The sequence below is a fragment of the Capra hircus genome, chromosome 14, assembly GCF_001704415.2.
Source record: "Capra hircus breed San Clemente chromosome 14, ASM170441v1, whole genome shotgun sequence".
Classification (NCBI taxonomy): domain Eukaryota; kingdom Metazoa; phylum Chordata; class Mammalia; order Artiodactyla; family Bovidae; genus Capra; species Capra hircus.
The window spans coordinates 8778126-8908997 of record NC_030821.1 but is presented as its reverse complement, the minus strand read 5'-3'; the positions used below and the strand labels follow the sequence as shown (position 1 = coordinate 8908997).

Genomic DNA, 130872 nt, shown 5'->3' with positions numbered 1-130872 from the left:
ATTCCTTACCAACATCAGGCTCCTGCTAACAATCTCTTCAAGGCCTTTTTAACTTACACCCGAGTCCCAAAGCTCATTTCATGGTTTAAGTATTTTGTTACCGTACCAAATTCTTTTCAGGGCTCAATCAGAGAAAAAGACCAACTGGGAACCATACAGTTTGACTTTAGCTAATTATAGAAGCTGCGGAAGCCATCTGTGTAGGTCTGTTGCGTTTGTGTCTGGTGCTGTGCCTACCCCAGAATTCAGAGAAGCTCAAGCAAAAGATCTGGCAGAAGTGGGAGAAGCTAAAGGCTTTATGAAAAACATGATCTATCTTGTTCATTTCTATGTCCCTAGTGCCTCAGTGCTACATGGTGTTAGCACCTCCCTAAGCCCCAAGAGTAGTGCTTGCACAGTTGAGAGTTAACAAAAGCTGAAGATTTCTATTTAAATGTCTACATGAAACAGCACAAAAAATAACTACTTTTACTGAGCATTTATTACATATTAGGCAGTGTGCTAAATTCTTTATGTAAGTGGACTTACTTAGTCCTTATAGAAGGCAGGGCTTGGTATTTTTTTAAAAAATCAGAAGCAAAACTATAAGTCATTCCTGTTAAAAAAATTAATAAATTCAGCAGCCTTGTGCAAAAGCAGTAATTTGTTTCAGTAAGCCATGTTAGTCACCCAAGTATACTGAAAGAAGACAATCATTAACTTCTTCCTGGTCAGTATATTAACAAAGCTTTTTATTTGTTTTGGGTCTGTATATTTATTTTCAGCAACCCCTGGATCAGGAAGATCCCTTGCAGGAGGAAATGGCAACCCACTCCAGTATTCTTGCCTAGAAAATTCTATGGACAGAGGAGCCTGGTGGGCTACAGTCCATGGGGTCATAAAGAGTTGGACACAACTGAGCACACACACATACCCACACTTATTTCAGAAGTTATTATTTTTTAGGTTTGTTAAAATCAGATTGTCCTAATCGACACAGGAAGGTAAATTAACTGTAACACACTATCAGAAGTTTTAAAAAGGGAAAACTCTCTTGGGTTCCATTCTTCAACTAACCAGAAGACTTAAGAATTCACCAAGGGTAATATAAATTAAAAGACAGCCCTTCTGTGAGCCAAGAATAATTCTTAGTCACTATCTTGTTTATTCTTAACAGTCTATTAGCCTAATGAAACTCCTAAAAGTCATATCCTATCCACTGAATTGATCTTGTAACTATTAACAAACCTTAAGCACTTTATAATATATAGGCCTAGCAATGTGATAGACATTTTAATAGTGAGGTCCTTGTTTCTAAGCACTTAAAGACTACGGGGAGATAACAACAATAATAATAAACAACTAAATGTAAATAACTATCATTAAGTTACTTGCAAGTAGCATGTATGACCCGGTGTGCCTAACCTAGCCCCGGTGGGAGAAGTCTGGGGAGCTGACCTAGGTCAGAGCTATTTAAGCTGAGACCAGGAGGACAATAAACCAGGTAAAGCAGGTGGGACCCAACTTTAAGTGTCAGTTCAAAGGCCTTGTAGGAGGGAACATGGTGGGATAATATAGAGAACTGCTGCTTCTGAAACTGACTTTAAAAACAGCATTAGAAACTCTGTGAGTTCTACTTTTGCACAAGATGGAGAAAGATATATTTCAAATAAGACTTAGAAAAATCAGTGTATGTAAATACACAAGACAGGAAGAAAAAGCTCATTTGTTCAGTAACAGTAAAAACAGTATGAAATTACAAATTAAACTTCAAAAAAAAAAAAAACCCTGCCCTATTGCTTCAGCTAGTTCCTAACAACTTCTACCAAGACCATGTATTAACAAGTATGTGCCCGCAGTAACTTGCACAGATTTCCTTCTTACTGCTTCATTTTCTTACTCATGTGTATTCATTTTTCTTTAACATCCAAGAGATTTGGATAGTCTTCTAATTTGCCCTTATTTTAAAATAACAAAATAATACATAAATATTAGAATCTCTGTTATTTTCAATTATACATGAGGACAAAATAAAAACTAAATAAAATTCTCAAAAAGTTTTCTCTACTTCTATATTCTAAAAGTATTAAAGAATAACAATTTAAACAATGCTCATTTATTTCATCTTTTATTTTTTCTTTTAGCAAACATTAGATAATATGAACAAAACTGTACTGTTAACTATAGTTACACATCCTTATTTGCTTTATATGTTATAAACATACTTAAGCAGATAAAATTCACTGAATTAGACATATTCCAGAACTCTGACATATACTTTTCTAAGTCAGGCAAAAGAAAGCTTATCAGATTTTCCTACGAGATCAGCATCATACAGCAAACTAAACTAGTATACGCTGCTTTTAACTTAACATATGCCATTTTTCAGACTTTAATTTTAGGTCACAGCTAAAATAATTTTTATCTCAAGTTTTATAAAAGAACAGAAGCTGAAACATACAAATTCTGTCCGTAACCATATTGGCCATTTAAAAATTAAAAATATACCTATAATCAAGAAAATTCTATTCACCCTTCTAGAAAAAAATAGCCCATAAGTTATTTTATAATACTTTAAGTACAGTGGGAATTTACAATAACTAGATTTCACTATATCTTATTTTATTGCTTAATGCTTCTCTTTTAATTTTAAAATAACAGATTACCCATTGCCCCTCCTTTGCAAAAAAATCCAGATCCAGCATTACAAAACAAGCAGCATTCAGAATATATTCTGCTTAGCAGGCAGAGTGGTTCTTAGTCTTTGCAAGTATGTAAAACCTTCATGCAGCACTTATCTGCTCAATAGTTCCCCACACTGTCACCTGCTGAATACATAACACTGATACCCTGTTTTCTATGTTATAAAACCCAGTTGTTGTTACTTAGTTATTCAGTCGTGTCCAACTCTGTTGACACCACAGACTATGCAGCCCACCAGGCTCCTCCGTCCATGGAATTTTGCAGGCAAGATTACTGGAGTGGGTTGCCATTTCCCATTACAGGGGATCTTCCCGACCCAGGGATCAAACACGGGTCTCCATACCTCCTGCATTGCAGGTGGATTCTTTACCACTGAGCCACTGGGGAAGCTCGTAAAACCCAGTATTTACTCAGAAAAATTTGCTGCATTCATGGAGAAAAAAATTCAAACTTTATATACACTTGATGTAAAATGTTATTAGTTACTTATCTGAGAAAAACAGATCAAACCAAAAAGGTCTCATTATCATAAAACCCCTTACATAACAAATTATCACACACATTTGTACATATGGGTGTACCATCTTCTTAAAATATTTTTATAAATAACTAAAAATCTGATCTGACAAATCATTCAACTGAAAAGTACTATACTGATTTTACAATAGTGGCTTTCAGCTTTCTCCATATATATAACATAAAAATTCCCAGATATTTGAAACAAATATTTTCAAATATTTGAGGAAAGATGAAATTAATAAGGCTAATAAAATAATAGTAACAAAGGCTTTCCCTAAACCTAGAGAATGAAGCAAAAAGAGAGACCTTATAAGACAAATTGGAAAAGAAGAAGAATTTGAAGTAAATTTGGCCTTGGACCCTTTTATAAATTTACAAATTGCTACTCCTTCAATTTGCACAAGTTAAAGAATAACAGAAGCTAATAACTTATTTCTCAGTGGAAAAGGGTGCAAGGAAAGCAAAGCAGCTGAGTAGTGATGGAGAAAGTACAACAAAGAATATAAAAATTTATAGTTAAGATAATCAAGAAATGATGTCACAACCATTCTGACAAAGAATAATCAATGAATTAGAAAAGCAATAATGTGCTGCATCTTTTAAAGTTATATACAAATAAAAGACATTTTTATTTTTATTAAAGCAACCTTTTTAGCTGCACTTTGATGGGGTTACAAAAATGTCACAGCATCAACCTAAAGGGGTGGGAAGGGCAGTGATGGGAGGGAGGTTCCGGAGGGAAGGGATATATGTATACTTAAGGCTGACTCATGTTGTTATATGGCAGAAACCAACACAACGTTCTAAAGCAATTATCCTCCAATTAAAGATAAATGTTAAAAAAAGTCACAGCATTAATCCCATCAACAGCAATGTTACTGCAATCAAATTATTTATACACATTAATTATATTTGTTATCACCATCACCACATTATTGCAATGTCAAAGAGACTGAGTCATTTCACTTCTTCACGAAAAATTACATTGATACAGTTACTGAAAGCTTTCGGTATAAGGAGAAAAAAAAATTTTTTTTAACAACTTCAACACAGAATAGAATGTTCAGAATCTTATATTTAATAAAAATATCAACAATCAGGGTACCATCTTGGTCTATAAATGATATTCTTCACAAAGAACTTACAAGTGTTTTTAAAACACCATTAAGGGGACATTGGTTAAAGTTTCTCTCGGACACGTTTTTTTAAAACCTATTAGTAGCTTTGCCATAAAACTGATTTAAGGTAGTTGTGTTTTTTCAGAAACACTGAAAATAATCCAATACTTAGTATTAATACTCAGATCAGCACACTAACATAATAGCAACATTTTATAGACTAGCTGCAATTTTCAGTAGCTGTGTTCACCAACCGTGTAACAGAATTGTAGTGTTCTCCTAAGCCATATGCATGTCTCATATAACTGAAATGAAAAAAGGAGAAATAAGTAATTTAGACAAAAGTATTTCACTGTATATAAATGTTTTATGTATTTAAAACCAAGTACTCTGAATTAATCACTTCACAGGGGTATCATTCAATAGACTTCATTCCTTAAAACTTTAACACCATTTAAAAAGCATCATCAGTGAGTAAAATATGGTTCAGTAACTCTGCTGGGTTTGTCCGGTAAGACACAATCATTAGAGTGAAAAAAAAGACTGAGATGGCAAATTCTCCATGCTGTGTTTCAGAGAACTCTCAATTATGTAAAATACTTTTACAATATAAAGAAAAAAATCTCTAAAGAATAAACAATAATGCAACATGAGTGTATTTCAGCTTTTACACTTGCTGAAACTTTTAGCATTATTAATGTCAAACCAGAAGAACATTAAAAATAATCCTCAAATTTTGTAACCTTTAGAAATGACTTTATTCTTAACACATACATAAGACTAAATCACAAAAGGTTTAAACAATTATCTAAACCATGTATTTTGACAATGCTTTCTAATTCTGTAGCCTTTAAGATGAAATAAGCATAATTAATACTGCTGAAAATAGACTTGTTTTGATTAATCAACATAACCTAAAATTTTTCATAATCCCTTTTGTCTTAATTATGAAAAATGTTAACAGTAGGAATTTCTAGGTACTTACACAAGTATTAATGGATCTTCTGGATATTCTTCACCAACTACTATAGGAGGAGAATCTGCCTGTATTATCTCTATTGGTGTTCGTAAAATGTGAGACAAGGCTCTTAGCTATAAAAGACAAAATGAAAACTATATATATATATAATTTGTAAGAGAAATAGAGGTAAATCTTATTCAAATCATAAACTACTTAGCTGATGCATGAACAAGGCAACCAGTCAGAGCAGGGATCTACTTCTATTCCTTAATACACATCAAGAGCTCAGTAAAAGGGCATGGAATGGAGGGTGCAAAACAAGCTCTGGAAATCTTAGCATCCCATCTAAGTCTTCAGAAGTCATATACAGAATTTCTCTTTAATAATTTAAATTTACTCCATTGTGAAAATAGCAACTCTTATTTCAAATGAATTAACAAATGATTTAAGAGAAAATGTCCTTCAAAAGATGTTTAAAGGTTTTTCCAATTTAAAAAGTCACTTATGTCTCTAGAACTCACATTGATTTGAGATTCTTATTAAAAGTTCAAGCATCTTTAATTACTCCTAATGTAGTCACAAAGCTAGCCTTCCCAAATTTCGAAGACCCAGGAGAGGCATATAAGACATTAAGGCATATGAAACAAGTTCCCTCTGGTGGCTGAGAAGAGGTACAAATGTAACACTGCTAAGAAAAACACTTGGATGAAGCAATCATGTCCTATCTTCAAACTTAATTCTTGAAGTGAAATACTCAGAGCCACAAACTATTTGAGATGGCTAATCATCATTACCGGAGAAGGCAATGACACCCCACTCCAGTACTCTTGCCTGGAGAATCCCATGGACAGAGAAGCCTGGTAGGCTGCAGTCCATGGGGTCGCTAAGAGTCGGACATGACTGAGCGACTTCACTTTCACTTTTCACCTTCATGCATTGAAGAAGGGAATGACAACTCACTCCAGTGTTCTCGCCTGGACAATCCAAGGGGTGGCGGAGCCTGGTGGGCTGCCGTCTATGGGGCCGCACAGAGTCGGACACGACTGAAGCGACTTAGCAGCAGCAGCAGCAATCATCATTACACAGTATTATTAATAATACTGCTAGATTCATCCACGTAGCACTTTAGCTTCAAACTTCAATGCATATAGCCTTTGCTTTGTTTAATATATACAAATGGACTATCATATACACATGGGGTTTTATTATCCTCATTCAATAATCAGGAAACTGGAGCTCAGGAGGTTGGCTGACTCCCCCAAAGTAGGAAAACTGAGAAGTAGAAGGAACCAGCACCCAGCCCCCAGACTTTCCCTGTTACTCCCTGCCTTCTAACACCCCAAGCTACCTCATCACCATCTGCACACGCGGGGGTTTTATTTTCCTTTAATGAAACAAAGATAACAGTAAAATAAATAATTAGAGCTTTAAAAAAAAATCATGATTAACTCCCTACAAATGACTAAACATATTTTCTTGCAAGTAAATTTTAATGCCTTAAATACTGCTTTCAAATCAGTCAGTATCAACTAGGAACTCAAGACACAATTGTAATAGATGTGTTATGGTAGGATTTGACCTGTAATCTCACATTAAAATATTGTTTTCTATTTCTGACATTTTCCAATGTGATATTCATCAGTTGAGCCACTTGGGTAAAATTTTACTGTATTTGAGAAAATCTTCAATTTCATAAGTCCATAAACTCAAATATATTGCCTGTAGCAAGATCACAAATGGAAATACGCAGACAACACTAGCTTCACCAACTCACAGATCAAACACTGGGCTACTTAAAATTAAACAGTGCTTCAGTTCCCAAAGGTACATAATTAAATTAAAGGCCTAAGAATATTAACTCCTTATATCAGTGTTTTATCAGTAGAGAAATAGCAAATATATAAAGAAAAGGAATTGTCAAAGAAAAATTTGGGTCACCTGAAAAATATGTCTGGAAACTACAGAAGGGATTTAAAAATAATTTAACAATTTCACGATGAATAACAAACTTACCTCAAGTTGACCCCCCCATGCAGCTGTGTTTACAATATCATCACAATACTTTCCAAACTCTTCTGTAGGAAACAGATCAGAATATAGCACTTTTTAGAATTCATATTAGATCCCTTTTATAACTCCCACAATGCCTGACGAAACTACCCAAGTTACGAACTTCCTCTTTCTCCACATATATCCTCCAGAATTTAATCCATTTCCCAAATCCAAACTTAACTCACTCCATCTTTCCATCCAAGAGCAAAGCAATTCATCTGTTTCTCTCTCTCAACCTGAGGTCTAGCAATCTCAACTAAATTATAAGCCTACCTCTCTCTTGATCCAAGCACTGACCCCAAAATTGCCACCACATTCATATTGCAAAATCCAAATCTGCATCTGAAAGAATATGCTACAAGATTAAAAGATGCATCCTCTGTAAAACAGGCTGCACTATAAAACCCTATAAGAAATGTGAGAAGAAAATCAAAGTACAAATGAGTTGAAACTCCTTTCCCAGTGACTATATGATGACAGTGACATCAAACAGTGCCTACATATTTTGGAAATGTTTACTTTATTGTTCTAGCCAAAAGAAGGTCTTCCTGTATCAGTCTTGAGAGGAGGTAAAAGACCTAACTTCAGAGTTTGTAACGGCATATCTTGAGCATACACACTGCTGTTATACAGAAAGTTAAAGTCAGAAAAAAACACTAACACCCTTGGTGTTTAGAGGAAGAGGAAAAAAATTATGGGCATCTAGGAGAAAACACATTCTATATGCCCGTCTTATTCACTGTCCCATATCCCCAGTGGTGAGAACAGTGCATCAGCACGCTGCGGCCCTCAATAAACACTGACTGAAGGACTGGGGATAATTACAGCTTTTGTCTTTTTCTTTGATTCACCAAGCTGAGGTATCACCTCCTCTCCCCTGCCCTACAACTAGCACAGCTGGGGACTTCATTAAACAAAAGCCAACCCTAGCCTTCCCCTCTTCAATCCACCCTGACCATATGACTTACTCTCAGGGGATACTGCCACGTCTGCTGTCTTATCTCAAGGACTAACTTTCTCCCTTACTCCCCTTTCGCTTTCAGAAACTTTTTCAAATTTTTACTCGTTTCCTCCTTTATTTGCTAGTTGTACATTTTTTTTAACCTTCTCAACTATCAAAGATATTATACAGACTAATAAGGCAGGTTTTGCAGTCAAATTCTGCCTGAATATTATGACTTATTAAGAATAAAATTAAATCTTCCAAAGTACAGGATAAAAGGAAGAATTAGTTTTCCTATCCATTCTCTACCGATCATCTTCAGATCCAATACTTGCAGAGACTAGGCAAAGCTTAACTTTGTGAAATATGAACTTATTTACACACTTTTTAAACTAGTAATATGAACCCTATTCCTATTTTTATCTTAAGATTAATATTTTCAACTACAAAATAGTTAAGTACTTAAAAAGATCTTGATATACAAAAATGTGCTATCATTTACTAAAGTCATAGAAAATAATTTTGCCTAAATGTTGAGATGTTTTCCCCCCATAGGACTATTCAGGCTTTCTTTTTTTTTTCCATTCTCAGTTCCAGAAACCACTTTACTTAATAACCATCACAGCTGCAACAGCAACAAGATGTAGCAGAGAAAAATAAATTACCTGGAGTATACATTTCTCCTGTATTAGGATTTGTTAAAAATGGCAGAAAGTCTTCCACATGACTCTGCATATAGTTAGCAGTCTGACACCTTAAGGCAGCCACAGTCAGAACGCCGTTCTGCTCTTTCAGCTGATCTTCAATGGCTCTATACATACAGTGCCCATCAGATGGAATCTGTTTAATTTCCAACTGTCTAGCTGCCAATATTTGAGCAAGTTTTTCACTTTCTACATGTCTAGCTCCGGTTAAGTTTTCAATTTCAGCTTCGGCTATCCTTTCTTCCCGCTCCTTTTCCAATGCAGCCTTTTTGTCCTATGCAGAAGGTAAAATGTAGGAAAGTTAATTCCTAATAATTAAGACTTGTTTACATTTATCATAGGGACAGAAATATAAGATTCTCAAAAACATTTTTCTCCCTTCTCCCACAAGCACTATCAGATAGATGATCTCATCACCTGTAGAATTTTCTATACTGTGAACTCTTCTAAAGGCAAACAATATTTCTCATCTGTGTGCACCCAGCACGGAGCTGTCTTGGAACAAAAGAAGGCTCTCAAATTTTTCTGTGAAGTCTGTCTGAAACTATATGCCAAGTTTCTAAAAACTTGACTTACTGACTTCAAAGTACTATGGTAGATTGAGCTGTCCTAGGCCTTAAAGTAATATCATTATCATACTTAAGTCCAAGCTTTATAACTTATTACTCCACCAGTGAGGTCTTAATGTGCTAGATCACCAGTTCATGAGTAGGGCATTAATTTGCTTAGGTCTTTAGAATGGTATAGCAGCTCTATTTATCCGGCATTAAAAAAAAAAAAACTGTGCACATACAAACACACACACATTTAGCTTAAGTAACAGATAAAAACATTCTTCTCTATTAAAAAAACTATTACAGATAATCTAAAGTCCCCCTTAAGGACCACTGCCAATCTCTCAGCCTGCTCTAGAGATCTGATAGGTATCCCTCTAGATTTTTTTCCTATGCATTTTAATAAATACAGATGTATTCATAGAAAATCTATAGAAAACAGTATTTTAACAAAAGTACTATCATCTATTACATTCTTCAACTTGCTTTCCTTCTATTCAAATTTCCTAAGAAATCTTCCCATACCAACATATGCAAAGATGGGATGAGGAGAAGGTAATGAGAGATTTATGACATGAAGGATGGATAGGAAGTAGAATGGGAAGACTAGGGAAAAGAGAGAAAATTCCTGACACTTGGAATAACAAGGATCAAAAGGCAGAAAGCACTGTATGCTTCATTCATGGCTGAACACAGTTCATATAGCTAGAATACCAGAGAAAAGCGTCAAGAAATGAGGTGGGAGGCAAAAAAGACTGTACATAGTTAATAACATGAAAATCTATGCATACATAGTTCAAAAAGCACCAAAAGGATATCCATACAATAGTGCTTTTCTCTGGATGGTAGGATTACAAAACAAGTTTTGTTTTGTGTGTGAGCCTGCGTGCGTGTGTGTGTGTGTGTGTGTACGTTTCTGAATCTCCATGGTTTCTTTTGGGTACCACCTGCATATGTGTGTATGTGTGTGTGTGTACATGTTTCTGAATCTCCATGGTTTCTTTCAGGTACCACCTGCATGTGTGCGTGTGTGTGTGTGTACATGTTTCTGAATCTCCATGGTTTCTTTTGGGTACCACCTGCGTGTGTGTGTGTGTGTGTGTGTGTGTGTGTGTGTGTGTGTACGTTTCTGAATCTCCATGGTTTCTTTCGGGTACCACCTGCGTGTGTGTGTGTGTGTGTGTGTGTGTGTGTGTGTGTACATGTTTCTGAATCTCCATGGTTTCTTTTGGGTACCACCTGCGTGTGTGTGTGTGTGTACATGTTTCCGAATCTCCATGGTTTCTTTTGGGTACCACCTGCGTGTGTGTGTGTGTGTGTGTGTGTGTGTGTGTGTACATGTTTCTGAATCTCCATGGTTTCTTTCGGGTACCACCTGCGTGCGTGTCTGTGTGTGTGTGTGTGTGTGTGTGTGTGTACATGTTTCTGAATCTCCATGGTTTCTTTCGGGTTCCACCTGTGTGTGTGTGTGTGTGTGTGTGTACATGTTTCTGAATCTCCATGGTTTCTTTCGGGTTCCACCTGCGTGTGTGCGTGTGCGTGTGTGTGTGTGTGTGTGTGTGTGTGTACATGTTTCTGAATCTCCATGGTTTCTTTCGGGTACCACCTGCGTGCGTGTCTGTGTGTGTGTGTCTGTGTGTGTGTGTGTGTGTACATGTTTCTGAATCTCCATGGTTTCTTTCGGGTTCCACCTGTGTGTGTGTGTGTGTGTGTGTGTACATGTTTCTGAATCTCCATGGTTTCTTTCGGGTTCCACCTGCGTGTGTGCGTGTGCGCGTGTGTGTGTGTGTGTGTGTGTGTGTACATGTTTCTGAATCTCCATGGTTTCTTTCGGGTTCCACCTGCGTGTGTGTGTGTGTGTGTGAACATGTTTCCGAATCTCCATGGTTTCTTTCGGGTACCACCTGAGTGTGTGTGTGTGAACATGTTTCCGAATCTCCATGGTTTCTTTTGGGTACCCTGGTACCTTCCCAAGTGGCTCAATGGTAAAATGTCAATGCAGGAGACGGGATTCAATCCCTGTGTCGGGAAGATCCCTGGAAGAGAAAACGGCACTCCAGTATCCACTCCAGTATCCTTGCCTGGAAAATTTCACACACAGAGGAGCCTGGCAGGCTACAGTCCATGGTGTCACAAAGCGTCAGATACGACTGAGCACATAGCACATGTGCCTGCCTGAGCGTGTGGACAGCTCTCTAGCTGTCCATGGTATGTTTTATTTGTACGCTGAGAGCAAGTATTTTCAACTTAAGAGAATAAAAAGTTAAACTACATTCTATAGATTTTGATGTACTCGTAGCAAACTACAGGGAAGGATTTGGATAAACCAAGAAAAAGAAGATACAGGTAAAAATTTTTATATCCCCAGCTCTAACCTTTCCGTAACAGCAGAAAATATGAATGGAAAGGTAAATTTCAATTTCACTTAATGCCACCTGCTTCTACTATACGCTTATTATATGCCATGCCAGATAACGCTAGTGCTTCCTAAGTTACCTGAATCAAAAGCTGCAGCTGCTGCTAAGTCACTTCAGTCATGTCCGACTCTGTGCGACCCCACAGACGGCAGCCCATCAGGCTCCCCCGTCCCTGGGAGTCTCCAGGCAAGAACCCTGGAGTGGGTTGCCATTTCCTTCTCCACTGCATAAAAGTGAAAGTGAAGTCGCTCAGTCTTGTCCGACTGTTAGCGACCTCATGGACTGCAGCCTACCAGGCTCCTCTGTCCATAGGATTTTCCAGGCAAGAGTACTGGAGTGGGGTGCCATTGCCTTCTCTGAATCAGAAGCAGTATTATCTTAATAAAACATAAACCTATTTAAATTTTTTCTTTCCAACTCAAACCAGGCCAAAAGTAACATGATACAATTTATTTCATTGCATATCTACAACTGTGGATCACAGTGGCATAAAACCTTAAAACACAAGATGGCACTATTACTTTTTAAAAGACTACAGAAAACATTTTTCAGAGGGGAGAGGAAGAATAAGCACCTTGAATATCATCTAATCCAAAACTCCTCATTTTCCTCTTCTGAGGAAAGGAAGATTTCCAAAATAGCATGAAGAAAGATTTCAAAAGGCCATACAGTTGGTTAGGAGCTGAGCAGGGACCAGGGACAACAGAGAGCTCCTTCTATCCAGGCACCTGAATCAGAATAAAAGTTGGAGCAGATAGGAGCTGGAGTTAATGATGTCAAGTACTATCGGAAAATTGGAACTTTACACTATCTATAAAACCTTAATTTAAGCCTCTAAAATACTCATCAAGGAATCTCATTTTTTTTCCCCTCATGCTCTGCATCAATATTACACAGCAACTACATTTCCTTTCCAGGACACCCAGTAGAAAACACACTGGATTGTTTTCCCAACATTCTTCTACTATATGAAGTTTTCCAATGGCAGTTTTCCAATGGCATGAGCAATTTCCATTTTACAACCCTAGTCCTGGGGACAAAATGGCATCAATAAACTCCAATGAAAATGTATGTGAGATGAAAATAGCACAATAATTCATACATACACTGTCAGTAAAACTAGACTCATTCTGGTATAGCAACAGCAAAAACAAATTTGAAGATAAATATTAAGAGCTAGGAACCAGTGCAGCAGCTGTAAACTTTTAGCATGCCACTGAGACAACTTGAGACTCCTCAGCTTTCTCGTTTATAATATAAAGAAACTGAGGGAGATCTCATTCCGGCTCTCAAATTTCAAATTTTTGGAACCCAGTTCTACGTTCTACTTCAGGCTGTTTCTACTGTATCAATGAGTTTTCACTGAAGCTCTCTGAAGTAAACAAAATACTCCCTATGCTTTTCTAGATTGACTTTTCATCCTTTGGTGCCTCTGGGTGGGGGGGAGTGGGGAGTGGGGTGGGAAGTGGTTCAATATAAGTCTAAGATTCAATTATCTACCCTTGTTTTCAGGTCCCATTTTCTTAAATACTATAAACTCAGTGTTTTCTGCTCCAAAATCCTATTAACACAACGAAGCAGTAAGAAACTTTGGGCATTACTTACCAGGGTGTTTTCTCTGCCAAGTGTTGAACTGGCAGAGAAGTGTTGCCAATCTGCTGACTATAAAAGTATACATTTTTTGACACTATAGCTGGAAAAAGCATGCATTTCAGCTATGCAATATTTTAGGAGAAAAGTAACAAAATGTTTGAGAAAGGTAAGCATTTGTCTTGTTGCCTAAGGGACAAGGTAGAGTGAACAAACTTTGATAGACATAAAGGAGTTGTATCCTTTTCTAGAATTAAACAGTTGCTTCTCTAAGATACAGGGGCTTCCCTGGTGGCTCAGACAGTAAACTGTCTGTCTGCAATGCAGGAGACCTGGGTTTGATTCCCGGGTGGGAAAGATCCCCTGGAGAAGGAAATGGCAACCCACTCATGTTTTCGCCTGGAAAATCCCATGGACAGAGGAGCCTTGCAGGCTACAGTCCATGGGACTGCAAAGAGTTGGACACGACTGAGCAACTTCACTCTAACATGCATGGGCTTCCCAGGTGACACTAGTGGTAAAGAGTCTACCTGCCAGTGCAGCAGACTCAAGAAACACCTGTTCAATACCTGGATCAGGACGATCCCCTGGAGAAGGAAATGGCAACCCATTCCAGTATTCTTGCCTGGGATATCCCAGAGGAGCCTGGCGGGCTACAGTCCATGATGTTGCAAAGAGTTGGACACGACAATGACTGAGCAAACACACTCTAAGGTATGTATATACTATATACTACTATACACTAAGCAGAGTCAATTCCAACAAATATTTTGTTATGCAAAATTTCTGCCCTTCACTTCTGACCTATAGAAAACAGATGACAATTATAAGACTATAACAGAAAGAACATATGTCGTTAAGTAGAGAGCTGGTGAATAGATAACCTCTCAGTTCAGTTCAGCTCAGCTGCTTAGTCGTGTCCGACTCTTTGCAACCCCATGAATCACAGCACACCAGGACTTCCTGTCCATCACCAACTCTTGGAATTCACTTAGATTCACGTCCATCGAGTCAGTGATGCCATCCAGCCATCTCATCCTCTGTCGTTCCCTTCTCCTTCTGCCCCCAATCCCTCCCAGCATCAGAGTCTTTTCCAATGAGTCAACTCTTCGCATGAGGTGGCCAAAGTACTGGAGTTTCAGCTTTAGCATCATTCCGTCCGAAGAAATCCCAGGGTTGATCTCCTTCAGAATGGACTGGTTGGATCTCCTTGCAGTCCAAGGGACTCTCAAGACTCCTCTTCAACACCACAGTTTAAAGCATCAATTCGGCACTCAGTCTTCTTCACAGTCCAACTCTCACATCCATACATGACCACTGGAAAAACCATAGCCTTGCCTAGAAGGACCTTAGTCATCAAAGTAATGTCTCTGCTTTTCAATATGGTATCTAGGTTAGTCATAATTTTTCTTGAAAGGAGCAAGCATCTTTTAATTTCATGGCTGCAGTCACCATCTGCAGTGATTTTGGAGCCCCAAAAAATAAAGTCTGACACTGTTTCCACTATTTCCCCATCTATTTCCCATGAAGTGATGGGGCCAGATGCCATGATCTTCATTTTCTGAATGTTGAGCTTTAAGCCAAGTTTTTCACTCTCCACTTTCACTTTCATCAAGAGGCTTTTGAGTTCCTCTTCACTTTCTGCCATAAGGGTGGTGTCATCTGCATATCTGAGGTTATTGATATTTCTCCCAGCAATCTCGATTCCAGCTGTGCTTCTTCCAGCCCAGTGTTTCTCATGATGTACTCTACATAGAAGTTAAATAAGCAGGGTGACAATATACAGCCTTGACATACTAATTTTCCTATTTGGAACCAGTCTGTTGTTCCATGTCCAGTTCTAACTGTTGCTTCCTGACCTGCATACAAATTTCTCAAGATAAGCGCTGCTGCTGCTGCTGCTGCTGCTGCTGCTGCTGCTAAGTCACTTCAGTCATGTCCGACTCTGTGCGACCCCATAGATGGTAGCCCACCAGGCTCCTCTGTCCCTGAGATTCTCCAGGCAAGAATACTGGAGTGGGTTGCCATTTCCTTCTCCAATGCATGAAAGTGAAAAGTGAAAGTTAAGTCACTCAGTCGTGTCCGACTCTTTGCGACCCCATGGACTGCAGCCTACCGGGCTCCTCTGCCCATGGGGTTTTCCAGGCAAGAGTACTGGAGTGGGTTGCCATTTCCTTCTCCAATGCATGAAAGTGAAAAGTGAAAGTGAAGTCGCTCAGCTGTGTCTGACTCGTAGCGACCCCATGGACTGCAGCCTACCAGGCTCCTCTGCCCATGGGGTTTTCCAGGCAAGAGTACTGGAGTGGGTTGCCATAACCTCTAAGATACCATAAAACCTAAATTTCATGAGTCTATGAAGTTCACAATTATAATAATTACTCAAGAATAAAATTTTACATTAGTATAAGAAATGCTTGACAATTTGCAACTTAAGCAACTTTCAAACAAATTGTCTTAGGTTGAATTTCTTAAGCGGTGTACTATGCAGTACTTAAACACAGTGAAAAACAGTATCATTTGCTGACCCAGCAGTTCTTCAGGCCTTGTGTTAGGGCTTTGGAAACATTAAATTATTTAACATTCACAATAACTCTATGAAGTAGGTATTAATTTTCTCCTATTCTAAACATGGGCTTCCTTGGTGGCTCAGATTGTAAAGAATCTGCCTGCAATGATAGAGACCTGGTTTCAATCCCTGGGTCAGGAAGACCCCCTGGAGAAGGGAGTATCAACCCACTCTGGTATTCTTGCCTTTAAAATTCCATGGACAGAGAAGTCTGGAGGGCTACAGTCCAAGGGATTGCAAAGAGTCCAAAGGATCAGACATGGCTGAACAACTAACACTTCCACTGCCATTTCATACATGTGAAACTAAGGCTTAGAAAGGTTAAGAATCTTATCCAAAGCCACCACAGTGGGATTAAAATCTCCACCTGACTGACACCAATTCCATGCTTTATTAAATGTACATACTAAATTATATTTACTACTAAATTATAAGATACAAGCTAGTTTAAAATAAACATTTGAATCCTAGAAAACACTGTGTTAATAAAACAATATTTGAAAATAAAAAGACTGGATTTAAACTTGTTCTTTTTCAAAGTGAAAAGCCCTTTTCTATCTAATCACATTTTCATAATTTTGATATCATAAACTTATTACATCCAATAAATCAGTTTCCTTATAGCTCTTTGATGATGCAAAATTTCATTCTCACATGTTTTTGTGCAAGATGTCTCACTTACTCCAAATAGCCTAACTAAATAATTATATTTCCATAAAATACCAACTATTTAACACTTAGCACAGTGAATTTTTCCTTCTCTAAATTTTCATCACAACCAATACATATATAACTACATAATCCTGTTAATTTTGTGTATCTATATATCTTAACTTCTAGGTTCAAATTCTTCTTTTATCACTTAATACCATAGTTCTTAACCGAAGCTGTACATCAGAATCACCTGGGCTCACACTCTTCAGATTCTAAATTAAGTCTGGAAAAATATATTTGTAAAAAATATCCTTTTCACACCCTCTTTCCTAGATCCACCCTCCTATGAGAACTGCAGACTGGACATTTCTTATCTATCTATTTTCTTATCTATAAAATGAGGATAAGAAATCCTACTTCACAGGATTACTGTCAAGACTAAATGAGATTTCATATAATCTAAAGCCTAATAGGGCTTCCCTGGTGGCTCAGAAAGTAAAAGCGTCTGCCCACAATGTGGGAGACCTTGGTTCAATCCCTGGGTCGGGAAGATCCCATGGAGAAGTAAATGGCAACCCACTCCAGTATTCTTGCCTGGACGGAGGAGCCTGGTAGGCTACAGTCTACGGGGTCACAAAGAGTCGGACACGACTGAGCGAGTTCACTTCAAAGCCTAATAAATGTCAGTTTAGGTCCTTTGGCAAGGGAACTCCCTTTTTTTTTTTTTTTTCTATTCCCTTCCAATACAACACCTAATATAGTATTACACACATAGCATTAACAAATACTAGGCGACTTTCATACCCGTCTCTTTTGTGCTTTTGATATCCGAAGTGGCTGATTCTCAAGAACCAAGTTTGAAATATTGACAGCAACAGAATCTATCTAAAGGAAACAAAAAACATTACCAAGTTAAGGAAAAATACCTTTAAGTTATTATTTAAAGTATTAGATTATTAAATTATTATTGCAAGTCACATATTATGTGTCATTCCACAATTCAAATCTGAATAACAGCACTAGATACAATACTAAATGACATGGTTGTATATACTTTCTCTATATTTTAGAGAGAATTTGTCAGGTTCCCAAGAACTTTCCTTATAGCTCTACAAAGACAATGCTTATTTCTGCATGGTTTCCTTCCATCTCAGAATGCCTACTCCATTCATATAAATACTTCCTACAAGTGCCAATTCATTCAGTGCACCACCCTTCCCATCTCTAAATGTTTTACTTTATAAAATATATAAGGTCCTGTGTTGGCTCAGTTTATACTACTTTCATAACCTCAAAAATGGGGGCAAAGGCCTTCCTCCATCATAGTTAGCCAAAACCTGATAAGCAATGCTTCTTGACCCTAGTAGAAATTTGTTAATTTATAGTTATTATTAAGACATTACAATCAGTCTTAATCTTCAAATGACTGTTATATGTTTGCTAAAGAAAACAGATTTAGACTTATTTACTATCAGGATTAACAGCTAGTATTTTATTACCACAACTATATATTAAGCTAGTTTTTAGGTGACACAAACATGGAACATATCAAAGCCTCTAATAACAAGAGTCAGCAGTCTCTAAGTCTCTTTGGCCCAAAGGATCAAAATATCAAAATAAGATTAAAACTTCAAAGAGTGAAATAGGATTCTTACAGTTTTTCAGAGGAATGTGCTAAAATTTACAAACTGCCATACTGACAACAGGCAAGATACAAAGAAACAACTGGGGAAAAAAAGAGAAAGAAATGACAAAAGAATTCAGGTGACATTCTAGAAGAAAACAAGTTTCAGTTAAAATTTTAAAAAGGTAATAGTTCAAAGTATGAAGAGAGTTTGTATTTTAACAGTTGGACAATATGTCACTTAACAATCAAACATTTTTCACCTTCGAAACCTAGGAAAGAAATCTCACAATTGAAGGGCCTGAGAGACTAACCTATCTCACTAACAGAAAAGATAAGGAGATAATTAGGAATGCCATGACTCTAACAATACAAACACCTGGAAGCATGCCTTGTTACTTGGATTTTAATAAAGTGTGTTAAAGGCAAGGAAGGCCAGGATCTTGATGAATGGCAAAAAAACTTCAAGAAAATAAAACTAAGTTATTAAACTTAGTATAAACAAGCCATTTTCCCTGTCAACAGCAGATCAAAAATAAACCAAATAAAATTTATTTATGGTAGATAAGATCTTGGGCTTCTCTTATAGCTCAGTTGGTAAAAAATCTGCCTGCAATGAAGGAGACCTGGGTTCGATTCCTAGGTCGGGAAGATCCCCTGGAGAAGGAAACGGCAATCCACTCCAGTATTCTTGCTTGGAAAATCCCATGGACAGAGGAGCCTGGCAGGCTACAGTCTATGGGGTCACAAGAGTCGGACAAGACTTAGCAACTTTACTACTACTACTTGATAAAATCTTGCATAGACATGAGAACTTTTCAACTATCAAAAATGAGACTATCAAAAATGAGAGTGAGGAGTCTATGATATTTGACATCTAAAACCCATGAAATAAATTATCACTCTAGATAAAAATTATAACAGAATTCAGTATTTACCTTCTGGAGTAAGCGCTCTAAATTTGAATTTGGACTTTGATACTTAACAGTTGTTATAAATTTAGAAGGCAGTTTTTAATCTCTCTGAATCTGTCTCCCACTTTAAAACTGGGATTATCTACACTTACTTCAGAGGTAACACTGACCAGTGTGTTATTGTGAGAATTATTTGAGAAAATGAATGCATTAAACAAAGTATGTGGCATACAATACACTGTGTGCAGCTATACTGATGAGATACATATTAGCTAAACTGATGACAGTTAACATGCTCCAATTTACCCAAGAAACATCAGTAAATTTCTATTTATTACAACTTGCTCATAAAGCACTTTCATAACTTAAAAAATGATTTTACATTTATTCTATTTCTTAGAAAAATCTTGTGCTTAAACAGCAGTAGTATTTGTATCATACATGTGAAGAAACTGATGCTTGAGAAGATTAAGTAAATTTGCCCAGGTTCAAATACTATTTAATAGCAATTCTGACACTAGGAGACTGGTCTTCCACTTTCTTTTGATAAAGCTTCCTCTAGCCCATTTTATGAATCCGTTCATCTTTGGGGCAGCAGACTTTCTTTGCTGTCCTTCCTTAAAAAACACACTACCATGTAAACCTGATCAGAAAAATACCAATGAAAGGTGATGCCTGAGCATGACTAAGTGCCTTCTTTCTCTCCAGTTTTACATTTCATATACTTATATAGTTAACTGTGTAACAGAATCTATATAAAATCTATGGATTTTATAGAGTTAACTGTGCTTTCCGATGTTGTAGACAAGGAGAAACATTACTTTCACATACTTTACTCTCTTTAGAAGTCAGCTTCAAATGATCCAGCTCCTCTCTATGTTTCTGTTCCATTTCTGCTTCTAACTTAGCAACATCTTCTGTAAGTTGCTTCCTCCTCTTTTTGTCATTCCTGGGAACAGCATTCTTCATACTCTGTATTTTGGCTGAAAAGCCACCAAAATCATTACGTCAAAAACCAAGGGATTAAGAGGAAATAAGAGATAATAGCAATAAGGAGATGGTAAGAAGAAAAGGGTACAGGAAAAAAGCAATTATGAAAGCAAAAAGACAAATTACAAAACAGACAGCTACAGAGAAGAGTCCAGATGAAGCTGAGGCCCTCTCTCAAAAAAAGATAATAATAATAACATAACCGTGAGTTTGGTGTGGGATGAGGAAAGGGCGGGCGGTGGGGGGGGGGGGGAGAAACTTAAACGTTTCTATCTTTCAACTCTCCTTTCCGAGTCCTTAAAACTGAGGTGAGATATTTCGAAACTCACCCATTAGGACCAAGTGTCGGTTAACTAGGGCAGGACCAGGAAAGGGGGGGGCCTGAATCCAAGACTGTGGCTAACAAGGGTTTTCAGAAACCCGCACCCCGGCGCCCTCACAGGATGGGGGAACGCGGCGCACCCGAAAAGAGGAAGCTTTTGAAGGTCGAGGGGATTAAGGGGGCCTGGGATGTAGGTCACTGGCTACCCTGAAAAAGCCTAGAAGGGTTCAGAAGTCCCTCAACGTTCCCCAGAAACGACCCGCCACGCTCCCTTCCCTGGGTCCTGGCGACTCCTGGGTTCCCCGCTCCCCCGTCACCTTGCAGCTCCTTCTTCTCTTTGCGATGCCGTCTCACCAGCTGTTCCTCTTCATCAAGCTCCTCAGTCAAGACTGCCTCCATGACGGGTAGACAGCCCAGCACACGCGCTGAGGAGAACCAGCGCCACGGCCTAGCGCCACCTTCCACCTTTCAACCTTCACCCCGCGCGCCATTGGCCGCGACTGGCATCCAGCCCCGCCTTAAGGCGGTATCGCAAGGTCAAAGGTCTGCGCGTGCGCACTCCCTTGACCCGCGCTGATTGGGGGGGGCGGCGGGGTGGAGCGTATCGGCCGGTTGTGGGTGTGGCTCCGTCGGCTGATGTTTGCAAGTGAGCGCTAGTCTATTGGCCCTGACTTGAGCAGTGCAGAGATGACGTAGATTGAGGCTTGCAGAGATGACGTAGAGGGAACTTTTTTCGGACGTGTGTTTTGTTCGTTAATCGAAACATCTTTCCCTTTTGGTGCCATTGCTTAGAAGGGTTGTTCAAAAGGTAAGAAAGAAAAAACATTTCAACAAAATCTTGAATAATTCTCATTGGAAATCTTTGTGTTGATTCAGTCAAACAGTAGGGGATTGAGTTCTTTTTTTCTTATTTTCAAGGTCTTGATACCGCAGGTCCGAAAGAAAACAGCTAATTGAGAAAATGCCGCCTCTTGAAACGAGTATAGCGGTGGAAACAGAAGATATAGCAAGGATTAAGTATCATATCGCACCAGAGCTTAAAGACCTATGCTTAATGATAAAAATTGCTCTTGTCGGAGCACTTGAAAAGTGCGAAGGAGCTGAGAGAACGGAAATGTTCAAATCTGATGGGGCACAAAATCGAATTACTGAAGTGAACGCAAAACGAGAAATTTTCACAGCATGCAGGAAAAAACAAAAACAAAAAGGAATCAAGTAAAGAGAAGAAGGAAGCCCTCGATGACCTGTCCAGGTGATAAAATCTATGCATAATAGGAATACCTGACACAGAAGACAAAGCAAATGAAGCTGAAACTGTAATTAAGGAACTAACTGGAGAAAAATATTCAGAGTTAAGAAACTAGATCTACAAGTAGAAAAGACTCGCAGGGTGCCATTCAGTTTTAGTGAAAAGAAAGCAGTACCTAGATATATCCTGCTAGTTTTTTTTTTTTAATTAGAAAGGGTAAGGAAAAAAAGTCCACAAGTACGCCAGAGAAGACAAGCCACTTATAAAAGGATAAAAGTTAGCCTGACTTCAGATTTTTCCCTTGCAACTGTAAATGTCAGAAAACAGTATCTACAGTTTTTGCTCAGGCTCAGTCTTATATTCTGCTCTTTACGACCCCATGGACTATCAGGCTTCTCTGACTGGGGGATTCTCCCAGCAGGAATGGTGGAGTGGGGTGCCATTTTCTCCTCCAGGGGATCTTCCTCACCCCAAGGTGGAACAGGTGTCTCTTTTGCCTCATTCACTGGCAGGCGGATTCTTTACCATGTGGGGAGCCCATCTATGGTTTTAAAGGCAAATAGTTTTGAACCAGTTAGATATCCTGACAAGTTATTTCTGTACCAAGGCAATTGGAAGCGTTCACAGATATGCAGAGGCTGAGAAAGTATATCTTTTAAGTACTGCCATTGAAAACTTTGTTAAATGATGTACTGCAGCCAACAAAAAACATGGATTAAAATAATAAGACTAAGGAGGCAAAGGGATAAAAAACTTGGTGGTAAGGTTTAGTTAAACAGCCTTAAGGTTACAGTGTTATGTAGAATTATAAAACTAAATGCAAATATAAATATGTAAACTGGGTCTAAAATTTCAGCTTATGAGGCATGCTAAATGTTCAATATGTAAAACAAAAAAAAAAATACTGCTTTATTTTTAGCATGTAAAGATATGCATGTTCTTAAGTTAAACATTAAACGGACTTTGTCACTGCACAGAACCTGTAGAATAAAGGCATATCAAATGTTAACCTGACAAAATGGGAAAACCAGTAGTATAGTTTTGTTTCCACTAGTTATAATTACAGGAGTGGGAAAGTAGCAAATTTGTAATGCTAATACTAGTAGTGTAAAAAGAAACTTTATAAATTATCGATTGGGGTGGTACTGGATTGAAACCTTGTTTAAAGTACATCTTGCCTGTGGAAAATGAGTACCTACTGCTTTATGTAGTAGATCCTTGAAGGTAAATTTGACAATAAATGCTACAAATAGAATACATATTCAAATTGTAGGGGAAGTGGTGGAAAACAGCAAGGAAGCATTAAAATTGGCATAAAGTAGATTGATACAGGTACTGCTGAGTTACCACACTCAAACTGGTTAAATATTCCTATTTTAGAAGATTGAAATTGGATGAAAAATCAATCTATAATCCTGGATACCCACATTTGTAGAAAACCATAAAAGAATTTAAAGAATATGAAAACAATGAGTCATAAGGGAGCAATATTTTTATTAGACAACTCAAGCTATAACATTTATAAAATATACAGTACAGGTTGTAATACTTAAGATGCTTTATGTGGTAGGTAACATGAATCCATTGTAAAATAAATGTTCAGTATCTTCCTATGAGTGATAGTTTTACTGATGTATACATGTTTTTTAAAATCGTACATTTAACATTAGTACACTTTATGTACTTAGAATTAATGAAGTAATCCTTTAAAGAAAATACACATCACAAAAACTGTCCGACTGTGACTTCAATACTTAAAGCATTTAGTAAGCCAAATAAATGAAAGTTGAGATAACTAAGAAGTAAATAGTTTAGAGGTGTGTGTGCATTTATATTATTTTCAAATTGTCCTGAAACATTTCTAAGTGATCTTACACTAGGGTGCAGAGAAAACTTTAATATATTTCTAGAAATCACAAATTATCACATTGCAAAAAAGCCTAAAAGCTAAGTTAAATGCTGGAAAATAACATATTTGAACATTTTTACTGTTATGAAATCAGTTCAGGTCAGTTCAGTCACACAGTCGTGTCCGATTCCTTACGACCCCATGAATCGCAGCACAACAAGCCTCCCTGTCCATCACCAACTCCCAGAGTTCACTCAGACTCACGTCCATCGAGTCAGTGATGCTATCCAGCCATCTCATCCTCTGTCGTCCCCTTCTCCTCCTGCCCCCAATCCCTCCCAGCGTCAAAGTCATTTCCAATGAGTCAACTTTTCACATGAGGTGGCCAAAGTACTGGAGTTCCAGCTTTAGCATCATTACTTCCAAAGAAATCCCAAGGCTGATCTCCTTCAGAATGGACTGGCTGGATCTCCTTGCAGTCCAAGGGACTCTCAAGAGTCTTCTCCAACACCACAGTTCAAAAGCATCAATTCTTCAGTTCTCAGTCTTCTTCACAGTCCAACTCTCACATCCATACGTGACCACAGGAAAAACCATGACCTTGACTAGACGGACCTTAGTCGGCAAAGTAATGTCTCTGCTTTTGAATATACTATCTAGGTTGCTCATAACTTTTCTTCCAAGGAGTAAGCATCTTTTAATTTCATGGCTGCAGTCACCATCTGCAGTGGTTTTGGAGCCCCCCAAAAAATAAAGTCTGACACTGTTTCCCCATCTATTTGCCATGAAGTGATGGGACCAGATGCCATGATCTTCGTTTTCTGAATGTTGAGCTTTAAGCCAACTTTTTCACTCTCCTCTTTTACTTTCATCAAGAGGCTTTTTAGTTCCTCTTCACTTTCTGCCATAAGGGTGGTGTCATCTGCATATCTGAGGTTATTGATATTTCTCCTGGCAATCTTGATTCCAGCTTGTGTTTCTTCCAGTCCAGCGTTTCTCATGATGTACTCTGCATAGAAGTTAAATAAGCAAGGTGACAATAGACAGCCTTGACGTACTCCTTTTCCTATTTGGAACCAGTCTCTTGTTCCATGTCCAGTTTTAACTGTTGCTTCCTGGCCTGCATACAGATTTCTCAAGAGGCAGGTCAGGTGGTCTGGTATTCCCACCTCAGAATTTTCCACAGTTTATTGTGATCCACACGGTCAAAGGCTTTGGCATAGTCAATAAAGCAGAAATAGATGTTTTTCTGGAACTCTCTTGCTTTTTCCATGATCCAGCGGATGTTGGCAATTTGATCTCTGGTTCCTCTGCCTTTTCTAAAACCAGCTTGAACATCAGGAATTTCACAGTTCACATATTGCTGAAGCCTGGCTTGGAGAATTTTGAGCATTACTTTACTAGCGTGTGAGATGAAAGCAATTGTGTGGTAGTTTGAGCATTCTTTGGCACTGCCTTTCTTTGGATTGGAATGAAAACTGCCCTTTTCCAGCCCTGTGGCCACTGCTGAGTTTTCCAAATTTTCTGGCATATTGAGTGCAGCACTTTCACAGCATCATCTTTCAGGATTTGAAATAGTTCAACTGGAATTCCATCACCTCCACTGGCTTTGTTCGTAGTGATGCTTTCTAAGGCCCACTTGACTTCACATTCCAGGATGTCTGGCTCTAGATGAGCGATCACCATTGTGATTATCCGAGTCGTGAAGATCTTTTTTGTACAGTTCTTCTCTGTATTCTTGCCATCTCTTCCTAATATCTTCTGCTTCTGTTAGGTCCATACCATTTCTGTCCTTTATTGAGCCCATCTTTGCATGAAATGTTCCCTTGGTATCTCTAATTTTCTTGAAGAGATCTCTAGTCTTTCCCATTCTGTTCTTTTCCTCTATTTCTTTACATTGATCGCTGAAGAAGGTTTTCTTATCTCTTCTTGCTATTCTTAGGAACTCTGCATTCAGATGCTTGTATCTTTCCTTTTCTCATTGGCTTTTCGCTTCTCTTCTTTTCACAGCTATTTGTAAGACCTCCCAGACAGCCATTTTGCTTTTTTGCATTTCTTTTCCATGCGGATGGTCTTGATCCCTGTCTCCTGGACAATGTCACGAACCTCATTCCATAGTTCATCAGGCACTCTATCAGATCTAGTCCCTTAAATCTATTTCTCACTTCCAATGTATAATCATTTAGATTATAATAAATGATAATTTAGGAACTGCAACAATAAGAACATTATGTGTTGTATATTATGTGATCGATGTACAAAAGGCAGGGAGCTAGGAAGGAGATGAAGAATGGTATATGCACCTAGGAAAGACCTAGTTACTGAACTTTGTAAATTCTGCTACCTTCCAATTCTAAGCAGTGGATTTACTTAAATATAAACTATTCTAAGTGCCACAGTTAACTTCTTGTTCAATTGCTAAGTCGTTCAGTTGCAACGCCATGGACTGCAACACACCAGGTTTCCCTATCCTTCACTATCTCCCAGAGTTTGTTCTTCAAGTCGTTGAGGCCATCCAGCCATCTCATCCTCTGTAGCCCCCTTCTCCTCCTGCCCTCAATCTTTCCCAGCATCAGGGTCTTTTCAAGTGAGTCAGTTCTTTGCATCAGGTGGCCAAAGTATTGGAGTTTCAGCTTCAGCATCAGTTCTTCCAATGAATATTCAGGACTGATTTCCTTTAGGATGGACTGGTTTGATCTCCTTGTAGTCCAAGGGACTCTGAAGAGTCTTCTCCAGCTCCACAATTCTAAAGCATCTGTTTTTTCAGTGTTCAAGCCTTTTTTATGGTCCAGTGCTCACATTCTGTAATGACTACTGGAAAAACCATAGTGGCAGATTTTTCACAATTGAATTTTACCATAATGAATTCTAAGGACTTAACAGTTGACTCTTTAAAGAGAGAGAAGCTAATTCTCAACTCTCTCCACCAACCTGGCCGTCTCCCCGTCACTGTTTTGTTATTCCTTTCTCAGACATCTATATAATTCTTCTTGCTCTACAATCTTTATTGAAAAGTATCATCCTCAGAAAAGCAGCGTGAGCATTGCCTGGGAGCTTGTTAGAAATGTGGTATGCCAAGGTAACAGTGGCACAGATTAGATGATGAACTGTATTGTTAAGCATCTATAAACCTCAGTTCACACAGTGCATTGTACATTATGAATGTTTAATAAGGGTTAAATAGTATTAGAATCTAGAAACAGGTTCGTTCAAGCAGTGTTATTGTATGAGAGATTCTGTGATTAAACTAGGCTATTGCAACATCCCTCTTTAAATCAACGATTTGGGCTCATTTTCTAAACATTTCAGATGAGAACTAGTGCTTCTGTTTTTCTTTGTAAAGATGGAACACAAGGAAAACTTACTGAACAATCCAAATTTTAAAATTTTGAAGGAGTACAATTTAAAATGGCAGAAAGACAATTTCCCCAGTGGTCCAGTGGTCAAGAATCCACTTTCCAAGGCAGGGGATGTGGGTTTGGTCACTGGTCATGGAACTAAGATCCCACATGCCACAACTGCTGAGTGTGCATGCTCACTCAGCCCGTTCACAAGAGAGGCCCTGAGAGAAGTCTTTGCACTGCATTGCAACAGGAGAAGCCTCCACACCGCAACAAAGACCCAGAACAGCCAAAAAATGCATAAAAAAATAAAAGATAATGAAAGAATGAACCTTTCTCTAGTAAATAAAATAACCATGAAGTAGATTGAAATTAGATATTTCAAGGTTTCTGAATAAAATATCCATTTACAGCAGCTATATATAATTGATAACAGGTACGTAAGAGCATTGACAATAGTTGTAATAGTAGCTTTAGTAAGTTACAGGACTTTTTTGACTCATGAATGATCTACTCCCCTGAAGGCGCTACAAAACCTTTGTTAGCAAGGGAAAACCAGACCAGTGATGCTTAAATTTAAATATGCAAACCAGTTGCCTGGGAAGATCATGGTGGTGGTTTAGTCGCTAAGTCGTATCTGACTCTTACAACCCCATGGACTGTAGCCCGCCAGGCACCTCTGTCCATGGGATTCTCCAGGTAAGAATACTGGAGTAGATTGCCATTTCCTTCTCCAGGGGATCTTTCCGACCCAGGAATCAAACCCTGGTCTCCTGCATTGCAGACAGATTATCAGCTGAGCTACGAGGGAAGATCATATTAAGATGAAATATTGATTCACCAAGTTTAGGGTAAACTTGAGATTTCTTGCGAGTCCCTGTGGGGTGTTGTTGCTGCCACTTTGAGTGCCTACCACACTTTCAAGAAGAACAATAATAAAACCTATATTGTATCTACTGTCCATGAAAATGAGGCTCAAAAAAGGTAATTGGCTTAAGACCACACAGTAAGTATCAGAACCAAATCTGATCTCAAGGTCACTTTATACCATCTATACAATCCTGTCTTCATCCATACTACAACACCTACGTAGAAGATTGTTGTGAGGAAAAAATTCACAGAATAATGAATAAAGCTCATTACTTCAGGTAAGGTACATAGGTCAGAAAACAATGGCTCACAGAAGGGTAAATGAATTTTGTTTGTAACATGTTGAGCATGATTTGTGACAGGGACATTTGTGGATAAGTCAGACAGTATTTAGAAATTCAGATCCAGAGCCAGAAGACATGTCATGATTGAAAATTTAGGTTTTAGCTTTCTGACTTAAAGCTGGCATTTGTATCCATCAGAAATCACCCTGGAAAGAGTGATAGGAAATAGAAGAAAAAGAAAAGGAGGTTAAACCTTAAGGGCCACACCTATATTTGATGGGTAGTTGTTAAAGAAGAATGAAATATATTCAAATTTATAGTTTCAACTGAATTAAACATCAAAAATAATGCACTACAATCACTGAGTTGAATAATGAGTAGGAGAACCTTTTATCTTTAAAGAATCATGCGATGCATGAGACCTGGGCTCATTCCCTGGGTCAGGAAGATCCCCTGGAGAAGGGAATGGCAACGACTCCAGTATTCTTCCCTGGAGAATTCCATGGACAGAGGAGCCTGCTGGGCTATAGTCCATGGGATCGCAAAGAGTCGGACACAACTGTGCTAACACTTTAGATTTTTTAACTTATAATTTATAAACTACAAAAGTCTGTAATAGCACACATTATTCCATAGTGATTCTAATTTTGTGATTCACTACTACATGTCTGTATCTAGTTGATTTTTGTTAGTGGTGGTAGTTATGTTCTCTTAAGTTTCTTAAAAAACACTGAATTCAGTTCAGTTCAGTCGCTCAGTCATGTCCGACTCTTTGCGACCCCATGAATCACAGCACGCCAGGCCTCCCTGTCCAACACCATCTCCTGGAGTTCACTCAGACTCACGTCCATCGAGTCCGTGATGCTATCCAGCCATCTCATCCTCTGTAATCCCCTTCTCCTCCTGCCCCCAATCCCTCCCAGCATCAAAATCTTTTCCAATCAGTCAACTCTTTGCATGAGTTGGCCAAAATACTGGAGTTTCAGCTTTAGCATCATTCCTTCCAAAGAAATCCCAGGGCTGATCTTCAGAATGGACTGGCTGGATCTCCTTGCAGTCCAAGGGACTCTCAAGAGTCTTCTCCAACAACACAGTTCAAAACCATCAATTCTTCGGCCCTCAGCTTTCTCCACAGTCCAACTCTTACATCCATACTTGACCGCTGGAAAAACCATAACCTTGACTAGATGGACCTTAGTCGGCAAAGTAACGTCTCTGCTTTTTAATATGCCATCTAGGTTGGTCATAACTTTTCTTCCAAGGAGTAAGCGTCTTTTAATTTCATGGCTGCAATCACCATCTCCAGTGATTTTGGAGCCCCAAAAAATAAAGTCTGACACTGTTTCCACTGTTTCCCCATCTATTTCCTATGAAGTGATGGGACCAGATGCCATGATCTTCATTTTCTGAATGTTGAGCTTTAAGCCAACTTTTTCACTCTCCTCTTTTACTTTCATCAAGAGACTTTGTAGTTCCTCTTCACTTTCTGCCATAAGGGTGGTGTCATCTGCATATCTGAGGTTATTGATATTTCTCCTGGCAATCTTGATTCCAGCTTGTGTTCCTTCCAGTCCAGCTTTTCTCATGATGTACTCTGCATAGAAGTTAAATAAGCAGGGTGACAATAGGCAGCCTTGACGTACTCCTTTTCCTATGTGGAACCAGTCTGTTGTTCCATGTCCAGTTCTAACTGTTGCTTGCTGACCTGCATATAGGTTTCTCAAGAGGCAGGTCAGGTGGTCTGGTATTCCCATCTCTAAGAATTTTCCAGATTTGACCTTGCCAAAGTCAATAAAGCAGAAATAGATGTTTTTCTGGACCTCTCTTGCTTTTTCGATGATCCAATAGATGTTGGCAATTTGATCTCTGGCTCCTCTGCCTTTTCCAAAACCAGCTTGAACATCTGGAAGTTCACAGTTCAGGTACTGTTGAAGCCTGGCTTGGAGAATTTTGAGCATTACTTTAGTAGTGTGTGAGATGAGTGCAATTGTGCGGTAGTTTGAGCATTCTTTATCATTGCCTTTCTTTGGGATTGGAATGAAAACTGACCTTTTCCAGTCCTGTGGCCACTGCTGAGTTTTCCAAATTTTCTGGCATATTGAGTGCAGCACTTTCACAGCATCATCTTTCAGGATTTGAAACAGCTCAACTGGAATTCCGTCACCTCCACTAGCTTTGTTCATAGTGATGCTTTCTAAGGCCCACTTGACTTTGCATTCCAGGATGTCTGGCTCTAGGCAGTTAATCTTACCTAACACATACTTCCTCTATGAGTTACTTAAGAACAGTACACTACCATTAGGGATCATTTAAAACAGCCAAATCACTCATAAAAAGCACAAAATTCCAAAAATCCAGTAATTATATTGTGAAAAGGACACTTGTTTACAGTGTGAGAACTGAGACAAGATAGGCTATCACCTTTTTCCATTTCATCAGGGATTATACATTTCAGGGGACTGGTACAATGTATAATTGTATAATTACACAGTTATAAATGTATAATTATACAATGTATCATTTATAATGTATAATTTTTTTGCTGCTCTGCACATCAATATGCCATTAGTTTTGATTTCAGGGTTACTAATTTTAGTAAATGAATTCACAATCTGTGAAAAATATGTATACACTAACAACATGCTTTGCTCAGTATTTTTTCAACTTGAGTTTGGGAAGCTATATTTCTACTAATGAAGCCTAAAAATTCTGGCTTTTCTCTTTTTTTTGGTAGAGAGTACCACACTGATGACTGCCACAGGTTCAAACATCAATACAAAAGTTCTGAAGGACTTGTACATGGTTACCATGAACTGCTCAGGAGACTTGCTGTATTCTCTTCTGTTGGCACTGAGCCAGAAAATCCAGCTTAGTAGAAACATTATTTCATTATCCTCTCTGGGATGGCAGGAGAATAATCCCAATAGGAAACAAGAAGAATTGAAATCTAAGATACCTGTTCCCAACTGTTAATTTCAAAGAACTCTCAGGAGGATTAAATGATGGTATGAATCTATATGCCAAAAAAAATTACAGGAAAATTGACGGTTTCCATTTTCTGTTTGGTTGGCGAGACTGCAACTATTTATGAAATGAGATTGATATTCGAGGGTCACAAATTACCTCAGCAGGGTTACACACAGCAGAAGGGAATTGGGTCTTAGTTTTTATTAGTTGGCAATTTTGAGCCAATCATCCTAAAGACTATCATAATGAGAAAAAGGGGAAAAATGATATTTCTTAGTCTATGTGGCTACCATAACAAAATACCATAGACTGGGTAGCTTAAACAACATAAATTTATTTCTCACTGTTCTGGATGCTGACAAGTCCAAGGTCAAGATGCCAAGATACTCTGTTTCTGATGAGCACTCTCTCCACGACTTGTAGACAGCAGCCTTCTTGTTTCCTGATGTGTTTCAGGGTGAGGAGAAGGGAGGGAAAGAAGCAGGAATGGGAGAGAGAACAAGCTCTCTGGCATCTTCTTGTGTTGTGCTTAGTTGCTAGCTCAGTTGTGTCCGATTCTTTGCAATCCCATGGACTGTAGCCTGCCAGGCTCCTCTGTCCATGGGCATTCTCCAGGCAAGAATACTGGAATAAGTTGCCATGCCCTCCTCCTCCAGGGGATCTTCCCAACCCAGGGATCAAATCCATGTCTCCCGCACTGCAGGCAGATTTTTTGCCATCTGAGCCATGAGGGAAGCCCAAGAATACTGGTGTGGGTAGCCTATCCCTTCTCCAAGGGAACTTCCCAACCCAGGAATTGAACTGGGGTCTCCTGCATTGCAGGCAGATTCTTTACCAGCTGAGCTACCAGGGAAGCCCCTATTGACCCTGGACAGGTGAATTTTCATTCCAATCCCAAAGAAGGGCAGTGCCAAAAAATGTTCAAACTACCCAACAATTGCACTCATTTTGCATACTAGTAAGGTTATGCTCAAAATCCTTCAAGCTAGGCTTCAGCAGTATGTGAAATGAAACCCAGATGTACCAGCTGGGTTTTAAAAAAGGCAGAGGAACCAGAGATCAAATTGCCAACATTCGTTGGATCATAGAGAAATGAAGGGAATTTCAGAAAAATATCTGCTTCATTGACTATGAGAAAGCCTTGACTATGTGGATCACAACAAACTGTGGAAAATTCTTAAAGAGATGGGAATACCAGACTACCTTACTGTCTCCCGAGAAACCTGTATGCAGGTCGATAAGCAACAGTTAGAACTTTATAGGGAACAACTAACTGGTTCAAATTTGGGAAAGGAGTATGTCAAGACTGTGCATTGTCACCCTGTTATTTAACTTATATGCAGAGTAGATGATGTGAAATGCCAGGCTGGATGATGCTCAAGTGGGAATCAAGGTTGCCGGGAGAAATATCAACAACCTCAGATATGCAGATGACACCACTCTAATGGCAGAAAATGTAGATGAAGTAAAGAGCCTCTTGATGAGGGTGAGAGAAGAGAGTGAAAAAGTTGGCTTTTCACCAAAAACTAAGATGATGGCATCCGGTCCCATCACATCATGTTAAATAGAAGGGGAAAAAGTGGGAGTGGGGACAGATTTTACTTTCTTGCACTCCAGAATCACTGCAGATGGTGAGTGCAGCCATGAAATTAAAAGACACAGGCTCCTTGGAAAAAAAGGTGTGACAAACCTAGACAGCTTATTTAAAAAGAAAGACATCACTTAGTCAACAAAGATTCATATAGTCAGAGCTATGGAATTCGCCTGCAATGCAGGAGACCCCAGTTTGATTGATGGTTCGGGAAGATGCTGGAGAAGGGAAAGGCTACCCACCGCAGTATTCTTGGGCTTCCCTTGTGGCTCAGCTGGTAAAGAACCCCCCCTGCAATGCAGGAGACTTGGGTTCAATCCCTGGGTTGGGAAGATCCCCTGGAGAAGGGAAAGGCTACTCACTCCTGCATTCCCGCCTGGGAAATCCCATGGACAGAGGAGCCTAGCAGCCTATAGTCCATGGGATCACAAGAGTCAGACATGACTTAGCTACTAAATTACCACCACCACATATGAATTTAGGGGGGAAACCAAGACTAAACCACGACCACCACCAGTTCAACCTACAGCAAAATGGGAAGGCCATGCATTTTGAGACGTGCAGCCCTAAGCAACTACTAGTTTACCAACACTGAGCTCTTAGGCAGCAACCTGTTTACTCAGCTATTATATGACAAATATTTTGTAATAATAAAAAAATGGAATGAAAATCAACTTGGAAGTTTGAGTTTAAGAGGTTTCTGTATTCTAAAAAATATTTTAACTAAACTTCTGCACAGTTTTGTTTAAAGAAGAACTGCAGATATTCAATTAATTTCCATCATATGCCTTCTATGATTGCTAAAATGGGCACAGTGCTCTATGACTATAAAGTCCTTACATGTTATTACTATTTTAAAACCTCAGTTCACTGAGATAAGGAAAAACTATTACCATCATCAATCCTGTGCTAGAGATAAAGAAAATAGGGTCCAAGAGATTTGAACTGGAGCAAATAATACAATAGTGATGAAATGATCAATAAATTCTTTCACGGTGATTAACCTTTTACACTTTTGAAGGTAGCATAGTAATTCATACCAAAACCAACTACTTAATCTCTTGAAATCTATCCTGGATGACAATAGAAGAGTATGAGAAAATCTGTAAAAATTGGAAACAATGTGTATGTCCAGGTATAAGATGTTAGTTACATACAGTAATGTATAACTGTTAAAAAGAGCAAGCTCTCTACTGATGGATAATGGAAAGGGTCTCATGACATACAGGAAGGAGAAAGTCTAAATAAAAGTCAAAAGCAAATATAATATTACTTCTTTTACTTTTTTTTTTTTTTTACTGTTCAATGTATTTGTCTCTCCATCTATACAGAAAATGTAGAAAAATATTTGGATATTGCACATTTAACAGTAGCTACATCTGAGTGGTAGACTTTTGGATAATTTTTTATTTATCTTTCATCATCATGTTCATGTTAAAAGAAAAAATAAAGTTACTTTACCTTTTTTAATTAAAACATTTCTGCAGAAATTTTGAACAAATTATACATGATATTAAGTGTTACCCACCATCAAGGGATGTCCTGAGAACAGGATATTTCTTATTGGAAATTACTTTTAAATTACAGGAGGGGTGGCAGTGAGGAGATATCCCTCGTCCAAGTTAAGGAGCAGCGGCTGTGCTTTGCTGGAGCAGCCGTGAAGAGATACCCCTTGTCCAAGGTAAGAGAAACCGAAGTAAGACGATAGGTGTTGAAAGAGGGCATCAGAGGGCAGACACACTGAAACCATAATCACAGAAAACTACTCAATCTAATCACACTAAGACCACAGCCTTGTCTAACTCAATGAAACTACACCATGCCCGTGAGGCCACGCAAGATGGCCGGGTCATGGTGGAGAGGTCTGACAGAATGTGGTCCACTGGAGAAGGGAATGGCAAGCCACTTTAGTATTCTTCCTTGAGAACTCCATGAACAGTACGAAAAGGCAAAATAATAGGATACTGAAAGAGGAACTCCCCTGGTCCGTAGGTGCCCAGTATACCACTGGAGATCAGTGGAGAAATAACTCCAGAAAGAATGAAGGGATGGAGCCAAAGCAAAAAAAAATACCCAGTTGTGGGTGTGACTGGTGATAGAAGCAAGGTCTAATGCAATCAAGAGCAATATTGCATAGGAACCTGGAATGTCAGGTCCATGAATCAAGGCAAATTGGAAATGGTCAAACAGGAGATGACAAGAGTGAACGTTGACATTCTAGGAATGAGTGAACTGAAATGGACTGGAATCGGTGAATTTAACTCAGATGACCATTATATCTACTACTGTGGGCAGGAATCCCTTAGAAGAAATGGAGTAGCCATCATGGTCAACAAGAGTCCAAAATGCAGTACTTGGATGCAATCTCAAAAACGACAGAATGATCTCTGTTTCCAAGGCAAACCATTCAATATCACAGTTATTCAAGTCTATGCCACAATCAGCAACACTGAAGAAGCTGAAGTTGAACAGTTCTGTGAAAACCTACAAGACCTTTTAGAACTAACACCCAAAAAAGATGTCCTTTTCATTATAGGGGACTGGAATGCAAAAGTAGGAAGTCAAGAAATACCTGGAGTAACAGGCAAATTTGACCTTGGAATACGGAATGAAGCAGGGCAAAGACTAACAGAGTTTTGCCAACAAAATGCACTGGTCATAGCAAACACCCTCTTCCAACAACACAAGAGAAGACTCTACACATGGACATCACCAGATGGTCAACACTGAAATCAGACTGATTATATTCTTTGCAGCCAAAGATGGAGAAGCTCTATACAGTCCACAAAAACCAGACCAGGAGCTGACTGTGGCTCAGATCATGAACTCCTTATTACCAAATTCAGACTCAAATTGAAGAAAGTAGGGAAAACCGCTAGACCTTTCAGGTATGACCTAAATCAAATCCCTTATGACTATACAGTGGAAGTGAGAAATAGATTTAAGGGACTAGATCTGATAGACAGAGTGCCTGATGAACTATGCAATGAGGTTCATGACATTGTACAGGGGACAGGGACCATCCCCATGGAAAAGAAATGCAAAAAAGCAAAATGGCTGTCTGGAGAGGCATTACAAATAGCTGTGAAAAGAAGAAAAGCAAAAAGCAAAGGAAAAGAGGAAAGATATAAGCATCTGAAAGCAGAGTTCCAAAGAATAGCAAGAAGAGATAAGAAAGCCTTCCTCAGTGATCAATGCAAAGAAATAGAGGAAAAGAACAGAATGGGAAAGACTAGAGATCTCTTCAAGAAAATTAGAGATACCAAGGGAACATTTCATGCAAAGATGGGCTCGATAAAGGACAGAAATGGTATGGACCTAACAGAAGCAGAAGATATTAAGAAGAGGTGGCAAGAATACACGGAAGAACTGTACAAAAAAGCTCTTCATGACCCAGATAATCACGATGGTGTGATCACTCACCTAGAGCCAGACATCCTGGAATGTGAAGTCAAGTGGGCCTTAGAAAGCATCACTACGAACAAAGCCAGTGGAGGTGATGGAATTCCAGTTGAGCTCTTTCAAATCCTGAGAGATGATGCTGTGAAAGTGCTGCACTCAGTATGCCAGCAAATTTGGAAAAATTAAGCAGTGGTCACAGGGCTGGAAAAGGTCAGTTTTCATTCCAATCCCAAAGAAAGGCAATGCCAAAGAATGCTCAAACTACCACACAATTGCACTCATCTCACACGCTAGTAAAGTAATGCTCAAAATTCTCCAAGCCAGGCTTCAGCAACATGTGAACCGTGAACTTCCTGATGTTCAAGCTGGTTTTAGAAAAGGCAGCGGAACCAGAGATCAAATTGCCAACATCCGCTGGATCATGGAAAAAGCAAGAGAGTTCCAGGAAAACATCTGTTTCTGCTTTATTGACTATGCCAAAGCCTTTGACTGTGTGGATCACAATAAACTGTGGAAAATTCTGAAAGAGATGGGAATACCAGACCACCTGACCTGCCTCTTGAGAAATCTGTATGCAGGTCAGGAAGCAACAGTTAGAACTGGACATGGAACAAGAGACTGGTTCCAAATAGGAAAAGGTGTACGTCAAGGCTGTCTATTGTCACCCTGCTTATTTAACTTCTATGCAGAGTACATCATGAGAAACGCTGGACTGGAAGAAACACAAGCTGGAATCAAGATTGCTGGGAGGAATATCAATAACCTCAGAGATGTAGATGACACCACCCTTATGGCAGAAAGTGAAGAGGAGCTAAGAAGCCTCTTGATGAAAGTGAAAGAGGAGAGTGAAAAAGTTGGCTTAAAACTCAACATTCAGAAAATGAAGATCATGTCATCTGGTCCCATCACTTCATGGGAAATAGATGGGGAAATAGTGGAAACAGTGTCAGACTTTATTTTGGGGGGCTCAAGAATCACTGCAGATGGTGACTGCAGCCATGAAATTAAAAGACGCTTACTCCTTGGAAGAAAAGTTATGACCAACCTAGATAGCATATTAAAAAGCAGAGACATTACTTTGCCAACAAAGTTCCATCTAGTCAAGGCTATGGTTTTTCCTGTGGTCATGTATGGATGTGAGACTTGGACTGTGAAGAAAGCTGAGCGCCGAAAAATTAATGTTTTTGAACTGTGGTGTTGGAGAAGACTCTTGAGAGTCCCTTGGACTGCAAGGAGATCCAACCAGTCCATTCTGAAGGAGATCAACCCTGGGATTTCTTTGGAAGGAATGATGCTAAAGCTGAAATTCCAGTACTTTGGCCACCTCATGCAAAGAGTTGACTCACTGGAAAAGATTTTGATGCTTGGAGGGATTGGGGGCAGGAGGAGAAGGGAACGACCGAGGATGAGATGGCTGGATGGCATCACGGACTCGATGGACGTGAGTCTGAGTGAACTCCGAGTGTTGGTGATGGACAGGGAGGCCTGGTGTGCTGTGATTCATGGGGTCGCAAAGAGTCGGACACGACTGAGAGACTGAAATAAACTGAATTGATATTTAGACTATATAATATATATATTTCTGCTTTTTATTCACTTGCAGTAAAGCATTTTTAATGCTGCATATTTTCCCATCACTTAAGACAACTGTCAAAATCATCACTTTTCAGCCTGCCACTAGCTTACTTTCTAAGTAATATTAGACGCCATTGACTATCCCTCCTGTCCAACTTCTACTCAAACATGAATAACCCTGCCCTTGTCCGTCTTCACAAAACAAAACCAAAAGCAATGTGCCCTCCCCACCTAGCTTTCCTCTTGCCTTGCTTAACCTGCTTAATGCTAACAGTTATCACTATCTGGAATACATACATATATACTTTCTTCAGCATCATCTGTCTCCCCCGTGGCCTCTGTGACACAGCCTCTCCTCTTGCTGGATCTCTATCACTCACTAAGATTTGCTGGATGCCTTTGGGCTCTGTCCCAGCACATCTGTCATTCTTTGCACTTCCTGCCAATTTCACTTCCCATGGCTGTAACTACGCATCTACGTGCCAGATGAACCTCTCTTCCAAGTGCCAGGGTCAGACGTACGTACACAGCTTCCTGGTTGACTTCACTTGGATGGCCCCACAGGTATTTCAGACTTAACGTATTTAAAGTCCTAGAACTCATTAAACGGCATCACTCCATATCTTAGAAGACCCCACCTGTTTTTGTTCCTGTATTCATGTCTGATCCCATCTACTCCCAACCCCAGACCTTAGCAATTTTGATCTTTTTCTCTGTTTCTTCTTGCCACAGAAGTTTTCCTCAAGGTACTTTTACGAATTGGGAAAAATAAAATTTTTTTTAAGCTGGCCTTCTACTCAGGTAAAAATTCATACGTTTCACTTTGTCAAAGATGCTTCAAAACCTACATGGCACCCCTGCCATCAACTATATAGCACCTCTCTCAAGGCACTGCCAGTCTCTTTACCTGCTGTATCACTGTCATAGCCCTGCTTCCTCTCTGATAGCATCTTCTTTTAACCTTTTATCTTCTTAAAGCTTTATCCATTGAGGTATAATTGACATACAGTAAATTATAACAAATCAATCAATAAATAACACCACTTTCCTCAGTTACTTACATCAAAAACCTGGGTATCCCTCTTGCACTTTTGGTGGGAATATAAACTGATACAGCCACTAAGGAAGGCAATATGGAGATTCCTTAAAAAAAACTAAGAATAAAACTATCATATGACCCAACAAACCCACTACTGGGCATATACCCTGAGAAAACCATAATTGAAAGGAACACATGCACCCCCAGTGTTCATTGCAGCACTATCACAATAGATAGGACGTGGAAGCAACCTAGATATTCACTGACAGATGAATGTTATCAGCTGTGTACATGGATATGATGGAATACCTCTCAGCTATAAAAAGGAACACATTTGAGTCAGTGCTACTGAGGTGGATGAACCTAGAGCCTATTATACAGAGTGAAGTAGGTCAGAAAGAGAAAGACTAGTATTGTATATTAACTCATATATGAAGAATCTAGAAAGATGGCACTGATGGACCTATTGTCAGGGCAGTAATGGAAATACAGACATAGAGAACAGACTTATGGACATGGGGGGGGGAAGCAGAGGGTGTGACAAATGGAGAGAGTAGCGTGGAAACATATAGACTGTGTGCGTCCATGGAGAACTTGTGTCTGACTTCACAACCCTATGGATTGTAGCCCTCCAGGCTCCTCTGCCCGTGGGATTCTGCTGGCAAGAATACTGGAGTGGGTTGCCATGCCCTCCTCCAGGGGATCTTCCCAGCCCAGGGATCAAACCCACATCTCTTATGTCACCTGCATTTACCACTAGAGACAGCTGGGACAACCAACATACACACTACCATATGTAAAATGGAGAGCCAATGGGAATTTGCTGTATGACTCTGGGAACACAAACTGGGGCTCCGGGACAGCCTAGAGGGGTGGCAGGTGGGAGGAAGGTTCAAGAGGGAAGGGTCATATGTATACCTATGGCAGATTCATGTTGATGTATGGCAGAAACCAACACGATATTGTAAAGCAATTATCCTTCAGTTAAAAATAAATAAATTTTTAAAAAAGCCCTGGGTATCCTTCTTGACTACTTTACTTACAACAAATCATTAAGTCCTACTTTTTAACTATATCTTATATTAATCCACCTTCCTCCGCTTTCACTGGCACCTGTATAAGTCTGAGCCTTAACCACTTCTCACTTGTACTACAAAAACATGCCGCTCTCATATTTATTCTTTATAACACAATAGAGTCATCTTTAAATATTCAAGCCGAGCTTAAGAGTTCCAACTGTTTAGGTTCTCAATGAATGTGTAGCTTTTAGTATGCTTCTCAGGGCCATCAGCAGTCTTATCCCATGCCACACTCTATTACAATCTGATTAAGCCATCTGGAATTTGGTATCTTGAATTACCATGCTTTTTTTTTTTTCTTTCCCCAGGCATGGATACCTTTGGAAACAGTGATTTCTCAACACTGCAAATATAGACCTGTTATCACTCTCTCACCACTCCGTCTAAAGTAATTCACAACCTTATACATTCATTCTCTATTGCAAGTGCCTTGTTTTTCTTCTTTGTAATATTTTTGTCTTCTCTGAATCCTGCACTTGGATATATTTCCATGAAGCATGGACTAACTAGATCTGTCTTCTTCACGTGTGTGTTCTCATTACCTAGTATGGTGCCTAGTATATAGAAGCCCTTCAGTAAACATTTTAATAAGTCAAACATGAACTTATAATCACTTAGAAATAGTAAAAGCAGATAAAAGAGTATTTAAGGTTTCTTTTATCTTTGAATTCAACATTTATAGAAGTATCTTCTTACATGTTACCTTCAGTATTTCTCAGCCGTGATTATAAGATGGAAGATCAGGTCTTGTCTCTTCGATGAACTTTTACCCAATGGCAAATAATAGAATGCCAGTAAATAAAAAGAAACACCTTAAAGAACTTTCTCTTTTCATCTTTTAACTTTCTAGGATGTCTTCTGATTTATATTCTGTTTTACTTTGTTCAAATATTTTAAGTTACAGTGTTTAAAATCTCACATTTTCCTTTCTTGCCCATTTCCAAATCCTTTTTGCTAAATTACTTTTCTTCTTCTTTCATGAAATTTTTTCTTTCAGCTATCATTTAAAAAAAAAAAATCTCTCCATGGATCACAGCCTTGCAGTGGCAAAAGGGCTTGCATAACTCAATGAAGCTGTGAGCCATGCCATGCAGTGCAACTCAAGATGGACAAGTCACAGTGAAGAGTTCTGACAAAACATGGTCCACTGGAGGAGGGAATGGCAACCCACTCCAGGATTCTTGCCAAGAGAACCCCATGAACAATACGAAAAGGCAAAAAGTTATGGCACCAGAAGATAAGCCTCACAGGTCAAAGGGGTCCGATATGCTACTGGGAAAGAGTGGAAGGCAATTACTAAGAGCTCCAGAAAGAAAGAAGCTGGTGGGTCTAAGCAGAAATCACGCTCAGTTGTGGATGTGTCTGGTGATGAAAATAAAGCCTGATGCTGTAAGAAAAAATATTGCATAGGAACCGGGAATGTTAGGTCCATGAATCAAGGAAAGTTGGAGATGGTCAAGCAGGAGATGGCAAGAGTGAACATTGACATCTTAGGAATCAGTGAACTAAAATGGATGGGAATGGGTGAATTAATTCAGATGACCCTTATGTCTACTAATGTGGGCAAGAATCCCTTAGAAGAAACAGAGTAGCCCTCATAGCCAACAAGAGTGCAAAATGCAATACTTGGATGCAGTCTCAAAAATGACAGAATCATCTCAGTTTGTTTCCAAGGCAAATCATTAAACACCACAGTAATCAAGTCTATGCCCCAACCACTAATGCCAAACAAAGCTGAAGTTGATTGATTCTATGAAGACCTAAAATAACTTCTAGAACTAACACCAAAAAAAGATGTCCTTTTCTCCATAAGGGATTGGGATGCAAAAGTGAAAAGTCAAGAGATACCTGGGGTAACAGCCAAGTTTGGCCTTGGGGTACAAAATGAAGCAGGGAAAAGGCTAACAGAGTTTTGCCAGGAGAATACACTGGTCATAGCAAACACCCTCTTCCAATAACACAAAAGATGACTCTACACATGGGCATCACCAAATGGTCAATGCTAGAGTCATGTTGATTATATACTTTGCTGCCAAAGATGGAGACTCTCTATACAGTCAGCAAAAATAAGACCTGGATCTGACTGTGGCTCAGATCATGAGCACTTTATTGCAAACTTCAGGCTTAAATTGAAGAAAGAAGGGAAAACCACTAGGCCATTCAGATAGGTCGGTTTAGCCACTCAGTCGTGCCCTGCTCTTTGCTACCCCATGTACTGTAGCCTGTCACACTCTTCTGTCCATGGGATTCTCCAGGCAAGAATACTGGAGTGGATTCCCATGCCCTCCTCCACAGAATCTTCCTTATGCAGGAGCTGAAGCCAGGTCTCCTGCACTGCACGGAGCCACTAGAGAAGACCTGGGCCATTCAGGTATGAACCAAATCAAATCCATTATGATTATACAGTGGAGGTGATGAATAGATTCAAGGGATTAGACCCGAAGAACTCTGGACAGAGGTTTGTAACATTGTGCAGGAGGCAGTGATCAAGTCATCCCCAGGAAAAAGAAATGCAAGAATCAAAGTGGTTGTGTGAAAAGGCTTCACTAATAGCTGAGAAAAGAAGAGACGTGAAAGGCAAGGGAGAAAGGGAAAGATGAATCCAACTAAATGCAGAGTTCCAGAGAATAGCAAGGAGAGATAAGAAGACCTTCTTAAATAAACATTGCAAAGAAATTGAGGAAAACAATAGAATAGGAAAGACTAAAGACCAGAGATCTCGTCAAGAAAATTGGAGATATTGACAGAGCCTTTTATGCAAGGATGGGCACAATAAAGGACAGAAATGGTAAGGAACCAATGGAAGCAGAAGAGATTAAGAAGAGCTGTCAAGAATGCACAGAAAAGTGAAAGTCACTTAGTTGTGTCTGACTCCTTGTGATCAGTCCATGGAATTCTCCAGACCAGAATACTGGAACAGGTAGCCTTTCCTTTCTCCAGGGGATCTTCCCAACCCAAGGACTGAACCCAGGTTTCCCACATTGCAGGCAGATTCTCTCTACCAGCTGAGCTACATGAGAAGCCCAAGAAAAATGGAGTGGGTAGCCTATCCCTTCTCCAGCAGATCTTCCCAACCCAGGAACTGAACCAGGCTCTCCTGCATTACAGGCGGATTCTTTACCAACTGAGCTGTACACCTGAAACTAACACAACATTGTGAATCAATGATATTCCAACAAAAATTAAAAAGAAAACTATACTATCATTTTATCATACTATGGCCACAGGACCAGAAAAGGTCAATTTTCATCCCAATCCCAAAGAAAGGCAGTGCCAAAGAATGTTCAAATTACAGTACAGTTGCATTCATTTCACATGCTAGAAGATTATGCTCAAAATCCTTCAAGCTAGGTTTCAACAGTACATGAACCGAGAACTTCCACATGTACAAGCTGGATTTAGAAAAGGCAGAGGAATGAGAGATCAAATTGCCAACATCCTTGGATTATACAAAAAGCAAGGGAATTAAACATATATATATATATATATTAAACATATATATATACCTCTGCTTCACTGGTTATGCTAAAGCCTTTGTGTGGATCCCAACAAACTGTGGAATATTCCTTAAGAGATGGGAATACCAGACCGACTTATCTGCCTCCTGAGAAACCTGTATGCAGGACAAGAAGTAACAGAACCAGACATGGAACAATGGACTGGTTCAAAATCAAGAAAGGAGTATGTCAGGACTGTATATTGTCACCTGCTTATTTAACTTATATGCAGACTACATCACGTGAAATACCAGGCTGGATGAATCATAAGCTGGAATCAAGATTTCCAGGAGAAATAGCAACAACCTGAGATATGCAGATGACACCACTTTAATGACAGAAAGTGAAGAGGAACTAAAGAGCCTTCTGATAAAGGTGAAAGAGGAAAGTGAAAAAGCTGGCTTAAAACTCAACATCCAAAAAACTAAGATCATGGCATCTAGTCTATCACTTCATGGCAAATAGATGGGGAAAATGAGGCAACAGTGGCAGATTTCATTTTCTTGGGCTCCAAAATCAATGCAGACAGTGACTGCTGCCATGAAATTAAAAGATGCTTGCTCCTTGGAAAAACAGCTATGACAAACCTAGACATGTATGAAAAAGCAGAAACATCATTTTCCCAACAAAGATTGTATAATCAAAGCTATGGTTTTTCCAGTAGTCATGTATGGATGTGAGAGTTGAACCATAAAGAAGGCTGCTGCTGCTGCTGCTAAGTCGCTTCAGTCGTGTCGAACTCTGTGCAACCCCATAGACGGCAGCTCACCAGGCTCCCCCGTCCCTGGGATTCTCCAGGCAAGAACACTGGAGTGGGTTGCCATTTCCTTCTCCAATGCATGAAAGTGAAAAGTAAAAGTGAAGTCACTCGGTCATGTCCTACTCTTCGCCACCCCATGGACTGCAGCCTACCAGGCTCCTCTGTCCATGGGATTTTCCAGGCAAGAGTACTGGAGTGGATTTCCATAGTCTTCTCCGAAGAAGGCTGAGCACCAAAGAATTAACACTTTCAAACTGTGGTGCTGGAGAAGACTCTTAAGAGTCCCTTGTAGATCAAACCAGTCCATTCTAAAGGCAATCAACCCTGAATATTCACTGGAAGGACTGATACTGAAGTTGAAGCTCCAATACTTGGGCCACCTGTGTGAAGAGCTGACTCATTGGAAAAGATCCTGATGCCGGGAAAGACTGAAGACCAAAGGAGGGAAGAACGGCAGAGGATGAGATAGTTAGATAATATCGCTGACTCAGTGGACATGAATTTGAGCAAACTCTGGGAGATAGTGAAGGACAGGGAAGCCTAGAGTGCTGCCACACTGATTCACAAAGCATCAGACATGACTGAGTGAACAACAGCAAGTCAATGTTTGTTTGTTGATCTAATTAATATAGATATGTCTACGAGTCATTAACATTAAACATAGTATTTTCAAATTTCCTAGGTTTAATATAAGTCAAATAAAATCTTGTTATATCTGTTATAAATTTGTCACCAAAGAAAGTAACCTGATGTGAAGAAACTTCTTAGGAAAGAAAATGTAAATGAGATAAGAACTTTCAGATAAACTCTATTAAGAACAATCATGTTGGACCGGAATTTCTGTCTAAAATAGTCTCTCTATATTTTGGTAACTTGAATTTCTAGGGTTATCCTAAACTAAGTGATGGAAGATTATTGAATAGCTAGGTCATTTCCAAATATAATAAGACCCTGAAACATTAATTACTGAACACTGGCATCACCAACTCGATGGATGTGAGTCTGAGTGAACTCCGGGAGTTGGTGATGGGCAGGGAGGCCTGGCGTGCTGCAATTCATGGGGTCACAAAGAGTCGGACACGACTGAGCGACTGAACTGAACTTCCTCTTACAGAGAAACTAAAGTGATTTTGGACTATTAATGAACATGTTTGGCGCTATCCCGAGACATTCTCTATAAGAAACCAAAAGTTCTTTTAGAAATTATCAGCGGTAGTTATGTTGACCAATCTACAGAATGTTAGCATAAAGGACCATTCATGGTTGCTGAAGGAAAGTAGAATGTGTGTTTTAGTAAAGGTATGAAGAATGGAATTGCATTTTGTTAGGGGAAAAGGCAGTAGGTTTGACACGGATGTCTGTTTCTGAATGGAAGAACAAAGTTATGAACATAGACAGTGATAAAAATATTTGTGGACAGTTGACCCTAATAAAAGAGTTTTGTGCATGGTCAGGATTGACTAAGCTTAAAGTAAATTTCATTGCGTAAATGAATTTTAAAATAAGCTGGTGCAAAGCTTGAATTTGGCTTTTCTCTCTGTGGAGAGGACAAGCTTTCTCCAGATGTTGAACTTTCTTCAATAATAGAGTTTATGCTTCATTACCTCTTAATTGATCTGTTATGTATATGCCTTTGAAATATTTTATTGTTATTTTGGCTAGGCAATAAATACCATTTTACAGTGACCTGTAATCCATCTGACTGAGTGTTATAAACCCTTTTTGCTATTTATTGACAAAACTTCCTAAATCAAATTCTAATGAAGCCCTTTTAACCTCTAGCTAACTTTGGGATGCCTCAAAGGGCCCCTGAAACATTCAAAAGAGAGATGTTAAACTAATTAGGTTCATTAGTATGTTTAATTGCATGGGAAGAGTTGTCAAATGAATAATAAATCTCCTCAGTTTACATTAAATGGTAACTCTTACTAATATGGATATCCTAGAACTATATGGAGTTTTTAAAATTCTGATGCATCCTCATACAAAATGCTTTCAGTCCTAATTAGAGTTACTATCTTAAAGTGTTGTCACTACAGTAACCAAATTTCTTTGTCAATTGCATTATAATCAGATTTTAAACGTGCCTTAAGACTTTTGTCATTATATACAGTTATTGTTTTATTCTAATTCCTTTTCAAAAATGCTTCCTTTCAAGAAGATTTATAGAAAGGACTTTAGATAAACACAAGTTTCTAACTTTCAGATCATAATGCTGACCTGGGTAAGAAATTAAAGGAAACTAATGGGAAACTTGATAGTATCATGAAAGGTTAACAAAAGGACTGAATGAACTGGTGAACAGGCTTATAACTTTTATGGTTTCCATCTGAAAAATTACTGATTTGAATCTGTGTTTTCCAGGTATAAGGAAAACCTTCTCCTCAAACTAATTATGACTTATAGTAATTTGATAAAGAACTGAGAAGACATCACAAGTAGACAGCTTACCCAAGATGCTGGTCCTGACTCGTGATCGTTTACAATGTTTTCCTGACTTCTTGGATCTTTACATATGAATCAAAAGTTTTCTATCGTGAACATGACCCTATGCTAATTTTAAAAAATCAATCCAGTTGTTGAAAAGTTAAAGTGAAATTCACTCAGTCATGTCCGACTCTTTGCAATCCCACGGACTGTCAGAATACTGGAGTGGGTTGCCTTTCTCTTCTCCAGGGAATCTTCCCAATCCAGGGATTGAACCCAGGTCTCCTGTATTGCAGGCAGAGTCTTTACCAGCTGAGCCACCAGGGAAGCCCAAGAATGCTGGAATGGGCAGCCTATCCCTTCTCTAGGGGATCTTCCCGACCCAGGAATTGAACCAGGGTCTTCAGCATTGAAGGCAGATTCTTTACCAATTGAACTATCAGGAAAGCCCCTCTGAGCTATCAGGGAAGCGAATCGTTGAGTTTTGGGCCAGTTACCTGTGTCAAGTGTTTCTAAATTACCTTGGTGCTTCCCTCAAATCCAAGGCTCTAATTGGAAGACGGCTTTAGGAAATTTATTTAGAAGAATGAAAGTTCAATTCTGTTTAGGCTACTCTTGATATTAGTAGATAGGATCTTCTCACCTGGCCAACTAGTAATGCCTGTTCTGACCATGGCCAGAAATATGAATTTTCTTCCAAAGTTACTCAAGCTCAATCAGAACAATAAGCAAAAATTCAGCCAAGGAATAAAACTTCCAACCATTACGGGATTGATTGATGTGGTTAACACCTGACTGTTAAGGCCCCCCTCCTTTATCTTGGGAACAATTAAATTATACTAAGGATGGAGAAGGCAATGGCACCCCACTCCAGCACTCTTGCCTGGAAAATCCCATGGACGGAGGAGCCTGGTGGCTGCAGTCCATGGGATCACTAAGAGTTGGACACGACTGAGCGACTTCACTTTTCACTTTCATGCATTGGAGAAGGAAATGGCAACCCACTCCAGTATTCTTGCCTGGAGAATCCCAGGGACGGGGGAGCCTGGTCGGCTGCCATCTATGGGGTCTCACAGAGTCGGACACGACTGAAGCAACTTAGCAGCAGCAGCAGCAAGGATAATCAGCCTAGTAACACTAGGAAATTGGGCTGGGAGTGCCAATGTATAAATTCCCTAGAAAACTAAAAATAAAGATTGGTACGGAACAGACTAACTCAGACAACCTAAGGATATACTGGGCTCCACCTAATGGAAGTTCTTGGCATAATTCTCATTTATGACTTTAATAATATGGCTAGCTGTGTTATTGGTATTTGCTTATTTTACAAGATTGCTGTTTCTTGCAATTACCAAATATCTAACTAAGTCTCCAACAAAAATAATGATGACTAGGTGACTTGTAGCAGTTGATCAAATATATAGCTTGGTATGTGATCAATGACTGTAGTCATGCAACTCTAGATATGGGAAGATGCAACATGAGGGAACATCTTTCTGTTCTATAGCTAGAAGATAGGCATCCAGAGACCTTTGACTATTAAGACTTAGTTCAGTAGTGACCTATCAGAAAAGTCTTCACCAGACCTAGGAAAGAGCCTTCCTAGCTCTGTGGGAGGAAATGGTCATGAAATGCTTCCCAAAGTATGGTTGGATTTGTGAACACGAGGGGGCCCTGTCAATTACAAATTGTCACTTGCCAAGGGCGTTTGCCATCTACCTCTGAGGGGACTGACCCTTATGCTGCTACAGCTGATGACCTTCCACACGCCCTGAAGGGAATCCAGTGTGGATAACAGGAATGAGGTGCTTTGTACTCCAGGAAAACTGTGGAACGGTTAGATATTTTCAGGATCTGACTTTACAAGCCCAATCCTTGCATTGCCTCACATCTAGAAAAGCACTAAATGCCTTCACGGTGACTTCAGCTCCATGTGACTAGCAGAAAATCTTTCATAAGATAAGTGCTTGATTACATGAACTCCCCCTTCACCAAAATCGCATATATTGACCTTCCCTCCTACCTCTTTGGGGCACTTCTGAGCTATCTGAGGTGTTTTCTCCTGGGCTGCAGTCCTCATTTTGCACCAAATAAAGCTTCTCATAACACGTTGTGCATCTCTTTTTTTAAGTAGACAGAGGCTCCAGAGTAGCCTGACTCCCAAAAAAAGAATGAAAGGCAAGTGGCTTACCCCAGAATGATACCCACAAAAACACAAACAACAACTAAGATATGGTCACCAAAACAAAAAATCGAAGGAGGTATAATCTCAAATTCCACCTCTATTCCCAGACGGAGGCCTCCAAACACATAGGCCCAGCTCGCGAAAGAGCATGGACCAAGCTGCCCACTTCTCACAAAGGAAGAACCCCAAATGGAGTGGAGAGAATTCCCAGCCTGGGCAAGTTGGAGTGAGTCACTTCCAAAGACACTAAACGTGGCCTGCAGATCCAGACTTTCCCTGGCTCCAGACAGCCTCATGCCATGGGTGGCTGGTGCCCGTTGGGGACAGGCCCTCTGAGATCCCTGGAGCAAAACGGGTTCCAGCAGCTGCAGGGGGCTCAGGGAAGGGCCTATCCCAGCCAAGGTCAACCTGCTACGGGCACAAAACCAGACTTCCGCTCGTTCACCAGAACTGTTCTTGTAAGTCCATGTGTTCTTTTGAGTTCAAGTTTTCTGGTTTTGTTTTTTTTTAACCTCATCACTGTTTACTGATTTGTGAACTGTTGCGATCACTGCTGAAATCTGAGACTCACTCATCCCGATCCTCCTCTTGGCTTCTACTTGAAAAGGAAGCTTGGAGCAGGACCATCCCAAACACCAGAGGGTGGAAGGGAGACATGGGGGGCTGCAGAGGATGCAGGGAGATGAGGGGTGGGAGAGGGCAGGGGACCATCGTGCATTGTTAGGCTCCTGGGGACACACACACACTCCTTGATGCACAATGAGGCCAAACAAATCCAAACGTCAGTCTGGAGCAGAGAAAGGTTTAATGCAGGGCCAAGCAAGGAGACTGTTGCGTCATGCCCTAAAAAGCTCTGAGCTCCCCAAAAGGTTTTGGCAAAACACTTTTAAATGCCAGGTGGTGGTGGGGTCGCAGGGTTTGTGGTCAGCTAATCAGCTCATGCCAGTTCCCTGATTGGCTGATGGTGCGGGAACATCCTTAGGCTCCAGGAGGCCTAGGGCTATGTGCTCATGGTCATCAAGTAGTTCAGTTTCCATTTGGCGGGGGTTTTTCACTTCTGCAGAACAGCTCAGGAATTGTGCAGCCAGTACTGTTGCCTAGGTGCTTCAAAGAAAACCTAAAGCAGAGGGTGGTGGGGAAGGTCCCACAGGGTCCAGCTCAGTGACACAGCTGGCTTCTGAAGCCATGCGAAAAGTAGGTTTCTTATCATAAAATGTGTTTTTACATTAATCAACTGCTTCTATGGTCTCAAATAGGTTTCTCTATGAAATGTGCATATGTGTGTCTCCGAGGGCTAAAAGGATTTTTACAAAGCAGCTTTACTCTAGTAGATTGCATTAGTTCAAGCTGCCACAACAAAATGCCACAGACAGCTTAAACAACAGAAGTTTCTTTCCTCACAGTTGGAAATGAGGGATGGAAGTCTCAGAGCAGGAGCTCAGTTTCTGATTAAGACTCTCTTCCTGACTTGCAGACAGCTATTTTCTCACTGTTTCCTCACATGGTATTTCCTCAGTGCCAATTCGTGGAGAGAAAGATAGAGAGAAGCAAAGAATTTAAAATTGAACTCCTCTAAAGCATTATGTCCCTTGGAGAACTCTCCTTTGTCTTTCTTAATGAATTTTTTTTTTACACAAAATACTTTGTGTGTTTGTGAGAGATTATGAAATGACCTCCAGTGAATTACACCTTCTGCATCCACACTCCTCTGCATGTAACATGCCACATCTTCCAACAAGAGACTGAATCTATCCTTCTGCCTGTCTGAATGTGGGCTGGCCTTGTGCTTTTCTTTGACCAATATAATACGGAAGAAGTAACATTGTACGTGTTCCAAAACCTTGGGCTTGTGAAGCCTTGGCAGCTATGTCTTTGCCCTCTAGGTACCCTGTTTTGAGACTGACATGGAATGAAGAAGCCCAGGGTGAAAGTGCATTTGTAGACAGAGATTCAGCCAATGCAGCTTTTTTAGTACCCAGCTCATCCATCAGGTGAAAGCATCTTTCTGAAAAGTAAAACATTGCTGTTTTAACCAACTATGTTGTAAGATGGTGGATTCTTACAAAGCAGTAAAAAGTGGTACTGAAAGTACAAAGCAAAAGATAAATCCAACAGAGACTGGTACTTAAAGTGCAAATAAAAAAATGTAACAGAAATTAGTATTGCTCTAACAAAACCCAAGTGTATGGTATGCCACTGTCTTTAGGACCAGGGAGACTGAGAATGCTGGAAGGTGTAGAGGGGAAACTTTTAGTAGAAGCTATAAAACAGGGAGGAAATTGCTACAAAGACGTGATAACAGAGGTTTACCAATGAACTACTGCTTGTGGTAACTTGGAAGGTAAAAAAACACATAATGAACTTGTTGATCTTGCTAATTTCCATCCCTGATACAGAAAGTAACAATTAGCTTCATTTATAAGATAAAGGTGTTTGATAAGATAAAGGCATTTGATAAGAGGTGGCATTTTATATTGCTGCCATAAAAACTATCACAAACAGCAGCTTAAACAACATAATTTTATCATTTTATAATTCTGTCAAAGTCTAGGGATGATAAAAATTTAAACTATATAACTAAAATAATATTAAGTAAGAGTTTTGTGGTACAAAAGGATAGTTTGCAAACTGGGAGTCTTCAGATCCAACACTGAGATGAAGCTCAGAGGCATGACATCACAGGATGATTTTATAAAGTGGAAGCAAGAAAGTTGTTTAACTTTTACAGTGATTGGGTATTACAATGGGGGTTTCCAGGTAGTAGAGGATTGGTTAAAGTGATTATCTTATACCATTTTAGGAAGATGATTATAAGTCACTTATAAGAAAAGAGCTAAGTTGATTTTTACTTTTGTTCATGAAATAAGCTAGATTTATTTTGCTTATGTAACTTAAATGATTTTTGTCTGCTTGTGGAATTGTCAAACCTGGTTTCTATTTTGTTTTAATTTAATGCTTCTGTAGGTCAGAAGTCCAGTAGTTCTCCCTGGCCCAGAGTCAAGGGATTAGCAGGTCTGTGTTCTACCTACAAGCTCTAGGGGAAGATCTGTATGTCACCTTGGAAAAAACACAGGACATAAAGGGTTGTGAGTTTAAGTTTTATTCAGAGTCTTACTGAGGAGTGTAGCCTGGGAGACAGCTCTGAGGAAGTGCTCCAAAGAGGTAGAGGAGAAGCCAGAATATAAATGGTTTTTTTTGGGGGGGTGGGGTGGGGAGGAGGGACTAGGAAATACAAACAGTCAAGCTTAAATCTTGGTAAAAGACTATTGCTAATCACAAAGAACAAACATCTCAGGTTAATTATTTTAGTGCTTTTCTATATAGGGAAGATGCAAGAACCTGGGGTCATTGAAATTCTTCCTAAGATGTGCATCGATCTAGAGGCCTGTTTATCCAAAGCACAGAGTGCCTCATCCTGCTTTTCACTTTGGATTCCTCGCAGGAGAGACTGCAGTGGGTTTCAGCTTAACCCTTGTATAGGTGGGTGACGGATGAGTGATGCTTTTTGTTCTTCTTTGATCATGATTTCTTTGCTCATTAAAGTTGTTTATAGAATCAACTTCTTTGTGGCTGTAGGACTGAAATCCCCACTTCCTTGCTGCTTGTCAGCTGAAAGTCACTCTTAGCTCTAAAGGCCACCCACACTCTTTACCTCCACCCGCAAAGTCAGCAGTGGTAGGCTGTATCCTTCTCACACTTCTAATCTCTCCTCCTTCTGCTTCTGTGAATACTGCTAACTACGACCGGGAAGGTTCTCTGCTTTTAAAGACTCACTGGCCAACCTGGGTAATCTAGGATAGCCTCCCTATGGTAAGATCTGCATTCCATAATCACATGTGCTAAATCTCTTTTGCCATGTAATGTTTCCCAGGTTCCAGGGATTAGCATTAGACATCTTTTGAGGGGTCGTTATTTTGCCTATCAAAGAGATGAACTAAAAAAAGAACTTTGAGTTTACAACAGTATTTAGAGGAAAAGCAGAGGGTTCAGACCGGTCCAGTAAGAGATTTTTAACAAGAAATGGCCTCAGGATAAAATTTTAATCCAAGGGATGGCCATAAAAATCCCTTGTGAAGGCATCAGAAAGATTTAAGCAGTGACCCAAAGACTTCCTTAGCTAAGACAAAGGAGTTTCTGCAAATCTGAAGGGTCTCAAATCTGGCCTAGCTTCACTTCCATAAAGAATTATGTCTGTGGCTGTGGGAGTAGGAAGTAAACCCTAATCAGATTTATAAGAAGCCTGTAAAGTTTTAAATGGAGTTTATCAACTTGCATTAAAAAGGAAAAGAGACAGTTCACAATTTTTAAAAGGCCTCTGGGCCTCCAGTGTTAGACAGGAGACAGGCTGAGAAGTTACTCAGCAGCAAACAGGAGCCATACCTTATGGACCAGAAGGAACTCAGTGGCAGAGCAAAGAGGCAAGGAGAGCAATAGGTGAGGAAGCATAAGGACGCCGGGAGCAGAATCACCCTAATAAAGGAGCATTCCCCGGCTCCGGCGGAAGGCGACTAGTGACATGTGCTCAACTGGATCTCAGGAGTCTGTGGTTCAGCGTATGCGATGCTTTTTCCATTCTAAATGCAAGTCATCTCCCTCCCCTCCCCTGATGAAACCGGAGTGTTTATGGCTGTTATCCTCTTCAGTTTCACAGTTAAATATTGGAGACTGGGGCAGACAGAGATGAGGAAGGCACATCATTTGTCTGTTTTCAGTTCGTGCCTCCCTGAATAAACGGGTGCTGCGCTCAAGGAGCTGAATCTGCGGAATCACTTTCAAAGAACTTTGTCTAAACCTGGATTGATTTAGATGACAAAATGTACAAAGATGCTTATCCCATACTGTTATTACATACATATCTGCTTATACCATGCTATTATTCCAAAAGTGAAAGTAAATAGTGATGTCATAATCATAAAATGCCTTAGATTGATCAGTATTTTGAGCTTCCCTTGCAGGTCAGTTGGTAAAGAATCCACCTCCAATGCAGGAGACCTGAGTTCGATCCCTGGGTCAGGGAGATCCCCTGGAGAAGGAAATGGCAACCCACTCTAGTATTCTGGCCTGGAGAATCCATGGACTGTAGCTTGCCAGGCTCCTCTGTCTACCGGGTTGCAAGAGTCAGACACAACTTAGCAACTAAACCACCACCATTTAATATTTACTGAGTAACCATAAACTATAAAATTATCTTTAAGCTAGAATGAAGTGATACTCATCTATAAAAAATTTTTTTCACTTTTGGTAAAATTTGACATTGTGGCAAATATAATCCCAATATACCCATTAACTGTATCATCCTCAAATGAATTCTGACATGAATAGAGAAATCACATAAAAGAAATAAAGAATGAAAAAAATTGATACTGATCATTATACCTGGGCAATAAAGGAACTCTAGTTGTAAAGATATAACACAACAATAACATAGTCAGATGGCAAAACTCTCGTCTTCTGATATCGAAACATCAAGAAATACTCTTTTCACTTTTTTCCTGTTAACGATTTATTTTAGTAAGATTCTGGGACTGCATAGCATTTGTTCATACACTCATTTGTTATTTATTTGGCAAGCATTTATTGAGTGCTTATTAATGTGCTGTGCCTTGTATTAGATACTTAAGATGTAATAGTGAATGAGATAGAGTTGGCTTCTGATCTCACAAAGTCAGCTGGGGGTAAAAGGTGAGTGGGTCATGAAAATGTAAACACAGTATTACAATAAAGTGTGATAGATGACAGGATAAGACACTACAGTCGCCCCTTGTCCTTCTCTGTCCCTGGGGGATTGATTCCAGACCATCCCATCCCACCCCTAAAGGATACCGAAATCTTTGGATGCTCAAGTCTCTTACATAAAATGGCACAGTATTATACAGTATTGCATGTGACCTATGTACATCTTCCCATGTACTTTAAATCATCTCTAGATTGCTTGCAATACACCTAATATTGATACAATGTAAACGATATGAAAATATCTATAAAATACAATGTAGATGATATGCAAACAGTTGCCTATACCCGACAAATTTACATTTTGCTTTTTGCAATTTTCTGAAATCTTTTCTCCAAAAGTTTTGAAGTGTGGTTGAATCTGTGGATGTGGAGGACCGACTTTATAGAAATAGGATTTTGTTGATTCGTCTTAAAGGTTTCTTTATCTCCATAGCTTCTAGGCTACAAATGTAAAAACAATGCTGTTTCTTCTGTAAATTGTTCCCTTTTGCAAGGAGTGCTACATCTTGAGCCCTCACATTCCAGGTTTCGGAGACTTATAAATGCCCTTTGATTATGTCCTGTAGGAATCCTTATATTTTATTGTATTCTGATGCTACTGACCCACGAAAGATGTTACATAATAGAAAACATTATACTTTGATTTTCCCTTAGAATTTCTGGCTGACGCCTAAATGGATTTTTCAAAATAAAGAACATCTTCAGAGGGCATGTAATATAAGAGGTAGTTTCAAATGTCTACAGTTTGCTTTCCCCCTTGCTCCTTTAAAGCCACAGCCCATGTAAAGACTACCGGCCTCATTCTTCGTTTGTTTTTGACTCTGCTGCCTCATTCGCATCTTGAAGATGAAGGCCATGCCCTACTCATCTTTGCAGACCAGTGATCACATGATAAATATGTGATGAATGACTCAGAACTGTTGCAAAAAAATTATCGGTTTGAGACGATGACTATTTTCGCATTGCATTTTTTTTTAATCTGGGCATGGTCAAAACTTTGATTTAAAACCATTCTAGTGAGCCACCAAAATAAGAAAAGAAAAAGACAACAAGCAAGATGAGAACTGTGACCTAACTTGTTTTCTGTGCTCTCTTTTACATGTGAAAGAAAGCATTAGCTAAAGAAAACAGTTTTGTCTTGCATTATTCATAAACTTAGTATCATATGTGTGTCAGCGACAATACAGTACAAAAGCAAAACTAACGTGACAATCCACTTTGTAAAATGAAACTTGTAAAAGCCAACCCACTATGCCTCGTCTCCATAAGGTACTGTTACTAGAGCACCAAACGCATTTAAAATTAACAAGGAAAAGCAGGGAATGGCACTGATGCTCCAAAAATCTATTTCCTCTTAGACAGCAGAGGTTGAAAAATGATTTCCCGACAAAACCAGCAACCCTCGAGAAGGAATTCATAACCCTAAGCTTTCTTAGGGTTAAATAAGCTCTCTTCATATAACCGCAGCAAGTTTGACAGCAAAGAGCTCCTCTTTCCGCCCGGAGGAGTTAAACGTGGATTTGTGTTGGCTGTAGTTTTCCCGTCATCAAGCCACAGGCCTTTTTATCCCCTTTCAGGCTTCCTCTTTCCCCTTCTTTCTCCTTAGCCAAGGAAAAGTCAAGTGCAAAGAGGAAAGAGTTGTAACCCTTGCATCCCACTTAGCTCCTCTGAGGTTTTGGTTACTCTTCCATCCCACTCAGCTCCTCTGCTTTTGGTAGCCCTTCCATCCCACTCGGCTCCTCTTAGGTTTTGGTGACCCTTCCATCCCATTAGCTCCTCTGTGTTTTTGGTGACCCTTCCATCCCACTCGGCTCCTCTGAGGTTTGGGGGACCTTTGCATCCGTTAGCTGCTCGGCGCTTTCGGTGACTTGGCCCCTTTCCCTGGCGGTCTTCCCCGGTGGGCCCTCCCCTCTCGGCACCCCGCCCTCCTCCGCCCCCCGCTCCCCGCCCCGCCGCGCCCCGCCCCGCCGCCTCCTACCGTGTGACACAGCCCGGTCCTCCGAGCGGCCGCGGCGCCGACACCGCCTCCCGGGGCCGCGGACTCGGCCTGCGCGGCCGCCTCTGCCGCAGTCATGGCTGCTGACGGCGTGGACGAGCGCTCGCCGCTGCTGTCCGCGTCCCACTCGGGGAGTGTCACTCCCACGGCGCCCCCGTACCTCCAGGACAGCAGCCCCCGAGGTAAGGCCGGCGTGCACCTCGCCGCTTCACAGGGGAGAAGCCGCGGACGGTCAATGGACCGCGGTTTCGGAGGCGGAGGCTGGGAAAGACGGAGGCTGGCGGTGCCCCCTGACGCGGAGCCCGCCTGCCCGGGAGGCCCCCGAGGGCTTTCTCGGGGTGTAGTTTGTGTGTGTGTGTGGAGTGTGTGTGTGTGTGGAGTGTGTGTGTGTGTGTGTGTGTGGAGTGTGTGTGTGCGTGTGCGTGTGGAGTGTGTGTGTGTGTGTTTCGCCCCTTCATCCCCAGCGGTGTGGGATGTATGTGTGTGCACCCTGTCTTATCCACTGCTCTTGTGTGTCTGTACTTCGCCACTTCTGACCCACGTACGGGATGTGACATGAATTTCCCAGGCTGGGCTTTGCTGTTTCACAGCAGCTCTTGAACTGCATCTGGATGATTTGGTGCAGATCTTCCGTAGTCATTCACAGTTCCTTTCGCGTGGCCGAGAAGCCGGGAGTACTGATCAACCTTGGCGTCTGTCCTTGAAAGGGCTTAGTTTGAGAAATATGCATTTCCTACCATACTCCGTTCTATCAGGGAGTTGCCTCACCAAAAAGAATAGACGTTACTAATATATCTGAAACCTCTGCCCTTATTCCTCCTGCTTGTAAGGAGTATGTGTTAGTTTGAGTGGTAAATGCAAAGGAATAGAAGGCAAGATGGAATATTTTTGATGCATATCTGAGACTGAAATGGACTCGATAACATTGCATATTTCTCCTTCTCTTCTCGAGGTGGAATCAAGAAAGACTTGATGGCAGTGGGATCTGAAGAAAATGAGGGGGAATCTATTTAGCAAACTATTCAATTATTCCAGTAACTATCCTTGTTCTAAGCCTATAGTAGAAATAAGGCGGAGTCAGGAGTTAAAAGATAACTGGAAAGCAGAGTCAGGGGTTATAGGAAATGGAAAGCTAGACTGAAACAACACTTAGACTAGTGAAAAGATTGGTAAAATATGGCTCTTGCAAATGTAGGTTGTGTATCTCTCTTTTTTGGATAAATGTGAGAGGTTTAAGGAGGCACACATTAACGCTTCTGAAAATGTGAGTGGATCATGTTTCTTGCAACACAACTTTTTCTAAGTTCAAGTCTGGAATTGGAGCAGCTGTAGAGAAGGTTGAACCTGTCGAGTATTTAAAATTCTGTTTGGCACTTTATAACTTTAGGCACAGCAATCTAGTTCTTAATCCACACCTAACAAGAAGCAGGACAAAGGAAAAAGAGGTTTAGTTGTGAATAATCCAGTGTAATTGATGAGTTGAGAAATAAGGTGCTAATGGTACAGATACTCACATATTGAAAACCCGCAAGTCATGTTTGTTGGCCAGCATTAAGGATGTGTTAGAGGACCACTTAGGGGAATTTCCTTTAATGGGCAAATTTGATGTTAATATATTTACTATTATCTAAAGTTTATAGTCTCCATTAGGTTTAAACACTTATTAATGACTGTTTCAACTTCACCTGTTTCAAGTCACCTTTTTAAGACAAAATATTTGACAGTTTATTGAGAGACAGAGTTTAGATTTAAGAAACTGTTTTATACCAGATTTTCATGCCCTCTATCTGGTATCTTTTTTTTATTTTTAGTCAAATAATAGCTAAATTATCCCACAAAAATGGTCATACTCATGGATCTGCTTGTAGACTTCTTTATCATTTGCCATGCAGTTGTTTAATCTGATAAGACTTCTGAAATCTCACAATAAGGTAAAAGTTCCAGCTCAGTCACTAAGAAAATGAAGTTTTATTCCAGAAAACTTGTAACAACCAAAGAAATTCAATGTGTTATAAAACAAAATTCAACTGAGTAGATTTTTAAAGTCTTATTGGCTTCATTTATTGATTCATGAATCAGGCAGCCTCCCATCTAGCATATAGAAAGGAACTCCAAGAAGCTATCAGTACAAAGTTTAAAGACTGATATAGGCAAAAGGCAGTGGGATAGGGAAATTACACTAGCAAAAAGTGGATTGATTGTGGCAAGGTCTTTTCTTTAGAGGATGGCAGGTCTCTATCAGGCAGGTTGTCTCACTAGTGCTGATCAGGAGAATCCTGATTGATTAGGTTAACATTCCATTTCTGGGAGAAGCATGAAAGGTGAAAGTGAAGTTACTCAGCCATGTCCAACTCTTTTTGATCCCATGGACTATAACCTACCAGGCTCCTCCGATCATGGGATTTTCCAGGTAAGAGTGAGTTGCCATTTCCTTCTCCAGGGGGTCTTCCTGACCCAGGGATTGAACCCAGGTCTGCATAAGTGATTCCAGTTCAGGCTTGTTGTCTTGTTCTTAACAATTGACTTAGCCAAACGCTCTTTTCACCTATTGTAGAATTTTTTTCTTAACTGGTCATTGAGACAGGTTAGATAATTAGAAACACTAATTTCATATGGCATAATACCCAGGAAGCAAGAAGCATAAATGATAAGTAAAAGGCATTTTTTTTTGCATTTTTGGAAAAATATTTTTTCTTAATAAATAACAAATAAGAATATTGATAAATATTTTGAGAAATACATAGGATCTGATTCTAGAAGACCAGTGCTAGTCACTCATTCAGTAATTCATCGGTCAGGACAATGTGCCAGAGATTGCTCTAGGTAAACAAAACTAACCAAATTCATGCCCTCATGGAATCCACATTGTAATGAGGAGAAAGAATAAGTAAAAACATGGCTGAATCATTTCAGATTGCAAGAAACAGTCTTTCACTAGACCAAATATCTTCAGCAGTTGACATCAATTAGAGTTGAGAGGCTTGGGATTCAAAAGACCAGAAATAAAACGTACTTTCTGATAAAGAACTTTGGCTTATGATAATTACCATCTATAACTATCCAGACTTAAAAAAAAACTTTTGTAGAAGTGGTTAAAAGCCATAACTAGTGAATATTACAGCTACTAACCACTTCTACAAAAAACATTTTTAAAGTCTGGGTAATTATAGGTGGGTTAATAGCCATAACTAATGAATAAAATTTGGGCTTCCCTGGTGGCTCAGATGATAAAAGCTCTGCTTGCAATGCAGGAGACCTGAGTTTGATTCCTAGAGGAAGGCATGGCAATGCACTCCAATATTCTTGCCTGGAGAATCCCCATGGACAGAGGAGCCTGGTGGGCTACAGTCCATGGGGGTCACAAAGAGTCAGACACAGCTGAATGACTAAGCACAGTGAATATTTCCTCCAATTCAACCTTTCACCATTTGTGTAACTTTCTAAGAACAGGGATGTGAGATCCCACCAGAAGATGAAATATTTCATTTCAAATAGAAACTTGATAGAATGTTTACTTATAGACAAATTATGGCTCAGATGGTAAAGAATCTGCCTGCAATGCAGGAGACCCAGGTTCAATCCTTGGGTCAGGAAGATCCTCTGGAGAAGGGAGTGGCTACCCATTGCAGTATTATTGCCAGGAGAATTCCCTGGACAGAGGAGCTGGCAGGCTACAGTCCACGGGGTCACAAAAAGTCAGACATGACTGAGCGACTGACACTTTAACTTTTTTATGGATAACATAATGAGAGTCAGTTAGTATTTGTGTCTTGTTTCATTTGTGTAGCAAATCCCCCTGGGTTTCTGAGTAGAATGCTTCTAGTGGTCTTTGCTATCAGTACTGGATTCCGGTGTAGAGTAGGAAATCACCTCTCCATTTGGTGTACTTTTCTGCTTTTTTTAAATCATAGAAATTAAAATCAAAGAGTTTTAGCTTCATTTGAAAGGAGATTAGAAAAATACCACAAAACTTATTCAGTTTAGCTATATTTACTTGCTTTCTTTATACATCTGCTAATTTTATAGGTAGGATGTAGCAAATGACTATGACATCTAAATTCATGAGATGTCATCTGTGAAAAATGGTTTATATTTGGGTTGTCTAATTATTTATGCATTGAATATGGGAATGTGATTATCTACTTCACTATAATTCTGTAGGGAAAAGGATACTTTGTTATACAGAGATATTTCATTTGTTTAGTTTATTTCTGTTTATTCAGAAAATAAATACTGGAATACTAGCTAGGCTCTGTGATAAGAAAGGAAAAACAGACATGGCTGTTCTTCCAGGTTAGTGGGGGATATTGAGACAAAAATTACGTAGTCATTCAGACAAATACAAAGTGCAGTGGGGAAGAGGACAGTGCTAAAAATATATCCCATGCCCTGAGAGTACAGAAGAGATCATGAAAAGATTTAGCCTGGTTAGGAAAGTCAGGAAAGGCTTTCGTCAGACTTGATTTAGGTATGAAAGCTGAACAGTAGTTAATTTGGCAAACTGGGGATCAAAAGAACACTCTAAGCAAAAAAAAAAAAAAAAGGGGGGGGGTACGTGCAAAAGCCTTTAGCAGGATAGAGGATGGTGAGTAGTGGGACCAGAGAGAAGGCCAGGGTGATAAAAGCGGAAACAGCAAGGGGAGATGAATGGGAGTGCAGAATGGGAGTGGAGAGGGTGCTGTGGTTCGTGTTCTCCAAAGACTGTCCTTCCTCTCCTAAGAACTATGCTTTTTGATATTCAACTCCAAGAATAGTTCTTCTCCTTGAATCTGGACTGATATTGTGATTGTTTTTAGGCTACAGAATACTGTAGTAGAGGCCTGGATGACTGGAGACTAGGCCACAAGAGGTCTTCCAGCTTTTGCTTTGTTGTTGTTCAGAGGTTCAGTTGTATCTGACTATCTGCAACCCCGTGGACTGCAGCTCGCCAGGCCTCCCTGTCCTTCACCATCTCCTGGACTTTGCTCAGACTGATGTCCATTGAATCGGTGATGCCATCCAATCATCTCATCCTCTGCCATCCCCTTCTCCTCCTGCCCTCAATCTTTCCGAGCAGCAGGGTCTTTTCAAGTGAGTCAGTTCTTTGCATCAGGTGACCAAAGTATTGGAGTTTAAGCTTCAACATCAGTCCTTCCAATGAATATTCAGGGTTGATTTCCCTTAGGATTGACTTGTTTGATCTCTTTGCTGTCCAAGGGTCTCTCAAGAGTCTTCTCCAGCACCACAGTTCAAAAGCATCAGTTCTTTACTGTTCAGCCTTCTTTACGGTCCAATTCTCACATCCATACCTGCCTACAAGAAAAAGCATAGTTTTGACTAGATGGACTTTGGTCGGCAAAGTAATGTCCTTGCTACACTGTCCAGGTTTCTCATAGCTTATCTTCCAAGGAGCAAATGTGTTTTAATTTCATGGCTGCAGTCATTGTCCACAGTGATTTTGGAGCCCAAGAAAGTAAAATCTGTCACTGTTTCCATTTTTTCTCCATCCATTAGCCAGGAACTATGGGCCTGGATGCCATGATCTTAGTTTTCTGAATGTTGAGTTTTAAGCCAGCTTTTCACTCTACTCTTTCACTTTCATCAACAGGCTCTTTAGTTCCTCTTTGCTTTCTGCCATAAGGGTGGTATCATCTGCATATCTGAGGTTATTGATATTTCTTCCAACAATCTTGATTCTAGCTTAAGTTCCTGAAGTCCAGCATTTTGCATGATGTACTCTGCATATCAGTTAAATAAGCAGGCTGATATTATGCAGTCTTATTATACAGGAAAACAGAATGGGAAAGACTAGAGATCTCTTCAAGAAAATTAGAGATACCAAGGGAACATTTCATGCAAAGATTGGCTTGATAAAGGACAGAAATGGTATGGACCTAACAGAAGCAGAAGACATTAAGAAGAGGTGGCAAGAATACACGGAAGAACTGTACAAAAAAGCTCTTCATGACCCAGATAATCACGATGGTGTGATCACTCACCTAGAGCCAGACATCCTGGAATGTGAAGTCAAGTGGGCCTTAGAAAGCATCACTACGAACAAAGCTAGTGGAGGTGATGGAATTCCAGTTGAGCTGTTTCAAATCCTGAAAGATGATGCTGTGAAAGTGCTGCACTCAATATGCCAGCAAATTTGGGAAACTCAGCAAAAGGTCAGTTTTCATTCCAATCTCAAAAGAAGGCAATGCCAAAGAATGCTCAAACTACTGCACAATTGCTCTCATCTCACACGCTAGTAAAGTAATGCTCAACATTATCCAAGCCAGGCTTCAGCAATATGTGAACCGTGAACTTCCAGATGTTCAAGCTGGTTTTAGAAAAGGCAGAGGAACCAGAGATCAAATTGCCAACATCCGCTGAATCATCGAAAAAGCAAGAGAGTTCCAGAAAAACATCTATTTCTGCTTTATTGACTATGCCAAAGCCTTTGACTGTGTAGATCACAGTCAACTGTGGAAAATTCTGAAAGAGGTGGGAATACCAGACTACCTGACCTGCCTTCTGAGAAACCTATATGGAGGTCAAGAAGCAATAGTTAGAACTGGACATGGAACAATAGACTGGTTCCAAATAGGAAAAGGAGTACATCAAGGCTGTATATTGTCACCCTGCTTATTTAACTTCTATGCAGAGTACATCATGAGAAACGCTGAGCTGGAAGAAGCACATGCTGGAATCAAGATTGCTGGGAGAAATATCAATAACCTCAGATATGCAGATGACACCACCCTTATGGCAGAAAGTGAAGAGGAACTAAAAGGCCTCTTGATGAAATTAAAAGAGGAGAGTGAAAAAGTTGGCTTAAAGCTCAACATTCAGGAAATGAAGATGATGGCATCTGGTCCCATCACTGCATAGGAAATAGATGGGGAAACAGTGGAAACAGTGTCAGACTTTATTTTGGGGGGCTCCCAAATCACTGAAGATGGTGATTGCAGCCATGAAATTAAAAGACACTCCTCGGAAGGAAAGTTAAGACCAACATAGATAGCATATTGAAAAATAGAGACATTACTTTGCCAACAAAGTTCCATCTATTCAAGGCTATGGTTTTTCCTGTGGTCATGTATGGATGTGAGAGTTGGACTGTGAAGAAGGCTGAGCGCCGAAGAATTGATGCTTTTGAACTGTGGTGTTGGAGAAGACTCTTGAGAGTCCCTTGGACTGCAAAGAAATCCAACCAGTCCATTCTAAAGGAGATCAGCCCTGGGATTTCTTTGAAAGGAATGATGCTAAAGCTGAAGCTCCAGTACTTTGGCCACCTCATGTGAAGAGTTGACTCACTGGAAAAGACTCTGATGCTGGGAGGGATTGGGGGCAGGAGGAGAAGGGGATGACAGAGGATGAGATGGCTGGATGGCATTACCGACTTGATGGACGTGAGTTTGAGTGAACTCCGGGAGTTGGTGATGGACAGGGAGGCCCACCGTGCTGCAATTCATGGGGTCGCAAAGAGTTGGAAACGACTGAGCGACTGACCTAAACTTAATTGATTTTACAGCCTTGATGTACTGCTTTTCCAATTTTGAATCAGTCTGTTGTTCCATGTCCAGTTCTAACTATTGCTTCCTTGAGTTGCATACAGGTTTCTCCAAAGGCAGGTAAGGTGGTCTGGTACTCCCATCTCTTTAAGAATTTTCCAGTTTGTTGTGATCCACACAGTCAAAGACTTTAGTGTAGTCAATGAAGCAGAAATAGATGTTTTTCTGGAACTCTCTTGCTTTTTCTATGATCCATGGATGTTGGCAATTTGATCTCTGGTTCCTCTGCCTTTTCTAAATCCTGTACATCTGGAAGTTCTTGGTTCATATACAGGTAGTGTCAGGCCTGAAGGATTTTGAGCATTACCTTGATAGCGTGTGAATTGAGTGCAATTGCATGGTAGTTTGAACATTTTTTGGCATTGCCCTTCTTTGTGATTAGAATTAAATCTGAGCCTTTCCAGTCCTGTGGCCACTGATGAGTTTTCCAAGTTTGCTGGCACATTGAGTGCAGCACTTTAACAGCATCATCTTTTAGAATTTGAAATAGCTCTGCTAGCTTTGTTCATAGTAGTACTTTTGAAGGCCCACTTGACTTCATACTCCAGGATGTTTATGGCCCTAGGTGAGTGACCACACTATCATGGTTATCTGGGTCATTAAAACCTTTTTTGTATAGTTATTCTGAGTATTCTTGCTACATCTTCTTAAACTCTTCTGCTTCTGTTAGGTCCATGCTACTTCTCTCCTTTATTGTGCCCATCTTTGCATGAAATATTCCCTTGATATCTCTAATTTTCTTGAAGAGATCTCTAGTCTTTCCCATTCTATTGTTTTCCTCTATATCTTTGCATTGTTCACTTAGGAAGACTACCTTTCCTTGCTATTCTTTGGAACTCTGCATTCAGATGGGTATATCCTTTCTTTTCTCCTTTGCGTTTTGTTTTCTACTTTTCTCAGCTATATATAAGGCCTTCTCAGACAACCATTTTGCCTTTTTGCATTTCTTTTTCTTGGGGATGGTTTTTATCACCACCTCCTGTACAATGTTATGAACCTCTGTCCATAGTTCTACTGACACAGTCTCTATCAGATCTGATCCCTTGAACCTATTTGTCACATCCACTGTATAAGGGATTTGACTTAGTTCATGATTTAATTGCCTAGTGGTTTTCCCTACTTTTTTCAATTTAAGTCTAAATTTGGCAATAAAGAGTTCATGATCTGAGCTACAGTCAGCTCCTGGGTTTTTTTGCAGACTCTATAAAGATTCTCATCTTCAGCTACAAAGAATATAATCAATCAGATTTTTATATTGACCATCAGGTGATGTCCATGTGTAGAGTCTTCTCTTGTGTTGTTGGAAGAGGGTGTTTGCTGTGACGAGTGTTTTCTTGGCAAAACTCTGTTAGCCTTCGCCCTGCTTCATTCTGTACTCCAAGGCCAAACTTGCCTGTTACTCCAGGTATCTCTTAACTTCCTGCTTTTTCATTCTAGTCCCTGGTGTTTCAAAGGACATTTTTTTCCCCTGTTAGTTCTAAAATGTGTTGTAGGTCTTCATAGAACCATTCAACTTCAGCTTCAGCTTCATTAGTGGTTCAGGCATAGACTTGGATTACTGTGATGTTGAGTTTTTTACCTTGGATATGAACTGAAATCATTCTGCCATTTTTTAGTTTGGACCCAAGTACTGCATTTAGAGTCTTTTGTTGACTATGAGGGATACTCCATGTCTTTTAAGGGGTTCTTGCCCATGGTCATAGATATAACAATCATCTGAATTAAATTCTCCCATTCCAATTCATTTTAGTTAACTGATTCAAAAGAAGTCAGTGTTCACTCTTGCCATCTCCTGTTTGACCACTTCCAATTTACCTTGATTCATGGATCTAACATTCCAGTTCCTATGCAATATTGTTTGTTACGGCATCAGAGTTTACTTTCACTACCAGACACATCTAAAAGTCGGCATTATTTCTGCTTTGGCTCAGACTCTTCATTCCTCCTGGAGATATTTCTTTGCTCTTCTCCTGTAGCATTTGTTGTTCCGTCACTCAGTTGTGTCCAACTCTTTGCAACCCCACGGACTGCAGCATGCCAGTCTTCCTGTCATTCACCCTCTCCCGGAGCTTGCTCAGACTCATGTCCATTGAGTCAGTGATACCATCCAACCATCTCATCCTCTATCGTCCCCTTTCTCCTCCTGCCTTCAGTCTTTCCCAGCATCAGGATCTTTTCCAGTGAGTCAGCTCTTCTCTTCAGGTGATCAAAGTATTGGAGCTTCAGCTTCAGCATCGATCCTTCCAGTATTAAGGGTTGATTTCCTTTATAATTGACTCATTTGGTATCCTTGCACTCTAAGGGACTCTCAAGAGTCTTCTCCAACACCACAGTTCAAAAGCAACAGTTCTTCTGTGCTCAGCCTTCTTTATGGTCCAACTTTCACGTCCATGCATGACTACTGGAAAAATCATAGCTTCGACTATACAGACATTTGCCTTTAAAGTGATGTTTTTGCTTTGTAATACTCCATCTAGGTTTGTTATAGCTTTTCTTCCAAGGAGCAAGTGTCTTTTAATCTCATGGCTGCAGTCACCGACCACAGTGATTTTGGAGCCCAAGAAAATAAAATCTGTTTCTGTTTTTTCCCCATCTATTTGCCTTGAAGTGATGGGACTGGATGCCATGATGATAACTTGGACTCAGGTAGTGGTAGAGGTGGAGAGATAAGAAGACATTAGGAATTACTGACTTGGGGCTGATGATAGATTAAATGTAGGAATGAGAAGGAAGTGTCAGGCTATTTCCTAGAACTCTGGCTTGTACAGCCTGGTATGATTGCTTACACTGAGACATAGAGAACATCAGAAGAGGACCAAGTTTTGAAGAACGCAAATCATGAGCTTAGTTTTAGACATGATGTATTTAAGGTACTTTCTAATATCCAAAAAGAGATGTCAGATAGGCAATTGGATCTAGGGGTGCAGGGCTAATAATGAGGACTGGGCTGAAAATATAAAGTTGTGTTACATATTGGTGATAGCCAAATACATGGATCTCGATTTAGAATTGCCCAGATCCGCACCAGTGTGCCACAGGTTGTGATGAGATAGAACATACATGTGTTAAGATGTTAATTATCCTCTATCCGTGGAGTAGCAGAAGGCTTTAGGCCAGTGGCCTCCAGCTCTGAGTATCTATACAAAGATTATCATTTTCTCTGTGTACCAAAAAGTTGGAAACTTTATATGAGCCCACTTAGAGAGAAAGAACAACATGAGAAGATGAGAGAGAGCATTGAGGAACTCCCACATTCAATGACCAGTTACATTAAGATGAACCTGCAAAAAGGCTGATCAGTTTCTTCCAGTGATGTAGAGTGAAAACCAGGAGACTGTACTATTACAGAATCAAGGAGAAGAAAACACTTCAAAAAGGAAATGATCAAACATGTCAAAAGCTACAAGAAAGAACAGATATAATCTAAAAAATGTCATTTGAATTTAGTGTCATGAAAGTTATCAGTGACCTTGCTGAGAATTGTTTAGATATGTTTATATGCAAATCCTTTTTAAAAGAACTGAAGAACTGTTCATTTCCATCTAATGTAATATGCTAATGTACATTTGCTTTAATTGTAAAATTACCTCAAATCAACTTCAATAAAGAGGTTAATACTCCTTTATTGCGAAAACAAACTTAGATTACCTATGAAACATTTTAGAAGGCATTGACATTTCCTTTTCACCTTGTTTCACTTTAAAAAGTGGGTAAATTCACAGTTCCTTGAGGAAATGTTTTCAGTGACTAGAAAATAAATTGACTCCTGGTTGGAGAGATAAGTTATTTAATATGAGCCTTTGTACATCTTTCTTAGAAACTGTACAATAAGCAAGGTATATTTTTAGTAATTCTCTTATGTCCTCCCCCTTAAAAAATCTAAGTGAAAATGGTTCCTCACTTTACCGTCTTTACAGTGGGGCAAAGTTTATTTCACTTAGAGCTACGTCCTATACTAGGTTAGAGTTTCACTAGACGCTATAGAGTGCCTTGATTCAGGCTGTTATAAGAGAATACCATAGACTGGATGGCTTAAACAGCAAACATTTATTTCTCACAGTTCTGGAGTCTGGGAAGTCCAGGGTGGAGGATCCAACAGATTCGGTGTCTAGCAAGAGCTCTCTTCTGGGTTGCAGACCCCGACCTCTCCTTGTATCCTCATGTGGCAGAAAGAGGGCAAGAGCGCTCTCTTGGGTTTTTTTCAGAAGAACGCCAGTCTCAGTCATGAGATCTCCATTCTCATGACCTAATTATCTCCCAAAGTTCCCACCTCCTAATACCATCATATTGGAGGGGGGTAGGATCCAACATATGAATGGTGAGGGGATCACGACGTTCAGGCCGTTGCACTGAGCTAGCATTCTTTAATCTCTTGGGACAGTCTTAAACTTCTGAACCTCCCTGCATCCTTGCAGAGTTTAAGGTTGGCTGTGGATTGGCAGAAACAGATAATGTTGACCCAGAGACCTACACTTACCTCCTGTAAGATTAAATTAAATTCTCATTTTATTTGCCAAGGTTTCTGAAAACCCACCAGAAACCAGTTGTTACAATGAGGGGAAATAGATGCAGCATATTTGAAAGCAGCTACCTGTAGCTCCCAGTAAGGGTGTGTACCTGCTGTGATACTGAGAAGGTAGGAAAGCTTGATTTTGTGGTGTGCTGAAGCTCATCTTCTATTTAAGGAGATTTTTTTTCCAAATAATTCTTTTTTTTTTTTTTTACTGAAATATAGTTGATTTACAATGTTGTTTCAGGTGTATAGCCAAGTGATTCAGTTATATATATATATATATATATATATATATATATGTGTGTGTGTGTGTGTGTGTGTGTGTGTGTGTGTGTGTATATATATAAAGTTTTAAAATTCTTTTCCATTATAATTTGTTAACAAGATATTGAATAAAGTTCCCTGTGCTCTGGTTGTACAAAACAGTTCTTGAATCAAAATCTGCTTCACTGGGACCATATCCTTATGAAGGGAAAATAGAGCCCAAACATTACTGAAGTATATCTTCTTCCAGTTTTCCAATATTCTGGCAAGCCTGTTTCCTATTATAATCCTTTTCTGTTATAATCCTATTCAGCAGGCTCCATGATTCTTTTATTCTATTTTATAGTGCCCGTATAGCCTCCTGGCTCTGCCAAATATCTTGAAAACATTAATCAAGGAATATTTCATTCAACTATTTCAAATATTTGAGCACCTGTTGCACTGATCCAGATGACATTTGGAGCTTACATTTCAGCGAAAGATGCCTTTGCTAAGCTTTACAGTTCCAGAAACTGAAGATAATTAAGCATCATGAGGATAGTTAACTGGCCGTGTGGGGAGTATTTCAGGCAATGTGTTCAGAAAAGTTATCTCGGAGATGACCATTGCTCAGACACCTGAAAAAGAAATTGAAATCAGTCGTTGGAAAGTTAAGGGAGGAGTGTGTCAGGCAGCTGGAACAACAGGCACAAAACATGCTGTTTTAAAACAGAGGACAGTTGTTCAGAGTGTAGTGACTTGGGGGAAGTATGGTAGAAAGTGTTACAGGTCTAGGCTAGGATAGACCAGAAGAGCTTTGTTGATGAAAAAATGCACAAAGTGAAAGTTATGAGTTAAGCTTTATTTGGGGCTAAATGGGGAATATAGCCTGGGAGACAGCTTCTCAGATAGCCCTGAGGAACTGCTCCAGAGAGGTAAGGAAGCAGTCAACATATATGTGATTTTAGTGAAAGGGATATGCGTGCAACGAAGCACTCATTTTGGCAGAATGTTGCTGCTAGTCATGAGGAGCAGAAGTCTCTCCATTAATGATTTTAGTGTTTTTCTAGATATGAGAAGATGCTAAGGACTTTCCCTAGTGTCTCAGTGGTAAAGGACCTGCCTTGCAATACAGCAGGCACAGGTTCAGTCCCTGGGCCAGGAAGATCCCCCATGCAGGGAAGATCCCCCATGCAGGGAAGATCCCCCATGCAGGGAAGATCCCACATGTCTTGGAGCAACTCAGCCCATGCGCCACAACTATTGAGCGTCTGCTCTAGAGCCTAGGCCCCACAGCTGCTGAAGCCTGTGCCCCCAGAGTCCATGTTTCACAACAAGAGGAGCCACCACAGCGAGAAGCCCCTCACAGCGACTAGAGGGTAGCACCCATTTGCCGCAACTAGAGCAACGAAGACGCAGCACAGTCAAAAAAGAAAAATAAATGAAATCAATAAAGTCATCTGTTTAAAAAAAAAGAAGATGCAATAAATTGGGCTTGTAAAATCTTCTCCTCAGAATACCTACCTCTCTAAAGGTCTGTTCTGCCAGTTTTTCCCCCAAACACAGAATGCCTCATTCCTGATCACCTCCCTGACCTCCTTTCAGGGTGTGCTGAAGGTCAGCAACTACAGGGGCTAGGACTTCATCCTAGGTTTCATGGCAGCTTTGTTGGCCACCATCAGAGATGGGACTGTGTGCTCAGGGTAACAGGAGCCATGGAAATTTTGAAGCAAATGAGAGACATGAAATGTGAAATGTTTTACCTTTAAGTAGATCATCCTGGTTGATGTTTAGAGAATGAATGAATTATTGGGGCGGGGGTGGGGAGGAATGAGAAGAGGCTAATACGACATGAAACTAATCAGGAGGCTGTTGGAGTGAAATAGGCAAGAGGTAATGGTGCTCTGAACCAAGGTAGAGGTGATGGAAGCAGTATAATATGGTTACATTCAAGACATATTTTAAGCAAAGAGCAGCAGGACTTGGTGAAGGATTGAATCGGTGGAAAGAAAGGAATCACACATTTCCAAACCTGAGCTAAATAGCTAGGTAAAAAATGTACTTTTTCTCTAAACTGGGAAAACTGGAAGAGTTTGGTGTGTGGAAGGGGATGACAAGAAAGGACAGTGGAAATAAATATTTTGTTTCAGACAAGTTGAGTGTGAAATACCTTCAGTCATCATTCAATTGAAAATGTCCAGTATGCAGTTGGATATGCAAGTCTGGAATCTAGGGAGAGATCAGGCCTGAGAAATACATTTCATTCAACAGTTACCTATTAATGTATGGTAAGTCTTTGCTGTAGTGGGAGATGATACTTTCAGCTTCTCATTTATTCCCAAGGATTCTTCATACTCTTCAGAAATGTCAGACTTTTAGGATACAGCATTCTGTTAAAATCTTGCAAGATTTGCCAGATGGATACAGATGTTAGATAGGTATATACAGATGTTAGAGAGGAGACATAGCAGGATGTATGTTCACAACTATATTTCAGAGCAGTAAGCAACTGTCTGGGAAGTGATCAGTGGAAACCTTAAGCCTTCCACTTTGGAGGAAAGCAGACAACCCTGAATACAGCTTTATGCTCAGCTGTTAGGAGTTTCCTTTTTATAAGGATGAAGAGATATTGTACAACCAAAGAATGACAACCCTTTAATCAGTTTTAAAAGGGGATGCATTCTGCCCGCTACTCTGTTCTTTTGAGATAATTCCTACTTTTCTTTTTTTGAGGTTGGGTAGAGAGTGCATCAGAGTTTGTGTTGCTTTGGCACATCCCTACATTTTTTCCCTTCCCTATTATACAGTGAATTTCTTTTTCTCCGAAAGAATACAAATAAATATGTAAAAAATGAAAAATGTGTCTCCTCTTCCTGGTCTTCAGGTAAGTTCCTCAAGCATTGTGTAACTGAATCCCTATGTAGCCTGAGATTATCTGCCACCGGCTGTGCTGCTGCTGCTGCTGCTGTTCAGTCGCTTCAGTCGTGTCCGACTCTGTGCGACCCCATAGACGGCAGCCCACCAGGTCCCTCCGTCCCTGGGATTCTCCAGGCAAGAACACTGGAGGGGGTTGCCGTTCCCTTCTCCAATGCATGAAAGTGAAAAGTGAAAGTGAAGTCGTTCAGTCGTGTCTGACTCTTAGCGACCCCATGGACTGCAGCCCACCAGGCTCCTCCGTCCATGGGATTTGCCAGTCAAGAGTACTGGAGTGGGGTGCCATTGTCTTCGCCACTGGGTGTAGTTTGGCCTAAAGGGACCTGACACTTCTGAATTCTTTCAGCCGGTTAATAGCTGTGACCTCAAAGTAGTTACTTTACAACTGTAGGCCTCCGTTTCCCACTTGAGAAGGAGTAATATAGTGTGTTCCCTTTTGCTTTTATATCTCATTGTTCTTGGTAAGGAATCTAGATATACGTAAGATAAAAATATTTATAACTTTAAAATATTGTCATTGTTCAGTTGCTCAGTCGTCTCCGACTCTTTCCGACCCCATGGACTGCAGGACACCAGGCCTCCCTGTCCATCACCATCTCCTGGAGCTTGCTCAAACTCATGTCCATTGAGTTGAGTCAGTGATGCCATCCAGTCATCTCATCCTCTGTCGTCCCCTTCTCCTCCTGGCTTCAGTCTTTCCCAGCATCAGGGTCCTTTCTAATGAGTCAGTTCTTCACATCAGGTGGCCAAAGCACTGGGGCTTCAGCTTCAGCATCAGTCCTTCCAGTGAATATTCAGGATTAATTTCCTTTAGAATTGACTGATTTGTTCTCCTTGCTGTCCAAGGGACTGGTTATTATCTTTGTTTTTACCTCACTCTTTCACTTCCAATGTCCCTTTTTAACTTAAATTACTATTTCTTCCAGTATGGTTTTGAAAATTGCAAAGACAATATATTGAACATTGAGGAGTGTTACATAGCTCTGTTAAGCATCAGAAGCCCAACTAGCATGCGATATTTTTTCTTCTGTAGAAAGTATTTGTATGTGTCATATGACCATTATAGCATTTGATTCAAAGCATGTATTTCTAAAGGCAGTGGAAAAATCTCTTTTCCTCCTATGCTTTGTCAAGTTGAGATATTTAAGCTTTGCATATCCATAATACAAACTTAAAACCTGTATACAGAAAGCTGCTAATAGTTCAGCATCTAACAGGTGAAGTTTTAAAATTTCAGAGATTAAAGTGCTAAGATTCACCATCCAGAGGAAAAGCAATACTTAGAAATGAAAGTGAACAGATTTAAAATAAGAGACTTTCACAGACACCTGAGTTGTTATTAATCCTAGAGCATAGGAATTTTCCAGAGAAGGAAATAGCAACCCACTCCAGTACTCTTGCCTGGAAAATTCCATGAATGGAGGAGCCAGGTAGGCTACAGTCCATGGGGTTGCAAAGAGTCAACACGATTGAGTGACATCACTTTCTTTATTTCTGTAGTTCCTTTTGAAGAAGGAAATGGCAACCCACTCCAGTGTTCTTGCCTGGAGAATCCAATGTACAGAGCGGCCTGGTGGGCTGCAGTCTATGGGGTTGCAAAGAGTTGGACATGACTGAGCAACTCACACACACACACACACACACACACACACACAGGAATTTCCCAAATAAACATTGATCTCTACTGAGCTGTATAGGTTCTACCAGTTAATACAAAATTACTTTTAAAATTTATAAGAAAACTGTTTCCCAAATTTACTGAATTCATGCATCCTGTTCTGATTCTCTACATAGAAAGAATGCTTTGTGCAATGCCTTGCATAACAAAAGTAGTATTTCCAATTGCTGACAGTCTCTAATGAGAACACAGGTTATTATTAAATCTACCAGATATGCCTGAAAATAAGATGAGCTTCATGGAAGACATACATCTTTTATGACCTAGTCTAAAAGAAGCTTTCTCCTTCGAAGAAAAGTTATGACCAACCTAGATAGCATATTCAAGAGCAGAGACATTACTTTGCCGACTAAGGTCCGTCTAGTCAAGGCTATGGTTTTTCCTGTGGTCATGTATGGACGTGAGAGTTGGACTGTGAAGAAGGCTGAGTGCCGAAGAATTGATGATCTTGAACTGCGGTGTTGGAGAAGACTCTTGAGAGTCCCTTGGACTGCAAGGAGATCCAACCAGTCCATTCTGAAGGAGATCAACCCTGGGATTTCTTTGGAAGGAATGATGCTAAAGCTGAAACTCCAGTACTTTGGCCACCTCATGTGAAGAGTTGACTCATTGGAAAAGACTTTGACGCTGGGAGGGATTGGGGGCAGGAGGAGAAGGGGATGACCAAGGATGAGATGGCCGGATGGCATCACTGACTCAATGGACGTGAGTCTGAGTGAACTCCGGGAGTTGGTGATGGACAGGGAGGCCTGGCGTGCTGCGATTCATGGGGTTGCAAAGAGTCGGACACGACTGAACAACTGAACTGAACTGAACTGAACTGAACTGAAGAAGTCACTTCTGCCACGCTTAATTGGTCAAAACAGCTATAAGTCACCTGCATGTAAGGTGAAGAAATAAAGACTTCAAGTCTAACTTAGTGTAGATGAGGGTCAAAGAATTTTGCAGCCATATTTAAAACCACCACAATAATCTGTGACATATACACAAATGGAAAAACTGTGCAGCTGGAAAAGAAATGGGGAAGTTCTACATACCTTTATGGAAAGATTGCCAGGATATAAAATAAAATGAAAAACGTCAGATGAAGAATGATGAAGCCTTTTTTTTTTTTAAACAAAAATGGAGAAATGAGAATATGTGTGTGTATATTAATATTGCCTGTTCTAGGCTCAAGAAACACTGAAAGAACTTTAAAAAAATGATTTAAATGGAAATCTTTGAAGTAGGCCATGATAAATTAGCACAGAAATCAGAGTAACAATTCTAAGTATACATTTTTTGCATGAATATTGATTTTGGGGTCATGAAAATATGTTACTTATAAAAATTTAATGTATTAGAAAGCACTTTGGCCACATCACATTATTGATTCTTGTAGATTTTATCCTTGACTGGGACCCTGAGTACGTTAACATATGCTATTTTTTAGACCCTATCCCTGCATCTCTGTACAGGTACTGGAGCGGAAACTTGCATTTCTTTGTGTTTGATTTAGTCCATCAGTCCAGCTGGTCAAGATTTTAATAGGAAGTATCCTGTTTTCATATGGGAAATTATGCAGATACTCGTATCACTATGTGGATGTTTTTCCTAAGACCTTACTCACTGCTTCATACCCGTATCATTTATTAGCCCCTTTTTGCTTACTGTGGGCAGGTTAGTAGGAAAGGGATTTTGGAAAACGAAGCATTCAAACTCTATCCATTCATCAAAGTCCTTTCTTTCTGTGTAAGGGCCTAGATCTGATAGATAGAGTGCCTGATGAACTATGGAATGAGGTTCATGACATTGTCCAGGAGACAGGGATCAAGACCATCCCCATGGAAAAGAAATGCAAAAAAGCAAAGTGGCTGTCTGGGGAGGCCTTACAAATAGCTGTGAAAAGAAGAGAGGTGAAAGGCAAAGGAGAAAAGGAAAGATATAAGCATCTGAATGCAGAGTTCCTAAGAATAGCAAGAAGAGACAAGAAAGCCTTCTTCAGCGATCAATGCAAAGAAATAGAGGAAAACAACAGAATGGGAAAGACTAGAGATCTCTTCAAGAAAATTAGAGATACCAAGGGAACATTTCATGCAAAGATGGGCTCGATAAAGGACAGAAATGGTATGGACCTAACAGAAGCAGAAGATATTAAGACGAGATGGCAAGAATACACGGAAGAACTGCACAAAAAAGATCTTCACGACCCAGATAATCATGATGATGTGATCACTAACCTAGAGCCAGACATCTTGGAATGTGAAATCAAGTGGGCCTTAGAAAGCATCACTACGAACAAAGCTACTGGAGGTGATGGAATTCCAGTTGAGCTATTTCAAATCTTGAAAGATGATGCTGTGAAAGTGCTGCACTCAACATGCCAGCAAATTTGGAAAACTCAGCAGTGGCCAGAGGACTGGAAAACGTCAGTTTTCATTCCAATCCCAAAGAAAGGCAATGCCAAAGAATGCTCAAACTACCGCACAATTGCACTCATCTCACATGCTAGTAAAGTGATGCTCAAAATTCTCCAAGCCAGGCTTCAGCAATACGTGAACCGTGAACTCCCTGATGTTCAAACTGGATTGAGAAAAGGCAGAGGAACCAGAGATCAAATTGCCAACATCCGCTGGATCATGGAAAAAGCAAGAGAGTTCCAGAAAAACATCTATTTCTGCTTTATTGACTATGCCAAAGCCCTTGACTGTGTGGATCACAATAAACTGGGGAAAATTCTGAAAGGGATGACAATACCAGACCACCTAACCTGCTTCTTGAGAAATCTGTATGGAGGTCAGGAAGCAACAGTTAGAACTGGACATGGAACAACAGACTGGTTCCAAATAGGAAAAGGAGTACATCAAGGCTGTCTATTGTCACCCTGCTTATTTAACTTCTATGCAGAGTACATCATGAGAAATGCTGGACTGGAAGAAACACAAGCTGGAATCAAGATTGCTGGGAGAAATATCAATAACCTCAGATATGCAGATGACACCACCCTTATGGCAGAAAGTGAAGAGGAGCTAAGAAGCCTCTTGATGAAAGTGAAAGAGGAGAGCGAAAAAGTTGGCTTAAAGCTCAACATTCAGAAAACGAAGATCATGGCATCCGGTCCCATCACTTCACGGGAAATAGATGGGGAAATAGTGTAAACAGTGTCAGACTTTATTTTTTTGGGCTCCAAAATCACTGCATATAGTGACTGCAGCCATGAAATTAAAAGACGCTTACTCCTTGGAAGAAAAGTTATGACCAACCTAGATAGTATATTCAAAAGCAGAGACATTACTTTGCCAACTAAGGTCCATCTAGTCAAGGCTTTGGTTTTTCCAGTGGTCATGTATGGATGTGAGAGTGGGACTATGAAAAAGGCTGAGCGCCGAAGAATTGATGCTTTTGAACCGTGGTGTTGGAGAAGACTCTTGAGAGTCCCTTGGACTACAAGGAGATCCAACCAGTCCATTCTGAAGGAGATCAACCTTGGGATTTCTTTGGAAGGAATGATGCTAAAGCTGAAACTCCAGTACTTTGGCCACCTCATGCGAAGAGTTAACTCATTGGAAAAGACTCTGATGCTGGGAGGGATTGGGAGCAGGAGGAGAAGGGGACGACCGAGGATGAGATGGTTGGATGGCATCACTGACTCAATGGACATGAGTCTGAGTGAACTCCAGGAGTTGGTGATGGACAGGGATGCCTGGCATGCTGTGATTCATGGGGTCGCAAAGAGTCGGACACGAATGAGTGACTGAACTGAACTGAACTGAATCCTTTCTCATCTCTGTTACTGTACAACATTTGTTCCCAAACCAATATCTCTCAACATTTCTACTATGTATTTTAAAACTTATTTGTGTGCATGACCTTATTGAGGAAGACAAGGAGGGAGACAGGATTTTTGGATCTTTCATCTCCGAGGTCTACATAGTCCCTTGCACTTAATCTTATATTTCTAGGCATTGAACAAGTTATCAGTTGTTTGAATGAATGAATGAGAAAACAAAGAAGGATGCATGCTGGTGATTTTGAAGTCACTTAGGGAGTGAAGGTTTTATAAGGAGCTGGAAGAACATGAGATCAAAAGGTGGATAAGCGCTCCACCACTGTACTTCCAACTGGCTACAATGAGGAACTCCCCACACTTAATGGATTCAATTTTGGATTTTTTTTTTTAGTGTTTTCTCAGTTTTTATATTTTAATAGAAATGGAAAAGTGGAAGCAGTAACATTTTATTTTCTTGGGCTCCAAAATCAATTTGGATGGTGACTGCAGCCATGAAATTAAAAGATACTTGCTCCTTGGAAGGAAAGTTAAAACAAACCTAGGCAACATATTAGAAAGCAAAGGCATCACTTTGCTGATAATGGTCTATATAGTCAAAGCTATGGTTTTTCCAGTAGTCATCCACTGATGTGAGAGTTGGACCACAAAGAAGGCTGAGTACCAGAGGATTGATGCTTTTGAATTGTGGTGCTGGAGAAGACTCTTGAGAGTCCCTAGGATAGCAAAAGAGATCAGACCAGGTAATGCTAAAGGAAGTCAACCCTGAATATTCATTGGAAGGACTGATGCTGAAGCTGAAGCTTTAATACTTTGGCTGCCTGATGCAAAGAGATGACACATTGGAAAAGATCTTGATTCTGGGAAAGACTGAGGGCAGGAGGATAAGGGTGTGACAGGATGAGATGGTTGAATGCCATCACCAACTTAATGGACGTGAGTTTGAGCAAATTCCAGGAGACAGTGAAGGACAGGGAAGTCTAGTGTGCTGCAGTTCACAGTGTCACAAAGAGTTGGACAAGACTTAGTGACTGAACAACAACAACAACTTTTGTCTATAATCTATTAATCCTTAGGTCATTTTTTTAAATGACTGAAATATTTCAAAATAGAAAACTATTGAGTGTAATATTATCCTTCATCTATCGTACCATCTAATTTCATCAGAGCTTAACATTATGCTGTGCTGTTTCATGTATTTAAGCAAATAACACATCATGAATACAGTTGAGCTTGTTCCCTTCCACATACACTGAGTTGATCTCCCCATATTTTCTCATCTGAAATGTTTTAAAGCAAATTTTTGGATCAGTTATATTTAAATGTATTTTAAAGCTGTGATTCATGATCATCATTTAGCGTGTATACCTAGTTATACGCAAAGGAGTGGCTTGCTGTCTCTCGGAAAATGAGCTCGGTCTGTGACAGTGAAAATGAGCTGTCTAGGAAGAGTAACAGAGCAGGAATTTGTTTTCTCCTCATGCTATAGGAGAAGCGTCTAAATTTCTAGGCAAGTATTTTTTTGCCTTGGAAACTATTTTTCTGTACTAAAAAAAGAATATCTCTCTATTTTCCTTGAAACACATACTTTCTTAGAAGCAATATTGTAAACAAGTTAAGAACGGAGCCATGCATACAAACAGTATGATTTCACATATATATGGTCAGAAGAAATTCCTTTTTTCAATAAAAATAAACATGGTAGTTGATGAAATGAGAGAAGAATATGTAATTAACTGTCAATACTGGCAGGAAGTACCAGTGCCGCTGATGAAATGCACTAGAATGAGGTAAAAATATTGCCTAATGAGAAACAGATGGAGAAGCTTTTGTCATCCAGGAATTGGTCATTGGCAGATCACTGGGCATGTCTTGCCAGTATCTTCAGTTATATAGCAGTATTTTAGAAAAAGCAGAGGAACCAGAGATCAAATGGCCAACATCCGCTGGATCATTGAAAAAGCAAGAGAGTTCCAGAAAATCATCTATTTCTGCTTCATTGACTATGCCAAAGCCTTTAACTGTGTGGATCACAATAAGCTGTGGAAAAATCTGAGAGAGATGGGAATACCAGACCACCTGACCTGCCTCTTGAGAAATCTGTACGCAGGTCAGGAAGCAACAGTTAGAACTGGACATGGAACAACAGACTGGTTCCAAATAGGAAAAGGAGTACGTCAAGGCTGTCTATTGTCACCCTGCTTATTTAACGTCTATGCAGAGTACATTATGAGAAATGCTGGGCTGGAAGAAGCAAAAGCTGGAATCAAGATTGCCAGGAGAAATATCAATAACCTCAGATATGCAGATGACACCACCCTTATGGCAGAAAGTGAGGAGAAACTAAAAAGCCTCTTGATGAAAGTGAAAGAGGAGAGTGAATAGGTTGGCTTAAAGCTCAACATTCAGAAAACTAAGATCATGGAATCCGGTCCCATCACTTCATGGGAAATAGATGGGGAAATAGTAGAAACAGTGTCAGACTTTATTTTTTTGGGCTCCAGAATCACTGCAGATGGTGATTGCAACCATGAAATTAAAAGACGCTTACTCCTTGGAAGAAAAGTTATGACCAACCTAGATAGCATATTAAAAAGCAGAGACATTACTTTGTCAACAAAGGTCCGTCTAGTCAAGGCTATGGTTTTTCCACGGGTCATGTATGGATGTGAGAGTTGGACTGTGAAGAAAGCTGAGCACTGAAGAATTGATGCTTTTGAACTGGGTGTTGGAGAAGACTCTTAGAGTCCCTTGGACTGCAAGGAGATCCAGCCAGTCCATTCTAAAGGAGATCAGTCCTGGATGTTCATTGGAAGCACTGATGCTAAAGCTGAAGCTCTAGTACTTTGGCCACCTCATGTGAAGAGTTGACTCATTGGAAAAGACCCTGATGCTGGGAGGGATTGGGGGCAGGAGGAGAAGGGGACGACCGAGGATGAGATGGCTGGATGGCATCACCAACTTGATGGACATGAGTATGAGTAAATTCTGGGAGTTGGTGATGGACAGGGAGGCCTGGCATACTGCGATTCATGGGGTTGCAGTGAGTCGAACACGACTGAGTGACTGAACTGAATACCATTCCTGCTCAAACTCTTCCAAAAAATTGCAGATGGAAGAAAACTTCAAACTCATTCTATGAGGCCACCATCATTCTGATAGCAAAACCAGATCAAGGTATCACAAAAATAAACTTATAATCTAGTATCACTGATGAACATAGATGTAAGAATCCTGAACAAAATTCTAGCAAATCGAATTTAACAACATGTGAAAAGGATCATACAGCATGATCAAGTGGGGTTACTCCCAGGGATGCAAGGATTTTCAATATACCAAAGTCAATCAATGTGACACTCCATATTAACAAACTGAAAGACAAAAACCATATGATCATCTCAATCGACGCAGAGAGACTTTCAACAAAATTCGATATTCATTTGTGATTAACAAAAAAACCCTCTAGAAAATCAACATAGAAGGAATTACCTCAATATAATAAAGGGCGTATACAACAAACCTACTGCAAACATTATTCTCAGTGGTTACAAACTGAAATCATTTCCTCTAAGATCAGGAACAGGACAAAGGTTCCTACTTTCACCACTATTATTCCACATAGTTTTGAAAGTCCTAGCCACAGCAATCAGAGAAGAAAAAGAAATAAAAGAATTCAGATTGGAGAAGAAAAATATAGCTGTCACTGTTTGCTGCTGACATGATACCATACATAGAAAACCCTAAAGACGCCACCAGAAAATTACTAGAACAAATCAATGAATACAGCAAAGGCTCAGGATATAAAATTAATGCACAGAAACCCCTTGTAATCTTAAACAGTAACATTGAAAAATCAGAAAGGGAAAGTAAGGAAAGAATCCCATTCATCATTGTAACAAAAAGAATAAAATATCTCAGAATAAACCTACATAAAGAGACAAAAGACCTGTATGCAGAAAACTATAAGACACTGTTAAAAGAAATAAAATATAACTCAAACAGATGGAGAGATATAACATGTTCTTACGTTGGAAGAAGCAATATTGTGAAAATGACTATACTGCCTAAAGCAATCTGCATATTGAATGCAATCCCTATCAAATTATCAATGGTGTTTTCATAGAACTAGAACAAAAAAAAATTTACAATTTGTGTGGAATCACAAAAGACCCCAAATAGCTAAAGCAATCTTTCTGAAAGAAAAACAGATTGGAGGAATCAACCTGACTTCAGACTCTACGACAAAGCTACAGTCGTCAAGACAGTATGGTTCAGTGCAGTTCAGTCGCTCAGTCGCATCCGACTCTTTGCGACCCCACGAACTGCCGCACGCCAGGCCTACTTGTCCATCACCAACTCCCAGAGTTCACTCAGACTCATGTCCATCAAGTCCGTGATGCCATCCAGCCATCTCATCCTCAGTTGTCCTCTTCTCCTCCTGCCTCCAATCCTTCCCAGCATCAGAGTCTTTTCCAGTGAGTCAGCTCTTCGCATGAGGTGGCCAAAGTACTGGAGCTTCAGCTTTAGCATCATTCCTTCCAAAGAAATCCCAGGGTTGATCTCCTTCAGAATGGACTGGTTGGATCTCCTTGCAGTCCAAGGGACTTCAGGAGTCTTCTTCAACACCACGGTTCAAAAGCATCAATTCTTTGGCGCTCAGCCTTCTTCACAGTCCAACTCTCACATCCATACATGACCACAGGAAAAACCATAGCCTTGAAGAAGCACGAGCTGGAATCAAGATTGCCAGGAGAAATATGAATAACCTCAGATATGCAGATGACACCACCCTTATGGCAGAAAGTGAGGAGGAGCTAAAAAGCCTCTTGATGAAAGTGAAAGAGGAGAGTGAAAAAGTTGGCTTAAAGCTCAACATTCAGAAAACGAAGATCATGGCACCCGGTCCCATCACTTCATAGGAAATAGATGGGGAAACAGTGGAAACAGTGTCAGACTTTATTTTGGGGGGCTCCAAAATCACTGCAGATGGTGACTGCAGCCATGAAACTAAAAGACGCTTACTCCTTGGAAGAAAAGTTATGACCAACCTAATAGTATATTCAAAAGCAGAGACATTACTTTGCTGACTAAGGTCCATCAGCACAAAAACAGAAATATGGACCGATGAAAAAATATACATAACCTAGAGATAAACCCACAAATATGTGTGTACCTTATCTTTGAGAAAAGATGCAAGAATATATAGTGGAGAAAAGATAGCCTCTTCAGTAAGCACTGGGAAAACTGAAGAGCTACATGTAAAACAGTGAAATTAGAATATTTCCCAACACCATATACAAATATGTGTATATGGTGTATAAACTCAAACTGGATTAACAACTTAAATGTGATACCATAAAGTATAAAGCCTGGGTTCAATACCTGGGCCAGAGAGATTGCCTGGAGAAGGAAATGGTAACCCAGTCCAGTATTCTTGCCTGGGAAATCCTAGACAGAGGAGCCTGGCAGACTACAGTCCATGAGGTTGCAAGAGTTGGACATGACTGAGCAACTAAACCAGCACATGAAGCTCTTAGAAGAAAATATGGGTATTTGAAAAGACCCTGATGCTGGGAAAGATTGAGGGCGGGAGGAGAAGGGGATTACAGAGGATGAGATGGTTGGATGGCATCACCGACTCAATGGACATAAGTTTGAGTAAACTCTGGGAGTTGGTGATGGACAGGGAGGCCTGGCATGCTGCAGTCCATGGGGTCGCAGGGAGTCGGACGTGACTTAGTGACTGAACTGAACTGATACTCTTTGACATAAATCACAGCAGGATCCTATCTGACCCACCTCCTAGAGTAGTGGAAACAATAACAAAGATAAACAAATGGGACCTAATTATACTTAAAAGCTTTGAGACAGAAAAGGAGACTATAAATAAGGTGAAAACACAACTTCAGATTGGGAGAAAATAATTGTAAACAAAGCCACTGGCAATGGATTAATCCCCCAAATATATACAAAATATGCATGCATGCAGCTCAATATCAGAAAAACAAAAAATAAAAAAAATTGGCAGATGACCTAACAGCCATTTCTCCATGGAAGACTTACAGAGGGCCAATAAACACATGAAATGATGCACAAGATCACTCTTTAGTAGAGAAATGGAAGTCGAAACTAAAATCAGATATCACCTCACACCAATCAGAATGGCCATCATTAAAAATTCTACAAATAATAAATGCTGGAGAAGATGTGGAGAACCCTCCTGCACTGTTGGTGGAAATGCAAACTTATATAGACGTTGTGGAGAAAGTATGGAGATTCCAAAAAAAAACCTTAATAATAAATCTAGCATATCACCAAGCAATCCTACTACTGCACATATACCTTGAGAAAACCACAATTCAAAAAGACACATGTGCCCCAGTGTTCATTTCAGCACTATTTACAAGAGCCAGGACATGGAATCAACCTAGATGTCCATCAACAGATGAATGGATGAAGAGGATTGGAATATTGCTCAGCCATCAGTTCAGTTCAGTTCAGTTCAGTCACTTAGTCATGTCCAGCTCTTTGCAACCCCATGAATCACAGCATGCTGCCGGGGTCCTGCCCTAGTGGATCCAGGGTAATTTGAAGGGGAGACGGAGTAGGCAAGGAAAAACTTACTTATTTAGAAATATAAAAGAGAGATTAGGAAAGAATAGTATAGTAGGAAATTTAGTGGAGAAAAGATGCTGAATAACTTGGTTTACATGGAAAACCAATAAAGTTCCAGAGAAGGAACTTGCACTGTCTACCTTAGGCCACCAGCGCCCACTTGAACAGTGGAGGGTGCCCCACCTTAGGCTCCCTCTCACGTGGGTCTTAGAAGCCAGGGCAAGTAAGTAGACTCGGAGAGCCTCCACGCCTCAGATGGGAATTCAGCCTGAAAATAGAGTAAGAAAAGAAGACATGGGGGAAACCAGTCTTTCCAGTGACTGGCCCATCCTCTATTGTCTGGAAAGGTCTTTTATACTTTTGATTGTACATAGAGATCAATGGATAATACAAAATTATGCAGCATCAGCATAATTCTCTCTTATCGAGACCAGGCTTTCTCTCTGCATACCTAGTTGTATACACAAGTCTTAGGTGATTTACATCATCTTCTGGCCAGAAGGGCAATTAACATTTTACGGCCCTTTTCTGATAAGGCTCTGTCAACCAGAGAACTTATTTGTGTTGTTCTTCCAAAAGTCTGGTGCCACTCTCAGAAAGCACTAAATAAAGTTACATTCTTACATAGCAAGGACAAACAATTTATAAAAAGGAAAAGGAGTACAGTGATTCATAACAAAGAGAAAAGTAATTAACTCAAAAGTCTAGTGTTGCTAACATCAAAACTACTATATTCCTTTTTCTATATCCCGATTACATTGATTAATATCCTCCCAGGTGCCTAAAAGATAAAGGATGTGGAGGCCTGGCAGCAGTCATTGACTCAACAGTGAAACCCGTCACCAGTATAATTTTTAGCTCTTTAGAAAAGGCTCTGTATCTTTAAGATGCTTTAAGCTTTGTGCCTCTCACGGTTGGGGGGCTGTAAACAATTCACAAGTTGTAAAAGTCTGGGCAGACTGGTCAGATAAGTTAGAAAGCTATCAGAGGGGTTAAACCGAGACATTCTTTTTATATGCAGGAGACTGTTAACTGGAGCCCTAAGTTATTTCCCTTTAGAGGCAGAAGAGTGGAAAGCACAGTACAATAAGGCAGGCAGACTGGTTTTGGGGGGCTAGATGTTCAGGAAAACCCAGGGGGAACCCCTGAAGCCAGATCACGCCTTTGCGTATGTCTGGCTTCCTTCCTCATGACCTTTGCCACGGGCGGGATTCCTCATGCTGGCTCCCAGCAGCATGCCAGGCTTCCCTGTCCATCACCAACTCCCGGAGTTCACCCAAACTCAAGTGCATCGAGTCGGTGATGCCATCCAGCTATCTCATCCTCTGTCATCCCCTTCTCCTCCTGTCCCCAATCCCTCCCAGCATCAGGGTTTTTTCCAATGAGTAAACTCTTCGCATGAGGTGGCCAAAGTATTGGGAGTTTCAGCCTCAGCATCAGTCTTTCCAAGGAACACCCAGGACTGATCTTCTTTAGGATGGACCAGTTGGATCTCCTTGCAGTCCAAGAGTCGCAAGAGTCTTCTCTAACACCACAGTTCGAAAGGATCAATTCTTAAGCACTCAGCTTTCTTCACAGTCTAACTTTCACATCCATACATGACCACTGGAAAAACCAAAGCCTTGACTAGACGGACCTTTGTTGGCAAAGGTCCAACAAAATGGAACAAATTTGAGTCTGTTCTAGAGAGGTGGATGAACCTAGGGTGAAATGAATCATAAATAACAAAAAACAAATAATTTATGTTAAAACATATATGTGGAATCTAGAAATAGAGTACTGTTGAACCTATTTGCATGGAAGAAATGGAGACACAGATTAGAGAATGATCTTGTGGCAAGAAAGGCAGAGGGTGGGGCAAATTGGGAAAATAGCATTGACATATATACGCGATCATGTGTGAAACAGATAGCTAGTGAGAAGCTGCTATATGACACAGGGAGCCCTGTCTGGAGCTGGGACAGATGAGGGGTGTGTATATAAATATATATATATATATATATATATATATATAATTATGACTGATTTGCATTGTTGTATAGCAAGAATGAACACAATGTTGTAAAGCAGTTTTCCTCTAATTAAAAAATAAATTAAAAAAATAAAATTTAGTAATTTAGTAGAACATAATTGAAACATGACTTCCAAGAGGCACCAACCAGCTGGTACTGATGCCTCTGAGCTCTGGAGAAGGATTTTCTATACCTGGACAATGTGCTGCAAGTCCCTTCTTTTTTCTTTAACCTTGCAGTTTCTGTTTTATCACCTCCTATAACAGAATATAACCTGCAGACAACTGGCAAAGAAAAAATGTGGTTTGCAGAGTTTTCATTCCAGTATGACAAAGCTTAGAATGTGACTCTGGAGCTGAGAGCTGGTAACCTAATAGCTAGCTCATTTACCTTGCAAACTGGCTTTAGCCAGATGGATCCTTCTGAGGGTATAATGGTTCCAGAAGAACCAAGGAGTCTCTTGGAATAATCTTATTCCTTTGGTTTCAGAGAGGGTAGGAACAGAAGGTAGTCTTCTCTTTCTTTGTGTTGAGCTGGACTGGAGACATTTTACACAGGAAGTATATATCCATAGCACCTGGGTGCACCCTGTCCTATCTGTCTGTCCCTATCTGACTCTTTACAAAGATCCTATGGAGAAGAGAAAGCCAGAGTTTTCCTTACTGGCTGGTTCTTTATACTTTTTAATCATAGTGTTATAAAATATCTCTTAGTTTAATCTGATATCACTTTTCAATTTGGATACAATATCTTTGTCAAGAGCCTGAATGACTGCATATAAAGAGTATATTAGTGAAGTAAGTGAATTAAACTGGACAATATTGTCATTGCAGAGACTTATAAAGGGGTAACTGAGGTAATAAAGACCAGAGTTCTCCAGCAAAACATTATCAACCTTTAAAATGCTGTATCTGGGTACATCTGGTAAACACTGAAGTATGGATTATTATACCAGAATGACTTAGCTGGAAAGAGGGACTTATTTGGCATGAAATAGATAAATTTCAGGTCATTGTTTATGATGGGAAAGTGTAATTTGATCACTTTGGGTTTACAGAATAATAATGGCTCTTTTTGAGTGCTTTAAGGAAGACCATTATGTCTGCCTTGTGGTCTATATTATTTTATTGAGTCTGTTTTTCTATGAAATTTTTATCATGAACTAATTTTTTATTCATATTATATTCTAATCTTCATTTTCCCTAAGTATTCTTTCTTATCCCCCTAATCCCCTTTAACTAGTCCTTACGTCTTTTCCATATATTAAATCATTATTCATTAAGAGAGGCTGGTTTCATCATGGAGAGACCTCTGGGGAAGAGTCAGCTCTTGGTTTTGCTGAAGTGTTGTATAAAAGTCTATCCACAAGTTAGAATTTTAGGGCTTCAGTTTTATCTTCCATAAAGTGAATAAATTAGGCTATGTATTAGACTAAGATTGCATAAATTTCTAACATTGTATAATTCTGGAACTTTGTTGGGGATGGTTTCAGGTCTGAAGACTACTGCTCTAAGAAATACTGTTCACATGGAGGAAAAAGATTTTTCACATAGACAACCTCCATAGAAAAAATGATCATTGTTTAAATAACAAGTAAGACTCTTCCAAAATGAAGAACTTTTGTGTCTCTTAATATCCAATGATCCCACATTCTGAGATTACAGTGGACTTTCTATCCAGGGCAAACATTTAAAATAGATATAATAGTGGTGATCTGTTGGCTGCTTTAAAGCTAAAAGAAATAAAATGAACAGTCTAAGTTGCTAATTACTGCAGGTTTACAGACTGTGAAACAAATTTCTAGAACTACAAGTCCTTTTCAAGAGGAGTTGTAGTTGTAGGTGAAGGTTTCCTTGAGATAAAATTACAAGATACATCTCTAAATCAGTTTAGGGCTGAAATAACGGACAGAAAATTGAATCGGTAGGCCTGAAAGCACTGTTTAGTGGAGCAATTAGGCTGTAACATCTGTCATTCTATTGATCTCTTGGATTGATTGGACGTATCTGGCAAACCAGGCCAGTGTCTCCTAATCCCTTCCCGGTCTCAGTGCATGTTTTAGAGAGGTCAGTCTACATATAGGAGAAAACCTTTTTCACAGTTAAGCTGTGCTCCGGTGCTAGGATCCCAGCTCCTGTTTAAGGAGAGTGGTAGTAATATACTTAGTGTCATTTTCCCAAGAGAAATAGATGAGTCCATTCAATTCCAGTGATTGACTTATTCACCCACCATTCATTCCATAAATGTGTAGTGAGCATCTGCCACAGACCAGGCACTGTGACTAGCACTGAATCTGACCTGAGCAAGTCAGATATGGCCCTGGCCTCATGGAGGCTTTAGTCTCTCCCATAAGTCCCATTAGACTTCTCATCCTCACTCATTCTGTACCCACTCCTTCAATTTCCCAAACCTCCAGAAGGTTTGAGCATATTTTTGTCTTTGAAAGCTTTTCTTTTTTTACAGGGTAAAAATTATGTAGTACAAATCTTAAAGGAAGAGTTCACAGGATTTTGTTGGTTCTGATAGACTTCAAATGCTTCAGAAGATCAACCATTGAAATCTTTAGGAGATTCCATTGAGCAAAACTTTTGCCTGCTGAAATGGATGGATTTTACCATTCTTATTTGTGGCTTTAATATGTGGCCTTTCCCCCTCATCCTCAAGGCAAAAGAAGCAGCTTTTATTAATAACAATGTTTATTGTTGCATACCAGGCAGTGTGCCTTGAATTTCTAGTAAGGTGTGTATTCTCTCTGCCAGGACAATACTTTCTTTATTGAATTCTGATAAAGTAATCTGCAAATTGCAAGGGCTCAAATGTACTGCTGACACATTGATCCTTTAACCTATCTTTTCTTCTTGATTAATACATTATAGGTCACTGTGTATCAGCCTTAAATTCTTCCAAGGATTTAAAACTATTTTTATAATTTAGATATCTATAGCTTCTTTTTAAGATCAGTGTTTGGCAGCATTCTGATATAAGCGTCCCAGAGATGTATGCATATTATCATTTCCAATGTGGCCTCTTTCAGAGCCTTGGCTACTGCAGAAATTTGGCTTATTATGAATATTTGAATGAATATCACTTGTTGCTAATCCTTTTTAAGTCAAAAAATATCTCCATGATATACCCCAAGCATGCCAGGTGGTAATATGTGGTATTTTGAACATACCATTGGAGAGGGAAATGGCAACCCACTCCAGTGTTCTTGCCTGGAGAGTCCCAGGTATGGGGGAGCCTGGTGGGCTGCCATCTATGGGGTCACACAGAGTCAGACATGACTGAAGTGACTTAGCACCTAGCAGAACACACCATAATGTGCTTTTCTCTAATTCAGTTCTATCAGCTCAAAGTATCACAGAGTTCAGAATCTAATCCAGTGGATAGAAAAATCTCTATTTCAAAAATATCTCCTTTCATGATTAGCTACTGTGATTGTATTTTATAGTGTCACAGAAGCCTCTGAACCTATCAGTTCTCTTTAATGGGGATTCAATCATGTATTCAATCAGGTATCAGTTCTCTTTAATGGGGATTCAATCATGTATTGAGCCTTTTATAGGTGGTCTGTGACAAGACCTTGCCTTGAAAGGGCCTCCTATGCCTGTGATTAAGATAGCCACACAATGAGGTTAGGCAAGTCCCGTGTAGAAATTCCATCCTGGTATAGTATATGTAATTTCCTTTCCTCTGACTTTTGTAACAAATAATACTTCTGGTTGAGGAACACAGTTCTGAAGTTGGGCTTCTACCCTTTACCCAATCACCCAATCAGCCAGTGTAAGGATTCTCAGAAAACAGTGTGTCTGTGTGTGTGCATGTAAGTTTGTATGTGTGTGCTTGTGTATCTTTGTATTCTGGGAATTTTCAAACACACACAAAGTAGTAAGAACAAAATATCTTCTGTGTCTTTATATTCATAAATATCATCATTTTGCTACTTTTCATCTGTTAACCCATTTTTTTCTTGCAGCATTTCTACTAAATCCCAGGTAACCCATAAATACTTTGAAACATTTCCTAGAATTTTAATGTTAGGTGAAAGTTTGAGACAAAAATTGTTGAATTGACTTCATTCTTGTTTTTGTCTGCAACTAGCATAGTTCCATTAAATTAGAACATGTTCCTTGTTGATAAGTTTAGTTTTCCTAAATTCATTTTTATCTCTTCTTGACTGCCACCAAACCCCTGTTTTGTTCTTGTCCTACTCAGCAGTTATTCCACTGGTTCTAGTATAAACAGAGCTCAGCAACTACACAATTAATGCATATGTATAAGTGATTTTAAAACTCTGTCCTCATCGACTATTTCTGTTTCATAGGAGTCAGATCATTAGTGTAAGATTTTTTACTTTAGGCATAAATCATCACTTTCCTATTATAAACTCTAGGCATTTGCACATAGGAATGGAGTGGATGTTTTGAGTATAGGCTAATAAAAGGTGTGAACCTAGGTAAGTGTGGTTTGGATTTTAGGAGTCAGGAATTATTCTACTTTACGATATAGTTCTGTGTGTTTCTGTTCTGAAACTATATAATGTTGGCCAGCTTTAAAAACATAAAGAACCGGAGATATTTATTAATAGTTTCCTGCTTCACTTCTATTGCTCGTAGGCTCAAATCAGTCGTGATAGCTCTGAGACTCTGACTAAGTGGCTACTGTCTTTTCAGCGGAACTCCCGCCTCCGTATACAGCCATTGTCAGCCCAGATGCCAGCGGAATTCCAGTCATAAACTGCCGTGTGTGCCAGTCTCTCATCAATTTGGATGGCAAGCTTCACCAGCATGTGGTTAAGTGCACAGTTTGCAATGAAGCTACGGTAAGTGGGGATTTTCATTAATAAAGCCCAAATTATTATTTAAAATCTTCTCCCTAAAGAAGTGTGTCAATAATGTTACTTAAAAGTAGATGTGGGCTGGTTACAGAAATGGCCTTTTTTTTTTACGTTTCTTTCTTCTCTCTAGCTGTTTCTCTTTTATCATACAAAGATGCCTCCAGTGTTTAAATCTAACTCCATTATGAAAATTTCATGAGGAATTATTTAACTGTAATGCCATTTGGCTCTTTATTTTCGAAAATGAGGCTGAATGTGAACAATCGCTTATAATTATCTTCAGTGTTATCCACATCGCAACTGAATCTATTCTGATTTTTACCAAAATGAAATATACTGAAGTTCCCTATAAATGTGGACTTTGTACTTCTTATGTGGAAAAGTATTTAAATTTGTTCACACCTGTAGGATATAGTTTTTCTGGGATTTTGTGACTGTGAGTTTGTTACTGACATTTGCGTTGAAGTGCTTATTAACAGCTTGTATATTATTCCATTTTTTGATATTAATTTAGTGAAATATTTTTAAAAATTGAAGGGCATTTTTTTCCCCTGAACTTTGGAAAGAGCAACTAAATTTTAAGTAAGATTTTTAAGATTGTAAGTAATAAACTGGTCAAGTGTATACTGGTTAAATTAAGTATATTTCTGCTTTCATGGTTAGGCTTTAGTTTTAAATTTTCAATCTCTCAAAATTTGAAATTAATTAATAATTTTATTTTTGGCATTTGCATTTTTTTCTCCTTAGAAAAAGTCTTTAAAAAGTCAACCAATGATTATTGTGTCTCTAAGAACCATGAAAGATTAATATGGGGGACTTTATATGTTTTATGGAAAAGTCATAAGATAAACCTTCAGTCATGAAGCAATATATTTCATTTTTATAAGGGATATCATTTAAGGAACTTTATTGTATAAATAAATCATACCTACAAAACTAGCTATTTTCTTTTTTCAGTTGAACACTTAAATGTACGTACATGCTAAGTCACTTGACTTGTGTCTGACTCTTTCCAGAGAAGCCTATGGACTGTTGCCTGCCAGGCTCCTCTGTCCGTGGGATTCTCCAGGCAAGAATACTGGAATGGGTTGCCATGCCCTCCTCCAGGGGATCTCCCCAACCCAGGGTCTGAACCCGCATCCCTTACCTCTCTTGCATTGGCAGGCAGGTTCTTTATCACTAGTGCTACCTGGGAAGCCTGAGAGCATTCCTTAAAGTGCTGGGTTCTTTTTTCCCACCTTATTTTCCTCCCTTGTAATATTACTAATTCCATACAAGGCAATCTAATTAAATACTATTCATTTTCTCTAGAATATTCACAATTATTTACGTTTCTTTATTTATTAGGGGTAGTAATCATGTAAAGTGTTAGTTGCTCAGTCGTGTCCAGCTCTTTGCCACCTCAAGGACTATAGCCCGCCAGGCTCCTCTGTCCACAGAATACTCCAGGCAAAAATACAGGAGTGGGCTGCCATTCCCTTCTCTAGGGAATCTTTCCAACCCAAGGATCAAACCCAGGTCTGCATTGCAGGCAGATCCTTTACCATCTTAATGAGAGAAAGCAAAGAGGAATTAAAGAACCTCTTGATAAAAGTGAAAGAGGAGAGTGAGAAAGCTGGATTAAAACTCACCATTCAAAAAACTAAGATCATGGCAGCTGGTCCCATCACTTCATAGTAAATAGATGGGGAAGAAATGGAAACAGTGACAGACTTGATTTTCTTGGACTCCAAAATTACTGTGGATGGTGACTGCAGCCATGAAATTAAGACACTTGCTCCTTGGAAGAAAAACTATGAGAAACCTAGACAGCATATTTAATAAAGCAGACACATCACTTTGCCTACAAAGGTCCCTCTAGTCAAAGCTATGGTTTTTCCAGTATTCATGTAAGGAGATGAGAGTTGGACCATAAAGAAGTCTGAGCGACAAAGAATTGGTGCTTTTGAACTGTGGTGCTGGAGACAACTCTTGATAGTCTCTAGGACAATAAGGGGATCAAACCAGTCAATCCTAAAGGAAATCAGCTCTGAGTGTTCATTGGAAGGACTGATGCTAAAGCCTAAACTCCAATATTTTGGCCACCTGATGCTAAGAGCTGACTCATTGGGAAAGACCCTGATGCTGGGAAAGATTGAAGGTAGGAGGAGAAGGGGATGACAGAGGATGAGATGATTGGATGGCATCATCAACTTAATGGACATGAATTTGAGCAAGCTCTGGGAGATAGTAAAAGACAGGGAAGCCTGGCGTGCTGCAGTCCAAGGGGTCACAAACAGTCAGACATGTCTGAGTGACTGAACAACAACAAATCTTATAAAAATTCCAGCCCAATTTTCTTTATGTCCAGAAGTAGCTTATTATAGCCAAATTTTATTGGTCCTATATGAACTCATCACTTCAGAGAACCAGATTTAGACTGTTGGTTAAATCCACAGCGACACATCTATCCAGGGACTCACTATCTCTGGCAGCTGTAGCCTTATAAAATCTATTTCTTAAAAAATGAAACTTGAAAGTCGAAATTGCTTCTTGATCCATGGACTGCAGAATGGATGTTGTGTTAGCAAGCATGAAAAACAATTTTATTGTACACCTCCATAAGAGCTCTTGGGTGACCAGCTGCATTATCCATAGGAGGTAATATTTTGAAAGGAATTCTTTTTTTCAGCCGTAGGTATCAACAGTGGACTTAAAATGTTCAGTAAACCATTCTGTAAATAGATGTGCTGTCGTCCAGACTTTGTTCTAGTGGCAGTGCAGTTTTAGCATAATTCTTTAAGGGCCCTAGGATTTTCAGAACGGTAAATGAAAGCATTGGCTTCGACTTAGACACCAGCTGCATTAGCCCCTAACAAGAGAGTCAGCCTGTCCTTTGAAGCTTTGAAACCAGGCACTATTTTCTCCTTTTTGTCTATGAAGATCCCAGATGACATGTTTTTCCTGTATAAGGAAGAAGAAAATATGTTGAAACTATGTTGTTGAGTGTAGCCGCTTTCATTACTTAGCTTAGCTAGATCTTCTGAATAGCTTGCTACAGTTTCTGCCTCAGAACTTGTTACTTTACGTTGCAATATTTTTTTTACTGAAGTATGATTTACAATGTTGTGTTAGTTTGAAAGTGAAAGTGAAAGTCGCTCAGTCGTGTCTCACTCTTTGCGACCCCATGGACTGACTGTACAGTCCATGGAATTCTCCAGGCCACAATACTGAAGTGGGTAGCCTTTCCCTTCTCCAGGAGATCTTACCAACCCAGGGGTCAAACCCAGGTCTCCCTAATGGCAGGTGGACTCTTCACCAGCTGAGCCACCTGGGAAGCCCAAGAATACTGGAGTGGGTAGCCTATCCCTTCTCCAGCAGATCTTCTGACCCAGGAATCAAACCGGGGTCTCCTGCATTGCAGGTGAATTCTTTACCAGCTGAGATACTTTGAAGTGTATAGCAAAGTGATTCATATATATATATTTGTATATATATATATAATTTTTCATCTTCATTTACCTTATAGGTTATTATAAAATATTGAGTGTCTCTATGCTATGCAGTTGGTATTCATTGGTTATCTGTTTTATATATGGTGTGTATGTGTATTTAATCCCTAATTTATCCTTCATTCCTCCACCTTTTCCACTTTGGTGACCATCAGTTTGTTTTCTACATCTGTGGGTCTATTTATATTTTGCATATAACTTCATTTGTATGATTTTTTTCAGATTCCATGTACAAGCAGTAATGTATGGTATGGCCCTTTTTTTTTGCCTGACATTTCACTTAGTGTGATAATGTCTAGGGCCATCCGTGTAGCTGTGTATGGCATTATTTATTCTTTTCATGGCTGGGTAATATTCCATTGTCAGTCAGTCATTGCTCAGCCATGTCCCACCAGGCTCCTCTGTCCATGGAATTCTCTAGGCAAGAATACTAGAGTGGGTTGCCATTGCCTTCTCCAGGGGATCTTCCCAACCCATGGAGAACCCCTGGTTCAGTCCAGGATAGAACCCGAATCTCCTGCATTGCAGGGAGATTGTTTACTGTCTGAGCCACCAGGGAAGCTCTGTCAACATGTTTACTTAATGGTAAATATGAATTTAGAGAAATTAACACAGATTCTGGTTCTTGATACTTTATATTGTATAGCAATATATTCTGGATATTTTAGATTGTCAGATTCTATTATAATATAGTTTAATAAATTACAGTTGACTTATTGCTAACTTATACATATTTCTACCAAGGTTATTTACTTAAAATTTTTAAATCTTAAAAAAAACACATGTTGCAGACTTATAGAAAGCTAGAAAAATAATAGTACATAGTATGGAGAATTCCCATAGGGTAGGCTCTTTACCCACATTCTGTAAATATTGATATTTTACAAAGTACCTTTCTCTCTCCAAATAAATAAATAATTTTTTCAGAACCTTTTAAGGTAATTGTGGACATGGTGCATTTCAACCCCTAAATATTCTAATGCGAATTTCTTTAAAAAAATAAAAAGAGTGTTCACTTATATAATTATAGTAAGTTATAAAATCAGAAATTAACATTGATATAATACTGTTATCTAATCTTTTGACTTCATGATTTTTTAAATATCTACTTTTATTTATTTATTTGTCTGTGCTGGGTCTTAGTTGTAGCACACAGGACCTTTAGTTGTGCTTGTGGGATCTAGCTCCCTGGCCAGTTATCAAATCCCAGCTCTGTGCATTGAGAATGCAGAGTCTTAGCCATTGGACTGCTGGGAATGTCCCAAGTTAATTCATGTGTGCCCAGTTGTTTCAGTGAAAAAAGAAAATCGGATCCAGAAGTCAATTAAAAATTATTTTCAAATTTTAAATACATTTAATATGTTATATAATATATAAATATAAATATATTTAATGTTATTAAAAATATAAATATATATATATAAATTATATATTGTATTTGGTTATCATGTTTCTTTAATCATCCTTAATCTGAAATTTAGTCTTTGTCTTGCATTGCCTTGACAATTTTGAAGAGTACAAGTAAGCTATTCTGTAGAATGTTCCTTGTTCGGGTTTGTCTGGTGCTCTCTCATGATTAGGTTCAGGTTATACATCTTTGGCAAGTATGCCACAGGAGTGGTGTTCTATTCCTCTCACTGCACCATAGCTTATTTACTTTAACAAGCTTACATCCTTGTAATGAAAGGAGTGTTTTCTTTAGTGCTACTTAGTCTAGCTTTTAAATTTACTGTGAAGAAATACTTGGATTAAGAGCTGTAATAAGTTTCAAATTTGTGATATGCTCCTCTTTCCCTGCTGTTCTTCTTGAGCTTGCTTTCCCTGAACATGTGCAAAAACCCTTGGCCAGGCAGGTTTGATGATCCTGTCTTGTGAACTTCAAATGGAAAATAATTCCAGGCCAATACAAACTAATTTTGAAGCATGCCCTTCATAGTTCAATCTCTGCAGTCCCCCAAATTTTATAGAGTGTTTCCAAATACTTGAGCTATTTAAAATCACTCATGATTCATCACTAATTATTAGAGAAATACACATCAAAACTATAATGAGATACCACTTCACACCTGTCAGAATGGCCATTATTAAAAAGACTACAAATAATAATTGCTGGAGAGGGTGTGGAGAAAAAGGGACCTTCATGCACTGTTTAGAGAAGACAATGGCCACCCACTCCAGTACTCTTGCCTGGAGAATCCCATGGACAGAGGAGCCTGGTAGGCTGCAGTCCATGGGGTTGCGAAGAGTCAGACATGACTGAGCGACTTCATTTTCACTTTTCACTTTCATGCATTGGAGAAGGAAATGGCAACCCACTCCGGTGTTCTTGCCTGGAGAATCCCAGGGACAGAGGAGCCTGGTGGGCTGCTGTCTATGCAGTTGCACAGAGTTGGACATGACTGAAGCGACTTAGCAGCAGCAACAGCATGCACTGTTAATGGGAATGGAAACTGGTGCAGCCACTACAGAAAAGAGTGTGGGAGGTTCCTCAAAAAACCTAAAATCAGAGTTGCCATATGATCAAGCAGTTCTACTCTTGGGCATGTATCTAGTCATATATCTAAACTGAAAAGGTAGAATAGCAGCAGTATTTACCATAGCCAAGACATGGAAACAGCCTAAACGTCCACTGATGGACGGATGGATACAGAAGATGTGAGATATCTATATGTCTAGACCAAGTCAGAAAGACAAAGGCAAACACCATATGATGCCATTTACATGTGGCGAGTCTAATACATGATACAAATGAAAGCACCTACAAAGCAGAAACAGACTCACAGACATTGAGGACACACTTGTGCTTGTCAAAGTGCAGGGGGTTGGAAGGGAAGGACTGGGAGGTTGGGACTAGCAGATGTGAACTTTTAGACCTAGCAGGGGTCCCCAGCGTCCCCAGCCCCTGGGCCATGGGCTGGCGCTGGTCTGTGGCCTGTCAGGAACTGGGCCACGCTGCAGGAGGTGAGTACGGCACCGTGAGAAAAGCTCCATCTATATTTGCAGCTACTCCCCATCGCTCACATTATTGCCTGAATTCCACCTCTTGTCAGATCAGCAGCAGGATAATGAATGTAACACCTCTGAAACATCTGGCACTGCACCCTCCCCACCCACCCCCACCCCCTAGTCTACGGAAAAATTGTCTTTCACAAAACGAGTCCCTGATACCAAAAAGGATGGGGACCGCTGATATATATTATGGATACACAACAAGGCACTACTGTGTCGGGAGCCGTGTTAGGCATTACTGACAAAATGGAGGCACGGCCCCAACCCCCTCTCCCGCAGGCGTGGTCCCGGGATGAAGGAGTTAGGTATTGTGATTCTGACTTGTTCTTTCCTTTCTTCGGTTGAGTTGGCTGGAAAGAATGTTGAGGTGCTTATTGTTCTTGAGAGAAGCATGAAAAAGCACAAAGCCTTCTGCAGTTGTGCCCAGAAAATAATCTATAAAGTAACCATTGACATTTGTTCAAGGATCTTTACAAACAATGTTCCAGGATGAGCATGTAGGTCGCAGCTTGAGGCCATGGGAAGGATTGTTATCTGACACCTGTTTGTGAGTGGAATTTTTATGGCAAAGGAAGTTTGCTGAGCTTACGGTTTAGGAATAATTAAGAATAGCTAGGCTATGGCATCCCACTCCAGTACTCTTGCCTGGAAAATCCCATGGACAGAGGAGCCTGGAAGGCTGCAGTCCATGGGGTCACTGAGGGTCAGACACGACTGAGCGACTTCACTTTGACTTTTCACTTTCATGCATTGGAGAAGGAAATGGCAACCCACTCCAGTGTTCTTGCCTGGAGAATCCCAGGGACGGAGGAGCCTGGTGGGCTGCTGTCTATGGGGTCGCACAGAGTCGGACACGACTGAAGTGACTTAGCAGCAGCAGCAGCAGCAGCAGCAGCAGCAGCCTTTTTAGGAGACAGAGAGCTTAAGATACTAGGGGCAAGCAGGATTTAGAAAGATAAGAAATAAACTGAGGAATGTGATATGCAGCCCAGACAGAAGCCTGAGTTACAATGTAATCACAAGTAAACCTGATTCTGAGAGAATTGCTGAAGCAGGAACTCTGTTTGAAGAGCAACAAGGAGACAATAAATCTGGGTGAGGGGGAGCTGAAAATGTAAAACCTCTGACCTAATGCTTTTGTCAAAGTATAAACGAAGACCTGATGCTTGAAATAAACATACCATCCCACACCTTGAGTCAGAGGCTGCATCATTCTCCACCGACACCGCTTACCTCTTCAGGCTGATTCCCTGGCTGCTGGAGCTGGACTCCGGCACTACTGTGTAGCACAAGGGACTATATTCACTATTCTGTCAATAAACCATGATGGAATAGAATATGAAACATTCCATCAGCAAATCATGATGGAATAGAATATGAAAAAGAATATATATATGTATGACCAAGTCACTTTGCTGTACAGTAGAAGTTAACACAATGCTGCAAATCAACTATATTTCAATAAAATACATCATTTATGATGTAGTTTTCCTTAATTTGTACTTTGGTAGCACTATGTGCAGCTTTAGATTTTTAGGATTCGTTTCCTTTTTATACACAAGCAAGCTTTGGCAATCTGTTCTTCAGTTAATTCGCTTTGTTTTTGTTTTCTTCTCTTACCTAGCCAATCAAAAATCCCCCAACAGGGAAGAAATACGTTAGATGCCCTTGTAATTGTCTCCTCATTTGTAAGGACACATCACGGCGAATAGGATGTCCAAGACCCAACTGGTAAGACATAAAGATTCATCTATCCATTCATTTGTTCATTTGACAAGTCCTTATTAAAGATTCATTGTGTGGCAGGGTTTGTTCTAAACAGAGTCTTTATCCTCAAAGTAATTATAAGACCTTCAATATTTTTTCTTTGTTAAAGGAGTGATACTGCTTAGTTTGAAATTAATGGTTACAAGTATTCATAAACCAAAATTCTTGAATGAACAATTCAAGTTATCTTGATGTTATATAACTATTTAATGCACTGTAATAAATCAGTGACTCATTATATTTAACTAAGAATAACTGATTAGTTTATCTTTGAATCTTTGATATATTTCATCTTAATTTGGGAGTGTTTTAGTAATCATTGTGCACTTTACCACGTGTTAATACACTAGTCTTTGCTAAGTATAAGTGAGTGAGTCAAGTTGCTCAGTCGTGTCTGACTCTTTGCGACCCCATGGACTGTAGCCCACCAGGCTCCTCCATCTGTGAGATTTTCTAGGCAAGGATACTAGAGTGGGTTGCCATTTCCTTCTCCAGGAGATCTTCCTGACCCAGGGATCGAACCCGGGTCTCCTGTGTTGTAGACAGATGCTTTACCGTCTGAGCCACCAGGGAAGTCCTTTGCTAAGTATAATCCACTTAAATAAATTCTATAGTTATTTGCCCTTGCCAAATGCCATATGGAGTGCCCAAACAGGAGTATATCAAAACCTTAACTGTATTTTTTCCCTGTGATTTCTGTCATTTTGAATGTTAGTCAGTTAAAACCCTATCTAATGGTAACTAGGGAAAAAGAAAGGAAAGGAGCCTACCATTTTCTTTTCTGTCCAACTCTTATTAAATAGATATGAAGAAGTACCAGCCTACCCAGAAAAATTTGGTTTGACTCAGCACTTTCGTATCTTCATGGCACACATATAAATGTTAATTTAGAATATTTTAACTTCTTTAGTCTTTTATCAAACTCAAGTTATCTTCCTAGATAGGATAAGATAAGGTAAGATGAGGAATGATAAGATTTGAAATTATATGGAGCAGTTAAATGGTTCCTAAGGTCCAATTCCATCTTATTTTGTTACTTTTAAAATATTGACTATTGCTATTTTCTATGATTTTGGCCCTAAAAGCTGAAACTTAATTCAATTAATTTATAAAGCAAGAGTATCTTATTTTCAATGCTGTATCACGTGTTTGGGCCCTATATTGTAGGTTTTGCTCTCTCTCCATTTGTGGGATAATGAGGTTTTCCCTTTTTCTTTCCACAGTAGACGCATAATTAACCTTGGCCCAGTAATGCTTATTTCTGAAGAGCAGCCTGCTCAACCTGCATTGCCAGTCCAACCAGAAGGAACAAGGGTCGTGTGTGGGCACTGTGGAAACACGTTCCTGGTATGTAACAAGACATCTGTCAGAGACATCAGTCTGTTCAATGTAGGTCATGATCACACAGATTTGAACACTGCTTGTAGTCTTATAGTTTGGTCCAAGTGCAAATTGACCAAAGGATTAAAATAAAGACTTTTTTAAAGAAAGATAGTTAATCAGAACTTCAGTTAATAATATACTGCATTATTTGTAAATTGCATTTAAGGTGCATCCTCCGACTCATTCATTTGCAAAAAGGGCCTCTCTGGATAGACCAATAATAAACAAGCACCTTGTCCTCTAGGCAGAGCAACTTGGGTATCTTGGCTTAGTGAGCGATTGAATCTACCTCCTGCACTCACCTCCTTAGTAGAGCACAGAACATACAGCCTCATGCAGTGGCCTTGCTTGATTCTAGATTCATGGTTCTAGATTCAAGAAATATTCTTATTATAATTTATCAAAATTCTTCTGATTTTTAAATATGAAACTTGGAGTTAAGGGAATAAACTCAGTTCACTTCAGTTCAGTCTCTCAGTCCAACTCTTTGCAGCCCTATGGACTGCAGCATGCCAGGCTTCCCTGTCCATCACCAATGCCCTGAGCTTGCTCAAACTCACATTCATTGAGTCAATGATGCAATCTAACTATCTCATCCTCTGTTGTCCCCTTCTCCTCCTGCCTTCAATCTTTCCCAGCGTCAGGGTCTTTTCAAATGCGTCAGTTCTTCACATCACGTGGCCAAAGTATTATTGAAGTTTCAGCTTCAGCATCAGTCCCTCCAATGAGCATTCAGTATTGATTTCCTTTAGGATTTACTGGTTGGATCTCCTTGCAGTCCAAGTGACTCTCAAGAGTCTTCTCCAACACCACAGATCAGAAGCATCAATTCTTTGAAACTCAGCCTTCTTTATGATCCAACTCTCACCTCTGTACATGACTACTGAAAAAACCATAGCTTTGACTATATGGACCTTTATTGGTTAAGTAATGTCGCTGCTTTTTAATATGCTATCTAAGTTTCTCATAGCTTTTCTTCCAAGGAGCAAGTGTCTTTTAATTTCATGGCTGCACTTACCATCTTCAGTGATTTTGGAGCCCAAGAAAATAAAGTCTGTCCTCTTTCCATTGTTACCAAATCTATTTGCCATGAAGTGACAGGACCAGATGCCATGATCTTCTTTTTTTGAATGTTGAGTTTTAAGCCAGCTTTTTCATCCTCTTCTTTCACCTTCATCAAGAGGCTCTTTAGCTCCTCTTCACTTTCTGCCATAAGGTGGTGTCATCTGCATATCTGAGGTTACCAATATTTCTTCCGGCAATCTTGATTCCAGCTTGTGCTTCATCCAGCCCTGCATTTTGTATGATGTACTCTGCATATAAGTTAAATAAGTAGAGTGACAATATACAGCCTTAATGTATTTCTCTCCGCATTTTAAATCAGTCTGTTGTTCCATGTCCAGTTCTAGCTATTGCTTCTTGACCTGCATACAGGTTTCATAGGAGGCAGGTAATATGCTCTGGTATTCCCATCTCTTTAATAATTTTGCATAGTTTGTTGTGATCCACACAGTTAAAGACTTTAATGTAGTCAATGAAGCAGAAGTCGATGTTTTTCTGAAATTCTCTTGCTTTTTCTATGATCCAGTGGATGTTGGCAATTTGATCTCTGGTTCCTCTGCCTTTTCTAAATCCAGCTTGAACATCTGTAAATTCTTGGTACACGTACTGTTGAAGCCTGGCTTGGAGAATTTTGAGCATTACTTTACTAGCATGTGAAGTCAGTGCAATTGTACGTTAGTTTGAGCATTCTTTGCATTGCCTTTCTTTGGGATTGGAATGAAAACTGATCTCTTCCAGTGCTGTGGCCACTGCTGAGTTTTCCAAATTTGCTGGCATATTGAGTGCAGCACTTTCACAGCATCATCTTTCAGGATTTGAAATAGCTCAACTGGAATTCTATCACCTCCTCTAGCTTTGTTCATAGTGATGCTTCCTAAGGCCCACTTGACTTCATACTCCAAGATGTCTGGCTCTGGGTGAGTGATCACACTATGGTGGTTATCTGGATCATGAAGATATTTTCTGTACAGTTATTCTGTGTATTCTTGCCACTTCTTCTTAATATCTTCTGCTTCTGTTAGGTCCATACCATTTCTGTCCTTTATTGTGCCCATCTTTGCATGAAATGTTCCCTTGGTATCTCTAATTTTCCTGAAGAGATCTCTAGTCTTTCCCATTCTGTTGTTTTCCTCTATTTCTTTGCACTTATCCCTGAAGAAGGCTTTCTTATCTCTCCTTGCTATTCTTTGGAACTCTGCATTCAGATGGGTTTATCTTTCCCTTTCTCCTTTGCCTTTTGCTTCTCTTCTTTTCTCAGCTACTTATAAGGCCTCCTCAGACAGCCATTTAGCCTTTTTGCATTTCTTTTTCTTGGGGACGGTTTTGATCACCACCTTCTGTACAATGTCCCAAACCTCCATCTATAGTTCTTCCTTGGATTATCCGAATCCTTGACATGGATAATCCTTATAAACCACATTATAAGTGAGCTGACTTCAGTTGTTCAAAAATAAATATTGAGTGTGTACCAGACACTGGGTTACATGCTTGGGAAACAGGAAAGTGCAGTCCCTGCCCTCATGGGATTTTCCAGTAATAGCAAGAGAAAGACAGTTAAAACAAGAATTATGTGCTGGAAAATCCCATGGACAGAGGAGCCTGGTGGGCTACAGTCCATGGGATCACTAGGAGTCGGACACAACTGAGCAACTTCACTTTCATGTCTCACTTTCATGCATTGGAGAAGGACATGGGAGAGCCTGGTGGGCTGCCGTCTATGGGGTCTCACAGAGTCGGACACGACTGAAGCGACTTAGCAGCAGCAGCAGCATTTAGGCTGCAGCAGGGAAATACAGAATGTTCTTAGTGTATATATAGAAGCGTCTGGGCTAGTTGAAGTGACATTATCTTAAGAGTAATGGAAAGCTAAAGCAGAGATTTATAATTAAAATGTATTTGTGGGTGTTATGTATATAATTTATTGCATATGGGCAAGTCTGAAGAAATAAGATATTTAGGCTTTATTATTCAGAAAAATGATGACAGTGGTTATGAATAGCATAAAGAATTTCAGAGAGAATTAGCCAAACTGATACTAGGATAGATAAGGGAATGAGACAAAAATAAAATTAAAGACAACTGTTACAAAGCTTTATATTTAACTTTTGGAATCATCTAGAAATGAACTCTAGAGAATGATCTAAGTTAAGAGGTTAGATAGATGTATGTGACATTACTTTATACATTTATGCGTAAAAAATTTGGGGTTTAAATATTTTCCCCTCAGAAGAAAGTCACTAAGTTTTATGTAAGCCAGAAATGAACTTGTAACTTACTTAACATTCAGTGCAAGCACGTGAATCTTATTAACATAGTAATTATGACTTAAAAATTTTGTGTCTTTGGCAGGAAAGGGTGTTTTGGATTAACACCCATGGTATTTAAAGATGATTTCAAAATTCCCTGAAAACAAAGTTTTTTGTGATTAATAGAACACAGTACATCCCTTTAGGGTGGCTATTACCTTTGCGAGTTTCAGGCTAATGAGAGATGCTGAGGGTTACAAAGAATAAACTCTCCATTCTCACTTGAGAACTTCACCTCATCGTTATTATTATGCCAATACAAGTAATCTTAGATTCTTTGTAGTAGTCTTTGTCCTTCAAACTTTCATCTAATAGGATGATTCATCAACTTATTCCATACCTTGTTTCTGCCTTGGTTTACAAGGCCCATAAGCAACTGAAACAAGTTACAAAGTCCAGTAGCTTTGAAAAATAAAACATGCAAAATCAAGGAGATGAAAAATAGGGCAGAAATATGATGAAGTCATATATAAGAATATAAGTATGTGTAATATTCAGTCCTGTGCAGTTGTTAAAATTTGACTGAATTTTAGTGGTGTGCCTTCTATAGTTAATGAAAAGAGGAAAACATGATCTATTACAAGATATTTGTGAGGTTTTCTGGAAAGTTCACATAGCAACTTTTACTGGAATACTGAGACCTAAGAGAAAATCATTCCCATGGGTTGAAAGTATAATGGACTGTGTCCTCAATGATATTATAAAAAATAATATAATATGATGTAATATAATATCACTGCCATAATGCTAAAATTATATTTACTAGAAATTCACACAATTCACAGTATTCATTTAACAGCCTGTCTGGAACAGTGGATAGTGTTGAGAAAAGCTAAATTTGTGTTTTCCAAAGCATACTCATCAGAATGCTCATTTTACAGGATAATAATAAGTATTATGTGAGTAAAGAGTTCCAAGATTATAAGGAATTGCTAGGATAAAAAAATTAAGCAGAATTTTTATAGGTATATTCTTTAGCACTTTTAGTATACAATATGTTAAAATAATAATAATTAAATAATGTTAAACCATTAAATAATAATTATTACAATTTAATTAAACTTAATTTCTTATAAATAATTAAATAATATTAAGATCCAAGAGGAAGTTTTATGTAGTATGTGTAAACATATTAAGATGTCGAAACAGTTTTAAGGGGATTATCTCACCAGACTACTGTTTTGGGGGACTTTGTTTAGAAAATAATTTTCCAGAAGAATAAAAGCATTACAGACTAGTTCTCCATGAACATAAAGAGGTTTCTTAAGACAACTAACCAGCAGAGAGTTTAATTGCGTCTGTGTGGGATAGGTGTTTTCCGTTACTGATGGAAGGCAGGTCCACGTGCTGGGTAGGGTTGGCATTTCCCAGTGAAATCTAACACAACCCATCATAGATGAGAGTTCAAACTTTGCCTGGAGGTGGGCCAATATAGTCCCTTCAGACAGGTTCCAGTTTTCTTCGCTCGTTCGTAGGGTTCTATAGTTCGGTTGCTTAGCAGAGTGACAACAGTGAACACACTTTAAAGTAATGACATGTGTGTGCTCAGTTGCTCAGCTGGCCTGACTCTTTGTGACCCCATGGACTGAAGCCTCCCAAGCGCCTCTGTCCATGGAGTTATCCAGGCCAGAATACTGGAGTGGGTTGCCTTTTCCTACTCCAGGGGATCTCTCCAACCCAGAGATCAAATGACCCCAGTTGTCTGTTGTACCCATTAGAAAATCTAGTAGGGTGCTATCAGCTGACTAGTTTTTAGTACTATTACTTTCTAATATGCCTCCTAAGATCAATTTAAAATATACCTTGATGAAACTAAGTTATCTATTATATATTATAGAATGGTTAGAAATAAGCCAAGTATTGGAAGACCTCTACTAAAAACAATTGAGTTTTAGAGAAGTTGCTTTTAAAAAGGATGTGGGGCTTACCACGTGGTGTTAGTGGTAAAGAACCTGCCTGCCAATGCAGGAGATGCAAGAGACGTGGGTTTGATCCCTGGGTCTGGAAGATCCCCTGGAGTAGGAAATAGCAAACCCTCCCCAGTATTCTTGCCTGGAAAATTCCATGGACAAAGGAGCTTTGGTGGGCTACAGTCCCCGGGGCTGCAAAGAGTTAGACATGACTGAGTGAGTGAGCACAAACAAAAATACACAATGGAATATTATTGAGCAGCAGGAAATGATTTGGAGAAGGGAATGGCAACCCACTCCAGTAGCCTTGCCTGGAGAATCCCATGGACAGAGAAGCCTGGCGGGCTATAGTCCTTGGGATACTACTGAGTGACTAACGCTACTACAAGAAATGAGGATATTCTGCCATTTATGACAACACAGAGGACATTGAGCACATTTGCTAAACAAGGTAAGTGAGCCAGAGATAGATATCCTTTAATTATAGAGTGGAAAAAAATTGAACCTGTAAAAACAGGAAAATGGTGGGTACCAGAAGATGTCAGAACATGGGAGGTGGGGGATAAGACTCATGGTACAAACTTGTAACAATTAGTAAATAAGTCATGGAGATATAAATAAAGCACGGTATAATGAACATTGTTGTAGTTCAGTCTCTCAGTTGTATCCAACTCTGTGACCCCATGGAGTGCAGCCGCCAGGCTTCCCTGTCCTTCACTATCTCCCCAAGTTTATAATGAATATAGACAGTAATAGTTATAATTATGTAATGGGATAAAGGTCACTACAGTGACAACCATGTTACAATATATAAACGTATCAAAGTAGTAGACTGTACACCTTAAATTTACACAAGGTTACCTGTCAAATTTATCCAATTAAGAACAGGAAAAATTAGATATTTTTTTCTGTTGACACTTCAAGGTTTTGGCAGTAAAATTTTAAGAGTGCAGAGGCTGCATTTTAGATAAGAGAACAGTGGTAAATCCTTTCAAAAGGACAGGTATTTGCATTCATTCAAATAGATTATGACAAAGTTATTTCTAATAATACATGTTTTTCTAGTCTTAGTTGGCCACATTTAAAATAATTCTTGTAGATAACAACAAAACCAGATATGCTAGGTTCCTGCCTGTATAAGTTACTAATTATGACAGTCTTGGTTGTTTGTCAGTTATAATCAAATTTATTGTGCATAATCTGTGCTAAATGATAAAACCTGACTAATCTCCTGTAGGTTGGTCATCTAAAAATTCTAGAATTTCTTTGCCAATGTATTAGCCTTCAAACTTGAATTTTGAGTTACTCTCTTAGTTCAGTTCAGTCGGTCAGTCATGTCTGACTCTTTGTGACCCCATGGACTGCAGCATGCCAGGCCTCCCTATCCATCACCAATTCCCAGAGTTTATTCAAACTCATGTCCATCGAGTTGGTAATGCCATCCAACCATCTTATCCTCTGTTGTCCCCTTCTCCTCTCACCTTTAATCTTTCCCAGCATCAGGGTCTTTTCAAATGAGTCAGTTCTTTGGATCAGGTGGCCAAAGTATTGGAGTTTCAGCTTCAGCTTTCAGCTTTAAGGGGTTTCATAATTGCTTCCTCAGCCACTTTGCTTCTTTTAACAAAGAAAAACTTAAACTTGTTATTTATAAATAAAATTTGCAATGACCTTACAAGTTCAACAAGGGTTTCCCTTGTGGCTCATCTGGTGAAGAATCCGCCTGCAATGCGGGAGACCTGGATTCGATCCCTGGGTTGGGAACATCACCTGGAGAAGGGAAAGGCTACCCACTGCAGTATTCCGGCCTAGAGAATTTCTTGAACTGTATAGTCCATGGGATTGCAAAGAGCTGGACATGACTGAGTGACTTTCACTTTCACTACAAGTTCAACAACTCTCTTATAACTAATTACAAATATATAAAAAGTAATTAGTAAGATTTCTATATTCTTCACTTCTTAATGTTCTATGTCAATTTCTATAAAAATCTATGTACATCTCTATTTAGTGCATTGATTTTAGCATTTTTATTATTAATAATAAGCTTTGAAGTAAATTCGTTACAAAATAAGTAGTGAAAGAAACAGTTATCAGTGCTTGAAAAAACTGTAGCCTTGGTTTAGCTTTCTCAAATATTGAAAAATAATCATTGTGAAAAGAGTGAACATTCATGTAAAGTTTCGTTTCTAGTTTATTTACCTTAGGTCTGTGTATTCCTACTGTGATTGAGAGAGATTATTTCAAAATTACATAACTTTCAGAAAGTTTGAAATTAAAATGAATAAAAAGAAGTCCAAACTCAGATTTATTTGTCTTTTTAGAAGTTAATCATTAAAAAATTTTTTTAAAGTCATGTATCAGATATTTTCTGAACGTTATCTTCTATTGTGTGGAAAACATTTGAATATGCATAACTTATTGAAGCCCCACTATAGCTAGAACTTGAGAGTTATGAAGAAAAAAAGAGTGACCCGGAATCATAAACAAAAATTAATATTAATGAAAGAAAGGTTGTTTTGATGATAAAACTGTTAATGTACTTGAAGGAATTCTATAAAGGAAGTGTACACTTTACAAGAAGATATGTAGAAAAGCAAATGATGGGAGGTAAAAGCAGACAGATTTTTTACCAGATGAGCCACAAGGGAAACCCTTGTTGAACTTGTAATGTCATTGCAAATTTTGTTTATAAATAACAAATTTAAGTTTTTCTTTGTTAAAAGAAGCAAAGTGGCTGAGGAAATACATTTTTGTGGTGAAGAGTTACTTTTTTATTAATTATTTTTTCATTGGAGGATAATTGCTTTGCAATGCTGTGTTGGTTTCTACCATACAACAATGAAAATCACTCATAATTATATGTATATATATGTGTGTGAAGTGAAGTGAAGTCACTCAGTCGTGTCCGGCTCTTTGCAACCCCATGGATTGTAGCCCACCAGGCTTCTCCCTCCACAGGTTTCTCCAGGCAACAGTACTGGTGTGGGTTGCCATTTCCTTCTCCAGGGGATCTTCCCGACCCAGGGATCAAACCGGGGTCTCCCGCATTCCAGGCAGATGCTTTAACCTCCTAGCCACCAGCAATTTGGCCATATATATATGTATATATATATGTATATATACATGTATCCTTTCCCTCTTGACTGCCATCCTACCATCTATCTCCCCATGCTACATAGCATCTTCCCACTAGCTATCTATTTTGCACATGGTAGTGTATATATGTCAGTGCTAGTAATACTTATTTTAAACTTATATTGCACATCTTTCCAAACACTTTAACCTACTTTTAATGCCAGTAAGCTGTTTCAAGCATCTGGATAACAGTACTGTGGGGAAGGTAGCCCGCTTTATCCCTATATTACAGGGAAGATATAGGTAATAAAGTTGAAGCTATGATTTTTCCAGTAGTCATGTACAGAGATGAGAGTTGGACCATAAAGAAGGCTGAGTGCCAAAGAATTGATGCTTTTGAACTATGGTGCTGGAGTAGACTCTCAAGAGTCACTTGGACTGCAAGGAGATCCAGCCAATCAATCCTAAAGGGGAAATCAGTCCTGAATATTCATTGGAAGGACTGATGCTGAAGCTGAAACTCCAATACTTTGGCCACCTGATGCAAAGAACTGACTTATTAGAAAAGACTCTGATGCTGGGAAAGATTAAAGGCAGGAGAAAAAGAGGGCAATACAGGATGAGATAGTTGGATGGCATCATCAACTCAATGGACGTGAGTCTGAGCAAACTCCAGGAGATAATGAAGGGCAGGGAAGCCTGGCATGCTGCAGTCCGTGGGATCGCAATGAATGACTGAACAACAACACAGGGAAGAAACCGGAAAGAAAGTTGTTTATAGGAGTGTTTTTTTTTTTTTTACATAGAATAAGCAACTATAAGCAGAAAGCAGTTTCCTCGCATTAATTCTCAGTTCAGCTCAGTGATGTCTGACTCTTTGTGACCCCACAGACTGCAGCACGCCAGGCCTCCCTGTCCATCACCAACTCCCGGGGTTTACTCAGACTCATGTCCATCGAGTCGCTGATGCCATCCCACCATCTCATCCTCTGTCGTCCCCTTTTCCTCCTGCCTTCACTCTTTCCCGGCATCAGGGTCTTTTCAAATGAGTCAGTTTTTCACATCAGGTGGCCATTAGTTCTACTTGTATCTAATTTGTTTTATTTACCTTGCGCATTTTCTATATAAATAGAATAATTGTATTTTGGTATTGAGTCTTAATATCCATGTATTTTTAAAAGCTAGTCATTAATATTCAGAGAAGAAACAACTTTGGAGATATATGAAATATATTTTTATTTCCTGGCAATGGACTGAGACATAAAGCTGAGTAAAATGGCCCCAATTATGACATGACATTCAGTTTTCATTGTAAAGCAAACCTAGATTGCATCAGAAAATTGGGAAAACCTTGGGAACTGTTTCAGAGGGGAAGTGTAACCTTTATTTTAAGGGAGGGGGAGATGAGTTGGAGGGGGGGAAGCTCATATAAACATGAAAAGGTTGATGGCTTCTGTCGTGATCCCTGAGAACATTTGAACTAAAAGAAACAGCTTATCAGATTGGATAGTTTTCAGTTGTTTTTCTTTTCAACCTCTCTTCTCATTTATTTTACAGTGGATGGAATTGAGGTTCAACACTCTGGCAAAATGCCCACACTGCAAAAAAATGTAAGTTCTGTACCACTGGCAATACTACTGGGAAATATTTGAGAACAATTTAAACAGTTCAGAATTTTCATTGAAGTCAATTTTGATTTTAAGATATAGTTCAGAATGTATGCATGGTTAACATGTTTATGATTTTCAAAACTAAAAAAAAAAGACATCTTTGAACTAATTCATATATTACATTTTTCAATTAAAATGATTGGACTTAACCTATTCTCTAAAGGTAAAGCAATTTCTAAGAAGGTGGACATTACAAAAACTAACTGTAACCTAGTAAGGATTTTCAAATGTTCTAAGTGGCTATAATTTGTTTTACATAATCTAAAATTTATATTTTAAAAGTGGGCTATAATCTAGGAGAAAGCCAGATTTCAGGGGGTTAATAATTAGGTCATTGAATGGCAACATTTTTATAATTATTTCTCTCTCTTAACTGTTCAATTTCTCTGTGTTTCTAAATGGTGTACCTAGGAAAAAATAACAAAAAGCAATATAAAAATGGGAAAAAAGTAGATATTTTGATTAAAGACATTTTATGCCATCTGTGTTGAGAGTCCCCAAGTCACCCTAAGGGTTTTTGACATTTTAGGAGAACTACTAGGAATTCGGAGAAGGCAATGGCACCCCACTCCAGTACTCTTGCCTGGAAAACCCCATGGACAGAGGAGCCTGGTGGGCTGCAGTCCATGGGGTCGCTAAGAGTCGGACACGACTGAGTGACTTCACTTTCACTTTTCACTTTCATGCACTGGAGAAGGAAATGGCAACCCATTCCAGTGTTCTTGCCTGGAGAATCCCAGGGACGGAGGAGCCTGGTGGGCTGCCGTCTATGGGGTCGCACAGAGTCGGACACAACTGAAGCAACTTAGCAGCAGCAGTAGGAATTAGTATACAGTTGTACTCACAGCTTTATGGTGAACACGTGTAAAGTAAAATCAGCAAAAGAAAAAAGGTGCATGGAGCAAAGTCTGGAGGAAGCCAGGAGCAAGCTTTCAAGAGTCCTCCCCCAGTGGAGTCACACAGGATTTATTCCTCCATCATAAACTGTTACAAAACATGTGAAGTGTTGTGGGGGCTTCCCCCTTGGCTTGGCAGTAAGAATCTGCCTGCAATGCAGGAGATGTGGGTTGTATCCCTGGGTCGGGAAGATCCCCTGAGGAGGAAATGGTAACCCACTCCAGTATTCTTGCCTGGAAAATTCCATGGACAGAAGAGCCTGGTGGGCTGCATACAGTCTGTGAGGTCTTTTAGAGTCGGGCATGCCTAAGCATACAGGCATGTGAAATATTTTTGACAAGAGAAGCTTATTGGAGACTCAATGTCCGAGGTATAATTTGAGCTGGTCACATAGGCACCTGTTGCATAGCACATACCACAATTCCATGCTCCCAGAAGGAAAGCAGGCATTCGACATAAACCATAGTTTACTTTGTACAAGCAGTTTAGGCATAGCAAACCACTCATCAGTAAGGGAATAGTTAGAACTATTTTGAAATCTAAGTTCCCAGGAGAACAGCTGGACAGCTATATTAACTGTTTTCTGCATAACATCTATTTTGATAATAAAATTTCAATTCAAAAATTACTGTTTTCCACTTACATGTGTGGAAAGTAAGCAAAGGAAATGAAACTGGAATGTTTTGGTAATTCAATATTTAAAATGAAAAATATGAACTCATAGTTAAATTTTTGTGATCCTTTGAATGAAGTAAGTAAATACTGTATCTATTTTGAGAGTAAAGCAATTCTAAGTATGGTTTATAGGAGGAAAGAATTTTAAAATGTCTGAGAAGTAGAACATATGTAACAAGATATCTCCTTTTATTTGTGCTATGATTGATTGCTATGATTCCAGCTAAATATAATCCTATGAGAATAACTTTATAGCATATTTCTAGCTTCAAAGGAACAGATATTTCCTTTTTTATTTATTTGTGAAATTAATCATCTGAATGTTTAACTTAGCTGAATCTAAGACAAGTCTGCACATGGTGAAGCAAAGTGGATAACCTCAGATAAGTGCACAGAAAATGGATACTTCAGGGACATACCAAACACACATGTGTGTGAAAATGTGTGTGAATAATCCATATTTCTGTATGTTACCTATATTTTCCCCAAATTGAAGACAATTAAATTGCATCCTCACCAGAAGGATTAAGTTAGATTTTAAAATATCTTTTAGAAAATAAAAACAGAGACTTCTCATGATTAGCAAATTGTGTGCTAAGCACAGTGATCATGCCTTTGTATGCGCATATACTATTTGTAATCTTTACAAGTCCTGGGTAGCAGGAATTATTATCCTCATTTTATAAATGAGGAGCTGTTAGAAAGGATAATGATTTTGCTCAAGTGACTTGCTTGGTTGGTTTATTTTAGAACAGTGGCAATATTTTTCTAATAAGAAAGAAGTATTGAATGTTTAGATATTCTACCACAAGGCTGTGTTCTAGTGTAAGAAGAATTTGTATCTCTTTCTTAAGGAACAATTTGCCTAGAAATTCACTTGAAATAAATCAGCTCAAATGTCATTCTTAGAGGAATGTGTATAGAATTGGAATCACATGCTGAACACGAGAAGACTTAGGACATTCATTACTTATTTGAGGAAAGATCATGTTATCACATGAACACTCACGGGTCATATCTAGATTTCTTTTCTCTTTGAATATTTTTCTTAACAAAATAATGAGTCGTCTATTGAAGTAAGATTCTGAGATTTTTATTTCTTAAACTCAAATAGCAAATATCCTAAAATTATTTTTTGTTACAGAAATTACTAAATCATTGTTATGGAACTAGCATTATTTTTATATCTCACAAAACAAGTGGGGGGAGTACCTTCCCCCAGGGCTCCAGAGACCAAGAAACATTTTTTAATGTCACTGTTTCTTATTCCCACGATCACCGAGGCTATAACAGCTAATGGTGAGGTTTCTCTTTCGATTAGACAACTTGTGGCTAATGCTGGACGGGAGTTGTTGTTCTAGCATTCTGAAATGTCAACCTGGACCATTTTTCCATGAAAATGTTTTAATGGATTTATGATTAGTGATATGATGACTTAATCCATGATAATTATCAATAAATATCATTCCTTCCACATCACTGAGGTACTTTTGTGTGGATCTCTTTCTACCATTTTAAACAAAAGCAATTTAAAACCTCTTATTCTCATAAGTTGGGGCTTCTCTGGTGCCTCAGTGGTAAAGAATCTGCCTGCTAGTGCAGGAGACATGGGTTCGATCCCTGATCAGAAATATCCCCTGGAGAAGGAAATGGCAACTCACTCCAGTATTCTTGCCTGGGAAATCCCAGGGATGAAGGAGCCTGGCAGGCTACAGTCTGCAGGATTGCAAAGGGCTCAGAGACGACTTAGCAACTAAACGACAGCAATAAATTCTCATAAATTATCATTTAACTTTTCTGGTTAGTGCTTGCTTTTATAATTATTCACTAATTCAACAGTCCTGTGCTGGGTACCAACTGCTCAAAATAAAGATACAATCTTGCCTTCAAGGAACTTTGTCTTATGGATATGTGGAAGAGAACAGACAATTACAATAAAGTTGTACGATAAAGTGCTTTGGAAGGTTATACTTAGCATGTTCTGCTCTGAAGAGATCCTAATCCAGACTGGAGGGAAAGGGAATATGAAAGGAAGCTTCCAGAAAAGAGGGATATTAAAGGTGACTGGTGATGCAGAATACTTAAGTGAAGAAAGGGGAAGAAGCTACAACCCAGAATACTCTACCCAGCAAGACTGTAGTTCAGATTTGACAGAGAAGTCAAAAGCTTTCCAGACAAGCAGAAGTTAAGAGAATTCAGCACCACTGAACCAGCTTTACAAGTGCTAAAGCAGTTTTTCAAGGCAGGAAACACAAGAGAAGGAAAATACCTATAAAAATAAACCCAAAACAATTAAAATTGTAATCGAATCATACATACTGATAATTAACTTAAATGTAAATGGATTACATGCACTAATCAAGGGCTTCCCCAGTGGCTCAGTGGAAAAGAATCTGCCTGCAGTGCAGGAGCCATAGAAGTCACCGGTTCGATCCCTGGGCTGGGAAGATCCCCTGGAGGAGAGCATGGCAACCCACTCCAGTATTCTTGCCTGAAGAATCTCCATAGACAGAGGAGCCTGGCAGGCTACAGTCCATAGGGTCACAAAGATTCGGACACAACTGAAGCGACAGCACGCATGCACTAACCAAAAGACCTAGACTGGCTGGGTAGATGAAGACGTGCATTTATGCCCTTCCGCTTACCACATCACTCTACTTAACCCCCCATGTTGTATATAAATATTTTAAAATTTATTTATTTTTATTGGAGGACAATTACTTGGCAACACTGTGGTGTTTTTGAATCAGCCTCGGGTATACATGCGTCCCCCGACCTGGAACCCTGCTTGCAGCTCCCTCCCCACCCCACCCCTTTGGGTTGTCCCAGAGCACCAGTTTTGGGTGCCCTGCTTCATGCATCGAACTTGCACTGGCCACCTGTTTTACGTGTGGTAATGTACATGTTTGAGTGCTACTGGGTTAATCATGTTTCCACTATGGCTTGCAACTATAATTATCTTTTATTTTTTGTTTGGCTATTGATTGTGAAAATGGATAAATATCTTTCACTATAGTGATTATGTAACTATTATTCATTTTAATATGCTGAATTAAATAATGGAATTATATATCACTGTATATATGCATCTAATTATACTTAAGAATTATATATCACAGAAAATAATAGAATTATATATCACTAACTATCATTTAATATAAAAACCTATAATCACTCTTTAAAATCCAGAAGTACACTAGAATTATCTTGGAATTTCCTGAAAAATGCAAATGCCCAAGTATTGCTACTTTTTTGAAAACTCCAAATGTGATTATAATGAGCAAACTAGCTGACATATTGAGTGCAGCACTTTCACAGCATCATGTTTTAGGATTTGAAATAGCTCCACTGGTATTTCATCTCCTCCACTAGCTTTGTTCATAGTGATGCTTTTGAAGGCCTACTTGACTTCACATTCCAGGATGTCTGGCTTTGGCTGAGTGATCACACCATCATGGTTATCTGGGTCATTAAGACCTTTTTTGTACAGTTCTTCTACGTATTCTTCTTAATCTCTTCTGTTTCTGTTACATCCACTGTTTCTGTCTTTTATTGTACCCTTCTTTGCATGAAGTGTTCCCTTGGTATCTCTAATTTTCTTGAAGAAGTCCACAGTCTTTCCCATTCTATTGCTTTTTGTTTCTTTGCATTGCTCCCTTAAGAAGGCTTTCTTCTCTCTCCTTGTTCTTTGGAACTCAGCATTCAGATGGGTCTATCTTTCCTTTCCTCCTGTGCGTTTCACTTCTCTTCTTCTCTCAGTTACTTGTAATGCCTCCTCAGACAGCCATTTTTGCCTGTTGCATTTCTTTTTCTTGGCGTGGTTTTGATCACAGCCTCCTATACCATGTTATGAACCTCTGTCCATAGTTCATCAGGCACTCTGTCTGTCAGAGCTAATCCCTTGAATGTGTTTATCACTTCCACTGTATAATCATAAGGGATTTGATTTAGGTTATACTTGAATGGCCTAGTGGTTTTCCCTACTTTCTTCACTTTGTCTGAATTTTGCAATAAGGAGTTCATGATCTGAGCCACAGTCAGCTCCTGGTCTTGTTTTGGCTGACTCTATAGAGCGTCTCCATCTTTGGCTGCAAAGAATATAATATAATCAATCTGATTTCAGTACTGACACACAAATGAATATAAATAAAATAGGAAATATGAATATCAGTGGATTGTATTACTGTCAATACATTGGTTATAATATCGTATAAATGTTGCCATTGGGGAAACTGGTTAGAAAACAAATGAGATCTCTCTGTATTGTTTCTTATAACGGCTTTTGAGTCAACATTTGTCTAAAACAAAAAAAAATTAATTAACCCAGACAATAAGCAGGCAGGCTTTTAAAAACACAACGAAACTTGTAGAAATTAAAAGTTACTGAAGTGAAAATACAGTAGAACAAGCTAAACAGCCGATCAGATTAATTCGACAGATGAAGCTGTGGATTGGAAGACAGAATTAAGTAAATTACCTAGAATCCATCAGAGAGAAATGTAAAAATAAAATTAAAAGGAATATATGTAAGAGCATCTGATATATTTGTAATTTAGGAGGAAAAAGTAGAGAATGGGATAGAGGTATTTTGAAGAGATAATCCCTAAGGATTTTCAGAGATATGATAGATATGATCCCATAGATTCAAAAAGCACAATGAATCCCAAGCAGAATAAATAAATGAGTTATAGTGAAATTTCAGACAACTAAGATAAATAGAGGGTATTAAAAGCAGAGACAGAAAAGGCAGATTTTTAGTGTGAAAAAGATAGCAGTTCTGGCAGCAAGCCTCTCAATAGCAATAAGGGAAGCCAAAAAGTTTAAAAATACTTCAAAGTTCTAAGAGAAATCAACTGCCAAACTGTTGTTGTAGACCTATCTAAACCATCACAGGCTAATGAAGTTTTAAAAAAGATATTGGCAAATGCAGAACTAACTAACCAGTCAGAACAATCGTCCCAACCCAGGGATCAAACCCGGGTCTCCCACATAGCAGGCAGATCCCCACCAGCAGTAAAAACCAAAACAGAGTGGTTGCCATTCTGATACCCTTACTAAAGAGATTGATGAGAGATGAACTCAGGGAAAATATCCTTGAAGACATTTCTGCACTGCAAGAGTAAAGAAAGTATGAGCCAAGAAATGCTAAACATTCGTCAGACGCACTGACTGTAAAATAGCAAACACAATAACAATGGGACTTCCCGGGAGGTCCAGGGGTTAAGAATCCACCTGCCAGTGGAGGAGATACAGGTTTGATCCCTGATCTGGGAACGAAGATCCCACGTGAGTGAGTGAAGTCGCTTAGTCGTGTCGACTCTTTGCGACCCTATGGTCTGTAGCCTGCCAGGCTCCTTGTCCATGGGATTTTCCAGGCACGGATACTGGAGTGGGTTGACGTTTCCTTCTCCACATGCCGGGAGGAGTACTGTGCTCTGGAGGCCGTGAGCGCAGCTATTGAGCGTACTCCCGGCTTATGCTGAAGCCCACACGCCCGAGAGACTGTCCTCCAGCACAGGGGAAGCCAGGCCGTGAGAAGTTTGCACAGCGCAGCCAGAGCGTAGATCCGGCTCACTGCGACTAGAGACAGCCTGTGCGCAGCAGCGGAGACCTAGGGCAGCTAAAATGAATAAATTAAAAAAACGATTACAGGGGCTTCCCTGGTGGCTCAGTGGGAGAGAATCCATCTGTCAGTTGCAGGAGACGTGGGTTTGATCCCTGGTCGGGGAGAATCCCACCTGCCGTGGAGCAACTAAGCCCATGTGCTGTAAGGACTGAAGCCCACATGGCCTGGAGCCCTGCTCTCTTAACAGGCCAGGCCCCCGCAGTGAGAACCCAGCACCCTGCAGCTGGAGAGTGGCCCCTGCTTGCCACAACCCACACAGCAACAAACACCCAGCACAGCCAAAATATATAAGTAATACAAATCTTCGTTTTTATTTAATAAATTTAATTTATTAATTTAATATTTTATTTAATTTATCAATTCAATAAATTTAAATTATTTCTTAAATAAAAAGATAAATAAAATTATAAGAAAACAATAACAAATACTATTAATGCTAACAAATTTGGAGAAACAAAAATAGAATTGAACTGACATATTGAAGAACAAAAACACATAACATGGGAATGGAGTATTTGGAGTTAAAGCTTTCTAAGATCCTTGCATTTGTTGGAAAGATAGATTTTTCAAATGATTTTAGTTTTAAATGGTGTGCATATTAAAATTTAAGTTCCACTGCTAATTAAATAGATACATACATCATTATGCCAGCAAATTTGGAAAACTCAGCAGTGGCCACAGGACTGGAAAAAAGTCAGTTTTCATTCCAATCCCAAAGAAAGGCAATGCCAAAGAATGCTCGAATTACCACACAATTGCACTCATCTCACACGCTAATATAGTAATGCTCAAAATTCTCCAAGCCAGGCTTCAGCAATACGTGAACCGTCAACTTCCAGATGTTCAAGCTGGTTTTATAAAAGGCAGAGGAACCAGAGATCAAATTGCCAACATCTGCTAGATCATCGAAAAGCAAGAGAGTTCCCCAAAAACATCCATTTCTGCTTTATTGCCTATGCCAAAGCCTTTGACTGTTTGGATCACAATAAACTGTGGAAAATTCTGAAAGAGATGGGATTACAAGACCACCTGACCTGCCTCTTGAGAAACCTATATGCAGGTCAGCAAGCAACAGTTAGAACTGGACATGGAACAACAGACTGGTTCCAAATAGGAAAAGGAGTACGTCAAGGCTGTATATTGTCACCCTGCTTATTTAACTTCTATGCAGAGTACATCATGAGAAACGCTGGACTGGAAGAAACACAAGCTGGAATCAAGATCACCGGGAGAATATCAATAACCTCAGATATGCAGATGACACCACCCTTATGGCAGAAAGTGAAGAGGAACTAAAAACCCTCTTGATGAAAGTGAAAGACGAGAGTGAATAGGTTGGCTGAAAGCTCAACATTCAGAAAACGAAGATCATGGCATCTGGTCCCATCGCTTCATGGGAAATAGATGGGGAAACAGTGGAAACAGTGTCAGACTTTATTTTTTGGGGCTCCAAAATCACTGCAGATGGTGACTGCAGCCATGAAATTAAAAGACACTCACTCTTTGGAAGAAAAGTTATGACCAACCTAGATAGCATATTCAAAAGCAGAGGTATTACTTTGCCAACAAAGGTCTGTCTAGTCAAGGCTATGGTGTTTCCAGTGGTTATGTATGGATGTGAGAGTTGGACTGTGAAGAAGGCTGAGCGCCGAAGAATTGATGCTTTTGAACTGTGGTGTTGGAGAAGACTCTTGAGAGTTCCTTGGACTGCAAGGAGGTTCAGCCAGTTCATCCTAAAGGAAATCAGTCCTGGGTGTTCATTGGAAGGACTGATGCTAAAGCTGAAACTCCAGTATGTTGGCCACCTTATGTGAAGAGCTGACTCATTTGAGAAGACCCTGATGCTGGGAGGGATTGGGGGCAGGAGGAGAAGGGGATGACAGAGGATGAGATGGCTGGATGGCATCACTGACTAGATGGACATGAGTTTGAATAAACTCCGGGAGTTGGTGATGGACAGGGAGGCTTGTCGTGCTGTGATTCATGGGGTCACAAAGAGTCGGACATGACTGAGCGACTGAACTGAAGTAAACTGATACATCATTAAAATTCAAAATAGTAGGTAGCAAATGAAATAAGAGCGTCAGCTGCTGCTGCTGCTAAGTCGCTTCAGTCGTATCTGACTCTGTGCAATCCCCTAGACAGCAGCCCACCAGGCTCTCCTGTCCCTGGGATTCTCCAGGCAAGAACACAGGAGTGGGGTGCCATTCCCTTCTCCAACGCATGAAAGTGAAGTGAAAGTGAAGTCGCTCAGTGGTGTCCAACTCTTTGCAACCCCATGGACTGCAGCCTACCAAGCTCCTCTGTCCATGGCATTTTCCAGGCAAGAGTACTGGAGTGGGGTGCCATTGCTTTCTCCAAAGAGCATCAGAGTCAATCCAAAAGAAATCTAGAAAAGGGGATGGAGGGCAAAGAAAACAGAGAGTAGAAAACCAAAATAAGAAGAAATAATCAATGTATATTAGTTGTCAGAATATATATAAACTTATTAAACTTGTGAGAAATTATCAAACTAGATTTAAGTACATTTATATGCAATTTGAAGATGAAACGCATAAAATATGAGAACATGGAATAAAAGTAAAAAGTGAAACTGAAACAATAACCAAAAGGAAAGATATACGAGGCAAACACTAACCAACAGTAAAAGAGCAATAGTAATACTAGGTCAAATAGCAGAGACTGCTGTTCTTTTCTTCCTTACAGTGGAACTGTCAGTCTTAATGGCTGCTCAGCTAGAGACTCCGCTTCCTAACCTCTCTTGCAGATGGTTGTGACCATGTGTTTGTGTTGAGGACCATGGAATATGGACAAAAGTGATTACTACATCTTCCTGGAACTCTATTTAAAGACAAAACCTGCTTGTCCTGCTTTTTACTCCCTTCTTCCAGTTGCTTGGAGAAGGCACCTGCAGCAGGACGTTTGTTACCATATTGAGTGAGTGGCAGTCATGGAACAGAACTGTTTACTAGCCCTTGGGTGTACATTTACCTTTGAATTCTTATGTGCAAGAGAAATAAAGCTACTGTTTTCTAGATTTCTCTGTTATAGCATTTTAGCGTATACCTTAATATATCATATGCTTTAGGGTATTATTATCATTATGGTCACTTCATCGGAAATATAAATTCCAAACTTGTGTGCAACAAGTAATCTAACTTTGATATATGTAAAATAAAAATGAATAATTATAAGAACTATGCTCTTGACAATCAACATAAATGCTGCCAACTAAAAAACAAGGCACAGTGTGAGAGTTGGGAGTTAAGTTTTATCAGGGATAGATACTACTCCCGAGAGGTAGGGAGGAAGGTCAGTATATGTGTGATTTTGGTGAAGGGGGAGTACATGCAATCAAGCACCAATTTTTACAGAAGATTGCTACTGGTCTTATGAAGTCATTAGTCGCTACTAGTGACTCTTACTAGCCCTAGTAGACATAAGAGGAGTTGACATTAGTGCTTTTCTAGAAATGAGGAGCTGCAAGAATTGGGCTCATAAAATCTTCTCCTGAAAAGATCTATCTGAAGACCTGGTCTGCCAGATTTTCTCAGAGAACAAAGCGTCTCATTCCTGAACTCCACCCTGAACTCCTTTCAGGGAGGGTTGAAGGTCAGTAAGCTGCAGCAGCTCATGATTTAATCCTTGCAGAGGTAGCTGGCAAGTGCCAATTTGTAGCTGGCGATGCAAAAAGCAAAATTGTAATACTTTTAGAAGAAAAGGTAGAAAAATATTTTTATGACAGAAGTAGAAAAGAACTTCCTAAAAAAGTACAAACATTAAAGGAAAAGATTGGTAGTTTTGACTATATTAGAAGTACTTTGTATTACATTGGTATCACTGGTAAATACTCATATCAAAATATGTTATTAAAGATGAATTTGTAAAAAGACTATAAGAAGATATGTATAGGGACTTCCCTGGCAGTCCAGTGGCTAAGACTTCACCTTCCAGTGCAGAGGCTGTGGGTTCAATCACAGGTCAGGGAGCTGAGACCTCACACGCTTCATGGCCAAAAAAACAAAACGCAAAACAGAAGCACTGTTGTAACAGACTCAATAAAAACTTCAGAAATAGTCCATATTAAAAAATCCTTTAAAAAAAGATATGTGTGGTATATATAGCTGCATGGAATAGTATGCAGACTGTATAAATATCATCTATGAATTATCTAAATACAGCCCAAGACAAAGAGACAATAGGTATGAACAAGCAATTAATAGAAAAAATCAGTAGTCAACCTGCATATGAGAAGATGTCCAACCTCACTACAAATTAGTTATATATTAATACATAATAAATCCACAATGAAATACCATTCACACTCATGAAATGAATACATAATAAACCCACAATGAAGTACCATTCACACTCATGAAATTCTCAAACCTGAGAACATTACCAAGTGTTGACGTGTTAATGAGGATATAGGTAACACAATGGAAGTTCTCATGTAGTGTCAGTGGAGATATAAATTTGGCATTTGTGAAAAGTAAAGATATGTCTACAGTACAACCCAGCAATTCTATTCCTAGGTATATGTTTGATAAATTCCTGCATATTTACCTAAGGAAACATTTAGAGTGAATTTGAAACAGTCTTGTTATAATAGCAAAAAAAAAAAAAAGTTTAAGTCCCTGACTGTCCATCAGCAAGAAGAATGAGCAAGCTCCATGTATGTGTGTCTGTGTGTGTCTGTGTGTGTGTGTGTGTAATGCAAGATAGTTGTGAAAATGAATAAAGTAAATTTCTGCATGTGAATATGGAAAAGTCATGTAGAGTATCAAGGGGTAAAAAACAACTCACAGAAGCAAACAGTTTAACACATGTATGTGTAAAAAGTTTTAACATTGGCAAAACAATATTATGTGTTACATACAGATACCACATTTGTATTAAATGTATAAGAGATTTTATTATCCATGCAATAGGTGTTTTTGGTCATTGCCTTTCCTTGTGATAAGATGGCATTTGGGTTGTAAAGTAGCGGTAAATTATTTCTTTCCTGTGAAGATTTTCCAGAGGTAGAGACTGTTTATGTTGAGTGAAGATTTTCCAGAGGTAGAGACTGTTTATGTTGAGTGATGAAAAATGAGCGTGGGTTTTCTAAGTATTAGAAAACTAAAGTGTGTTTCTAAACACACTTTAAACACAAAAGTGTGTTCGTTTGCCTCATAGAAAAGCTGCTACAGTATTCACTTAGAAACTTTTGACTTATTCTAGTAAATTCAGTTGCCTTCTAATCCATGGTAGATTGGGCTTCCCTTGTGGCTCAGCTGGTAAAGAATCTGCCTGCAACGCAGGAGATCCGGGTTCGATCCCTGGGTTGGGAAGATCCCCTAGGGAAGGGAAAGTCTACCCACTCCAGTATTCTGGCTGGGAGAATTCTATGGACTGTATAGCCCATGGGGTCACAAAGAGTCAGACACAACTGAGCCACTTTCACTTTCACTTCCATTGTAGATTAGACCGCCAGAGGCAGATACTTAGGTAAATGAGAAATGATGGCCAGCTGTGATATATAACACAGGAGAAATCACCAAATGCACACATGGTTATTAAAAGTAGTCAGAGTTAAATATAACATACATCTGTGAGTCACAGATTCCCTGTTAACTCCAGGTGATAGGCTGTATACTACTGCAATTAATGATAACCACCCCCCACTCCCAGATCATCCAGATGTTGCTGTTTTGGTTCAAGTATTCAGGAATTTTTATGATACATATTTGCAACAATATTCATCAATTTTAAAAAAGATTTGGGACTTAAAGGAAGCTACTTTTCTGTTACGCAAAAGTAACTTTTTGGAATAGCACACTCCTAAATTATGCTTAGTAAGTGATGTATTTCTATATTTCATTTATTCAATAGACATTCTATGAGTAATTTACTACATGGTAGGTATAATGTTGACACTGGCTGTACACAGACAAATCAGATAATTTTATATATATATATATATGTATATGTAGGGCTGTCTGCTGTCACCCTGTTTAACCTGTTCCCTGAGGACAAAATGAGAAATGCCAAGCTGGATGAGTTACAAGCTGGAATCAAGATAGGTGGGAGGAACATCACCAACCTCAGATATGAGAATGATACCACTCTAATGGCAGAAAGCAAAGAGGAACTAAAGAGCCTCTTGAAGAGGGTGAAGGAGGAGAGTGAAAGAGCCAGAATAAAACTAGATATTAAAAAAATGAAGATCATGGCATCCAGCTACATTACTTCATGGCAAATAGAAGGGGGAAAGGTGGAAATAACAACAGATTTCCTCCTGTTGGGCTCTAAAATCACTGCAGATGGTGACTATAGTCGTGAAATCAGAAGACAATTGCTTCTTGGCAGGAAGGCTATGACAAACCTAGACAGTGTGCTGAAAAGCAGAGACATTACTCTGCTGACAAAGGTCTGTATAATCAAGGCTATAGTCTTCCCAGTGGCCTTGTGTGGTTGTGAGAGCTGGACCATAAAGAAGGCAGAGAGCCAAAGAATTGATGCGTTCCAACGGTGGTGCTGGAGAAGACTCTTGAGAGTCCCTTGGACATCAAGGAGATCAAACAAGTCAATTTTAAAAGAAATCAACCCTGAATATTCATTGGAAGGACTGATGCTGAAGCTGAAACTCCAGTATTTCAGTCACCTGATGCAAACAGTCAACTCATTGGAAAAGTCCCTGATGTTGGGACAGATTGAAGGCAGAAGGAGAAGAGGGCATCAGAAGGTGAGATATCTGGATGGCATCACTGATGCAATGGACGTGAACTTGGGCAAACTTCGGGAGATGGTGAGGGACAGATAAGCCTGGTGTGTTGCAGTCCATGGGGTCCCAAAGAGTCAGACACAACAGGGCAACTGAACAACAACAATATCATCCACTAACACAATATGTGATATATTATATGGGTTAATGTATGTTTGTTTAGGAAAGGAGAAAGTACTAGTTTGGCTTTTTGACCTTTGCTATACTTTAACTATTCTGAAATTTTTTTTTTTTTATTAGAAGTAGAGATAACTGAAAACCATTGAATTTAGAATTTCAGTTGAGAGATATATTTTATGAATTCCCCATAGGCTTCTTGCATGTGTATTTAAGATTTTTAAAAGTTTAATCTCTTTAATTTTGTAATCCTAATTGTAACAATGCAAAAAATTAGTATTATTAAAATGGCCATACTACCCAAAGCAATATACAGATTTAAAGAGATCCCTATCAAATTACTCATGACCTTTTTCACAGAACTAAAACAAATAATTCTTACATTCATATGGAATCATAAAGGACCCAGAATTGCCAAAGCAATCCTGAAGAAAAAGAGCAAAGCTGAAGGCATAATGCTCCCAGACTTCAGACTACACTACAAAAGTACAGTAATCAAAACAGCATGATATTGATACAAAAATATATATGGATCAATGAAACAGAATAGAGAGCCCCCAAACAAATCCACACATCTATGGTCAATTCATCTTCAACAAAGGAAGCAAAAATATACAATAGGGGAAAAACAGTCTCTCCAGCAAGGGGTGTTGGGAAAGTTGAACAGCTACATCTCTAATGAAATTAGAAACACTGTCATACCATATGCAAAAATAACCTCAAAATGACTTAAAGACTTAAACATTAGACATGACACAATAAAACTCCTAGAAGAGAACATAGGCAAAACATCCTCCAGTATAAACTGTACCAATATTTTCTTAGGTCAGTCCCCCAAGGCAATAGAAATAAGAGCAAAAATAAACAAATGGGCCTAATGAAACTTACAAGCTTTTGTACAGCAAAAGAACCATTAAGAAAATGAAAAGAAAAACTAGTGGCTGGGAGAAAATAATTTGCACATGATGTGACTGACCAGAGCTAAATTTTCAAAATATGCAAATAACTCAACAGCAACAAAACAAACAACCCAATTGAAAAATGGGCAAAAGACCTAAATAGGCATTTTCCAAAGACATACAAATGTGTCAAAAAGCACATTATAAGATGTTCAGCATGGCTAATTATTAGGGAAATGCAAGCAAAACTACAGTGAGGTCCCATCTCACACCGCTCAGAATGGAAATTGTTAAAAATTCTGCAAATAACAAATACTGGAGAGGAGTGGAGAAGAGGGAGCCCTCCTACGCTGTTACTGGGAGTGTAAGTTGGTTGCCATAGTGGTGGGGTAGGGGAGAAATAGATTGGGAGTTTGGGGTCAGCATATGCAAACTAGTATATGTAGAATGGATAAACAACAAGGCCCAACTATGTAGCACAGGGAACTATATTCAATATCCTGTGATAAACCATAATGGAAAAGAAAGTAAAGAATTTATATATATATACACATATATATATGGTGGCTTAGACGGTAAAGTGTCTGCCCCCATTGCGGGAGACCTGGGTTCGATCCCTGGGTTGGGAAGATCCCCTGGAGAAGGAAATGGCAACCCACTCCAGTACTCTTGCCTAGAAAATTCCATGGATGGAAGAGCCTGGTGGGCTACAATCCATGGGGTCACAAAGAGTCGGACACGACTGAGTGACTTCACGAAATATATATGTGTAAAATTGAGTCACTTTGTCGGACAGCAGAAATTTAAAAAAAAAAAAACATTGTAAATCACCTCTACTTCCACTTTTTAAAAAGCAGAATGATTTTAGATGTTGCTTGTGAAAGTAACTCAGTCATGTCCGACTCTTTGTGACCACTTCAACTATACAGTCCATGAAATTCTCCAGCCAGAATACTGGAGTGGGTAGCTGTTCCCGTCTCCAGGGTATCTTCCCAACCCAGGGATCGAACCCAGGTCTCCCACATTACAGGTGGATTCTTTACCAGCTAAGCCACCAAGGAAGCTTGGCTGGCGTTATTTACAAGAAGGAAAATCCTAAGTGTCCAATAGTAGGGAATTCATTAAGTTATGTTATATTCATCTTTCAGAATTCTACTTTGAGAATACCTAATGATGTAAGAAAATGCTTATGCTAAATTGGTAAGTTAGAAAAGATGGCTGTAGAAAAATAGGTAAAATGTTCAGTGGTATTCATGGTAGTGGAATTATAGGTAATTTTCCTTTTTATTCTTTATTCTTATTTTCTAAGCTAAACATATGCCAACAGTTATAAATGTAAGAGAATAAAATGCTATTTTTAAGATAGAACCTATTTTCCATTCTGAAATAGAGTTTTTTGGTAATAAAATTTTATCTTGGAAAATAATCGTTGACTATTGTGGGTTTTTATGGATATTGTCAATGACCAAGACTTGAATCTTGTTTAAAACTACAACCAGTCACTACAACACAAACTCACTAATTATGATTTAGATAGCTCATTAAAAATATCATTCTTTTTTATTTTTATTTTGGTTGCACTGGGTCTTCGTTGTGGCCTGCAAGGTCTTTGTTGTGGTGCATGGGCTTTCTCTAGCTGCAGGGAGCAGGCTTCTCTTGTTGCAGTTTGGAGACTGCTCTAGGTCTGGCTCGAGGGCTTAATTGCCCTGCGGTATGTGGGTTCTTAGTTCCCTGACCAGGGGTTGAACCCACGTCCCCTGCATTGAAAGGTGAATTCTAAACCACCAGACCACCAGGGAAGTCCCCCCAAATATCATTCTTATTATGCACGTTCTTGTCTTTCAAGTTGAAGAAATAAATGGAAGCATATATATGTTACTAAAGTCGTGAATTAGTACTCACAATGATGATATGGAGAACCTTCATGTTCATGTTTAATATTTTTTTTTGTTCTCATGAAATTTACAGTTCTTCAGTGGGTAGTGCACTTCCTCGAAGGCGCTGCTGTGTATATATTACCATTGGAATGATATGTATTTTCATTGGGATTGGATTAACTGTGAGTATTACTCTATTCCTTGTTAGAATTCTTTCCTCTTAACTTGATCAGTAGTAAATGGTGTGGTTTGGAACAACTTTCTTCGATCCCTAAAGAACCTGCCTCCCTGACATACCAGGCTAGAAGCTTCTAAAAAGTTTTGAGCAATCTAAAGGCAATCCACGGGCTTGTTCTCAGCGGAGTTTGCCCATCCGGGTGAAATCATGTCTTGGGATCCCTCTGAAAGTTCTTGATATTGGGAACTTTTATCACGCATTTAACAAAAAGCCCATTTGTTTTTATTTAGTGCCAGCCCCAGTTTTGCCATGGCCAGAGCTGAAGCAATATTCATTCAGCTACAATGGTCTAAAAAACTCTTCTTTTTATTCAAGTCAGACAAAGATTTATTATCAATATGGGGATGGCATCAGGGATATAGATTAAATTCCTTTATAAATGGTTTAATGGGATTTTTGTTGATTTGATAAAATGTATAGTTAACATAACCTGCTATGTCATTTTATGAAATTTTGCTCTATCCGTGTCAGTCAACAAATGCAGCAACTCATATTTTGTCATCTCGGGAATATGTTTCATAAAAATCACCAAAAAAGCCAATGCAAATTCTGTTTCTAACCTTTTATTTTTATATTGCTTTTTATTTTAGGTTGGCACCCAAGATTTTGCAAGACGATTTCATGCAACCTATGTTTCTTGGGCAATTGCTTATCTCTTAGGTTTGGTCTGCCTTATCCGAGCTTGTTATTGGGGAGCCATAAGAGTGAGTTATCCAGAACACAGTTTTGCATAAGCTTATTTATGACCTTGTGATGCGGTTGAGGGTATCTAACAGTTCTTGATAAGCTACTCTGGACATCTTAAATCATTTACCTAATGGATTTCATTTTCATTTATGTATGAAGTTTTAAGACTGGGAGCCTTATATGAACAAACGTTTATTGTACTACATTATAGGCAAATAGTTTCTTTTGCTGCTAAGTTTTCAAGCTCCAAATAATAAAGCTTGGTCTTCATGTTCTTTTACATCTCTTAAAGGTATTTTTGATTTGTTCCCAATCATACCTAACACCACACTTTCATTATTTTTAAATCAATTATTCTATTACTTGCTGGTCTGTGAGTATTCTCAAGGAGTGTTTATAAATATTGCTGTAATAGCTTCACATTTATACTCACTTTTTAATTGAGCTATCACAATTGCTTGCTTTAAATCTAAGCAATATGCATTTTGCTTGAACTGCTTATAGTAACTTTAACCTAAGGTCATAGTGACATTGTTCAGGAAAAAAAAATATGTTTAGTGTACCTTCAAAGACTTGACATTCTTGTCAGATAAAGACCATTTCTAGATACTGTATGCTTGTTTTATGTTGTTTGTAGAAATAAATAATATTTTGGTAGTAATTTAAAATATGAGAATAAAAATATTTATTTGTCCACCGTTGGAGATATGTTGGATAAATGTTCTCAAAGATCACAGGACTTTTGTCTTTCATTTTTGTCATTGTTTGAAAATGTTCTAATTATAAAAGTTCTGGCCTAGATTTATGAAATTTAATATTAACCAGCTCTATGTATTCCTTTATGGAACTTGAAGAAAGTGTTTCACATAACATGTTTCATAATATTTAACAGTTTACAAAAATGTATCTGTATCAGATTGTCCTCCTTTTCATTAGATCATGGTTAATTTTTCTTGTCGGGGTGTGTGTGTGTGTTAGTCGCTCAGTCCTGTCTGATTCTTTGCGCGTCCATGGGCTGTAGCCCGCCAGGCTCCTCTGTCCGTGAAGTTCTTCAGGCAGGAATACCGGAGTGGGTTGCCATGCCTCTAATTTATGGAATACGTGGGGCTTCCCAGATGGCACAGTGGTAAAGAATCTGCTTACCAGTGCAGGGGATGCAAGAGACGTGGGTTTGATGCCTGGGTTGAGAAGATTCCCTGGAGGAGGAAATGGCAGCCCATTCCAGTATTCTTGCCTGGAAAATTCCATAGACAGAGAAGCCTGGAGGGCTATAATCCACGGAGTCACAGTCAGTCAGACACAACTGAGCACACACCCATGGAATACTGAAACGTGAAGGAAGCCTGTGACATTTTACACGGGCTGAAATGTTAAGATTAGATGTAGTTAGTTTTATCATCCTTCTCAAAGATAGCTGGTCAAATGATTACCAAATTTATTCCAAATACAGATCAAAGACAAAAAGCAATGTAGTTTTCTAGGAATTCACTAGGATTTAAAGAATCACCTCTTGCACTGCCCATCTTTGTAGTTTTAAAAAGAAATTACTTAGCTGAAAGGTAATAGTCTAAAGCTTTTGAAGTAGTACTGAATAGAATTAGATAATGAGGTGATCTGAGTAAATCAATTGGCTATTCCAGAGATAAGAATAATATTTTTAATTATTTATGTTCCTGATTAGTATAAAATGTACTCATCAGAGAGTTTGGGGCAAAATGCACATAAATTTCAAGGAGTAAATGATAAATGTATAAATGCACTAGCTCAGGATTATATGTATCTTTGAAAATACACTAATAAAGATTATTGTTCAAAAATTACCTTGTTCTATTCCATTAAAAAAAAGAGGTCTTTCCAAAGTTGCCTTGAGATCTTACTCTAAAGTTGTCATGTTCAAGAATGCATATGATGTTCCTTTATATAATATTCAGTTACATTTTTTCCAGTATTTTTGTGCTTTATTTTAAATATTTAAACAAAGATTTTTAATCCATTTGTACTATACTTGATCCTAGGTATGAAATAGGTATGAAATAATCTATTTTTTTTCTCAATGGTTGACTAGTTGTAGCAGCATTGTATACTGAATAATACATTCCTCCCCCCATTAACTTTAAACCACATTAAATTATATCCTGTTTGATCATATTCCTTTTGGAATATAACTCATGATAGCAAGAAACTTGGTCTTATTTGTTGCTTTATTTCCAGCATTTAGAACAATGCCTAGTGTGTATATGTTCAATAGATGCTTGTTGCACAAGTGAATAAATGATTGAATGAATTGGTATGTTAAATTCTTATATACTGTGTATAGGTAAATATTTGTATAGACTTGTGATAAGGAAAGAGTTTCCAAGTAGAACCTCAAAGCAGATATTAATAAGAAATTCAACATCTATTTGTAATTAAAAAAAAAAACTCTCAACTATGTGGGTGTAGAGGGAACATACCTCAAGATAAGAAAAGCCGTATATGACAGTTCAGTTCAGTTCAGTTCAGTTCAGTCACTCAGTCGTGTCTGACTCTTTGCGACCCCATGAATCGCAGCACGCCAGGCCTCCCTGTCCATCACCAACTCCCGGAGTTCACTCAGATTCACATCCATCGAGTCGGTGATGCCATCCAGCCATCTCATCCTCAGTCGTCCCCTTCTCCTCCTGCCCCCAATCCCTCCCAGCATCAGAGTCTTTTCCAATGAGTCAACTCTTTGCATGAGGTGGCCAAAGTACTGGAGTTTCAGCTTCAGCATCAGTCCTTCCAAAGAACACCCAGGACTGATCTCCTTTAGAATGGACTGGTTGGATCTCCTTGCAGTCCAAGG

The 130872-nt window shown here is 39.3% G+C and overlaps 3 protein-coding genes and 1 long non-coding RNA gene across 13 annotated transcripts; 2 read left to right on the top strand and 2 right to left on the bottom strand.

Annotated features, from left to right (window-relative positions):
* OTUD6B (OTU domain containing 6B) lies at positions 2091 to 21116 on the bottom strand. Its single transcript, XM_005689248.3, is given in 8 exon segments — positions 2091 to 4624; positions 5305 to 5411; positions 7294 to 7355; positions 8941 to 9253; positions 17565 to 17645; positions 20130 to 20281; positions 20928 to 21038; positions 21041 to 21116. Coding segments are annotated over 8 exon segments (972 nt in total). The 5' UTR covers positions 21102 to 21116; the 3' UTR covers positions 2091 to 4539.
* LOC108637511 (putative uncharacterized protein FLJ46204) lies at positions 9262 to 11599 on the bottom strand. Of its 9 annotated transcripts, XM_018058196.1 has the most exons (4): positions 11225 to 11599; positions 10990 to 11151; positions 10832 to 10920; positions 9262 to 10772 (listed from the first exon to the last, which is right to left on the bottom strand). In XM_018058196.1, exons 1-4 carry the CDS (start codon positions 11457 to 11459, stop codon positions 10299 to 10301), a joined length of 960 nt encoding a protein of 319 aa, XP_017913685.1. In that variant the 5' UTR covers positions 11460 to 11599; the 3' UTR covers positions 9262 to 10298. The 9 variants fall into 9 exon arrangements, with proteins under 9 accessions (XP_017913685.1, XP_017913684.1, XP_017913687.1 ...); XM_018058195.1 differs by having other exon boundaries at positions 10990 to 11599; XM_018058198.1 differs by having other exon boundaries at positions 10832 to 10989; positions 11055 to 11599.
* On the top strand, positions 21283 to 23475 carry LOC102191062. The gene is made up of 2 exons (XR_310548.3): positions 21283 to 21418; positions 21529 to 23475. It is a non-coding gene; the product is annotated as an uncharacterized LOC102191062 (long non-coding RNA).
* TMEM55A (transmembrane protein 55A) lies at positions 56445 to 128781 on the top strand. Of its 2 annotated transcripts, XR_001919120.1 has the most exons (8): positions 56528 to 56639; positions 57410 to 58867; positions 90430 to 90578; positions 98718 to 98824; positions 100084 to 100207; positions 110154 to 110206; positions 127215 to 127305; positions 127952 to 128781. XR_001919120.1 is itself a non-coding variant. In XM_013969364.2 (7 exons), exons 1-7 carry the CDS (start codon positions 56534 to 56536, stop codon positions 128093 to 128095), a joined length of 774 nt encoding a protein of 257 aa, XP_013824818.1. In that variant the 5' UTR covers positions 56445 to 56533; the 3' UTR covers positions 128096 to 128781. The 2 variants fall into 2 exon arrangements, 1 of the variants encoding a protein (XP_013824818.1); XM_013969364.2 differs by lacking the exon at positions 57410 to 58867 and having other exon boundaries at positions 56445 to 56639.

What these genes read in the sequence shown, in the direction of transcription:
- TMEM55A (XM_013969364.2), top strand. Translation starts at nt 56,534, where the DNA reads ATGGCTGCTGACGGCGTGGACGAGCGCTCGCCGCTGCTGTCCGCGTCC. An exon ending in ACTGTGGAAACACGTTCCTG is followed by an intron (nt 100,208 to 110,153) that starts GTATGTAACAAG and finishes TTTATTTTACAG; the next exon opens with TGGATGGAATTGAGGTTCAA. An exon ending in TGCCCACACTGCAAAAAAAT is followed by an intron (nt 110,207 to 127,214) that starts GTAAGTTCTGTA and finishes TGAAATTTACAG; the next exon opens with TTCTTCAGTGGGTAGTGCAC.
- LOC108637511 (XM_018058189.1), bottom strand. Translation starts at nt 11,475, where the DNA reads ATGGAGATTCGGAAACATGTTCACACACACACACTCAGGTGGTACCCG. An exon ending in ACACACACACACACACACAG is followed by an intron (nt 11,152 to 11,224) that starts GTGGAACCCGAA and finishes ACACACACACAG; the next exon opens with ACACGCACGCAGGTGGTACC.